This window comes from Mesoplodon mirus (genome assembly GCF_964341445.2).
Source record: "Mesoplodon mirus genome assembly, chromosome: 14".
Classification (NCBI taxonomy): domain Eukaryota; kingdom Metazoa; phylum Chordata; class Mammalia; order Artiodactyla; family Ziphiidae; genus Mesoplodon; species Mesoplodon mirus.
This window is the reverse complement of record NC_138990.1, coordinates 38,758,157-38,902,335: the sequence shown is the minus strand read 5'-3', so window position 1 is coordinate 38,902,335 and position 144,179 is coordinate 38,758,157. Positions and strand designations below refer to the sequence as shown.

Below are 144,179 nucleotides of genomic sequence, written 5' to 3'. Positions count from 1 at the left end.
TCAAGAAGCTTTGCAATTTCCCCCATAAATTTCTTAAACGTGTACTGTAAGATTTATTCCTAAGTGCTTTGTAATTTTGTTGCAACTCTAAATGGGCTATTTTATTTCCTGTTATATTTTAACTAGACAGTGCTAATATATAAAACTCTATGAGTTTGCTAGGGCTGCCATAACGAAAAACCACATACTGGGTGGATTAAACAGCAGAAATTTATTTTCTCACAGTTCTGGAGGCTGGAAGTCCAAGAACAAAGCGTTGGCAGGGTTGGTTTCTTCTGAGGCCTCTCTCCCTGGCTTAGAGATGGTCGTCTTTCCCTGTGTCCTCATGTGGTCTTTGATCTGTGTGTGCATCTCCCCGGTGTCTCTTTGTGTGTGTCCTAGTCTCCTCTTTTCCTTAGGACACTGGTCCTATTGGAGTAGGGCGCATTATAACAGCCTCATTTTAACTTAATTACCTCTTTAAACATCCTACCTCCAAATACAGTCACATTCTGGGTTACTGGAGGTTCAAGCTTCAATGCCTGAGTTGGGGGGTAGGTAGATACAATTCAGCTATAACAGTATTTTCTAGTAGTAGAGAAAAAGATATACACCTAATGACTGTTATATAAACATGAAATCAACCCATAACAAAGATTATTATTTATTTCTGTATGTTAACCTCTCTTATTAAACTTCAGTTTGTATTTCTGTTAGCTTTTTAAATGGACCATCACATTGTCTGAAAATAACAATTTCTCTCTTCCTTTCCACTTATTATTCCTTATGTAAAAAAGTTTCTAGCCTTATTGCATTCGCTACATGTTCCAGAGCAGTGATGAACAGAACCAGTGAAGGTGATCATCTTGATCTTTTCTTTGGCGTTCATAAGGGCAATTCTAAAGTCTCACATTAAATGTGTTCACTGTGCTTTGGAATAGATACTTTTCATCAAGTTAAGGCAGTTACCTTCTTTTCCTAGGGTAACCAGTTTATTGAACAGGCTGGATTCAGCACTATGCAGGCAGAAATACATTTTCTTTTTTCTCCCCTCATCACTCTTGATTAATTTAGCTCTGTTAAATAGTTCTTTCCTACCTGGGATGAATTCATGGTCAGAATCCTTAGTTTTGCCAGTTGCCTCAGGTAATAAAATGTTCTGCAGCTACTTTAAGGTTATAAATATTCAAGTCCAGTTCCATAATAAAACTGCAGACTTTAATCCAATTTAAAACTCTCCTGCTTCACATGGGGACCATCTCAGGCTGCAAACATTGCAGCGAGAGAAAGGGACATAGCTGCTTCCTCACTATTTCCTCATTGCTCCTTTCCTCAGACTCACTAGTTGGTGTTTTAGCCTTTCCAGGATTAGTGTAGGGTGGGAGAAAGAAGAGGTAATGGTAGGAAATGTCTTCCTTGTCATTGCTAATCTCTGGATATGATGGATGTTGAAAAGCTGACTACACTTTCTTGGGGTGCTTTTGTGACTCTTTGACATGGCATTGTCAGTGGGATTTCTTGCATTTAGTTTCCTTCACTCAGGCAAGGCCTTCTCCAACCAGTCTTCTATGACTCCACCCTCAGGATGCTGGCTTACAGTGACCCACCACTCAGGAGAGGTATCCTCATCACTTGCATTGGTCCTTCTGGACAGGGTTCCTTTTAAGATGGCCCATGCTGCGTTCCCTTCTGTGGAACTGTGAGATGACCTATAAGAAACACACACTCAACCCTGCTCTCACCAAACTGGGGGAGCAGGACCTCCCCCTATGGAGCACTGTCTCTGCCTCCTCAAGGTGCCTCCAGATAAAGCTTCTTGCTTTTAGATTTCCCAAGACAAGCTCCCAAGACAGGTACCAATCCTAACTCCCCAAATCTAGGGACACATTAGAATTTCCAAGTGGCTCTTTTGAAGGCCCCCTCATTTGGTTTGAGGTGGAGATGAGCACCTTCATCCTCTCCCCAGTGCATGTGTATGAGATTGCCCAGTACAACTGTCTAACTTTTCAGCCTTCTCAGTGAAATTTTAATGTTCTTTTATATTGCCTTGAGCTGGATGATGCTAATGCTGACAGAATAGGAATTCGACTATCCCCTTTCTAAGTCCTTTGTGAGTGGTCGATTGAGCAGCTTGTTTTAGGATGTGAAGATACTTAAAACATAGCTTTTTTCTATGCCTTTAAGACCTCATCCCTAATCCAGGGACAAGAGGAAAGATCTAATTTCACATTCTGTTAGACCAACATTTTCTTGAATATTAAACTTTATCAAATGATTTGCCTATACTTATGAGACGCTCATGTAATTTTTCTCTTTAATTCCTTAATAGGATCATTTATATCAGTGGATTTTCTAATGCTGAATCATCTTGTATTTCTGGGAAATACTCTATTTGTTTATAATGTATTATTTTTTCATATTGGTGTATTTGACTTAATATTTAATTCAGGACCATTACATTCAAATTCATAAGTTAGACTGGTCTATAATTTCATTTTCTGGTACTGTTCTTGTCAGATTTTTGTGTCTTGGTTATGCTAGGCTCAAAACAGTTCTTGGGGAAATATCTTTCCTTTTCTATATTCTGAAACAATTTGTATAATATAATAATTATCCTTTTCTTGAATATTTGGTGGTCTTACTTTTAAAATAGCCTTAGCTTGATGTTTCAATGGAAGAGAGATTTCTTACTATTGGTTCATTTTCTTTAGTAGTTATTAGTTTATTGAAATGTTTGTTGTGTCTTTAGTAAATTATTTTCACTCATATTTTTTCAGAAAGCTGTTAATTTCATCTAAATTTTCAAATTAATGTTACAAAGTTATTCCTACAAATTCTCTAAGACTATTATATCTCCCCTGATTCTGTAGAAATGTTCTTTTTTGTTGTTCTAAATACTGTTTATTTGTCCCTTCTTTCTTTTTTCCATATTCCATTTTGTTAGACATGTGCCATCTTTGTCTTTTAAAGATAAAAGCGTTTTCTCTTGTTGATTATATCTGTTATACTGAATTTGCTTTCTGTTTGTTAAATTCTCTCTTATTTTAATATTTCTTTATTTTTAGTTTCTTTGAGTTTTCTGTTCTTTTTTATAGCTTCCACTTTTGAGCATCTATAATTTTTATTTTCTTGTTTTAATAACTCATTTGACTGTATAAGTTTACGTCTAAGTAAAACTTTACTGCAACCCACAAGTTTTGATACGGTGTGCTTTTTAGTTATTTAGTTCTAAATATTTCATTATTTACACCATTATTTTCCCCTAAACCCATGAATTACTTAATAGTGTGTTTTTAAATTTTTAATGCATATAAATTTTAGAATTATCTTTTAAATAGTTTCAAATTCAACAGAATTATGAATAGAGAATGTGATCCTTTATGATCTTAAATTTTTATGTATTTGGAGTCCTTTTGGCATACTATGTGCTCAATCTTTATAAATATTTTGAGTGTACATAAAAATAATGTCTATTCTGTTTCTTTAGAAAACATTATTTCTGTGCAAGTTCTTTCTCTTACTCTTCTTGAGAAAGATAAATTACCTAGTATGAGCTAGGCATTATGCTAGATATTGAGAAAGAAAGATGAAGACAATAAGAATGTCTATTCTTTATTTGCTGGTATGCAGGATTCTATATGTACCTATCAGATGAAGTTTTTCATTTTATGGTTTACATTTCCTATGTTTTCACTAATGTTGTATCCAGTTGATTTGTCTGAGTCTGAAAGAGATATGTTAAAATCAGCTGTTCTGAACAATTTAGATGGTTTGACATTGGTGTGCCTTAACATGGGCTTCTTCGGGTTTATGATTCTTGGTGTTCATTTAGCCTCTTGTTTCTGCAAATTTCTGTCTTTCATCAAGTTTGTATGTTGCACTGTTTGATATTATCTAGGAGATCCCCAGGGCCCTGTTCTTTAAATTTTTTTTTTCTCTCTGTTCTTCACCTTGGATAATTTCTATTGCCCTGTCTTCAACTTTACTTATACTTCCTTGCCCTGTCCTTTCAGCTGTTAAATCCATCTGGTGATTTTTTTCTTAATTTCTGAAACCGTATTTTTCAGGCCTAGAATTTCCTTTTTTGTTTTGTGATTATTTCTCTGCTGAGATTTTTATTCATGGAAAGCTTTTTTTTTTTATTTTACTTCATTGAGCATAGTTATAATAACAACATTAAAATCCTTGTTTGTTAGTTCCAACATCTGGTTTATCTCAGAGTAGAACTCAATTGATTTTCTTTTCTCTTGAGAATGTATTCCATTTTTTTTGGTTCCTTGTATGTTAGATTTTAAACATGATGCTTATATTTTGAATGGCATGCAACTTTGAGATCATGTGAAAGTAGAACATATTTACAGCTCTCATCTTGGGCTCCCCTAAGGCTATACATTTATAGGGAGATGGTAAGAGGAATTTCCCTCTAAGTAGATATAATCAAATTCATGGCAATTAGATAGGTTTATGATATGACTCCACTGCGTGTGTGTTTGTGTATAGTTATAATTTTAAAAAGCCATTTGTGTTGCTATCATCACTGAAGATTATACAGGACTTTCTAGTATTTATGTCAAAACCAACTTTAAGGTAAAATACATTCTCCAAATGTCAAGAACTTTTCCTCAAATAAGCCCAAGAGACTTTCTTTAAAATCATGAAGGAGTTCATACACAAAGGCAGATTTGCTTTCAATTTTTGGAAATTCAGCTTATGACATTCAACTTTTAAATGTCAATTATGCACCAGAGAGGTGACGCCTAAGTCATTTTAACTTGCAGAGGATACCTCCAAACACTTCACTGTCATACCTAACTGAGTGGAAGAAAAGACTGTCCCCATGTCAATTCACTGCTTTTGTGATTTATCAAGAGGATTTATTTGTGATCCTTCAATATGGTACTTAGAGGTGACAATCCTTGGCAGAAGACACTACTTCTATGTGAAAAAATTCAGTTTTCCTTCTCAGGAATTTCTTCCTTATACTGAAGTTGCTCCATTAGACTCTCTTATTTTCTCCCTTAGAAAAATGTTGGTAATTGTCTAAGCTGGATGATGATTACAGAAAATCCAGTATACTAATTCTCTGTACTTTTGTTTCTGTTTGAAAATTTCCATAATATAAAGTTAAAAAAATACTTCTTTGTGGTTAAGAAATAGAAGCACCTATTAAAAATTCCAATGAATTTCCATTGAGAGATGATTCTTGGCATAGCTGTTCAGAACATAGCATTTTGGACATAAGTATGAGCTTTGGAGGTTAACTGCCAAATGTTGGCAATTTCTGGCTCTGTGTGGCCTTGGGAAAATTAATTAACCTCTCTGTGCCTTGGTTTCAGCTTTCTTCTTCCCTAACCCTCTTCCCTTCCTCTTCCCCTTCCCTTTTGTTTTCTTCTCCTCTCCTTCTCATAAAAGTGCCAAAGAGCCAGGAATAGGTACTGGATAAAGCACGACATGTGGCATTAGGTAGCCTGAGTTCGATCTTGACTCTAGTTTTGTCAGTCTCAGTGTATGAACTTGGTGGCTGAGGACCAGATTCAAGGCTTAGATTGAATGGCCTCTGAATCTATCCTCTGGCATACAGATGTGACGTCCTCTGTGGGGGCAACCAGTAGACACCTTTCTCCCATGTCCGGATTTAAGTGAAACAAAAGAATCAAGAAAACAAAGTGAAACAAAAAGAATCAGCAGCTATAGAAACAAAACATTACCTGTAAGACTAATAAAGATTAAGTGGACGTGGATGGACTAGAGTCTGTCATACAGAGTGAAGTAAGTCAGAAAGAGAAAAACAAATAGCGCACGGTAACGCATATATATGGAATCTAAAAAAAAAAAAAATGGTACTGATGAACCTAGTTGCAGGGCAGGAATAAAGATGTAGACATAGAAAATGGACTTGAGGACAGGGCTGGGAGGGGGAAGCTGGGGCGAAGTGAGAGTAGCATCGACATAAATACACCACCAAATGTAAAATAGTTAGCTAGTGGGAAACAGCAGCATAGCACAGGGAGATGAGCTCTGTGCTTTGCAATGACCTAGAGGGGTGGGATAAGGAGGATGGGAGGGAGGCTCAAAAGGGAGGGGATATGGGGACATATGTATGCATATGGCTGATTCACTTTGTTGTAAAACAGAAAGTAACACAGTATTGTGAAGCAATTATACTCCAATAAAGATCTATTAAAAAAAAGAGAAATTAAGTGGAAAGATATGATTTAGTGTGAGACTCCATTGGATTTGCTAATGATTTACCCATCCAATCACAGGCTATGCTGGACCAGTGTATCCTCTCCATTTTTGTGAAGAATAGCAGAAAACATGTGCCATTTGACTGCATTCTGTCCAAAAAATGGTGAGCAGAAGTACACATGTGGTCAGCCAGAAAGTCTCCATGAAATGGAAAAGTACACCTTTCTTTCCTTCCTACTTCTGCTATCCTGCAATGAACTAATGATGTTTGGGGCTATTGAAGCTATTTTACAGTATGAAGTTGTTCATAGTATCCTCTGATTATCCTTTTAATAACTTAGGATCTGTAGTCATATTTGCCTTTTCATTTCTGACATAGAGTATTCACATTTTATCTTTTTAAAATGTCTTGCTAGGGTTTTTCAATTTTATCAGTCTTTTCAAAAGATCTGATTTCATGATTGGTTGATTTTCTCCATTGTTATTTTCTTTTTTTTTTTTTGCGGTACGCGGGCCTCTCACTGCTGTGGCCTCTCCCATTGCGGAGCACAGGCTCCAGACGCGCAGGCTCAGCGGCCATGGCTCAGGGGCCCAGCCACTCCGTGGCATGTGGGATCTTCCCGGACCGGGGCACGAACCCGTGTCCCCTGCATCGGCAGGCGGATTCTCAACCACTGCGCCACCAGGGAAGCCCGTTATTTTCTATTTCATCGATTTCTGCACTCATCTTTATCATTTCACTTTTTATACTTTTGCGGATTAAATTTGTTCACCTTTTTCTAGCTTCTTGAGGTGAAATATTAGATCATTAATTATAAACCTTTCTCCTTTTCTAATATATGCATTAAAATTATAACTCTTCCTAAGCACTGCCTTAGGTGTGCCCCACAAATTTGAATGTATTTTCAACATTACTTGTCAACATATTTCCTAATCTTCTTCAACCCATGGACTGTTTAGAATTGTCTTAATTAATTTCCAAACATTTGTATATTTTCTAGATTTTTTTGGTTATTTATTTCTAATTTAATTTCAGTGTGACAGTGCATACTGTGTATTTCTTGGTGAGACTTGCATAGTTTGGAGAATGTTTATTTCATAGTGCTTGAGTGCAGTGTTCTATAAATGTCATTTGGGTCATATTTTTTTTTTTTTTTTGCGGTACACGGGCCTCTCACTGCTGCGGCTTCTCCCGTTGAGGAGCACAGGCTCCGGATGCGCAGGCTCAGCGGCCATGGCTCACGGGCCCAGCTGCTCTGCGGCATGTGGGATCTTCCTGGACTGGGGCACGAACCTGTGTCCCCTGCATCGGCAGGCGGACTCTCAACAACTGCGCCACCAGGGAAGCCCTGGGTCATATTGATTAATAGTGTTGTTCACATCTTCCGTACCCTCACTTATTTTTGTGGGCTTATTCTATCATTTACTTAGAGAAGTTTGCTTACATCTGAAATTATGATTGTGAATTTTCTTTTTTATTCTGGCAATTTTGTCTTATATAGTATGAAGCCATATGTTAAATGAATGTATATTTAGAATAGTTAGGTCTCTGTCTTAAATCAACCCTTTTATCATTATGTAAAAGCCATTTGTAGCCCTATTAATGCTTCTTGCCTTTAAATCTTTTTAGTCATTCTAGCTTGCTTTTGGCTAGTGTCTGCAGAGAACATCTTTTTCCATTCTTTTGTGTTCAACCTATATGTATTCTTATAACTACAGTATGTCTCCATATATATGTAACAGTATATAGTTGGGTCTTTAAAATTTTTATTCAGTATGACAATATTGCCATTGAATTAGAGTGTTTAATACATTTATTTTTAATGTAACTACTGATATATTTGGGTTCAAGTCTACCACCTTGCCATTTTCCCCCTTTTTCCATCTGTTCTTTGTTCCTATTTTTTTACCTGATGTTCCACTTTATTTTCTTTATTAACACTTTCATTGTCTCATTGTGTTATTTAATAGCAACTTTGGAGTTTACAGTTTACCTCCTTAACTTAATCCATTATAATTTAAATTTGTTCTTTATTGCTTCCTACACAACACAAAAACTTTACAACAGTGCAACTCTACTTACCCCTTTCTTCACTTTTGTCCTGTGGTGGTCAAATACTGTATTTCTACATATATTTTAAAAACCACAAGACATTGTTAACCTTGTGGCATTGAAGAGTTAAAAGTCCTTTATTTATACCCAGGTAGGGACCCCTTGTGGAGATTTTCACTGCTTCTTACCATTCTGTGCTGCCTTCTAGGATCATTTTTCCTGCTGGCATAAGAGCTTCCTTTAATGTCATATACTTTGGATCTGTTGGCAGAAAATTCTGTGACCTCTGTTTGACTGAAAATATCTGATTTCTCATTTATTTATTTATTTATTGACCTTGGGTATGGCAATGACTTTTTTTTTTTTAAACATCTTTATTGGAGTATAATTGCTTTACAATGGTGTGTTAGTTTCTGCTTTATAACGAAGTGAATCAGTTATACATATACATATGTTCCCATATCTCTTCCCTCCGGCGTCTCCCTCCCTCCCACCCTCCCTATCCCACCCCTCTACGTGGTCAAAAAATACCGAGCTGATCTCCCTGTGCTGTGCAGTTGCCTCCCACTAGCTATCTGTTTTACTTTTGATAGTGTATATATGTCCATGCCACTCTCCCACTTTGTCACAGCTTACCCTTCCCCATCTCCATATCCTCAAGTCCATTCTCTAGTAGGTCTCTGTCTTTATTCCCATCTTACCCCTAGGTGCTTCATGACCTTTTTTTTTTTTTTTCTTAGATTCCATATATAAGTGTTAGCATACAGTATATGTTTTTCTCTTTCTGACTTACTTCACTCTGTATGACAGACTCTAGGTCCATCCACCTCACTACAAATAACTCAATTTCGTTTCCTTTTATGGCTGAGTAATATTCCATAGTACATATGTGCCACATCTTCTTTATCCATTCATCTGTCGATGGACACTTAGGTTGCTTCCATGTCCTGGCTATTGTAAATAGAGCTGCAGTGAACATTGTGGTACATGACTCTTTTTGAATTATGGTTTTCTCAGGGTATATGCCCATAGTGGCTGTATCAATTTACATTCCCACCAACAGTGCATGAGGGTTCCCTTTTCTCCATACCCTCTCCAGCATTTATTGTTTGTAGATTTTTTGTTGAAGGCCATTCTAACCGGTGTGAGATGATATCTCATTGTAGTTTTGATTTGCATTTCTCTAATGATTAATGATGTTGAGCATTCTTTAATGTGTTTGTTGGCAATCTGTATATCTTCTTTGGAGAAATGTCTATTTAGGTCTTCTGCCCATTTTTGGATTGGGTTGTTTGTTTTTTTGTTATTGAGCTGCATGAGCTGCTTGTAAATTTTGGAGATTAATCCTTTGTCAGTTGCTTCATTTGCAAATATTTTCTCCCATTCTGAGGGTTCTCTTTTGGTCTTGTTTATGGTTTCCTTTGCTGTGCAAAAGCTTTTAAGTTTCATTAGGTCCCATTAGTATATTTTTGTTTTTATTTCCATTTGTCTAGGAAGTGGGTCAAAAAGGATCTTGCTGTGATTTATGTCATAGAGTGTTCTGCCTATGTTTTCCTCTAAGAGTTTGATAATGTCTGGCCTTACATTTAGGTCTTTAATCCATTTTGAGTTTATTTTTATGTATGGTGTTAGGGAGTGTTCTAATTTCATACTTTTACATGTAGCTGTCCACTTTTCCCAGCACCACTTATTGAAGAGGCTGTCTTTTCTCCACTGTATATTCTTGCCTCCTTTATGAAAGATAAGGTGACCATATGTGCATGGGTTTATCTCTGGGCTTTCTATCCTGTTCCATTGATCTATATTTCTGTTTTTGTGCCAGTACCATACTGTCTTGATTACTGTAGCTTTGTAGTATAGTCTGAAGTTAGGGAGCCTGCTTACTCCAGCTCGATTTTTCGTTCTCAATATTGCTTTGGCTATTCGGGGTCTTTTGTGTTTCCATACAAATTGTGAAATTTTTTGTTCTAGTTCTGTGAAAAATGCCCATGGTAGTTTGATAGGGATTGAATTGAATCTGTAGATAGCTTTGGGTAGCAGAGTCATTTTCACAATGTTGATTCTTCCAATCCAAGAACATGGTATATCTCTCCATCTATTTGTATCATCTTTAATTTCTTTCATCAGTGTCTTATAATTTTCTGCATCCATGTCTTTTGTCTCCTTAGGTAAGTTTATTCCTAGATATTTTATTCTTTTTGTTGCAATGGTAAATGGGAGTGTTTTCTTACTTTCACTTTTGGATTTTTCATCATTAGTGTATAGGAATGCCAGAGATTTCTGTGCACTAATTTTGTATCCTGCTACTTTACCAAATTCATTGATTAGCTCTAGTAGGTTTCTGGTGGCATTTTTAGGATTCTCTATGTAGAGTATCATGTCATTTGCAAACAGTGAAGGCTTTACTTCTTCTTTTCTGATTTGGATTCCTTTTATTTCTGTTTCTTGTCTGATTGCTGTGGCTAAAACTTCCAAAACTATGTTGAATAATAGTGGTGAGAGTGGGCAGCCTTGTCTGTTCCTGATCTTAGTGGAAATGATTTCAGTTTTTCACCATTGAGGACGATGTTGGCTGTGGGTTTGTCATATATGGCCTTTATTATGTTGAGGAAAGTTCCCTCTTTGCCTACTTTCTGCAGGGTTTTTATCATAAATGGGTGTTGAATGTTGTCAGAAGCTTTCTCTGCATCTATTGAGATGATCATATGGTTTTTCTCCTTCAATTTGTTAATATGGTGTATCACGTTGATTGATTTGCATATATTGAAGAATCCTTGCATTCCTGGAATATACCCCACTTGATCATGGTGTATGATCCTTTTAATGTGCTGTTGGATTCTGTTTGCTAGTATTTTGTTGAGGATTTTTGCATCTATGTTCATCAGTGATATTGGCTTGTAGTTTTCTTTTTTTGTGACATCTTTGTCTGGTTTTGGTATCCGGGTGATGGTGGCCTCGTAGAATGAGTTTGGGAGTGTTCCTCCCTCTGCTATATTTTGGAAGAGTTTGAGAAGGATAGGTGTTAGCTCTTCCTTAAATGTTTGATAGAATTTGCCTGTGAAGCCACCTGTTCCTGGGCTTTTGTTTGTTGGAAGATTTTTAATCACAGTTTCAATTTCAGTGCTTGTGATTGGTCTGTTCATATTTTCGATTTCTTCCTGGTTCAGTCTCCGCAGGTTGTGCATTTCTTAGAATTTGTCCATTTCTTCCAGGTTGTCCATTTTATTGGCATAGAGTTGCTTGTAGTAATCTCTCATGATCCTTCGTATTTCTGCAGTGTCAGTTGTTACTTCTTTTTCATTTCTAATTCTATTGATTTGAGTCTTCTCCCTTTTTTTCTTGATGAGTCTGGCTAATGGTTTATCAATTTTGTTTATCTTCTCAAAGAACCAGCTTTTAGTTTTATTGATCTTTGCTATTGTTTCCTTCATTTCTCTTTCTTTTATTTCTGATCTGAGCTTTATGATTTCTTTCCTTCTGCTAACTTTGGGGTTTTTTTGTTCTTCTTTCTCTAATTGCTTTAGGTGCAAGGTTAGGTTGTTTACTTGAGATGTTTCCTGTTTCTTAAGGTAGGATTGTATTGCTATACACTTCCCTCTTAGAACTGCTTTTGCTGCATCCCATAGGTTTTAGGTCGTCATGTCTCCATTGTCATTTGTTTCTAGGTATTTTTTAATTTCCTCTTTGATTTCTTCAGTGATCACTTCGTTAGTAAGTAGTGTAGTGTTTAGCCTCCATGTGTTTTTTTTTTGTTTTTTTTTTTTGCGGTACACGGGCCTCTCACTTTTGTGGCCTCTCCCATTGCAGAACACAGGCTCCGGACATGCAGTCTCAGTGGCCATGGCTTACGGGCCCAGCCGCTCCCCAGCATGTGGGATCCTCCTGGACTGGGGCATGAACCCGTGTCCCCTGCATCGGCAGGTGGACTCTCAACCACTGTGCCACCAGGGAAGCCCCTGTTTGTATTTTTTTACAGATCTTTTCCTGTAATTGATATCTAGGCTCATAGCATTGTGGTCGGAAAAGATACTTGATACGATTTCAATATTCTGAAATTTACCAAGGCTTGATTTGTGACCCAAGATATGATCTATCCTGGAGAATGTTCCAAGAGCACTTGAGAAAAATGTGTATTCTGTTGTTTTTGGATGGAATGTCCTATAAATATCAATTAAGTCCATCTTGTTTACTGTATCATTTAATGCTTGTGTTTCCTTATTTATTTTCATTTTGGATGATGTGTCTGTTGGTGAAAGTGGGGTGTTAAAGTCCTGTACTATGATTGTGTTACTGTCTCTTTCCCCTTTTATGGATATTAGTATTTGCCTTATGTATTGAGGTGCTCCGATGTTGGGTGCATAAATATTTACAATTGTTATATCTTCTTCTTGGATCGATCCCTTGATCATTATGTAGTGTCCTTCTTTGTCTCTTGTAAGATTCTTTATTTTAAAGTCTATTTTGTCTGATATGAGAATTGCTACTCCAGCTTTCTTCTGATTTCCATTTGCATGGAATATCTTTTTCCATCCCCTCACTTTCAGTATGTATGTGTCCCTAGGTCTGTAGTGGGTCTCTTGTAGACAGCATATATATTGGTCTTGTTTTTGTATCCATTCAGCCAGTCTGTGTCTTTTGGTGGGAGCATTTAATCCATTTACATTTAAGGTAATTATCGATATGTATGTTCCTATTCCCATTTTCTTAATTGTTTTGGGTTTGTTATTGTAGGTCTATTCCTTCTCCTGTGTTTCTTGCCTAGAGAAGTTCCTTTAGCATTTGTTGTAAAGCTGGTTTGGTGGTGCTGAACTCTGTCAGCTTTTGCCTGTCTGTAAAGGTTTTAATTTCTCCATCAAATCTGAATAAGATCCTTGCTGAGTAGAGTAATCTTGGTTGCAGGTTTTTCTCCTTCATCACTTTAAATATGTCCTGCCACTCCCTCTGGCTTGCAGAGTTTCTGCTGAAAGATCAGCTGTTAACCTTATGGGGATTCCCTTGTGTGTTATTTGTTGTTTTTCCCTTGCTGCTTTTACTATGTTTTCTTTGTATTTAATTTTTGATAGTTTGATTAATATGTGTCTTGATGTGTTTCTCCTTGGATTTATCCTGTATGGGACTCTCTGCACTTCCTGGGCTTGATTAACCATTTCCTTTCCCATATTAGGGAAGTTTTCAACTATGATCTCTGCAAATATTTTCTCAGTCCCTTTCTTTTTCTCTTCTTCTGGAACCCCTATAATTAGAATGTTGGTGCATTTAATATTGTCCCAGTGGTCTCTGAGACTGTCCTCAGTTCTTTTCATTCTTTTTTCTTTATTCTGCTCAGCAGTAGTTATTTCCACTATTTTATCTTCCAGGTCACTTATCCGTTCTTCTGCCTCAGTTATTCTGCTATTGATCCCTTCTAGAGTATTTTTAATGTCATTTATTGTGTTGTTCATCATTGCTTGTTTCCTCGTTAGTTCTTCTAGGTCCTTGTTAAATGTTTCTTGCATTTTCTCTATTCTATTTCCAAGATATTGGATCATCTTTACTATCATTACTCTGAATTCTTTTTCAGGAAGACTGCCTGTTTTCTCTTCATGTGTTAGGTCTGGTGGGTTTTTACCTTGCTTCTTCATCTGCTGTGTGTTTTCCTGTCTTCTCATTTTGCTTATCTTACTGTGTATGGGGTCTCCTTTTCACAGGCTGCAGGTTCGTAGTTCCCATTGTTTTTGGTGTCTGTCCCCAGTGGCTAAGGTTGGTTCAGTGGGTTGTGTAGGCTTCCTGGTGGAGGGGACTAGTGCCTGTGTTCTGGTGGATGAGGCTGGATCTTCTGTTTCTGGTGGGCAGGTCCACATCTGGTGGTGTGTTTTGGGGTGTCTGTGGCCTTATTATGATTTTAGGCAGCCTCTCTGCTAATGGATGGGACTGTGTTCCTGTCTTGCTAATTGTTTGGCATAGGGTATCCAGCACTGTAGCTTGCTGATCGTTGAGTGAAGCTGGGTCTTGGTGTTGGGATGTAGATCTCTGGGAAATTTTCGCCACTTGATATTACATGGAGCTGGGAGGTCTCTTGTGGACCAGTGTCCTGAACTTGGCTCTCCCACCTCAGAGGCACAGCCCTGATGCCTGGCTGGAGCACCAAGAGCCTTTCATCCACACAGCTCTGAATAAAAGGGAGAAGAAATAGAAAGAAAGAAGGAAAGAAAGAAAGAAAGAAAGAAAGAAAGAAAGAAAGAAAGAAAGAAAGAAAGAAAGAGAAAGAAAGAAAGAAAGAAAGGAAGGAAGGAAGGAAGGAAGGAAGGAAGGGGATAAAATAAAGTCAGATAAAATAATTAAAATAAAAATAAAAAATACTTATTAAGAAAAAATTTTAAAACGTAAAAAAAAACCCAAAAACTGGCAGACAGAACCCTAGGACAAATGGTGAAAGCAAAGCTATACAGACAAAATGTCGCCTAGAAGGATACACATTCACACTCATAAAAAGAGGAAAAGGGGAAAAATTATATATCTTGCTCCCAAAGTCCACCTCCTCAATATAGGATGATTCGTTGTCTATTCAGGTATTCCACAGATGCAGGGTACATCAGGTTGATTGTGGAGATTTAATCTGCTGCTCCTGAGGCTGCTGGGAGAGATTTCCCTTTCTCTTCTTTGTTCACACAGCTCCCAGGGTTCAGCTTTGGATTTGGCCCCGCCTCTGCGTGTAGGTCGCCGGAGGGCACCTGTTCTTCGCTCAGACAGGACGGTGTTAAAGGAGCAGCTGATTCGGGGCTCTGGCTCACTCAGGCCGGGGGTGGGAGGGGTACGGATGCGGGGTGAGCCTGCAGCGGCAGAGGCCGGCGTGACGTTGCACCAGCCTGAGGCGCCCATGCGTTCTCCTGGGGAAGTTTTCCCTGGATCATGGGACCCTGGCAGTAGCGGGCTGCACAGGCTCCTGGGAGGGGAAGTGTGGATAGTGACCTGTGCTTGCACGCAGGCTTCTTGGTGGCTGCAGCAGCAGCCTTAGCGTCTCATGCCCGTCTCTGGGGTCCGCGCTGATAGCTGCAGCTCATGCCTGTCTCTGGAGCTCTTTTAAGCAGTGCTCTTAACCCCCTCTCCTCATGCACCAGGAAACAAAGAGGGATGAAAATGTCTCTTGCCTCTTCAGCAGGTCCAGACTTTTTCCTGGACTCCCTCCTGGCTAGCCGTGGTGCACTAACCCCTTCAGGCTGTGTTCACGCCGCCAGTCCTCTCCCTGCGATCCAACCAAAGTCCCAGCCTCAGCTCCCAGCCCTGCCCCGCCCCAGCAGGTGAGCAGACAAGCCTCTCGGGCTGGTGAGTGCGGGTCGGCAGCGATCCTCTGTGCAGGAATCTCTTTGCTTTGCCCTCTGCACCCCTGTTGCTGCGCTCTCCTCCATGGCTCCGAAGCTTCCCCCACTCTGCCACCCGCAGTCTCCACCCGCGAAGGGGCTTCCTAGTGTGTGGAAACCTTTCCTCCTTCACAGCTCCCTCCCACTGGTGCAGGTCCCATCCTTATTCTTTTGTCTCTGTTTTTTCTTTTTTCTTTTGCCCTACCCAGGTACGTGGGGAGTTTCTTGCCTTTTGGGAGGTCTGAGGTCTTCTGCCAGTGTTCAGTGGGTGTTCTATAGGAGCAGTTCCACGTGTAGATGTATTTCTGATGTATCTGTGGGTAGGAAGGTGATCTCTCCATCTTACTCTTCTGCCATCTTCTCCTCCATTCCCCTCATTTATTTTTGAAGGATTTTTTCCTGCTAATTATTGAATTCTAGGTTGGCAGTCTTTTAGCTCTTTACATTATTTCACTGTCTGCTAATTTATTATTAATCCTCTAATTTATATGCATGTTTATAGCAGTTATTTTCAAATCCATGTCTGCTAGTTTCAACAAGTGAATCATCTGCAGGTCTACTTCTATTATTTATTTTTTTCCTTGATTATCGGTCACATTTTTATTTGTCACATTTTGATCCTTCATATCTCTCAATTTTTAAGCATATTTTGGACATGTGTATGAAAGAACTATGAAAACTGAGTTAGTGTTATTTTTATCTCAGAGAGGGCTTACCCATTCTTTGTTATGCAGATAAAGTGGGGGACTGATTATTCAATAAATAATTGATCTGGGTCAGGGCTTGTTTGGAGTTTTAATTAGAATCGATTTTTTTTTCTTATTTCAAATTTCATGAGTGTTAGACATGTCAGAGTTTACTTCAGGCATCTTCCATGATTTGGACTTCTAAGCTTCAAGAGACTATAGAAAATTTTATTTTGCCTCTTCATTTCAGTCCTTCGACCTTCCTCACTAGCCTAGCACTTAGAAAGATTTTCATGGGTGAAAGTGGCTCTATGTTTGAAACTCCTGAAGATTCCAGCTCATATGTCCAGCCCATGCAGACATAAGAAGCTCTGCTGGTCTCTTTTTATCCAGCAGAATTCTTCTGTCTATCAAGCATGATCTTCACCCTGTTCTCTGACTCAGTAAGTTTCCCCAAGGTGGAAAACATCCCCCAATCTCTGCTCACCTAAGAAACCCTCACTGGAATTTAATTTTTGTAAACGTCTTTGCTTTCACAACTCTTTTATGTCCTTTTTTTTTTTTTTTGGCCATGCCACACAGCTTGTGGGGTCTCAGTTTTCTGACCAGGAATTGAACCCAGGCCACTAGGCCACCAGGGAAATCCCTCTTTTATGTCTTTTAAGGATGTCACTTTTGTAATTTATCTGATTTTCCTTGCTTTTATGAGGTGAGCAATGATCTGTCACTGCTTTCTACATACTAACCTAAAGTGCAAGCCCCCTGTCTTGCATTTTAAGTGGCTTTGAGAATGGAAATCATAGATGAGCTTAGAAAAATAGAAAGTGTGGGAGGCAAAAGAGTGTCACCCCTCCCCATAAGCAAAATCGTCATCTCTATCCCTGCAACCTGTGTACATATTAAGTTACATGGCAAGAGATTTTGCAGATGTAATTAAGTACCTTGAGACGGGAGATTATTCTAGATTACTTGAGTGGGTCCAATGTAATCACAAGTATCCTTAATCGTGGAAGAGGGAGGCAGAAGAGGAGGTCGGGGTGATAAGATCTGAGACATACTCAACCCACCATTCTTGGCTTTGAAGATGAGGAAGAGGGCCGTGAGCTAAGAAATGCAGGTGGCCTCTGGAAGAAACAGATTCTTCCCTAAATCCTTCAGAAAGGAACACGGCCCTGCTGACACCTCGATTTTATCCCAGTGAGCCCTTGCTGGATTTCCAAGATATAGCAAGCACTGTAGAATAAGAACTGTACTCTTCTATGCCACTAAGTTTTTGATAATTTGTTAAGGCAGCAATAGGAGTCCATTACAGTAAGATAGGAGCCCAGGACCCTAATGACAGTCTTCCCTAGACCACCTAACCCTGAACTTCTTTTACAGGAGAGAGAAATCATCTTCCAACTGTTTTGAGCCACTGGCATTTAGGATACTCTGTGTCAAACAACTAAAGCTAATCCTAACTAGACAGTGGCCTCCTCCTCCAATCCAACCCACTGTATCACCAACTCTACAGTCATGCTCTGAGACTTAGCATCATCTTACATTCAAACTCTCAAAAATTTCACTCTCCACGCACTCTCATGTTATTCCAGTTTTGTCTATTCAACTTATGACACTACACCTGTTATTCAACTGCAATGTGACTTCCAATCCACTGAATAATTAACTTTTCCCCCATCCACAGGCCTCTTCTTTCTTTACTTCCCTTTCTATACAGCTTTACTTCAACATACAGACTTCTTAATCACCTCACAATATCTTAACTTTTTGCCATTATTTTCTTTGTTATTCCTTGGTAGAACCCCAACCATTGCTGAGTCCAAACTTCTCTGTTTGATCTGGGGCTCCAGGACATAGCTAGAGAAAAACATCATACCTTAACAGATGGGAGTGTGTGGTGTGTGTGTGTGTGTTTGTGTGTGTCCAGAGCTGCATATCTATCTACCACTGTAGCACCTCCACTTCGATGTCTCCAGGTAACTCATACTCAAAATGCCCAAATTGAATTTGAATCTGTATCCCACAGACCTGCTTCTCTGCTGTTGTTTCCTATATTAGTAACTGGTACAACCATCCACCCAATTGTTTATCTAGACACCTGGGAGTTAGTTACCTTGACACCTCCCTTTTCCTCCGTAACTAATCAGTTCACCAAATGCCGTTGATTCTACTTTCTAATTATCTTTTGCACATATCTATATATTCCCCTCCTTATTGCAAAACCTTTAGTCAAAGATTTCCATATCCTTTGCCCATATTTCTGCTGTAGCCACTATTTCATATTTCATATCTCAGTATCTCCTCTTTCCACCCAACTGCAACCACTATTTACCCAGAACCTAGGTGGTTTTCCTTAACTTCTTATTACCAAAAAATTAAATATGGAGAAAATCAAACAGAATAAGAAAATAAAATTAAAACCATATATACAACACATAGGTGTATATGTATGTGTTACTTTGAAATTTCCAGAAGAAAAATTACAGACATCATGCTGTTTGGTCTCTAATTTCATCTCCACATAATGTCTCCAAAAAAATAAGGATATGCTCTTACATAACCACAATGCTATTTCCACACCTAAGAAAATTAAAAATAATACCCTAATATAATTTAGTCACAAGTCTATAGTAAAATTTCCCATATGGTCTCTAAAATTTCTTTTATAGCTGCTCCTTTTGAAGCCAAGGAACAAATCAAGGCTCATACTTTGCGTTTGATTATTATGTCTCTTAACATTCTAAAAAAATCTAGAATGCTTTCCCCCATTCCCCCCCACCCCACCCCACATACACCTTTTTTGTGATGTTGAATTTCTAAAGAAAATAGACCAGTTGTGTAGTATAACGTTCCACATTCTAGATTTTCCTGTTTCCTCATGGGGATGATTTTTTAATGCAAATTCCATCTGCAGCACTCTTGCTCCAGTGGTTCCCAATTTCTCTCAAGAGGAAGTCCTCAAAACTTGGTGAAGTCTGCAGAACCCACAGTGACCTGGCTCAGGCCTTCTTCCTCCCCCATCCCAACCCCCCACCCTGGCCTTGTTCCCCTCTCTTCCTGTTTATTCTTTTCCAGACCCTCTGGCTTCCTCTCTCTTTTTTTGCAAATGTGCACGTCCTTCCATCCTCACTAAACCAAACCTCATTTCTCTGCTTAGAAAACTCTTACCACCCTTTGCCTGATTGGATTCTATTCATACTTTGAGTCCCCAATTAAATAGTACTTCTTCAGACAAATCCTTTTTGACCCACCAAAGGAGGATACACCTTCCTTTTTACGTGTTCTTAGAAATCCCAGAAGTTTCCCTGAATGGTACTTAGCACAGTTTCATTTAATTGTATGTTACTAATGATTTCACGACTATCTCCCTCACCAGACTGTATATTCGACCAGGGCTATTCCTAGCTCATTACCTTTGTAACCTCAACATTCATCACTGAGCTTAGCTCATAGTAGCTAATCAAAAATATGAGCAAGTTTTTACTCTCTCTATGCCTAAATTACTTTGCCTGTAAAACGTGAATAATAATAACAATATTTGCATTACAGAGTTTTAAACAACAAATAAGATAAATCCTATAAAGCCTTTAACTCAGTACCTGGCAAATCAAAAGAGGCAAGGAACAGAAATTCATGATAATGAATTTAGTAATTCTGAAAAAATGCCATTTTTCAGAATTACTAGAGGTTGAATATGTAGATATCATTTCCTTTTGTACATGAACAATTTGTAATTTAATAGAATGTTTACAATCTCTTACTCAAAGTTGCCCTTCAAGTAAAACGTGTATTTCAATGTCTCTTGTTTGATAGGCTCAGCTGTCACACACTCTTTCTTTGGTCAGTGTTTCAGAAGAAATACCTGTAATTTGTGTTAGGAGAATAGGATAGAGACAGGACAATAGGAGATGGTTTTCCATGGCACAATTTAATTAATTTGTGTATTTATTTGATTGCCAGGAGCATTGTTTTCATGGCCATTTATCACTGATTGTATTAATTGATTATTTTGACATGTAGTTGACTTACCTTTTGGAGAAAAAGAATACATTTCAAACTTAATTTCCCTCTGTGTCAAAACTTCTTTCTAACCTGGGTGCACAGGGACAAATTATCTACTTCTGGAGAGAGACGTGCTCTATGGTACACAATTGCTTCCCTTGATTTGTCCCCTCCTCAGATCACGGTTTTATAAGTAGCCTGATGCTATTGCTTGGCACCAGGATACAGAATCCCAAACACATGGAACAGTTAAAAACTAACTCCCATTAATGAGTTCATTGCTTCAACTCCATTTGTAATGTAAATCCTTCAGAGGTGCTTTCTATTCTTAGAAGAAAAGTCACAAGCTGGAGGGTGCGTCACCTTCGCAATCAGCACCCTTTTAGCTTCTAATGTGGACCATCTGGTGGTTGAAGAGGTTACAGTGTTATAGAAATGTCATTACAGAATTTCTGTATGCTCACATGTATCATCTGACACATAATTGTTTGTTTTACAGCCCATACCTATAATGGACTAAGTGGGGACTATTTATATCAGTTAACAATGAGTGCCTTTAATTAGTATTTCATGCAACTGGAACATGTTAAGAAAGCTGACACAAATCTGGCTGGGTTGGGAGATTCCATGTGAATTTCATTATGGAATTGCTAGGATATTACAGTTGCACAGGTACCAAGGTTTCTTCAGCTGTCAGAAATGCTAAGTTCAACACGTGTGAAAATGACAAACCATCACATTGGGTCTCCGCTGATGGACAGGCAGAATTTGTCCACTTTGTACCCATACCCCAAATTCCTCATGATAGCTCACCCAGGGACCTGTGTAGACATGCAGATGACATAACAGAGAGCCTGTGCAAACCTTGGGGAAGAATGCCGGAAAAAGAAACAATGGGCAAAGGCTTCGTGGTCCAAATGCTTAATGCTAAGTGAGAGGTTGGCAGTTGGATAAAGTATTTTTGTTAACTGGTGCAAATGGTTTCATTTTCTCCATTCTCACTTTTAGACACTTTTATTGATTCAAAGACATCTCTTCAATATCCTAGCTGCACTAAAGCAAAACTGGCTTTAGTAGACAATGAAGACATAGTTACACGTCTAGACCCATAAGAAAGTGTCTCCAGTTAAAATATTGAAGATAGTCATGTCAGCAAACCATCCTTTAATTCCTTTGAAAACGAATCCCCACCTATGACTACAATAGAGGCTGGCAGTCCATTCTGAACAACCTCTGAGCAACTCCATGTGATGTGCCCTCTCTCTCTTTTAGGATTTTGTAAGGTATGCACAGTATATTCAATCTGTCATCTTGGTTTACAGAATCAGACAACATGTTGACCTCAACTTCAGAAAGAATACTAATTGCTTTGTCAAACCAAAATGAAGTTTTTAAACAGTGAAGTTTTATAACTTTGTTGTGTGATTTATTACCTGGTGGAAAAACAATCCTGTATTTTTGACAATGTAGTCAGTGTTACAGAAGTTAGTAATAGCATTTACGATGTTTTCTGTGAAATCTTTAAAATACTGTTTAGTAACGATTTAGGGAAGTTCTGGTGGCTATATCTTGCCGTCAGAGGCTGTTTGTGTATCTTTGCTTGATACCCCGGATCACCAAACATCTCTTTCCATCACAGAAAATCCTGGAATCTGAACCACTGGGAAATTACTAGCAGGTCTCTGCTTCTTGTTACCTATGTTATCCCAAAGTGCATAGATTAGTACCGTAGTTACTGGCGAACAGGCATCACTCTTGCCTGACAACAAACTTCAGGAAGGCTTACTTGTCACATTCCTCCTCAGTTTCATTTCCTTGTGACAGTAAGAGGACAAACAGTGCTCATGTTCTTACCATGTCTTTGGCCATGATTGTCTCTCTGCAAGTATTTTGCTATGGATTTTATTCATTCCCAGAGAAAACCATCAGCTTCTCTGTCTATGTGAATAGCTGGATCTTTATGTGTAACTGTATCTACGACCACATCTACCAGATCGACATCATCTACATGCACATAGTTATAACTGATCTCTGACCACACATTCACTTGGATTCTTTATAGGTCCCAGAACTTTAACTGTATCTCACATAAGCAATAGATAGTTGCTTGTGCGTTTTAAATACAACCAGCAACTTCCTTTTTCTTACAGAAGACTTGTCCCAATTATATTTGCTATTGAATTTGAATGATGGTTTTCATCTTTCAATGTTCTGTATTTGTGTATGGCATGTTTATTATATTTCTCTTTTTACCTAAATAGTATCCATAGTAACTTTTACACTTTCCTTTTCAATTGAAATCAGGTATGAATATAACCTTCCTTTATTTTTGTATTTTTAAAATATCTTTAGCATTAATACTTTAACACAGGTGCTTTAAGTATTTCCTCTATTGAGTCATACTGAAAGGTTAAGTCAGTTTTGAAGTCCTATTAAGGGGATGTATAGCATCTTGCTTGCCTCCAAATCAGGATACAGAATGTAGAAAAAAACAAGATGAAAATAAAAGAATATATTCAAGGTCTGTACTGAGCTTTTGGAGGTTCTGGGGTCACTTTAAGTCCCTACTGCTCATAAGAGTCTCTGCAGGGTTCATCTATCCTCACTGGAAATAAGATCAGGTTTGCAGTCTGCACAGGATGTTATCTGAGTTTTATTGGGTTTCTGGGGACATCAAAATAAATGCCGCTGTCAAACTTGCTGACTGGATGCATGTAAAACAATCCAAATGAGGGAGAAGGAGCAAATAGTAACATCTCTGAGCTGGGAGTTCCTGTTCCAGTGGAGGAAAGCCCTTACTGGACAAGTGGACATTAGATTCAAATGGCAGCAGGATGCAGAAATGGAGGCTCATCCAGGAAGCAGGTCCAAACCACTAAACTGAATGGCTTACAGGAGATGAAAAGGGAGATGAGATATACAATGGGGGCTATGGCTTAGGATGATGAGTGAGGCAGGCTAGGAATTAGCTCTGCTGCTACACTGAAATGGTCTTCTGACCAACTGAGTCCATTGTACCAAGCTAGCATCTTTACTGAATGCCAACCCAACTCAATGAGAAAAATTATTGGGATGGTTTGTTGGGAATCCTTAGGCAAACTAGAGGATCATGGTACCATGAAATGGCCTTCAATAACTATTTGCTTAATTGAGTTTTACTCCATTACTAAGTTCTAACCAAATAAAATATCCTGGGAGAATGCTGATCAGGACAAAAATATATGTCTAAAAAGAATTTATGATAATTATGATGGCACACAGAATAACAGATCTTCTATCTAATATGTCATCTGTATTAATAGAGTTCAAAGACCTTTAATTCTGGAATCACTAAGAGTTGGATAACAGACAAGTCTGTCTTATGTGTAAGTCAAGAAGGGATTAGGTTATGGCTAATCCCTTCAAAGTCTCTTACTGAATAAAACACATTGAACCAGGAAGAGTTTAAATGCTATGAAGATAAAACCACTCTAACTTGTCTCTTTTGCTTGGGTTTGCAAATGTGCATACACATCAACTAAATCCAATTGGAAGGAAGACATTGTAGTAGATACCAATAAAATCCTTTGCCCCAAATAGTCACTAGAAATACAGTAGCTTGTAAACTAAATATGCTTAAAGTAGCGGAAAGCTATGACAACCAATGTATTATATGAGGTTGTGTGATTAAATCTAACTGTGTGGATTCAATTATAATTGCAGATGTAGGGGCCGGTACCTTGGCAGACAGACTTGCTAAGCTCAACTTGCAAAACAGAGTAACAAAAGCTGGGACCACACCATGAAAAGTCTCTCTATTTGATAGTGTGCTGCCCCAGGAGAATAGTTATTGGGAGGTGGACAGGGTCTAGAACAGATTAGAATATGGTTAGATGTAATGATTAAATGATTCCTTGTATAGTTAAAGGAGTGCATAACAAATACTTGAAATGCTGAGTACAGCAATTTCAATAATTCAGTGCCATGCAGCTTAGTTATTCATGTGCTGCCTTAGGACAGCAGAGCTCACCAACCCGCTGGAATAATTTATGACACTCCTGAGGGCAGGGAGGTGGGGGGATGCGTGTGTGCTGGCGTTGATAAATGGATTCTTGGATGGTATGCCTTTTTTGACTGGTAAAGTCAGGGACCAGTTTGGATTATCAAAAAATTGGTTTACTTATTTGAAATCCAAAAATGCCCAAATAACTTCAATAGGCTATCAATGAAGCACCATTAAAAGTCATTTTGTTTCTTGAAGTGTCAGTAGGCCACAGCTAACAGATTTTGAGTGCTTACTATGTGCCAGGCATTGAGTTAAATATTTTACATTTTCAATTCATTTCTTTCTTTCATCAACCTTAAGAAGTAGACACTGTTATTATGTATTTAATTTTGTAGATGAAGAAAATGAGGCTTAAAAACATTAACTTCCACAAGGTCACACAGCTAGTCAGGCAGAGTCAGGGCTCAAATCTAGGTCTAAGACTCAAGTCTCGGTTCTTTCCTACACTCCTTTGCTTCCCAGTAGGGATCTAAACACTTTACCTAGATAGTCCAACAACCATGAAATTATAGGAAAAATTCATACAAAAAATATGGTAGACAGAATGATGGCCCCCAAAGATATCCACATTCTAATTCCCAGAACCTGTGAATATGTCTCCTTATGTGGCAAAAGGAACTTTGCAGGTGTAACTAAATTAAGGATCTTGATATGAGGAGATTATGCTGTATTATCTGGGTGGACCCAGTGTAATCACCAGGGTCTTTATAACAGAGAAGCAAAAGCTTCAAAGTCAGAAATAGGAAATGTAAACACAAAATCAACGGCTGGAGTGATGGCTTTGAAGACAGAGGAAGGGGCCATGAACCAAGGAATATAGGTGGCCTCTAGGATCTGAAAAAGGGAAAGAAGTGGGTTCCCTCCTGAAACCTCCAGAAGGAATGCAGCCCTATGGACACCTTGATCTTAGCCCAGTGAGACCCATGTTGAACTTTCTAATCTATATATAGAATACAGGGATGAGTGTGTGTGGCTGTAAACCTCTAAACTGATGGTAGTTACACCAGCAATAGGAAGCCAATACAGGAAACTTCACTGATGTTAAAATGTCAAAGAGTTCCATAGAACAAAGTCCAGGCTTAGTTTATGCTAATGACATTTTAGTACTGATGCATTGAGAAGAATACTCTTGGACTTCATATCCTCTGAGAAGCAGGTCAGATAGAATACAATCAAAGATTATAGCTTACCATCACCACATGTGCCTTCCTCTGGGTTGTAGAGATTGATGTGACCAGGACAAATAAATGACTACTGAGCCAGTCCTGTGCCCTAACCTGGAACTCTAGCTCAATCAACTCTTTCCCCACAAGGACTCAGTGATGATAATTACCAACTCATGAAGTACTGGGGATGGTGTAGGTGTAGGATAGATCTCAGCACACTGTGTTCTGAGATGCTTTGTTATCTAAAGAATTCAGTAAATTTCACATGTATAAATTATAACCAGCTGCAAGATATAGTGAAGGACAAAACCCATCTGTAATAACAGCAAAAAGTACGAAATACTTAGAAATAGATTTGGGAAGAAGTGTTTAAATCATGTATTTAAAAAGCTGTAATAGCTCCTGAAAGATACAAAAGTAGTCTTGAGTAAATGGAAAGATATTGCTTGTTTTTGCTCAGAACATCTTGACGCCATCAAGATTTTAGTTCTTTCTAAATTAATCTATAAAATGGATGTAATTCCAATCAGCCTTGTCTAAAACTAGGCAAGTTGATACCAAAATTTGTGTGAAAAAACACACATGCAAAATAACTAGGAAAGCAGTGAAAAGGAAGAGTTATGAGAGGGGACTAGCCCTCCAGATATCTAAACATATTACAAAACCTTGATAATTAAAGCAGTATGATAATTGTGCATGAATAGACATAAAAATCAATGGCAAGAAGAGAAAGTCCATAAATAAATGGAACTACGTATGCTAGGTCTTGTAATCTAGAATATGATAATGGTGGGTCCTGGGATCACCGGGGCAAAGATGAACTTTTTTTTTTTGCTGTACGCGGGCCTCTCACTGTTGTGGCCTCTCCCATTGTGGAGCACAGGCTCCGGACGTGCTGGCTCAGCAGCCATGGCTCACGGGCCTAGCCGCTCCACAGCATGTGGGATCTTCCCGGACCGGGGCACGAACCCATGTCCCCTGCATCGGCAGGTGGACTCTCAACCACTGTGCCACCAGGGAAGCCCTAAAGATGAACTTTTTATATCATGTTGCTGGGAAAATTGGAGAGTCATTTATAAACACATAAAACCACATCCATTTTCACCATATACACGAGTAGTTTCAAATGAATCAGAAACCTAAATGTAAAAAAATGAAACTAGGGCTTCCCTGGTGGCGCAGTGGTTGAGAGTCTGCCTGCTAATGCAGGGGACACGGGTTCGAGCCCTGGTCTGGGAAGATCCCACATGCCGTGGAGCGGCTGGGCCCGTGAGCCACAACAACTGAGCCTGCGCGTCTGGAGCCTGTGCTCCACAACGGGAGAGGCCGCGATAGTGAGAGGCCCGTGCACCGCGATGAGGAGTGGTCCCCACTTGCCACAACTAGAGAAAGCCCTCACACAGAAACGAAGACCCAACACAGTCAAGAATAAATATAAATAAATTAATTAAAAAAAAAAAAAATGAAACTATACAAGTATAGACAAAAACATGGGAGAATTCCTTTATAACTTGGGTGTAGTGTTTCTATACTGTGCTTTTGTTTATCCTTTTACTTTTAATATTTCTGTAACCTATTTTAGAGGCTTCTTTTGTATGCAATATATGTTTGGATTTAGTTTTTGTGACCGAATCTATAAAACTTTAATAGATTGTTTTATTTACATGTATTAGTATAATATAAATATAATATACATACACACACACATATTTGTTTTAATTCTGTTATCTTATGTTTCTAGGTTTTTTTTTTTTTTTTGTGGTACGCGGACCTCTCACTGTTGTGGCCTCTCCCGTTGCGGAGCACAGGCTCCGGACGCACAGGCTCAGCGGCCATGGCTCACGGGCCCAGCCGCTCCACAGCATGTGGGATCTTCCTGGACCGGGGCACGAACCCATGTCCCCTGCATCGGCAGGTGGACTCTCAACCACTGCGCCACCAGGGAAGCCCCTGTTTCTAGTTTTTAATGCTTCCATGAAATCCATTACCTCAGTTGGCTATGGCATAGATTCAGTTGTTCTGTATTTGTTTTTCTTCACAGATAATGTGACTTCCAGTCCATAGACTCAATATTTCCTCAATCCTTTGAATTTTTTATGTATTAGGACTTCAGTATATTGTTTTATTTATGGGATTCTTCACTTCAGAGACTCCAGTCGTCTTTAGGTCAGACCATACCACCCCATTACTAATTGCTTTTGTATCTTAATCCTTTTTCCCCCTCCATATTCATTAAGATTATTTCAATCCTTTCCTATGTGCCAGCAATTCAGTTTTAAGTAGTCAACTCTGTTACAATCTGTTTCTAATTAATTATATTTTCTGTGATATAGAATATATAATTAATTAGTGTTAAGTGATGTTTTGGTCCTTGGTTTGTTTTAGCTCTAAAAACTCCCTTTTCATCTCATTCTGTTGTTTGAACATCTCATCTCTGAGATCATCTTGACTGTATCTTTTGTCTTTCTTTTGCATGTGGTGTCCCCTTTTTTCTCTCATCTATTATCATCAACTTATCCTCATCTATTTCTACAGTGTAGTTGCAAGCTTCTTCCAGCCTTTCTCAGGCTTAAAGTGGGCATCTCTTTCTAGTCCTTTTTTTCCTTTGTATTGATGCAATGTGAGTAAACTCCCTTCAAGTCCCTTTCCATCTTGGCTGAGAATTGTCTTTGCCCTTGAAGGTACAGTCCAGATGGTGTTTTCTGTATCCCAAAGACCAGAGGAGGGAGAAAGGGGGTCAGCCGTTTGAGAAAAGCCTCAGCCAGGACTATCTGTAGCCTTGGTTTGCAGTTGATGCTATTCTCTCATCTTGGATTTTGTTAAACTATCCAACAAATCCCACAGATAATTTTATATAGGAATATCCTCCCAATGTTGTTTTAGCCGTTAAGCATTTCAATGCTCCTTGTAAAAGGTTGAAGCATGAAATTATTATTTGTATCCAAAGGACAAATAAAAAACTGGAAGATCAAAAGTAATGGTTTGTTAATGGATGTCTGGAAAATGTCACATGATGCCAAATGTTTTCATTGTTAAATTTGATATTAGTAAAAATAATCCGTGAAAGGAATTGTATGTTCAATTTTCTTATTTTGTAAGAATTCCTGAGCTTGTGTGATGCTTGTGAATTAATCATTATAATTTTTAAATGTAATAAACTACCTGAAACAAAAATAGTTTTAGAAGGAAAATTATGAAGGAATTTCCAAAAAATGTATGGGCAACATTTATATTTCATAGGGCATGTGGGTGAATTTTAATACATTTGTTAGACTGAAGTGGAGATTCCAAAAATAAGAGCGTCTAGGAACTATAGGCATCATAAATGTCCCAGTATTCTTGGGCCGCAGATGTTTTCTCCCTTCCAAGGGCCCTGGATCCTCTGCTTCAGAGAGTTGCCTGGCATCATTCTCTTACCCAACTTCACCTTTCTGGTGCCAGCAGTCATTTCAACATCTTCCCAAGCAAAGCAGGGAAAAGAGATGGTCAATGGGGTTGTGGTGGATCCATGTCATATTTATGGTGGCCCTGAATCTTTAGAAAGTCTCTCTCGTAGTTTGGTATTTTTCCCACATTATGGGTCCTGCCTCCCCAAGGTAGGAGCTAGAAACTAATTTTTCTAGTCTTCATGCAGCCAGGGCACAGGAATGGGACCCCAGTTGCCGTCGATTGTACTCACCACCCAGGCTGCAAGAATTAGAGATGGACTTGTTCTTGACATCTGTTTTTGCCCCATCTTTTGCATGCTGATGAAGAGGAAGTCCAGTGTGGAATCTCTTCCTGGACTGGGAGGCTAGTAGAGCCCAGTGTAGACACAAGGCTTTCAGATGCAGTGATGGCAGAGGTCCTAGCAACAGCATCCCTGGTGCAGGGTCTGTGGGGTGCCCCACAGCACCTGGACACAGAGGTGATGAGATTCCCGTTGCAAGCTGTTCTGTGATGTGCTTGGGTGTCATTCTAGGCTACAAAGCAGCTGGTCTGATTCTCTGGCTCTCCTAGAGTTGCTGTGGGTTTCCTTTAGGAAAGAATGTTTGTCCTTAAACTAGCCAGAGTGACTGGCTGCACTTGGCTTTGGTGCCTATGATAAGAGACCCAATGTGGTGAGGAGAAGCACCTCCAGGTTCTCCATGTGCCACTTTCCCTATCTGCTGCCACGAATCTACTTTCCCTTTGTATTCTCTTTGGTTAAAATTACTCTTCATTGCTCTAGGCAATTGGATCTGGGTGAGGGCTGTCAGATGTAGAAAATAAAAATACAGGATGCACCGTGGATTATATGATTCAATTTTATGAAATGTCCAGCTAGGCAAGTGTATAGAGACAAAACATAGATCAATGGTACAAAACGTAGATGAGTTTTTGCCTCGGGCTGGGCGCACGGATGTCATGTAACTGCTAATAGGTACTCGTTTCCTTTTGAACGATGACAGTGGTCTAAACAGGGACTATGGTAATAATTGTATAACTCTGTGAATATACTAAAAACCCTTAAATTTTATACTTTAATTGGTGAATTTCATGTCCTATGAATTATTACTCAATAAAAAATAAAAACATTTACGGCACCTAGTTAAATTTGAATTTCAGATAAACAAAAAATATTTTTAGTATGTCCTATATAAGATTTGGAATACACTAAAAACATTTCTTGTTTATCTGAAATTCCCGTTTAAATGGTGTCCTGTATTTTCTGTGGCAAACCTACTGTAGATGTTGATGATGTCTTTGCTTTCCTCTCCACTTCAGGTAAGGATCACCAGAATGGCAAACCCCAGAAAATGTTTTATTTAGTTTTTATGTTTTTTTTTTTAAATGTCAGGCTCTTAGCTGCACCAAACAAAACCATGTAGACGCTTGGAAACTTACGTCTTAATCTTTCAGTGGCCTCTAGTCTTCCTTTCTATGATTGTTGTAATTCTCTGAAAATATCTGGTTTAAGCATACTCATCTTTTGTTTTTGCATCTTCATCTTCCTCAGTGTTACTGTATGTAGGGCTAAAAAAAATTATGTTAGAGAAAATGTGCAGTTAACTTACAAAAAGTGACTAGTTACTATCAATCAGAATATTTTCTCAAGAAAACCTCCTTTCTATAAAATTAGCAATCTTTTTTTAAAAATAAATTTATTTATTCATTTATTTATTTTTGGCTGCGTTGGGTCTTTGTTGCTGTGCACGGGCTTTCTCTAGTTGCAGCGAGCAGGGGCTACTCTTTGTTGCGGTACGCAGGCTTCAGTAGTTGTGGCACGTGGGCTCAGTAGTTGTGGCTCACAGGCTCTAGGGCGCAGGCTCAGTAATTGTGGTGCACGGGCCTAGTTGCTCCGTGGCATGTGGGATCCTTGCAAACCAGGGATAGAACCCATGTCCCTTGCATTGGCAGGCAGATTCTTAACCACTGCACCACCAGGGAAGTCCCCAAATGAGCAATCTTTATGTATGAAGTAGGGGACAATTGCAGTGATACTTCAATTACAGAATGAAAATCCTTCAGTGGAGGTCCATGAGGCAGTTGCAAAGGTCCACCCAAGTTCAAGAGGAGGGGACACAGGCTCCACTTCTTGATGGAGAAGTGACAAGGTCCTATTGTACAAAAGAGCATGTGGGATGGGAGATATTTTTGTGGCCATCTTTGGAAAACACAAGCTGACACAATATATTTAGTCATCAGTCTTTTAATAGGAGGCCAAATCTTTTTAGTTAAAACATGGGTTCACTAATTGGAATTCCTCTTGTTTCACTTAGATAAACTGTGCCAATGCATGGCCTAAGATTTTAACTTAGACAAAAGAGTTAACTCTGTTAGGTGATGGATGTGTCAATTAGCTTGATTGTGGAGATCATTTCACAATGTATGTGTATATCACATCATCCTGTTATACACTTTATACAATTTTATTTGTCAATTATTCCTCAATAAACCTGGAAAAATGAGAATCACCTAATTTTTTTTTCTAGAACTAGATGAGTTGATTATAAAATTCATTCGGGGGAATAAATAAGGAAGAATGTAAGGAAACCCCTAAAAAAAAGAAGCAATGCAGAAAGTTAGCCTACTAAATATTTGAAACATATTATGCAGTATAACACTGGTGAATGAATAGGCAGACCAGTGGAAAGACATTAAAACTCCAGAAATATTTTTTTTAATTAGTATATGATAGGACTTCCCTGGTGGCACAGTGGTTGAGAGTCCGCCTGTGAATGCAGGGGACACGGGTTCGTGACCCGGTCCGGGAAGATCCCACATGCCGCGGAGCGGCTGGTCCTGTGAGCCATGGCTGCTGAGCATGCACATCCGGAGCCTGTGCTCCACAACGGGAGAGGCCACAACAGTGAGAGGTCCACGTACCGCAAAAAAAAAAAAAAAAAAAAAATAGTATATGATAGAGGTGGCATCTCAAATTGGGGAGGGGAAGGATGGACTCTTTAATAAGTGGTGGTGAGATAACTGGAGAGCGACATGGTTAGAGATAAAATTGGATATATTCCTTACCCCATATGGTAGGATAAATTATCAGGATAATATTTAAAATGACCAGGTATTTTAAATGTAAAAAAATTTTAAATGAAGCCATAATAAGCACTAAAAGGAGAGAGAGTAAATTCCTTATACTACGTCCATGGGGAAAACTTTGCTAGTGATGACTCAAAATCCAACAGCAATAAGCAATAAGGAAAAAGATTAGTTTGATTACTTAAACTTTTTAAAAATAATTTGCTTGACAATAATAAGAAAAGTAAAAAAGACAGTAAACAAATATTGGCCACATATTACACAAGGATCATATACCTAATGCTTGGGTTCAACCATGCAAAACTCTTCACTTGTCAGTGTTCAAAAATGGCAATTTTTTATTAATTAACATAATATAGAAAGAACAGCTGAAAGAGAAAATAAAAAGTTTAACAACCCTATAGAAAAATTGTCTAGAAGTATGAGCACACAGTTCACAGAAAAGAAATACAAATGTTTCGTAACCCATATGGAAAAATGTTTAACCTCACTCATTGTAAGAAAATGCATACTCAAGGTACAGGGAGATATGCCATTTCTCACCTATTCTATTGGCAAAAATCCCAATAACTGACAACATAACGCAGTTGTTGAGGCTGGGGAGATTGGCACTCTCATGTTGTTGTTGATGGGGATGTAAATTAGCCCCCCCGGAGAGGAGGAATTGGTGATATCCAGCATGATTACATGTGCATGAAACCTTTGATTCAGCAATCCTACTTCTAGGGACACCTGGGAGTTCATTATACTTTCCGGTTTGCTTTTGAATGCGTTTAACATTTTCCATAATTAAAGGTTGGTGAAAATTACAAATGAAAACAGGAAATGAAGGGTGTTCATTAAACTGGTCAATTGGTTAAAAGGAGATCAGCTGGGCTTCCCTGGTGGTGCAGTGGTTGAGAATCCGCCTGCCAATGCAGGGGACACGGGTTCGTGCCCCGGTCCGGGAAGATCCCACATGCCGCGGAGCGGCTGGGCCCGTGAGCCATGGCCGCTGAGCCTGCGCGTCCGGAGCCTGTGCTCCGCAATGGGAGAGGCCACAACAGTGAGAGGCCCGTGTACCGCAAAAAAAAAAAAAGACGTCAGTTAAGATACCTTCCACTGCACTGTACTGCAGAGCCATCTGGATTTGCAGCTTCATGACAAATATACTTTGCCAGGGTTCTTAACAAGCTAAGAGTAAAGAGGGAGGCCAATATGTACTTTTGATTACTAGAATAGAAACTAGGGTGGTGGATATCAGTGTCTGCAGTTGAAGAAGGGGCAGGCCAGTTTGGCAGGTGGAAGAGATCCTGCTGGCTGTGTCACCAAAACCATCTAGGCAATGTCCAAATGCAAGCCTTTTGCATCCACACTGGCTTTTTAAATTTTTTAATTTATTTTTGGCTGCGTTGGGTCTTCGTTGCTGCTCGCGGGCTTTTCTCTAGTTGCAGCGAGCGGGGGCTACTCTTCGTTGCGGTGCGCGGGCTTCTCATTGCGGTGGCTTCTCTTGTTGCGGAGCACGGGCTCTAGGCACGCGGGCTTCAGTTGTTGTGGCTCATGGGCTCTAGAGCGCAGGCTCAGTAGTTGTGGTGCACGGGCTTAGTTGCTCCGCGGCACGTGGGATCTTCCCAGACCAGGGTGTGAACCTGTGTCCCCTGTATTGGCAGGCGGATTCTTAACCACTGCGCCACCAGGGAAGTCCCCACACTTGCTTTTTTAATGCAAATTCAGTTATAAGGAAAACAAAAGAGAATTCACTAAAACAGAGAAAATGGGTAAGAGCATATTTATGTGCCTCTGCTACAAGTAGACAAGCAGACCTCTGTGATTGGGAAAAAATCACAGCTGTGGATCTCCATTTTATCTCCTATAAAGCAAGGGGTTTGGTTAACATGGCGTCTAAGGGTCCTTTCTTTTTTTTTTTTTTTTTTTTTTTTTTTTTCTTTTTGCGGTATGCGGGCCTCTCACTGTTGTGGCCTCTCCCGTTGCGGAGCACAGGCTCCGGACGCGCAGGCCCAGCGGCCATGGCTCACGGGCCCAGCCGCTCCGCGGCATATGGGATCCTCCCAGACCGGGGCACGAACCCGTATCCCCTGCATCGGCAGGCGGACTCTCAACCACTGCGCCACCAGGGAGGCCCTAAGGGTCCTTTCAATTGTAACATCTGCAAATTCCATGCAGCTGCATCTCTAGAGGCTTGCCTCCAATGCATTAGCACTTGGCAGCTACAGCAAAGAGGGACTCGAGATACCTACTGTTGAGACAATATTGGGTAACATGCTGTCCCCACCTAGACCCTCAGTCATTGCTCTGACCAGCTTTGATAGTCTGCCCCAACTTAGAAGTTGCCCCACTCTTGAGCTCTGCTCAGCATTTCTTTTTATGAAGACCATTTGAATGTTTCTGTTATACATCTTGGTTGCCATGCAAACTTGGCTCGCAGAAGCCTGAAACAAACCCCAAACACCTCCTTACATACTTGCTTTATGACATTTTATTTGAATGCCAATATAACAAGTTTATAGTAAATGGAGGATATGGCAGGAGACTAAAATAACACTGTAGCCTTTGAACACTCTAATCTGAGCTTAATAATTTTAAGATTTTTAGACATTTGTAACTCAACCTATGGGCATAATCTAGTAGTAATGGTACTTGGGTAAAGATGTTATGCTCAAAAAGATTGTACTGGATCAAATAACACAGTGGTTCCAAAGGAAACTAAATCTTCTTAAAACCCTCAAACATCAGTTTAAACTGTTAACTTTAATTTTATTTTAAATTCATGTTAAAGTAATTGCATCAAGCTGGGATTAGGTACCGTCTCTAACTCTCCTTCTACAGAGTTAACCGTTTCATGTATTAGAAATACAAATATAGTTAGTTAAAAAGGGGGAGGAGGTGAAAAATAAGCTAGAGGTTTCTGCCTACTGTGGTTTTGCATAAGCAATACCTGTAGATGCTTTGCCCCCAGCCTGGACATCAGTCATCCATCTCTCCGTCTGTTGGAAGACAGAGCATTCCTCTGAGCAAATTACCTAGTGGAGGGACTACAGAACAGTTCTCAAGTCCTTGAGCAAAGGGACGTTTCAGCCAGTACCTTGATCATTAAGAATGTGAATGTTCAAAGTTGGTTTGATGATGCTTTTAAGGCAACAACTCTTTGAAGGTGCAGCCTTTGGAGTAGAGGGAACACTGGGCAGGGAGTCACCCAGACCGGGATTCCAGGGCCAGCTCAGCCAGTCGCTAGCATTCCAACTTTAGAAAATTTCTCTATCTTGGTTTCAGTATTCTAAATTATAAACTTAGAGAGTTAATAAAATCTCAAGAGTCCCATGAAAGCCTAATGTTCTGGGATTTTTCATTTAGCAAAGCTCTTTGGATGTGAGCAGCAAGAAGGGAACCAACCACAGGGAGTGCTGTAGAGTGTTATTTCATTTCTTTTTGTTTTCCTGTGACCACAAACTCAGCCACATCAAGAAGGGGCCAAGAAATGCCCAAGTGCACTGATGTGGGCAATCTCAGGCTGCTGTGGGGCAGTATCCATGTCATTATGTGGGGAAAATAGGGAAGCAAAGAAGGCCTTTAATTCAGCTTTTTTCTTGACAAAGCAGTACTCCAAATTCCCATCCATAGTGGGGCACTGCGCTGTCAGGAAGGGCTAGGACCCTCCAGCAGAGGACCGCTGCTGAGGTCATCAGAGCCTCCTAAGAGCAGACCGTCCAGCAAGAAGAGTGTATGCAGGCCAGCTTCAGGATGGACTCACTGAGGTCAGCTCTGGGTGGACAGAGGGTGGCCAGTAGAGAGTGAGGTCAAGACTGTAGGAAACCAGTCAGGGCTGATGGTCAAGGGACAGCCTGAGTCAGAATAGAGGGACACTTTCTAACATTGGCCATTTGGAATCAGAGTCCCATTCTTCCCCATGCATGTCATCCCATTGCCCAGTGATACAGCGTAGACATGATCCTGCTCCCAGAAGGGGGTCAGAACGTGATGTTTATACCCCATCGTTCCAAGTTCTTAGTAATGTCTACCTGTGCTGGACAAAGATCACTCCTCGGAAACCAAGTGTCTATGACTCCATTCAGAAGAATTTCCACATGACTTCCTTTTAAGCTCTTAAAATTTAAGTGCCCAGATGTGATTTTGGAGGCACTGAGTTACTCTGAGACTTATGCTTCACACAGAATCCAAAGTCTTTGATTTTCTTTTTTGAACATGAACATAAAGATTTCAATTGGTAACTTCCCAAGCTGAGGGCCCTCAACTTCATTTTTCCAAATAATTTTTCTTCTGCTAAATACAGAGCAGAGTCACCTGTAGAGTAGCTTCAATACTTAATTTTTTGAATGTATAATATCTAAAAGGCATGGAAGAGAAGTCTCATCTCAATGTCCTTGTTTTGATTAGGGATTTAAAAATACAGCCATGTCAAAAATAAGATGAAAAAATTAAAGATATATGGTCATGATAATCTTTAAAATGGCATATATGCCATGCATCTACACATTTTTCCTTACTTCAGCAGGAAAAATGTAAAATTATTAAAATTAGGGTTTGTTTAGATTAATATTCAATATAATCGAGCGTAATCATGTATTTTGGTTAAAACTCTTCTTCCTTTGCTAAAATAGGTAATACTTATCTCACAAATTATGTATTTGAATTTCTTATGAGCTTGTTTGAATTTCTGCTCCTCGTGTAGCGATCCAGGTTTAGACACTATTCTGTATGAATCACTGTGATGAGATGTGAGACCTCATTTAAGGAAGGATTGCTTTCGCGATGCATTTGTGGATTTGTTTAATTTTATTCCTTATTGTAGAAATTAGCTGTTTTAGGGTCTTTAAATATTTTATACACCCTCTATAGAATAGAGTTCTAGACTATTCTAAAAGAAGGAAACTATTCTTCCTTAAAGAGCACAACAGATGTTTCAGGTAACAATGCTCCTGAGACCTAGGGGCATTGTCTGTGAATTATTCAGCATTTAGTCACCTCAGCCTTGGGTGGATGGGGTGTGTGTTTTCGGGGGGGCGGGGGGGAGGTATGGTTTGGGGGGGCAGTTCTTGTCCTAAGAGAACTTTAAGTCCAATTGAGAAAATAAGAATGAATCAAGAAATAGTAAAAATTAGAAGAATTACTTGTGTTTGGGATACAAAACATCCCCAGAAGTAACCCCTGCTCCTACCCAGTCTTCACTATACCTACACTGATTGATATCATTCTTGTTAAAGGGTGAGACAGGGTATTCTCTGTTTCTCCAGGCCCTAAAAGACCAGTTTTACATTTTCCCTCATTTTCTTCTACCTGTTAACACTTTCCAGGAGATAAAACGAACAGGGGATGGAGTTGTGATAGTTAATTTTATGTGTGAACGTGACTGGGCTACAGGATGCCCAGACATTTGATCAAACAATATTCTGGTGTATCTGTGAGGTTGTTTCTGGATGAGATTAACATTTGAATCCTTAGGCTGAGTAAAGCAGATTGCCCTCCCCAATGTGGGTAGGCCTCATCTGGTTAGGTGAAGACTTGACTAGAAGAGAAAGGCTGAGTAAGAGGGAACTCCTCCCGCTTTGACTATTTGAGTTGGGACATTGGTCTTTTCCTGCCTTCAAACCTGAACTGAAACATTGACTCTTTTTGGGTCTCCAGCCTACCAGCTTTCAGACTGGCACTTACGCCATGTGTGCTCTGGTTCTCAGACCTTTGGACTGAAACTATACATCAGGTGTCTTGAGTCTTCAGCTCGCCAACTGCAGATCTTGGGACTTCTCAGCCTCCATAATCCTGGGAGTCAATTTCTTATAATAAACCTCTTTTCAGATAAACAGATGATAAAGGTGATGATGATGATGATAGATAGCTAGGTAGATACATACATACATACATACATAGATACATAGAGATAGATACATAGGTACATATATACATAGAGATAGATAGTCTGGAGAACCCTAACACAGGGGTCTTACCCTTTAGTTTATTAATGTCCAAAGCTCATTTTAGGTATTTGCCCAAAAAGAACAAAATTAGAGCAACAGAAGAGTATCTTTCTTTGCAAACAGCCAGCCAATCCCAGTGTGAACTGAGCTTTACCGGCTCTGTCTCCCTCATTCTTTCCTGAGCTGTTGCTACCCTGGGTCTCCAACTCTAATCTCCTAGAGAATGTGACTATTCCTCCCGCTGTGAGCCCACAGGCTGGTGTCAGGTGTTGTCTGCAGCTTCTCCAAGTGCTGCTCAGACCCCATTTCTCTGCCATCTGGGAGTGGTCTGAAGTTCTTCAAAGGCATCCTCTGCCTGATTTTGACAAGCATTTGCTCTTCTCCCACCCTTTGAGGTCCCATACTGTCCCCATTCTATCCTAGGTTCCAATATGTTCTCCACTTCACTTGAGACACTTTGCCCAAACAGTTCTCCTGGCCACACCAGCTGGCACCCCAATCAGCCTTCCGGTATTTTCACCAACAAACCCCTCCCAGTAGGTAACATCCTTCCTGGGGACCCTAGGCTCCTCAGGCCTTTGAGGATTTCCCTCAGGGCTCAGTTCATGGGTTCAGGAAGCCAGGGGCTCTCAGCCAATGGGGTACAGCCTCCAGAAGAGATGGGAGCCTCGGGCACTGGTTTTGCACAATGATCGAGAAGTACAACCACTTATGGAGAAACTGTCAATTACAACAGAAATGAGTCCCACCGGTTCCAAGAATATACCTGGTCAACCAGGGTGGATCTAGGTTTGGAAAAGCCTGAAGCTTATGGGATTTGGGTTGCCCTCCTTAAAAGGAAGAATTCAAAATTACAAACACAAAATTAGGTATGAAAGTGAATATCTATTTAGAAAGAAATCACAAAAAATCATATATTTTAAAGAACTGACAACTATCATGTACCTCACAAAATCCTAAATCATAACTTAATATTTTTAATAATTAATTGCCTAATACACCTCTGTAATGCGTTGTCCCTACATTGTTGGCTATAATCTCTTTGATGACCATTTCATGTAAAAATAAAATTTGGTATAGAGAGAATTAAAAGATAACTTAGTCTTTCCTCCAGTATGATTGATCAAAATTTATGTTTTACCATTTTTAGTTTGGGAACTTTATTTCAGTTTTATAATTTGTTATTGGTAATGTAAATTTTTTAAGATTTAGGAAAACCTCTATCAGGTGTCTCATATAAGAGTGAGTAAAGTTGAAAGAATTTCCCATAGACTACCTGCTAGCTCCATCCATGTTTCTTTCTCCCCCCTCTATTCACATACTTCTGGTGGGGGCACCTCGGAGCACATGCATATCCCTATATCACCTCCGATCTTCACCTCCAAGGTCATTTTGCAAGGTGAGTGTAGGAGTCTTCCTGGAAGCCATGCTTACATGAAGGAAGGATGACTGAAGGAAAGTCAGAGTAGAAAGAAAAGACAGTCTTAAGTCATCTCAGTTAATATCTTACTTTTTCAAAATGTACAAAATCCCATAACAATATTGTGCATTGTTAGAGGCCTGCCAGGATCTTGGAAAGGACCCGGACAAGTGAGGGGACCTGGAGCTTAGCTTTGTCAGTTTCACAGCAAAGCCCTCCCTGGACAGTCCAGTGAAGTGAGGCCTCAGGTCCTTGCTCTCAGGCTTCTTATTATTTATTCCTTATTTGCCATCGGCATCCCTGAGTCTGATGTCACCTCCTTGAACTCCCAAGCCCAAGCCTGGTGCCCCCCACCTTGTGTCCTCCAATAGCACCCTGTACTCCCCCTCTTTATAATACCTACCACTCTGCATTTCCATGCCTGTCCACTAGTCTGTCTTCCCCAGTAGACTGGAAACTCTAGTGAGGACAAGGACTGTGCCTTCTCCACCACTGCCTCTCTGGTGCCTTTCACAGTATATGGTACTCAGTGATGCTTGTTAAGTTAACTGTACTGGAATCAGCAATTGCTGTGGTTGTTCCTAGGGTTTGGCCACCGTATGGATGATCCGTCCTTTGGTTTCAGGCCCCCTTAATGAATGCTTTGTCAATGACGACTCATTCAATTCAAACTTGGCCTCCATCTCTGGAATTCATCCTTCCGAAATTTGTTTGGCCTTTGGCAACCGGACTTTGCCTCCTGCTGCCACCTCCCTCCTGAAGGCAGCCAGGGTCTATGAAATAAAAGCATCTACATCCCTTCCTTTCCAGTCACCACCCTTAGCTCTTATACACTCTGTAGTCTCCACCATGTTTTCACATACATGTCAAAGAGATCCTCCCCATAAAACTGGAGACACGGCATGACGGGTTATTTTGTCCCATCTCCTAGAAGAGGAGGAAGCAGGAGGAGGAAAAGAATAAAGGGGAGAAGGAAAAGGATGAGGAAAAGAAAATATAGAGGGAGACTAGAGGAGGAGGAGAGGAAGGTTAGGGGAGAAAAACTCAGAAATGTGAAGTGATTTAGCCAACCTCACAAAGGGACCTGGAACCGGTATTGAGCTTTATAAACCCCAGTCCAGGGCTCTTTACACTAAACTCTTTTTTTTTTTTTTTTTTTTTTTTTTTTTTTTTTTTGCGGTACGCGGGCCTCTCACTGTTGTGGCCTCTCCAGTTGCGGAGCACAGGCTCCGGACGCGCAGGCTCAGCGGCCATGGCTCACGGGCCAGCCGCTCCATGGCATGTGGGATCTTCCCGGACCGGGGCACGAACCCGTGTCCCCTGCATCGGCAGGCGGACTCTCAACCACTGCGCCACCAGGGAAGCCCTAAACTTTTTTAAGACAATGCCATGAAGCACTACACTGGGAGCCATTCATCTCTGGAGCTTTAAGAGAGAGTCCTAGAAGCCAAAGTGGTTGATGAAGCTTTTTAGAGGAGGTGGGATTTAAATTGAGCCTTTAAGTTTGGAGAGGGTCTGCAAAGGACACATGCCTGGGGAAGCAGGGACAGCAAACACGTGGGGACCGTCCGAACGCCCACGGGGTGTCATCTGCACCCAGTGCTCACAGTCATATCAGCAGAGCAAACTAGCCAGTGTGCAAAGTGCACTTTGGAGTAACAGGTTGTCTGAACTGTGTGTGACTTGTCTTTGCACAGAAACAGTGAGTCATAGTGCAGGGCATGCTAGTCATGAAGTGGGGCTGTGACGAGCGTTGAATATGCAGGTTGCTCGTTGCCCTTGACCCTTGCCTTCCTTTACATGTCAGTCCACAGCAGTCGCCTGCCTGCATATTTTAAAGGAAGATGGAGAAACACAATCTGCAAGGACAGTTGAGGCCCCCACGGGAGCATAGAATTGCCTCGAAGTACAAGGGCTCATGAACATTTTACATCCCCTTTGGAAATCCTCCTAAACTCTCTGCCTCACTGGTTTCCTGGTACAAGATCTAATAAATCTGTACACTCAGCTTAAACTTAGTGCCAGGCCTCATAATGGAATGATTACATGTGTTTTGTGTGTCAGAGACCTGACAGAAAGATTATACAGCACAGTGAAGCAATCGTTGGGGTTTTGGCAGGGAAGAAGGAGATAAACATGTGTCCAGGGGAGAAAAATGGCAGCTCACGGATTGGCTGCATCGACGTCATTCAATCATTCAGCAAAAGTGTATTAAGTTTAGGTCAACACACATTTATCAAGTCCCTCCTATGTGACAGGCATTATGTTACGTCCTGTGAGTACAGAGGTGCACAAGACACATCATCTATCCTTGGAGCTTATAGAGAAGCCCATCAGAAGAGACAGGCATCTAAGAAGTGATTTCAGTATAATGTGGTAAGTGCAGCGCTAGGGGCTGTGACAGGGTACGATGGTAGTAGAGAAGGAGGGGACTTAGCCTGCAGTATTAGAGAAGCTTCTGCAGGAGGAGTCTGGAGGGATAAGTCGGGTGAAGGGGGCAAGAACTGCAAGCAGAGGAAAACGTGAACAGAAATAACCGGTGACATGTCTGAGTTTGGAAGGCGCGAGGGATGGATGTAAAGGGACTAGGTAGAAGAAGTTTCATGTTACTAGAGTGGAAATAAAAAGACTCATCTGTGCTGTGAGGGATTCAAAGATGAAGTATAGGCAGTTCTATCAAGGAACTTAGCATTTGATCCAATTGACATGTTAAGGATGCATTTAAAGTTATAGCAATATAAGATCCCATTGTAAGAGATACCAAGCCCAATAAGAAGTGATGAAGTGCCAAAAGTGAGTCAGAGAATTACATGGCATGCGTTTGTAAGAGAGCAAAGCCACTCGCTGTGGGGGAAGGGTTCAAGGAGATGGTGATACTTGAGCAGAAGAGAGGATAATCCATGAGGAGTTTGAAAAGAAGGGGAATGTTATTCCAAGCAAAGAGAATACCTTCATCAAAGACTCAGAAACAGCGCTGATTCCAGTCATTTTAGGATTGCATAGGAAATGAGACCACGGAGTGAAAAAAATTTCAAAATAAAGTCTTTGTATATAAAAGCCTTTTAAGTGGGACAGGTCACTTCCCTAGATTGGGCTGGGAAGGGAGCATGGAGATAGCCACTCATGGGCTGATTTGTAGAACTGCAAGATAGAGGTAGCATGAGCAATGCTTTTGTAGCTCCAATACTAAGCTGTGTTCCAGAAGCCCCCCTTTTTAAACAGTCAGTGGGAATGCTCTGTTCCAAAGTCGAGATGACAAATATGGCTGTAGATCAAAGAGAAACAATAGAAATCTGCAACAAGAAGCTTAATACATGCATGTGCTTCAAGCCCTTGCCATGTGGCCTGTTAAAGGGGACAACTATATCTCCAGTGATCTCATGGAAACCAAGACAATTGTGTTTGGGACAAATGCTAAACAAGACAAGATGACAGGAAAACTAGTATCAATCAGGATAGTCTAGGCAAACTGGGACATGAGGTCCCTGTAACGATCAGTCTTGCAGGGAAAACAGAAATCATGTGAGGCATTTCAACAGAGAGAATTTAACAGAGAAAATTGGTTCAGTGGGCAGGGGTGTCTCAGAAAGCACAGTGGGAGCAGCGCTGGAACGCCAAGGGAATAGGGGGGAGGAAGCAAAGGCAAAGGTTGGGGTTCTCAGGAGGACGGACCCTGTAGAGCTGGGGCTCAGCCCTCTGGGGAAGGAGCACTTCCCTTCTGCTTCTGGAAGGCTCAGGAGCTCAGAAGAGGAAGTCCATGGGGCAGGGGCTCAGCTATCTGAAGGGAGGGCACTTCATGGGGCCTGATGAGGCTGGTGCTGGGAGCGCTGGATGAAGCTGGAAACTGGAACCACCCATGATGCTGAGTGAGGTGCAGCGCTAGAGCGACACTGAAAGCAGTGAACAAACTGCCTTCCAGTACCCACCCTCGCCCCGCCCCTACCTATTCACAGCATCTAGCAGCCGGGAGAGGGAAGCTGTAGTTCACAGGGTCCCAGCCCCAGCTTCTCAGAGCAGAGTGTGGAAAGGTGGGTTGGAACTGGGTACAAGTGGTGTAATAACTGGCACAGGCTTGGAAACAGTCCTGATTTTTGAGGTGGGAATTCTCCTAAAAGACATCTCAGCTCAAGAAGTGATGAAATCATAATCTGGTCCCAGCAGAAGAAGGAGGTAACATTTGTTATTCCCTTTGTGCCAGGGGCTTTACAAATATTGGTTCATTAATCACAGCAATCCCATAGAACAGGTGTTCATCCTGTTTTTACAGATGAAGTGTCAAGCGATTAAGCAGCTTTGCCCAGAACAAATAACTAGTAAGAGGCAAGGTCAGGACTAGAAATCAGTTCTATGTGATCCCAAAGCCCAGTTCTTTCTATGGTGGGAGCTGTTCCTTCACAGGGCTTAGGCCCAGGATCCTGGCTGGGGGCCAGTGGCTGGACCACTCCTAGAGACTGTGGACCAAATGAACTCTGCCACCACTGACCTCCTGAAAGCTCAGGCCCAGGAGGTCGCCCATCCTTTGAGTTCACATCTCGCCGGATTCTAGCAACACCAACACGATTTCCTCTTGCCCAGAGCTGGCCTCACTCCCATCTGGAGGAGCCGGAACTTTGAATGAGCTCGCCACCTCTTGGAGGAAGCATCACGCTGCAGCCACCCTTAGCTCCCTTGTGTGATGCCCAGAGAGTGTCTGTGTGCCTGTCCACGTATGTGCCTGTCATATACATTCAACTTTACCCAACAGGATGACATTCTTGGATAATAGGCTATCAGCTCGAGAGCCAAGAATTGCAAAGGCAAGCGTTATTTTTTTGGCTGAGTCAAGTCCCCAGTCTTTGCTCAAGATGGAAGCAAATTGGGCCTGTATTTTCTGGAAACGCTGATGCTGAGATGGGACCTCGTTGAGGAATTCACCAAGGCCCAAGGGAACTGAGAAGATAAATGCTACCAGGCGGCTGCAACTTGAGCGAAATTCAAAAACAATAGCATGTCAACTTAAGATCACAGAAGGCTATGGCGAGGGTGACAGAAAGCAGGGGAAACGACTTGGTCCGGAGACAAACGAGGACGTGGATAATGGGCGAGGGCACTACAAACGCTGCTTTGAAAGGAAGCCGGAAGGGAAGGAGGCAGAGTCGGCTCTCCCCACCCAGGGATCCCAGCTCATCCCCGAGGAGGAGGGAGGTGCGGCGGCGGTTTGGCATCCTGCCTGCCCAAACGCCCCGGTGCCAGCCTCCACTGTGCTTTCCTGAGCAGCTCAGGAGGGCCAGGTATGGGTTTCTCCTGTCACGCCAGTGTTTTTGCAGAGAGGGCTTTGGGGGTCTTTTGGAAAGTGACTTAGCTGGAGCCACACGTCTGCCAGCATGGCAGCTGTTACCACTTATACCAGGAACATCTGGCCTGAAGATTGCAGTAAAAATGACACTTGTCTACAGAGAGAAAATGTTGAAGTATACATTTTGGACATGAAGAAATAAGTAATGACATTTAATGTTTTCATAAAGCTGCTACATCATGAGCAGCAATCATCCAAACCCCAGGCCCAGGCATCCATGGGGGCATCTTTATACCGCAGCGTGCCTGCGGGGTTTGTAGAGGGCCTCTTACCCAGAACATCATCCCCTCATACGGGCTTTGTCCTCTGAAGACATAGGACAAAGGGAGACCCTCGTAAGACCCCCTCCTTTCAAGACTTAACTCACAGGAAGGGGGAGCAGGGAGCAAAGTGTAAGGAGCCCTCCACCAAATGTCAGGAAATCTAGCTCCGGGTTGCAGTTGTGTCACCGGGTAAATCGTATTTGGAGGTTCAAATTTCTCGTCTGTGAAATGGAGGTGTCAAAGATGATATGTTTAAGGTTCCTCCAAGAGTTTATACTCTGTGCTTTTTGGAATAGAGGCAATTCTACCATTTCTATGCCAATCCCGTAGGTTAAACATGATTCTTTCCAGACCCTGCTCTTAAAATGCACAGTTCCCTTGATGTGGTGATTCTTGCAACCCCTCCAATCTCAGAAGAAGAGAGAAAGTCGAACAGGGCCAGTGTGAAAGCCCTGGGCTCCTGGAGAAGAAGACAACACGTGGAGTGGGAGACCAGACCGCCAGCACGGCCCGACGTCCGCCTGTGGCCCTGCGGATGCTCCCAGCACAGCTGGCCCCGGGCCACGGCGCCTCAACTCCAGCGTCCTCTGCGTTGGATTTCAAAGAGGGGAGTTGAAGAGAAGATGAAGCACACTTGCCGAGACTGGGTTCCTTTTTGTTGGCAGAGTGTTGATGGGGATGGTACAATAACTACACTTAGTTTGGCAGAGATTGGGAGAATCAAACAAGAAGGCATATCTAAGACCTCGGTGATTTGTGAGCGGTCAGCCCTTTGCATAATTTTAACATGCAGTCACTTATCACGGATGCCTTTGGAATTCAAAAATGTTACCTGTGCCCAACTGACCCAAGAGCAATGCACTGTTAATGTACAAATCTCCTGATTAATATGTCCGTCACTGTGTAAGCTCGTGCCTCACCAGAGAAGATCCCAGGAGCCCCTTCTTATTTTCTCTTCTACTAGGAGGAGGGAGGCAGGTACTACTGCTCCCCAAACACCGTGAGGCTCTTCTACATTTCTCATCCCCCATCTCCTAAAGCAGACTCTGAAGCCTTGTGGAGAGGCTGTGCTCTGCTTACTGTTCTCAGTGGATTCTCTGTTCAGTCAGTCTGACCTCTGGAGCCAGGAGAGGAGAAGAAAGGAAAGGCCAGGGTCAGGTTGCTGGCTAGTCCACACTGCTCACTCTTGGGCCAAAGCAGAGTTTGTGGGTCCCTGGGGCACATTATAATTGGGTGATGCAGTTTTTCTAAGCTTTAGTCTGTGGGCCTTTGATTTTGTACATCTAGCAGCTTCTAGATGTCTATTCTAGAAGCTGAGATTAAATCCTGTGTTTAGGGCTAAGACCCTGAGCAGGGCTAGAGCCTGGGCCTGAGGATCAGAATGGGGTCTGCAGCTTCCAAGTCAGTAGGTCTGAGGCAGGGCCTGAGCTTCTGCATTTCTGACAAGTTCCAGGTGAGGCCGATGCCACCAGCAGACACACTTTGAGTACTGCCGAGGGAGGCTGCCTTCATCATGAACTTGGGCTTTGGAATCAAATGCATGTGGGGTTAAGTCGTGGCTCCAGACTTACGTAGCTACGTGACTTTGGGACAAGTAACGTGATACTTCTAAGCCAAATCTGCTCAGACAGAAAGTGAGAATACTCATCTTGCTGACCTCTTGGGTTTGGTGTGAGGATTCAGGCCGATCACGGAGGAGTGCAGGGCACGCGTGCTCAGGAGAGGAGAGAACCCTGGGAAGAACTGTGTGTAGCTCTGCCCTCAGAGGTTTCAGCCCACGTCCACTTCCAGGACTGCACTCGTGAGCCTCGGCCCAGCCACAGGGAGGCCTCTGACCTCACGTCTCTGTTAATAAAACAGGGGTGACAGGAATAATGCCGCTCTCCTGGAGGCGTCACACAACAGCTCCTTAAATCACTCCGAGGGTGTTAGCGATTGAAATCACTGTCCTTTCCATCAAGCCAGGGGCCCTGGGTGCACCTGACGCAAGGAAATCAGTCTAGACACTTTCAAAGAGATGTTTACGTTACCTCATCTGTACACCATAGGTGACTAAAATTGATCGTACTCATCTGGAACCCTTTACACTGCTTTTTAAAATTAATAAGACTTGTAAAGTGGCATGTTTATTAAGAGGCATGTAAATAGACATGTTTTTACCAAAACAAAATTGGAAAGTGCTGTCAAAATAAAAACATTAAAAATGCCCTATTGGCCGGCACCAAATGTCATGACCCCAGTAACACAGGGGAATAATCAGCCATCCTAGGGTTTCCGTTCAGCTGTCTACACTGCTTCTGTGTGAATAACCACCCGTCAAACCTGTTACAAGATCCGGAATGTGCAGGGTGTGTGGGCAAACCCAGTCTCACCATGTAACCCATTTAGCGCCTTCCTCCTTCTCAAAGCTTCCAGTAACACTCACATAATGAACTATGGATTGAAAAACAAGAGAGGCCCACCAGGTGATGTTAGAGGCCTCTGTTCCCCCCCTTTACCCCAAATGTGATCAGCTTCCCAACACAGAAGCTAATTCCCATGTGCCTGAACCTACACATCCCTGTGGCCTCTGTGTGACCTAACTTCCGAGGGCAGCTTTGCTGGCTGGTTCCCTCCAGGGTCTCTGTATTCCCAAGGGAGTTCTGCAGAAATGACTTTTTTTTCCTCTGCCGGCTGAGAGGGTTTTTTTTTCTCAAGACCCAGGATGACTCGCTCGGTTGGAGAAACCCTGCATGTTGGGAGCCTCCTACATGATGTGGGTGGAGGGAAAGCCCAGCCCCACCCTCATTTCACTCATCATCCCACGGCACAAAGTGGATCCTACAGCTTTGGAACTGAGAGGCTTTTGATGATAATCCAGTCCAGACCTCTTCTCTTACAGAAAAGAAAAGATAAAGAAGAAACACCTACTCAAGTGCATAAACTGCTTTAATGAAGAGCCTTTTCTTTGGCTCTGGATAACTTTTCAATCCTCAGAATCCTTCTTAGCAAAAACCCAGATACCACAGGGCAGAATCATTCTTTACCAACAGTTCTCACTCTGCATGGGCTTGAAAGACCACCAGCATCTGAATCATCTGTGGAGCTTGTAAAACAAGCAGACTCTCAGGGCCCCCTGCCAGCCTCCTAAATCAGAAACTCCAAGGACCGGGCCTGGGAATCTGCACTGTGAAAACTCTCGGGGTGATGCTGTGGCTGGGATTTTGGACGGCACTTTCTTTTTTTTTGCGGTACGCGGGCCTCTTACTGTTGTGGCCTCTCCCGTTGCGGAGCACAGGCTCCGGACGCGCAGGCTCAGTGGCCATGGCTCACAGGCTTAGCCGCTCCGCGGCATGTGGGATCCTCCCAGACCGGGACACGAACCCATGTCCCCTGCATCGGCAGGCGGACTCTCAACCACTGCGCCACCAGGGAAGCCCTGGAAAGCACTTTCTTAAACCATTAACCTGCTAACCAGTTACCACTCCAGCAAGAACTAGCTGAGGACCAGCTCTTAAGCTGAGCTGAGGGGTGTTTGTGGGTCCTCCCTTTCCTCAGTGGGTGGCCTTTGTACCCGGTGGGTGGCTTGAGATGGAAATGCCCTGAGGTTCTCCACGCTTCCCTGCACTTTGCTGCCCATGCAGGACCCTGGGCATTGAGAACCCAGCTTTTTCCATTCATATGGGCCCCGTGGCCTTCTGCAGCTCCCCTTGGCTATCTTCTCAGAATATTAAGAAAGCACAAGCCCCTCTACCCTACATGGCGTATCCTTTTTAAGATAAATCTCCTGAAATGTTTGTGACAGACAGAATTTTTGGCAAACCAAGCCATGATTCCAGAAATTCTTTATCTGGAAGACATTGATAATCATGCTCTAGTTTTAAGTTTTCTCTCCATTCCCTTATCGTTGACATGTGATATGCAAATGAATACCCAAATATACCGAAAGGACCCAACCATTAGTCATTTTGAAGTGAAAAATCATGTGCTAATATATGCCCCTTTTTTGTATTTTGGATTTGCTCAGAGCGTTTCAGCAAATGCTTTTCTCTTCAGAGGAAAGGTTCTCATGTAGGGGTTTGGAGACATGACCAGCAAATGGATTTGCCTGGAGTCACCCGGGAATAAGGGAGCTATGGTGAGAGCTGGCATTTTAAGTGCCAGCTGAGACCAGGGAGGAAGGGCACCTGCCCCTTGATGGTGGCTGAAATAGGGAGTGTGGTTTCCTGCTCTGTGCAGATGTGCAGCTATACTGTGACACAGCTCAGATCCACGAATACCACTCCTTCCCCCGAGCTGAACTTCATGGAAATCAGAGAAACAAAGGTTCCTCTAGCAGAGGGGTTGGTCCTCTCCTAGCTTGCTGGTTACTCTGGACTTTCCCAAGGGGCAAATATAATGGAGCATCCTCAATTCCAATCTCTCAGCCCACCTCACACCTACCTCCTCAATGCCAGTGCTTGGGTCGTAGTCACACCTGCTGGATGGACACCACTCTTAGAGCTGCATCTGGATGCCTTCCAAGTTCCACGGGTGGTTGCTTCTCTCGCAGTTGGGCCACCACTTTGGGGACCCAGGACTTCTTCAGTGTGACAGTCTGAATGCAGGAAGACCCCAATCATAAACACTAAAGAGGCAAAAGCCCCCGTCCCCTTCCATCCAGTCAGTATCGTTATTCATGCATGTGGGAGGCACGCCAGGGCTTCACATCACATAGGGAGCTTTGGTGGCTTTCGTAGTTCTTTGGAATGTCTAAGTCAAGTCCTTTCCACTCCTCATTGCAAGCGCAGAATAAGGAACTGGGAAACCCTACCTCTTGCTGGAGCAGAGAGTGATGGGTGGCAGGAAGCAGAGCCCTCCTCCGACAGCCTGGAGCACGGGCAGGGAGCCTGTCTTTCCCTCGGCCCTAGCTTGTTTCCTCTGCACATGATCTCAAGCCTTTCCTGCAAAGAGTGCTGTAAGAGTCTTGGAATAATTGGTCTTGGAAAGCAATTTCAGCCTCTGTTTTCTTCCTTATTAGAAATTGTGCAATTTCAGCTCTAAACTTCCCAGGGTGCCTGCAAGGAGTTTTGTAAGGAAGTTGGATAGAGGCCTGTGAGAGCAGCACAGCCGAAGCCCCCAAGGATCTCCTACACCCTGTTTTCTTCTGTATGCAAAAGACAGACCAAAGAGCATGTTAACAGGTATATTTTTAGGACTTCTCCCTTCCGGTCTCTATCCCGAAAGCCGGAGCTTTGATAACAAGGGAAAGAGAGCATCAAAGAGGGAAGAGATATGGGAACATATGTATATGTATAACTGATTCACTTTGTTATAAAGCAGAAACTAACACACCATTGTAAAGCAATTATACTCCAATAAAGATGTAAAAAAAAAAAAAAGACCCAGCTTTGCTGAACTTGTAAAACGGAAAGTAGAATGGTAGTTACCAGGGCTGGGCGCTGGGGATTGGGGGAATTGTGGAGATGGTGAGGGTACAAACTTGCAACTAGTAAGTAAGTTCTGGATGCACAGCATAGTGATTATAGTCAACAGTACTGTATTATAAACTTCAAAGTTGCTAAGAAGCTAGATGATAATTGTTCTCACCACAAAAAAAGAAATTATAATCATGTGAAGTGATAGAGGTGTGAGCTAGCTAGCACTATGGTGGTGGTAATCATATTGCAATATATAAATGTATCAAACCAACTGGTTGTACACCTTAAACTTACACAATGTTATATGTCAATTACATCTCAATAAAATTTAAAACAACTTTTTTTTTCTTTTTTAAGTTGCAGCTTTGCTGCCAAGGAGTAGAGAGGGTCCAGCTAAAATATCCTGTAGGGAATTCCAGGAAGGAAAGGGATCAGCAAAGGACCTGGAATCCAGTGGCCTGCCTGGGAGGAAAGTGAGGGTAGGAGGAGGCATGGCGTGTTTCAGGGAATCCGATTCGAAGAAGCAGGCTCTCCCTCTCCATTCCTTTGGTTCTTCAGAAAGCCCGACTGGGAATCCTGGGAGGGGCCCGGGTCCAGATGCTCCTCCACGCTGGGGAGGGAGGGAAGAAGTGGACGCAAGAGTCAGAGCATCCTTATCTCCAAGGAGCTACCTAGGAGGTAGCGCTAACCCAGCTCGGAGAGTGCAGAAAACTTTCACAGTAGATCCTGGTTCATCGTTTTTCCCAGGACCAGAAACTAATGGTGGTAGAAAGTTGACAAGGATTTCGGATTCTTAAAAACAAAACAAAACAAAAACTACCCTCACAAATCTGGAGCAGGGGAAACAGAATCCGTGTTTGTTCTTTGGAAGGGCAGTGTGTAGTATTACATGAGTAAAGGCGAATTCGTGACTCAGAAAAGAACATTTAAAGGAAAAAAAAAAAAAATCCCTCCCCGGAGACAACTGGATGTGAGACTTTTCGAGGAAGGGGCACCGGGAGATGTCACTTGCTCACCAGCAGGTGGCGCGTTTTCTTTAGGATTGCGTCCCCAAGTCTGTCGATAAAACATCGCAGCCAGACTTGCTCCGAGTTCCCTCGCCGGAAATCGCTATGCAGATAATAACCCTCCAGTGTCTGGAAATTAATTACCTCCAACGCTCATTCCTCCAGCGCCGACCGCCGCCTGTGTAGCCCGTCAACGACGTAGCGCCGCGGGTGTAGTAAGGTAATTCTGTCCGCAGGGCTTCCCCCTGACTATACGCGATTCAGTTAAAATAACTTTTTTTTTTCATCATCCACAGTTTGATTAGACACTGCGTCGTTTCTAATACATTTATTTCCACCTTTGAATAAAAGCAAAATTCAGTAATCTTAGAACGTAGATCCGTCGAAAATAATTTTGACAACTCATAGTTGTACAAAAAGTAAAAACTCCCCACAATTTCTGCGCACATTTTACATTTTATCTTCACAATTTAAGACGTGATTTTCGTTCCGTTTTACCGGTGCTAGTATGCCCAGCGTTTATGCAATTCCACATGATATTCGTGCTTCATACATCTCATAAACCAAGAATAGATATATGCATGCATGATTTTTTTATTTATTAAGGTGACAAATAGTTACAAGATACTTATGTGCTCATAAAGCACTTAGGAAACGGGAACTGCCTGGAAAAACAGTTCAGTTTCCCTTTCAGTTTTGATACTGTAACTTGCCTGTCGCTGTCACAATAAACACCGGCTCTTGGGTTCACCTGTGATCTATTCTCCTAAGACTCTGGCGTTGCTTGTACCTTATCAGAGCCTGTTATCTGCGCAAGTGTGTGTGGATGTCGTGTTGCCTACCTCCCGTGCTTAAAAACTTTTCCCCAAAGCTGGATTTTGACCTGATTGATCGTAATGGTTCCAGAGGAACTATTGAGCCATTACAATCCATCATCTAAATGATTACAGAGGGATACCTAAATCTCTCGGTTATTTGAAAGCTCTGTACATGCTTAAAGGGGGGTCAAATGAGCAGACCCCCAATTGTCCACAAAGTAGTTACAGGAAAGCTTGCGTTGGAAGCAAAAGCTCACCTAGTACTAAGTAAATTTCATTTTCTAAAAAAATGAGGTCACTTTTGTGTGGTTGGGAAGTGAGGAGAGGTGGGGTTCATTTTTTATCCAAACCCCCCAAAGCAAAGTAAGCCACGTTCTAGTTAATTTTCTGGAAGCTGCTCAATTTTCACTCCGAAGGCAGGCTGGGGCACTGTTCCTTCCGAGTGAGCAGGGGTCCGGAGAGGGTCTGGGGATGGGGTGGGGAGACCAGCAGAGGCTGTCACCACCCCATCGTGCCCAGGAAAGGCGGCGGCGGGCGGGGGCTCTCTGCGGGACTGGGCTCAGGGCGGTCCACGACCCGGCGCCACGGGCTGGCTTGGGTATCGCTTCCTGCTGGACCCCACCGGCACTGGCGGGCAGTAACCCGGACCTGGAGGCCTGGTCGCTACTGTGGGACCATTTCCCCGAGACTGCTCCGTCCCAGACTCGGGAGCCCGCGGTTGCGCCGGGCGGGCGGTGGGTGGGCGAACCAGAAGGACCAGCGAGGGGGTTTGCGCGGGGTCTGGTCCCCGGCTGGTGCCCGCGGGCTCTAAGCGAGCAAAGCTTGCAGACACGGGGGCGGAGTGTGCGGGACGCCCAGGAATGGCATGGGCGTCCAGACAGGAGTTTCTCCACCTTCGACGAGCTCTGGGGCCATAGGGTGGTTGGGTCCCCTATAGCGAGGTCGTTGACCATATTTGAACCATGATGTCCTTGCAAGTTTTAAACGAATTTGCCTTCGCTGTAAAGTAACTTGGTAGCCCTTACGTGTCCTGAGTCCCGCTCTGCTCAGTCTATCCAAGCTGCAGTCCAGGCGCAGCGTGGCGACCTAGACCTAGCTTAGTCTGATCAATTTCTCTTAAATGGGGGGGGGGCCTTTGTTCCCGTTGCGTAGAGAAGCCGAGGGGTCCTTAGCTTCCAGGGTTTCTTCCTGCGGTGGGTCCAGAGGGAACCAGAATCTGGTTGGTCTCCACTGGAGACTGAGGCCAGGGTTTGGGGGTCATCCCCTTGGCTGCTCAGATTGAGTTGGAGGACTCGATGGCAGCCAGCAAATCTTGAATTTCATTATTCCAGCTTTCTGGGGGTGTTCATTGTCCAAGACCTAGAAAGAATGGCGTTGAAGCCAGGTGTCTGAAACAGATCTGAGGCTGGGCAGTGCCACTGTCCTGCACCTCTCTCTCGCCTTGTCCTGTCCTACCTTGCAGACCAGCTCCAGAGGAAGCAGCTGGAGAGGCAAAGCCTGAGATGCTGGGCCAGGAGGGACCAGCTCCAGCCTTGCAGCCCCATCTTGCCCCACACCAGCTAAGTTACAGGATTTGACCTGAGTGGGGGTCAGTTTTCCAGATAACCTGGCAAAAGCAGCATTAAACAACCGGGTTGCATGGCCCTTTCTTTAAGATCCCTAAAAACTTCCTCCAAGAGCTCTTTAGGGATCCTTCTACCTGGAGATTTTCTAGAAGTCTTTGAGGCAGGTTGGCCAGGGGCCCTGATTCAGGAGAAAAAGGCAAGTGAAAGATGGAGGAAGCACAGTTGCACTGGGTGGCGTTCTGAGCCAGAGATGTACACCCCAGGAGGCTCCATCCTACCTGAATGTCCTCTTCCTAGGGGACATTTCTTAAGTGGTCTGGACAGCCAGATGGCCCACTGTGGAGGCCTCTATGGATTCTTTCACTGCTGGTAATAAAAGGTACCAAGCTTGGTCTCCTAGGAGAGCCTGAGCCTTGTGCACACAGATTCCCTGGCCCAAGGTGGAAGCCGGTACAGTCCAGGAATGCCCTGTTGGACTTGCCCTCCCAGCCTTCCTTGCTCTTAGCACTTGCTACCTTGGAATCTCAGGGGAGGGAGTGATCTCAGCTCCTTCTGTTCCCAAGGGGCCTCCCAGGGGGCCCCCAAGGGCCAGAATGTCGCTCCATGCTGGAAGTTGCTAGGATTCCAGCTGCACAGACAAACCTACATGGGTCCCTTACTCTAGCACTAAACTGCAGGGGGTGAATGCAGTCCCCTGGGGCAAAGACTGCACCCCTTTTTCCTCCTCCCTGCCCAAGACAAAGTTACCTAGGGGCTGGAGGCCAGGTTCTGTTCTAAAGGCCGCCTGGGGGTAAGACCAGGGTGTCCTCCAATTATTCCTTTTTGGGGGGCATTTCCACTACCGTTTTCCTAGGTCAGGGAACCAAGAGTCTTTAAAAAAAAAAGCTCAGACTTGCAGACTGAATCTGGACAAAGTGGCAGCTTCTTCCAGAGACACAATACCAATATACTAGAGACCCACTGAGGCCAGGAGCCAGTCTCCAGACCTCAGAGGGGTCATTCAGCAGCAGTCTTGGGGCAAACCCCAGGAGTGCAGTGGTGTGAATCTGGACTCACCCAAGCTCCAGAAACCAGCCCCTCCTCCGGACCCAGGGCTGGCTGTTCCCGAGAGATGGTGGGGAGGGATGTGGGCTGGGGTCAGCTGGAGGTCAGCTCTTAGAGCCAGGCAGTGAAGAAGGTACAAGTACTCTCCTTTTTAAAGCATAAGCAGTGAAGACAGAATTTCTTGCAGCAAGAACCCTGACCCTCACTTAGATCACCAACTCCACCTGAACCAGTCCCTTGGACTCCAAGGTCCTGGAGCTGAAGAACTTTTCAGCTTGAATCGCGTGCCTGTTCAGCTCATCCTCCAAACTCTCATCCTCCTCCTAAAATAAATGAATACATGATTAGAGGGTGTGAATCCCAGAAGGTTTTGGGTCCTAGGGAAATAACTTTCTTGACTTCTTGCCCCATCCTCCGCCTCTAATCTTTCTAGCGAACTCCATAACACAGGGTTTAGGGTCACCCATAGGCATTGGGGTCTGGGATACCGCTCTGGCACTGAGCACTCTCGGATGTCCAGGAGATGTTCCACGCCAGAAGGGATTCTGGGAGAAGAGGCTAGTCAGCAGGGGCCAAGGTGCGCTGGAGCCCAAACTAAGGCGCCAGGATCCCGACGCACCGCCCCCCCCACCCCACCCCGACCTCGCACAGGCTGTGTCCTAGGCTCCAAGGCAGGGGACTGCGAAATGCGCGGTTTCAGCCCGGTTTCATCTGCTAGAGGTTGTTTTTCCTCTAGCGCGCCTGGGGGGACCTCGTGGGCCTAACAACGCAGAAAGGGTCGCACAGGACTGAAGAACAGGGGACGCAGCTCCCGGGAGGCCGGGGCCAAGCGAGCGCCGCTGCCACAGTCGGCTGCCCGGGTCAGCAAAACTTTCTCTCTCAGTGCGCATGCGCAGGGCAGGATGGTTAGGGGGGCAGGGGAGGGAGGGGAGGGAGAGGAGGAATCCTGAGGCAAGGGGAGGGGGAGGGGGAGAGGGGAGGAGGAGGGGGGAGGGAGGGAGGAGGGAGGGTGGTGGATTAAAATAAGTAGGCGGCTCGGTGCTAAGGGGTGAGTGAGTCGGAGCTCGGTCTCTCCCCAGTACGTTCTCAGCCGCACCGGGTTCAGACCCAACGTAGGAGCCCCGAGAGAAGTTCACCATCCCTGGGCGGACAGGACTCCGGGGCCGCTGAGCGCTCCCGCGTGTCGGGCGCTCGGAGTCCCCGCAGCCGGAGAGGGGCCAGGACGCTGTGGAATCTAGCGCCTCTGGCTTCCCGGGTCCCCCGCAGCGGGAGCCCCAGAGACGCGCGCAGCGCCGGGACCGCAGCGGAATAAGGTAACTGCAGCCCTGGGCGCCCGGGCTCGGCGAGGGGAATACGGGCAGGACTCCCGGGTCCCCTGTCACCGATCGGCGGGTGTCTCCTCTCTCTCTCTGTCCCAGAAAGAAGCTCCTCTCGCCAAGCGAAGGCTGCAGGACCATTGTGAAAGCGAGAGCAGCTGCAGTCCTGGGCGGTCGTGGGTGCTGGCTCAGGGGCTTCGCGTGAGGGGTCCTCGGCCTCTGACCCTGGGGGAATGAGGGGGCGGGTCCCCACTACTGCCCCCAGCGCGGCCGGGCTTCGCGGAATCCCAGGCGAGGTGCTCGCGGACTTCGGAAGTCAGCCTGTGGCCCCCCCTCTAAGAAACCGAAGCAACTAAAGCGGGCACAGACTCTCCCGAGACGCGCGCCTAGCCCAACCTGACCTACCTTAGCTGACGAAGAAGGAAGAGGGAGCGGATGGATGGCTACAGCCGCAGGCGCCCGCGCCAGGGACAGGTGCATGCCCCCGCCGGGTCGCGCTTTCGTGAGCGTTTGTCTTTTGCCGAGTTGCGCTCAGGTACGAGGCCGGCCCGACCCGGGAGCGCAGGGCCGCGTGCCTGACGCCGCCTCGCACTTGCGCTCTGCCTTCGGGGTGTTCTCTATCCGATGATTGCTCTGTGTGGTCAAGGCCTGGAGCGTAACCCGCGACTGTCCTGGTGCAGGGGAGCACGCAGGGGGCGCGAACACTACTTCCCAATCAGAGACCCGCACGCCGCAGTAGCGGAAACACTGTGGAGCCGCGGGTGTCCTCAGTTTCGGGCTTGGAAGGGAAGGATTCGTTTGCTCCCGCGCCTGTCTCCCTTCAGGAGAGAAGGTGGGAGCCGGAGAAGAGAGGGAAAGATGTGACGGACTGCCTGCTGAACTAATTTCTCCCCCCAAACTTCTCTGATAAGAGGAATGAAAACCCACATCCATTCGTTTTTCAGCAGCTCGGCCAGTAGCGGGGTAGGCTCTTGGAGTACAGTGTAGCTGCGAGGGTTTCTTTGTTGCCACAATTTGGTAAATTTCACCCGGGTTAAGAGCTGCGCGCTGGCTCTTGGGAACAGAAACCACGTGCAAGGCTAGTTAATCTCTCAGGTTCATGGCCTCCTAGAGAAGAGAGGGGCTGGCAAGGACGCGGGGGGCGGGGGGAACGGATGGAGGGCGACCAGTGGGTAGATAGATGTTCTATCCGAGGCTCCAAGAAGTAATTGCGATTTCAGTAAGACTGGGGAGCAGATCGCTGAGGACGCAGCAGGCGTTTAAATGCAGGGGTGATGGCCGCGTAGCCGAAGGGTTCGTTCGATCTCGTTCGTTGGGAGAATTAAACAGAAGTGTCCCGTGCTGGTCAGTCCTTTCGCCAGGGGTCCGGACGCCGGTCACCACACGTGATGGGGATTCTGTGTCAAGGATGATTTTCTGGGGCTGATGCTAGACTCCTCCAGGCGCAAGCTCATGGAGCTCGCTCTGCCCTCATTAATGCAAGCGGTTAACTCGCTCACGCTCAATTAGCCCCGAATCAACTACTTTAATAGACTCTGCACACTTCATTAATGCCCAGCATAGGGTTGGCTGCAGACCCCGGACTGGCGCTCTACCGCACGAGGGAAACAGTGTCTGCACAGCGCGGGGATCCGGGCTGGGAAGCGCGAATGGCGTTTGATGCGCGTGGTCAGCACCCTTACCCGCACCTCCAAGGTCCCGAGGTCCTAGCTCCTTGCCGAGTGGATGCCTGGCCTGGGGCCTGGGAAGAGGTGTTTCCTCTCGCTTTTAAAGATCTAAAGCCTTCACGCTGGGGTTCCGGTGTCAGGGCAACGGGAGCCAGCGGGGCCGGGCGTTCGCTCATCCCCTCTGGCGGGACAGGCGAGGGTGAGACTGTGTTTTCCTCTTAGCTGACTGCCTGAAACCGGAGAGTGAATTCGGCCCATTCTTGGGACTACTAGTGTAGAGAGCCACGTTTCGAACGAATTTCGTCCCCGGGAAAATCGTTGACGAGGGCCTGGGGAACCCTGCCCTCGGAATGTGGCAGAAAATAAACTGGCTGCGCCACTGAGAAAAAGAAATTGAGTGTTGGGGGAAACAAGATTGGGCAGATAGCCCGTTAAGGTTGGCTCCCAAGAGCAGTGTCGGCTGCAGGCGCCCGCTCCCCTTACCGAGCCCAAGGGCTCCGCTCCTGGGGGTGGGCGAGGAGAGGCCAGGTTAGTACACGAGGGATTGCTGGGATCCCCGACCCTGCACGGAGCCGGCCCGGGCTCGGGTGCAGCCCAGCGCTCTGTCGCCATCGCCGGGGATAGGCCGAGCACTAGGGGAGCAAGTGGAGGCCCGGGCGGCGCCCTGCGGGCCCCGGGGAGCCAGAGATAAGGATCTGATTTCCAGCGCAGGGAGGGGAAGGAGAGGTGACAGCAAATCAAAGAGCGCTCACCTCGCCTAACTCTGGGCAGACCTTTGAAGTCAGCGAGTCGTCTCCTTTCTCCCCCCTCCCCCTTCCCAACCCAAACAGGCTCCAGCTTTCTCTCTGGCCCAATTCGTATTTTGCTTCGCCCTGTCTCAACGCTGTAGGAGGGTCTCGGGTCGTCCCTGGCGCGACCCGTGATCGACGTAACGGAGAACACCGCTGCGGAGGCCAGGGCTCCGCCGCCCGGGTCCTCTCTCCGCGCTCCCACGCAGATTTGTGCCTCCCTGAGCCCCAGGCCGAATTAATTGCTGCGGTCCGACTTGGTTTTCATTCGATTTACCCTGCGCGAGGACGTCTCTGCCGGCTCTGGGTGTTTTGCTCCCTCCACCCCCAGCAGAGCCCCTTTCCTTAGGGCCCACCACACCGAGAGTGACCTTCCCCAACGGCTTCCAGGGGGAAGGGCTTCTAGGTCAATATTGTCCTCAATCCTCCTGGGAACTGCACGGCACTGCCCTCACGTTCAAAGCTTCCCTGTAGTGAAAGGCAGCCCGAGCCTGAGGGGCCTGGGCTGAGGGTAAGCTAGGCTTCCGAAGCTGTCTGGGTGGTGTCAGTGTGTGCTGTGAAGGAGGGTACAGAGCAGGGGCCTGGGAAGCCTAGGGGTGGGGACCTGCTGCAGGTTGGAAGAAAGATCTGAGGAAGAGGAGAGGGGAAATAAGGAGTAAAGGGAGAAGTGGGAGGCAGGTGATTGAGACAGGCAAGGAGAAGTGAGTCCCAAGCACCCTGCTCCCCAGTGACTTCTTGAGACGGACTTCGGCACTTGAGACCTTGAGAAGACCTCCCAGGGTCTTCTGTGTAATTCCACCTTTCTTTCTCCCTGTTTTTGCCTCCACTGGACCGACCCAAGTTAGGAGTGTCTGGGAGGCACAGACATAAAAGGTCTGTCTGCCGAGTCTAGACCTGTCCACGGAGGCTGGGGACCCTGACCAAGAGTCAAGAAGGCCAGGAGACTGCTTGTCGCATCAGCATGACTCCCCTCTGGCTTTGCTCAAGCTCCCTGGCCTTGCATCTGGAGGGTGCGTAGCCCACAGCAGCTGAGGACCAGCCTCCATGCCCTTGCTCATAGGCAAACCCACCTGCCCGGGAGGGGGTGTTCACCACAGGCACACACATCCTGAGAGCCCCAAGCCCCTGCCACCCTTTCCTGTGGGGTAGGGAGGGCACTGAAGACCCCTTGTACATGACTGCAGATGTTTGAGTGAGTAAGTAAATGTGGCTGTTAGCGTCCTTGCTGAAACAAAGGTGATCCCCAAGGGCTGTGGACGGGAGTCAGTCCGCAGGGAGCTGCAGAGAGGGTGGTGTCAAAAGGGCTCCTTAACAGTGATACAGAAAAGCAAATTTGAGGTCAATGTTGAGAGCTGTAAGGAGAAACATGGCATGGCTTCTAGAAGCCAAACTGATGGTCAGCTAGTAGAGCTTAATGCACAGGAGCTGGGAGATGTGCAGACTGGTGGGTGTTTGTATGTGTGCTGCCTGTCTGTGGAGCTCTTTATAGGTGCAGTGTGATCCCGTGTGTGTACGAGCGCTCCTCCCTGCATTTTGTTTAGTAGCACAATACCGCTTGTCGCAGTTTATCTTTGCACCTTGTTGTCAACTCTGCTTCAAAATGTGCGAGTCTGTGTTTATCTGTCAGCGTGCATTTCTGTATTTGTTTATCTGCACATGAATGTGTAAGTGTGCTTCCAAGTTTCTGTTATCTTTACAGGAGAGTGTAATTCTCTGTTGACTAAGGCTTGCCTGGATGTAAGTCTTTACACGACAGTTTCCCTGTGCTTATGCCTTTCTCAGTGTCATGTACACTGTAGACTCGTTTTAAGTTGGTCGCATTGCGTAGGATGTAGTTTGGTTTCTGTATCAAGTTGTGTGTCTCCGCTGGAGGCCATTGGGAAGGAGCCCTGCAATTTTGAGGGTTCCTGCCTTCTCGGTGAGGGCAGTGAGCTCCATGGGTGGGGTCTTAGGTTCCCAGCTCTGGCTCTGGGGGACAGACAAGGTGTGGCTGGGCTGGAACTCAGAAGGAGGGCACTTACCCTGAACTTGTCTGTTCCTCTCTCCTCCCCTCTTCTTTTCCTTGCAGATCGAGATTGAGAACATACTGCAACTACGACCATGGGCAGCAAAACCTTGCCAGCACCGGTGCCCATCCACCCATCTCTGCAGCTTACCAACTACTCCTTTCTTCAGGCAGTGAATGGCCTGCCCACGGTGCCCTCGGACCACCTGCCCAATCTGTATGGTTTCAGCGCGCTGCATGCCGTGCACCTGCACCAGTGGACGCTGGGCTACCCCGCGATGCATTTGCCGCGGTCCTCCTTCTCCAAAGTGCCCGGCGCCGTGTCCAGCCTGGTGGACGCGCGCTTCCAGCTGCCCGCCTTCCCCTGGTTCCCTCACGTCATCCAGCCCAAGCCTGAGATCACCGCTGGAGGCAGCGGCCCCGCGGCGCTCAAGACCAAGCCGCGCTTTGATTTTGCCAACCTGGCCTTGGCGGCCACGCAAGAAGATCCGTCCAAGCTTGGCCGGGGAGAGGGTCCCGGGTCCCCCGCCGGTGGGCTGGGCGCCCTCCTGGATGTGACCAAGCTGTCCCCAGAAAAGAAGCCCACGAGGGGACGCCTGCCTTCCAAAACCAAGAAGGAGTTCGTCTGCAAATTCTGTGGCCGCCACTTCACGAAGTCCTACAACCTCCTCATCCATGAGCGGACGCACACGGACGAGCGGCCCTACACCTGTGACATCTGCCACAAAGCCTTCCGGAGGCAAGACCACCTACGAGACCACAGGTGCGGTACTGCGGGTGGCCCAGGAGAGAGCTGGCTGTCTGCTTATGTCCTCACCAGCCTCCTCCCTAATGCGAGACCCACCCCCTACCAAGTCCAAGCCTCCTAAGTTTCTGGGATTCCCCCAAATCGGGAAGGAAACCAGCAAAGCTCAGGGATGGGCTCCTGGAGCAAGGGTGGAGAGAACATGCGAGGAATAGGACCCAAGCTCCAGAGAGGCACGCACAGCTTCCTCCCTCTGCAGCGCTGTGCGATAGAAGTTTCTGCGATGATGAAAAGTGATACGTGGCACAAAAGACAATCAAGCCCTTGAAATGGGCAACTAGTGTAGCTGAGAAACTAACTTTTCAGCTTTACCTAATTTGAATTTTAATAACCACATGTGGCTGGTGATTACCGTTTGGGACAGCACAGCTCCAGCAAATTGTCCCACCCAGGTCCCCTCACTCACCTTCAGTGTTGACTCAGGCCTTACAAGGAGGCCATGCTGGCCCCCGGTTAGGAAGGCAGGGGTCGGCCTAGCTGGACCTGTGCACGGCGCAGACGGAGGTGTCTCCTTCACCTCCCTGCTCCACACTAGCTACTCCCAAACCTCCTTTCTTCTGAGGGCAAGCTCCTCATTGCAGTGGGAGGGGATCTTGGATAACTATTTATAATATTTATAACATTGGGTCATTTTGCAAGGATTAATTCTCGGTCTGCTTTTGCCCTCAGATATATTCACTCCAAAGAGAAGCCTTTCAAGTGTCAAGAGTGCGGGAAAGGATTCTGCCAGTCCAGGACTCTCGCTGTCCACAAGACGCTACACTCACAGGTGAAGGAGCTCAAAACCTCCAAGATCAAATGCTAAACAGAGCCTCCGGGGCACCCGGACCCTGGGTCACGCCGCCCCCTCTTCCAGAGGGACCAGAAGCCGAAGGCGACTCTGGCGGGCAGCGGGAGGGCCTCCCGGGACCTTCCCCCATCCCAAACGCGTCCCCCGGGGCCCGGGCGCACGCGGAACTCCAGAGCCCCGCCCCGGGCCGTGACCCCGGCCGCCCGGGCGGCTCCCCCAGGACGCGGCTAAACTCTTGGCCAAAAGGAGGTACTCACGTGGCGGAAGGAAAACTGCATTAAAAAAAAAGAACGAAAGCTTCGCGGAGCCGCAGCGGCGCCTCTCCCAGAAGTATTACTTTTTCTATTGTTATTTTATACGTTTTCTTTATTCTTTTTTTTTTTTCTTTGACCATATAAGCTTGTAACTCTGACTGCGGAGAGAGAGGGGAGAGGAAAAGAAGTTCTGTGCTCTCTCGCAGCCTCCAACCCCTCCTCCCGCCTCCAACCCCACCCCTGGGAGCCTGCAAAAGTGTAATCCCTGTATCTGCTTCAGCCGCCGGGCCCCAGGATCGCGGGGCCGGGGAGCGCCCCTCCCAGCTCCTGCCGCGCAGCGGGCCCTGGGCTCCCGGACTCCGACGGCGGGGCGAAGGCCTCGGGCCCTGGGGCTGGAGGGGACCCGGCCTCCGGCTCCCCTGCTCCGCTGCCCCATCACCGCGAGCGAGCAGGAGGCTAGGAGCAGGACGATGTATTGCGATTGGCACTTTATGCTGACCATCGGTAACGGACATTTATCACTGGAGTTTTTAAAAATATTAAATAAACGGTTATTTTACAGGCATTGCAGGATGGGTAATTTCCCTTCCAAACGCAGGAAACTGGGCGGCTCCTTTCTTTGAGAGGAGCGGGTTTCGCTGCCCAAGCCGACCTGTCCCACTTCAGCAACTTTCCCCTAAGGAGCGTCAGCGGTTTGGGATGGGTGGAGCAGCCCTCCTCTCTCCCGGTGTTGGGCAACCTCGGACCCCGCCCATATTTATCTTCTTACTTTTCTCCTCCACTTTGGCCTGAGGGTCTCAGTCTCCCCAGTCCTCATCTCCGAAGGGCTCCGAGTTTACAAAGAAGCCGAGCCTGCGGCCAGTACATCGGCTGTGAGAAATCCCAACATCCCCGGGTGTCGGGGTCGCTTAGGGTCCACCAAGGGAAGAGAACGTCACCCACCTCCCCAACGAAAAGCCTCCCTCCAGGCCTCTTGCTGCTGCACTGGGGAGGGAAGGAAGCGCCCTCACGGACTGCCTCAGACCAGTACCGTCCCCCGGGCCCCAATACGCGGCTACAAATACATAATCACCGCTGCCTCCCCAAAGCCCCAGAACTACATCACTCCCTCTGTTAGGAGCCCCCTGACACAATTCTCTGGCTGGGGCCTGTCCCCTGCCCGGATCCCGGCTCCACGCCCGCAAAGATTCCTGCCGTTTTAAAGCCTTGTCAGGAATGGCGGGGGCGGGCGCCCTGGGAGGCCCGGGGAGTTTCGGAGGAGAAATCTGAGTCGGCCCTCCACAAGTTGAACCTTCCCTGGGGCGCCTAGTTTTCCCACAATTAGAGGCCAGGCAGCAGGGGGCTCTCCAGCTTGGGGCGGGGCGGGGCTCCACCAGCTCCAGCATCCTGACCGCTCGGCGGCTCAGGCGGTGGCGCCCGCGGCCCTTCCCGAGCCGAGCGCAGCCTCTCGGGCTTCTGTGCCCGGCGCTCAGTGACCGCGCAGACAGCTGGGCCGAGCTTACCTGCAACAGGGACCACCAGTCCTCGGTCTGAAAAAGTGTGCCGGGGCCGCAGGAGTTAAAACGCTCTAGGCTTTCGCTGCGCCATCCTCACCTCCTCTGGGAATGCCTCCCCGCCCTCGGCGGGCTTGAACTCGGCGGTGCGGGAACCCGACTTATCTCTGTGGCCTTGGCCGAGACGGCGTGGACGAGTCCTGCCCTCAGCATTCGGAGCCACGCTGCCCCCTGCTGGACAGGCCTGGAGGGGCGGCCCAGGAATCGGGGCACCTCGAGGTGTCCTGCCTGCAACCCCGAGTAACTTCCGCCGCAGGTCCTGTCTGCATCTGGTCTTACCCTCCAAACCTTCCTGACGGGTCCCAGGACCCACTGAGAACGAGGGGCGGGGCACTGCCGGTTCTGGACCGGCCTATGGGATCTCCGCTAGTCAAGCAAGAGCCCAAGCCTTCTTACCCCTCGGGTCCAAAAGGACTCGCCGCAGGAGAGAGCGGAGCCCGTATCCCAGAGAACTGTGACCTCTGGGCATGTGGAGGGAGGGTTAGTCAGTGGGTTTTGGGCTTCGACGGCTTGGGTCCAGGCAGCGCAGGCTGTGGTATGGGTCGCGCTTGGCCGCGACTTGTGTTAGCGCCCCAGGGGGGAAGCCACATCTGTTCCTTTACTCGCCCGTTTAAGTGATTGTTCCAAGATGAGGACAGGGCGTGGGCACGCACACACACACACACACACACACACACACACACTCCACTACGGAGAGCTTTGATCACCTCTGAGTACCTGAAAGAGTGCCTCATTCAGTTCCTTTACTGTTTTAGGGAGTCCGTTTTCCTCAGGGATTGACTGCTGCTGCCCCGTGTCCCTCACATTGCACCACCTCCCACCTCCCCAGGACACAAAGAACCTCTGCCCCAACTCAAGGACTTAGTAAGGACTGTGAAATGGGGAGGTTTGCCAAGGAGGGTTTTCCTTTCTGGCCCACCCACCTCTGATACCATGAATCCCCGCCCCTCCATCCCCAGGCCCTGCCACGGAGAGACTTTCAGCACCGAGTGTCCGTCCTTGGAAGAATGAATTCCTAAGCGCAGAGGTTTGGGGGATGGGGTGGGAGTGGGACAGGGTGCTGCCCAGAGACCTCCAGCCTGTTCTCAATGCCTCTATCATCTTGGTGGACGCAGAAACCACTTAGCAGCGTAGCTGGCTGCAGTCTATCCTCATGGCAGTGATTTCATACACTGCAGTAACAGCGACTGCAAATGGAAGGGCAAGCCTGGGTCGCGGACCACCAGACCCCACACAGGCTACAATTCCCTGATCCTACTCTGTGGGTCGCATGAAAAGGCAACGAGACGGTCAGAAATGCTGGGTGTGTTTTATTGCCTGTCCACTCTACAGGTGGCCATTTTTTCCTGCTACACCTCTGGAAGATTCTGAACCACCCCCCACCCCCCGTTTTCAGACATTAAGTTTCCTTTGGCCTCACATGCCCAGCGTGGCTCAGGCCGGTTTTCGAGAGGGAAGGAGATGAGAGTTAGGCTGGGGCCCTTCCAAAGTTGCTAGGCCTGCGATTCGTCTCTAGCGCAGGAGGTGGGGCAGCTACCCGGCTGGACTTCTCTGCTGGGCGGGTAGAAGGCGCGAGAGACCCTCGGCGCAGCCTGGAGCTTCCTAGCGCTCGCTCTGGGAGGAGAACAGGAGCGCCCTGGGGGAAAGAAGAGCCCGCAAGGGCTCCTTCCTAGAGGAAGAGTTCAGGTTCTACCCCCTCCTTCCGGAATGTAGCTAGGGGTTTGGGGCGCACGAAGGGCCTTTTTCCTCCTTGTCTCGGGATTCAGGGCTAGTATAGGGTCCTGGGGGGAGGGAGAAACGCAGTAAGATGGTCTAGGGCTCCCGGACGGCACCTCATCTGCAAGAACGTGGGACCTGTGATATCATTCCCACCCCCTCCCCTGGAACCTTGGCGTCCGTAGAACCGACTCAAAGGCGTCCCATCCCACCTCCCAGAACATTATGGCACTGTGACGTCAGGGCATCTTCCCGATGACAGTGATGTCACACAGGCCTCTGGCAAGAGCGCAAGGGATCCGCGACGTCTACATCGGTATCTCATTTACGTACTTCCATGACGTCACAGATGGGCCACACCTGGAGCAGTGACACTATTGCTCCCACATTTCCCGGTCCCGCCCCTCAAATCCTGCCCACAGGTGCGCCAAGAATCGGTTCGTCCCCACCGACAGAATCCGCAGAACCGAAGCTTTGGCAGGTGCCCTTAGTGAAGGAGGGTGCCCAGCAGCTTCCGCCTCCGGGATCTGGTGGTTTAGAACAGTCTCCTTGCCCTAGGGTTTCAAAGCACCAGCTGCCGTGGGGTACTCGCCCCGCCCACCTGGCCCCACCCGTCCGCCTCCCCGCCCATTGCGCAGGCCCGGCGCGCAGGCGCAGCCGGAGCTCACCACCCCGAGCAGTGGGCGCGGGGGCGCGGTGTCTTCAGGCGGACGCGGGCTGTCGCTTCCGACTTCTGTGTCTCACTTTCAGGGATCACAAACTCGGGGTAACACTGGCCCGGCGGGCACATCCAGCTGTTGGCGTATGTGAGCGCCAGAGATGCCGACGAGAAGAGGGCAGCTCCGGGTTTAATGCGGGCTGGAGACCCATGGAGTTCCTTTGGCGTCTCGAATCCAGCGCAGCCGTGGTCTGACGGAGATTCCTGGGATTCGAGCCGGCAGGGATGGTGCGGCCGGACCCTGCCCTAGATCAGAAAGTCTCGTACGTCCCCAGCCTTTTCGGGCACCCGGGTCTCTGAGGCAGAGGTCTCGAGCCCCCGGCGGGGCCGAGCTCTTAGAGGCGCAGGCTTGGTCACCCACCCTACGCGTCCAGCCCGGCTTTTGGGGCCACCTCTAGGGCCACACTGATGGTTGGGACCAGATGAAAAATTCACAAGGGACATGAGATTCATGTCTCATGGGGATCAAACCTCATGTCAGTGGCACAGGAGGAATTAGAAGCTGTGTTTCCTTTGAGACCTGAAGATCCAGTTCTAGGTTTTCCTGCTGCTCCCAAGCTTTGGGCAAAGTACCTACACTTCTCTGAGCCTCATAATGGTGATAATACTCTTCCCACTTACCTCATTCAGTTAATGTAGAGGTCAAAGTCATACATGTTTTCTCAGTCATTTGTTAAGTGCTTGAACCCAAAACTGGACCCTAATGTGTTGCAGAACAACTTTGGCATTTTTGAAGCACTGTGTAAAAGTATTATTAGAAAAGCTTCTCTCAGCCTCCTGAAGTAACCTGCCTCCCAAGCTGCCTTATTCCCAGGAGAATCTTCATCTCCACTTTATCATAGCCCAGGGATCCTGAAGTGGGATGGAAGAAGGGTATCTGACCTGGACTGGTGGTCTTGAAACCTTCTGGAAAACTGGAAAGAAGACTTTTTTTTTTTTTAACTCCATGGAGACAAATGGATTAATCCGTTCACAGATTATCATTATGTTTGGTTGAGAGAGGAAGTCTGGTGACAAAATGTAAGTGCCCCATTCACACCACTCCTTTGAGGCATATGCTTAGGGAGAAAAAGAATCCCCCCGGGGGCAGACTGAGGTGTGGGGCAGGGCAGGGGCCTATGTATGTGGCAGGTGTCACTGAATAAGTAGCAGCGGGTCTTTCGCTCTGCAGACACCTCCCTCGGTAGTCTCCTTTGGATCTGTGCTTCCTCTGACTTGTTTTAGATTGTCCTAGCCCACAGAAAAGCTGGTCACACGATACTATCACATGGACATATTTGCAGGAATGTTTGTGTCACCCCCCAGCCACCTAAGCCGTGGCATCTGCTGCCATTTTTTTTTTACATTTTAAAAAATTGAACCATAGTTGATTTACAATGTTGTGTTCATTTCTGCTGTACAGCAAAGTGATTCAGTTATACATATGTATACATTTTAAGAAATATTCTTTTCCACTATGGTTTGTCATAGGATATTGAATATAGTTAGTTCCCTGTGCTATACAGTAGGACCCTGTTGTTTATCCATCCTGTATATAATAGCTTACATCTGCTACCCCCAACCTCCCACTCCATCCCTCCCCCAACCCCCTCCCCCTCGGCAACCACAAGTCTGTTGTCTATATACGTGAGTCTGTTTCTGTTTCGTAGATAGGTTCATTTTGTGTCATATTTTAGATTCCATGTATTCCATGTATGCTATCATGTGGCATTTGCCTTTCTCTTTCTGACTTACTTCGCATAGTATGACAATCTCTAGTTGCATCCATGTTGCTGTAAATGGCATTTTTTCTCTTTTTTATGGCTGAGTACTATTCCGTTGTATATATGTGCCACATCTTCTTCATCCATTCATCTATTCTTCCATTCTTGGCCATTTTTCCTGGCCAGTGCCGGTTCCAGCTCCAGCAGTAAGAATATAGAAGGACTAACCCAGAAAAGTGGGATGGTTTGAGATGGATGAAAGATGGGATGAATTGGCTGAGAGTTTTGTTTTTCCTTTCCAAACACTTAGCTGGCTCATTTAGCTCAGCAATCTCTGGGGAGGTATAAAGCGTAATTAATTTATTTTTAATGATTGGTTTGATTGAACTCTTTTGCTGGGGAGATAAGGAGTTTTGTCATGACAGGTGCAGGGATGGATTGCTTTTTGTCATTCACAGCAGTGGGTACCACTTGGAGCCTGTAGGTAGGTGGTGGCATGAGATGAGAAACTTTACAGGGGACATGAAAGAAAACTAGAGGAAATGGGGCAGGAATGGCTAGATTCTTTGCCACTCCAAGGACCAGAGAGGGAAAATGAGCTTTCAGAGAATACGGGCCTTGCCTTAAATAATGAGATTTACTTGGAAGATGGGTTCACTCCTTATTGACCTGGGTCAGAAGCTGAGCGTCTTTGTGCAGTCAGAGTTCAGAATATCTTCAGTATCTCACAGCACGCGTAGCTCCTCCTGTAGGTCTGCAGTAGGCCAAGAACCAGAGCAGGTGTGACGCTGTTGCTATCAGGAACAGTCTCCATGGTCTTGTCACTGGAGAGATCAGCTGACACTGAAATTTTTTTTTGAATTTTTATTGGGGTATTTACAATGTTGTGTTAGTTTCAGGTGACACCGAAATACTTGAGCAGTTACTCTTAAGGCAGGTGGGACAGCTTGAAGAGTTCTTGTCAACTGTTACAGCGATCTATGTATCATAAAATCCATCTTTTTTCATGATAAGGTTCATATCTTCTATATTCTTTCTAATTTTTCCATTTCTTTGTCTATTAATTCCTAACTCTGGTACTTAATGTGTTATAAACTCCCACCATGATGGGAGTTGTTTTCTTATTGTAGTTCTAATATATATTTCCCGTAAAAGTAAATTTACCCCCAATATAAGTATATTTTCAACATACATACATAACCCAAAATTCGTTTGCCTCTTCACCACCACCAACATGCTTCTCAGTACTCCTAGGCCTCAGGTGCTCACATAAGGGGCATTAACTCCTTTAAATTTTGGGTACCTTCTGGGAAAACCAGATTATCTATAAGCCCAGCCTGGTCTTGTCCAGGTTTGTCTCTCCCTGACAATCAGTAATACTCAGAGGAGACTTCTCAGTTTGATGGTGTGGACAATGGCACTGCCTGGGGCTTTACCACTATGGGAAAAGTGTAAGGCATTGGTAGGGTTTCTCCAGCCAGGAAGCCAGGCAAGCTTTTTCCCATGACAAATGATAAGTTTTATTTTAATTATGATAAGTATGTATTTAACTGGGCCAGGGAGGATTGGGCATGCTGGAGGAGGGCATTGAGTTTTGATATGTTCCCTCAGCTTCCCCCTCCCAGTATTTTAATTTAAACGTTTCCAGGCATACAGAAAAATTGAAATAAATTTATAATGAACACCCAGTTACTCATCGCCTAAATTTCACAATTAACATTTTACTATACTTGCTCTTTCACATATCTGTCCATCAGTCCATCCCTCCAACTTTTTAAAAATGAAAATCTACAAACATACCAAATAATTGAAAGAATAGTACAAGGAGCACCCTCATACCTTCCTTGGAGAGTCAACAATTGACAATGTTTTATTTGTTTCTCGCTGTCTTTCTCCTTGAACCATTTGAAAGTTAGTTTGATTATATTTCATCCCTAAATACTTCAGCACACATCTTTTAGGAATAAAGGCATTATTCTGTGTAACCACAACATTACTATCACACTGAAGAAAACTAACAATAATTTTATCTAAAATCATCAAAAATATCCCATCTATATTAAAATTTCCCCAAACGTTCCAACCTTTTGAATTAAAAAAAATCATAATCCAATCAAAGTAGATTTTTGTTGCGTATATGTCTGTAGCATCTTTTAATCTAGAACCATTTCCCATTTTAAAAAAACTTTTTATTTTGAAATAATTATAGATATACAGGTATTGCAAAGATAGTACAAAGAGGTTCCATGCATGCTTCACCCATTTTCTCTCAGTGGTTGTGTCTTGTGTAATGATTAATGCAGAATCATAACCAGAAAAATCAATGTTGGTACAATGTGTGTATATTCTTATGCTGTTTTTTCACAGACATAGCAATAGTAATGGGTGGATTCCTGTAACCACCACCACAGTCAAGATATAGATTTATATCATCATCACAAAGATCTACTGGTGTTATCATTTTACCACTTTGACTGAATGTAGAAACCTTACCCCCTGTTATGGACTGAATGTGTCACCCCAAAATCCCTGGGTTGAAATCCTAATCCCCAGTGAGATAGTATTAGGAAATGGGGCCTTTGGGAGGTAATTAGGTCATGAGGCTAGAGCCCTCATGGATGGTATTGGTGCCCTTTCAAGAAGAGTCATGAGAGAGCTTGCTTCCTTCCTGCCTTTCTCCACCGTGTGATGACACAGCAAGAAGACAAGATGGCCATCTGTAAAACAGGAAGATAACTGTCACCAGACACTGGATTTGCTGGCACCTTGACCTTGGACCTCCAGCCTGTTGTTTAAGCCAAGAAGTCGATGGTATTCTGTTATAGCAGCCCAAACTAACTAAGACACCTCCTTTTAGGCTCCCTGTTTATGTCATAATAGTCTTAAATATTTACTCTATATACATTGACATGCAGGCCAAACAATGCTATGCTTTTTGCTTCGACCATCAAGCATAATTTAGACAACTCGAGAGGAGAGGGAGAGTCTATGTAGCCACGTTTTTGCTTTTACCATTGTTCTTTCTTTCTTCCTGATGTTCCAAGTTTCCTTTTTTAAAATCATTTCCATTCTGTTTTGAGAACGTTTTAAAGCCATTATTTTAGAGCAGGTCTGGTGGTGGAAAATCCTCTTACTTTTCCTGTATCTGAGAATTTTTTTATTTCTCCTTCATTCCTGAAAAATAATTTCACAGGGTACAGAATTCTGGGTTAACAGTTCTTTCGTTTCAGCACTTGAAAAAGGTTGTGCTAGAACCATCCAGCTTCCATGGTTCTGATGAGAAATCTGCTGTCAATTGAATTATTTCTGCCCTTTATGTAAGGTGTCATTTCTCTCTTGCTGCTTTCAAGATATTTTCTTGGTCTTTAATTCTTTAATTGTCTGAAGTTTGATTATGATGGTTCATGGTATGGATTTCTTTGGGTTTATCCATTCGGGGTTTTGCACAGATTTTTAAATCTATAGGTTTACATCTTTTTCCATATTTGAAAGAACTTCAGTTATTCTTTCTTTTCCATATTTGAAAAATGTTCAGCCATAATTTCTCCAAATACTTTTTTCAACACCGTTCTCTTTCTCCTCTATTTCTTAGACTCCAGTGACGCAAGTATTATATCTTTTGTTATGATCTCACAACTTTTTGTGGTTCTGTTCACTTTTTTTCAGCCATTTTCTCTCTGTTGTTCAGCTCAGGTAGTTCCTATTGTCTCTTCCACTTCACTGATTCTTTCCTGTGTCCCCTCTGTTCTGCTGTCTTTAAAACATTCAATGATTATATTTTTTAAAATTCTAAAATTTCCATATGGCTTTTCTTCATATATTCTGTTACTTTACTGAGACTTTCAGGGGTTCATAATTGCCCACTGAAATATTTTTATGATGGCTGCTTTAAAATTCTTGCCTAATTCCAACATCTGCGTCACCTTGAGGTTGATGTCTGTCGATTATCTTTTCTCTTTCAAGTGAAGATTTTCCTGGCTCTTGGTCTGACATGTAATTTCCAATTGTACCCTTGAAATTTCTGGTATTATGTCATGAGACTCTGGATCTTATCAAAATCTATTTCAGCAAGTCTCCTCTGACTTGCTGCGCTGGTTCGGGAAGAGGGAGGTTATGCTTTGCTACCATCACGTGGGGGTGAAGGTCCAGGCTCCCCACTTGGGCACCCTGGGAGGACAGGGGTGCTTGCTTACTACTTGGTGGAGGTGCTAGGCCTCTGCTGACGCCTCCTAGGCTGGGAGGAGCGAGGTCCAAGTCCCTTCTTGTTGCTTCTGCTGGGGGTAGGTAGAAGGCCTCGTGACCTCTGGGTACTGGTGTAAGTTTGGCTTCCCTCTCAGCCTTCTCTGATACACCCGGGTGGGGCAGGGGGGAGCACCTTTTTGCAGCCAGGCAAAGATGGAAGTCCAGGCTCCCCACTCAGTTTTTGCTGCCTGGTAATCGGTGGCTTTTTGGATATCTTGTTGCTTAAGTGAACCAATATTGGCCTTACAGAAGTATACACCAAGTGACAGATTTCTCCACAAATTTCCACTTCCTGGGATTGCTTCTCCATTTATTGTTCTAAGATGATCCTGGGTTGCCACTCTAATACACTGTGGTGTTTTACACTTCCTAATGCAAAATTATCACCCTATGTTTTGGCAGAAAATGCTGTGGAGTGGTACTTTATTATAAAATTACAAAACTTTTGCCTGCTCTCAATTGTTGGTATGTAGAGTCTCTATGGATAAAAAGAACAATTGATATTTTTAGATTAGCTGTAACCTCTTGAGTTTTGATCCAGTAAGACTGGGTGTTTTATTACATTGTTTATGAAAAGAAAAAAATCTAATGTATATAGTGGCTGGGAGCATGGATTTATTTTTTGCCCTACTCCCTTGTCTGGATTTCAGATCATAAATTTAAATATACATTTGTCCATAGAATTTTAAGCCTCATTTAATTTTTGCCAATGGAATTTCAGGAATCTATCCAAATTTTTCTAAAATATTAGGTTAGTTTTCTTCACTGTCAAAGTATTTCCTAAAGGGATAGGATTTTTTTTTTCTCTTCCAAAATTGTGCCTGATAGATTTCTTACTGTTGCCTTGGTCAGGAAGAAAAATAATTATTAAAGCAAAAACTTCTCTTCAGTTAATATTATTTACTGACTAAAGTCTGTGACTTGCACTAGAGAATAGGCTAAGTGTGGACATTATACAAAATGAGATCAACAGTCTGTGCTTTTTCCAGATATATGTGTTACAACCTGACGTTCACTTCAGTAAGTCTGGCAGATAAGCCACATAAAAGAAACTGGGAAGCAGGAGACCTTAGTCTCAGCACAAGTTTATTGCTGAACTTTGCTGCGTCACCTTAGTCAAATCCCGTAGCATCCCATGGTCTCAATTTCCTTACCTGTCAATGAGAATAAAAATACTTATCACTTCTAACTTCTACAGTTTTTGTCAGAGAAAATTTAAATTTGTGCCATAAATATAGATAATATTGCTAAAGATTATCTACCTTTTTTTTTTCCTAAAAAAAGTATCTGAAAACGCACCTAGCTTTTCAGCTGCTTCTGGTCTCGAAAATGTCTTCGAGCAAAGGGAATCAGAAAACTGCTAGGATAGATTAAAAAATTTTCAGACTGCATCTACAGGATTGACTATGTCCATTTTTGCTAGGAGTGAGAACCAAATTTATTTCTCTCTCCTGGATACTCTGATTCTTTAGCTGTTGGGCATCTAGTTATGTCACCCATGCGGATTAAGGCAGAAGCCTCGCACATGGTTTGTAGAACTGTGTAGCAGACATACATGGGTTGAAATAATTGTAATTAGAAAGTCAATCTCACCTTTAGGAAATAGGCTGAAGCATGTGGATATTCTGACTTGTCCCAGAAGCACAATAAAAATAAACCAAATGCTCTCCAAGTAAGAACAATTATAAAAATACAAAATTTGAAATGATGAACACAAAGATTTGAATCATAAATATTTATTTCTAGAGAAACAGTAAAGGCAAACTCATTTCCTGTTTCAGAGGAAGAGGGCTCAGTGGTAGTTGGACCATACCAACAGTACCGCTGTGTCGAAATGGGATTTTCTGCATGAGGCCATTTGTAGGGGGCAAGAAGCCCTGTCGCCACCCTCATGGTGGACAGGATCTCTCTCCCTGCATCTCTGGACTGGTTCTTAGATGTGATAAGGAACTCACGAAACGACCTTGCAGATTTCATCTTCTATTCATAACTTCAGAGTCTGAAATTAGGGAGTGAGCCAAAGCTAGGTATTCCACGGACTTTCGCTGTGGATGTTAAGGTCGTTTCACAATTGGCTGTGAAGCACATTTTTGACTGGTAGAAAAACTGCAAAGCAACGTTTAGAGTTTTCTTTACGTGTCTAATAGTGGTTCACTTCCCTGACGTGTAGATGGCTCTGAGGAGTGCAGTAGGTACGGGCCAGGAGGCCGTGGGGAGGGAGGATCAGTGAGACTGCGGGTGTAGCCGCTGAGGAAGCCAGGTGGAGTCATTCTGCCTGCCCAGCTTGTAGGTTTCATTGTTTTACACAATGGGGTGATCGTCCGCCTGCTTGGCCCACACCAGGCTCTTTGAGGTGCCCAGAAAACCCCCATGTAAATGCACAGCTAGACAGTTGGGTGTACAGCTGACTCTGTGCCTCATGCAGCCCTCGGGGCAGGCTCCCCTCTGGCCCAGGAGGCTTGCCTCTAGGTTGTGCAAAGAAACTGCCTTACTTGAAAGCATTCCCGTGGGCAGGGTGATTTCAGAGACACCTGTGAGAGTCTCCCTCCCTCTGAACACAAACAGACCCCCTCCCCTGCCTCCCTTCCCTTCTCCCCAGGGACCTAGAATCCCTCACGTTCTCACGAAAGCTCTTCATTCGTTAGCGCTCACGTTTAGAATGCAGGCCCAGGGGAAGGATCTGCGATCGCTTGAGGCCTTACCATATAGAAAACCCTGTGCCGGGAGATTGACATCCAGAGATGTTATTCTTATTTTTTTAGATGAAGAAACAGAGGCTCGGAAGTATACCTTTGCACAAGGTGACAACGTATGTCATAGAACCAGCCTTCAGACCCAGATTCTTCAGACTCCAAACTCCCTGCACTCTCTGGGCCCTCTCCTGTCTCCCTGGAACTGAGATTTACTGACGTTCCCACATTCCGGTTCACCTTGCCTAGAAGGACACAGAGTGCTGGGCTTTAACCCCTCCTGGAGACGGAGAGGGCAGCTAAGCTTTGTGGGCTGAGAAAGCTTTGGGCCTCCCAAGGTGCGCGGAGTCCAGGCCCAGAAATGATGAAGGCTGGGGTCCTAGCTCTGGCCTCCAGGCACAAGGCAGAGACCCTCCTCCTACACCACGGGGCGACCTGCCAAGGTGTCTCATTCAGGCTGGAGCCCCTTGAGGGAGAAGGGGGAGAGGGTATGTGTGGCTGACTCCCACCTGCACCAGGGCTCTCGTGCCCCTATTCCATCCGGAGGGCTGCAGCTTGCTTGAGAGGGCAGTGCGGGCATAAAAGGTTCCTGTGCATTTCTGTTCATTTCACCAGGTTCCTATGTGTTTCTGTTAGTTTTACTAGGTTCCTGTGCATTCTGTTCATTTCACCAGGTTCCTGTGTGTTTCTGTTTGTTTTACTAGGTTCCTGTGTGTTTCTGTTTGTTTTACTAGGTTCCTATGCATTTCTATTCATTTCCCTAGCTAGGGTATAAGCTGTGAGCCTGAGTAAGAGTGGAGCACCGAAGCTGGGCTTGTCAAGGGCTGATGGCAGCGTGGAGTGTGAGGCCCCAGAGGGCTCTCTGGTGCTGTCTTGACAGGACATGCCTGCAGCTCTCCACTGCCCTTCAGAGAGGTTCATCTTGTAGTTGAGGCACGAATGATCAGTGTGGCTGACACACAGCTGGAGAAGGCAGTCGGAGTAACTTAGGTCACTCGGACTAGACCCCTCACCCTTCACTGTCTGGTCCGGGCATCTCTCCCATGTGCTGCTGTAGAAACCTCAACCTCTAAGACTGTATTATGATTATCTGTTTACTTATTGATGGCAGGTTCCCTGAAGACAGCAGCCAGTTGTGCTGGTCTCAGCACGCCCCGTGTCTTTTGTGACACCTGAACGTGAGGAGATGTTCCTAGCTAAGCTGGAACCGGACAACAGCTTTGGCCCAATTACAGGAATGAGGAAGATTTCATCGGGAATGGGGAACAGAAGGTAACTGGTTAACTGTGTTTCTGGAAAACGTCTCCTTCTGCTCAGTGGGGCTGTGAACGAGAACCATGCGTGTGAACTGGAGTAGGAGGCACTGACCGCAGCTGCTTGGACCCTGGCTCCAGCCGGGGAGACGGGGCTAGCTAGAGGGACTTTCCAGAAAAGGGAACAGCAACCTTGCTCTGGGACAAATCCTATAGTGCTTTTTCAGGTAAGTGTAATCTGCTAGCATGAAGGCTGTACCTATTATTTCCATTTTACCTGGTATTTAAAAAGAAACCCTTGAAAATTCAGAAGGCGAGTAAAGCAATCCTGCCAATTTAATGAAGAGGAAGCCGTAGGCGTGTCAGCCACTCACTGAGGAACCTGGCAGCCAGAGGGAAGGAGGGGAAGGGCTGTGCTGTGACTCATCCCACGAGGCCAGGACTTTTTCTAGTTTTCTTTCAGCACGTAGGGTCTCTGAAGGGGGCGTGGGGAGCTCTGCTATGAAGGAACCATCCAGAAACCTCAGCCCTGTGAATTTTCCCTTCCACTTGCCTTGTTTTGTCTCTCCACGATGAGATGGGAGGAGTGACATGGCTGTCAGAACACCCTCATCCCTCTGGGTTGGTGAATGTCTCCCTCTGGTACCTCTGAGCCAAGGGGTCCGTACTGAAGACAAACCTCTGTCCGGTGCCCTCTGAGGCACACAGCCTGTCTACAAAGCTAGTCAGAATGCAGGGGAGGGAGGCCTGTCTGTCCTCTCAGTAATCCCCTTGTCGCCGCACCTCCAAGGGCTGCTCACCCTGACAGAGGGGATGTGACGGGCAGCCTGTCAAATAGATTGTGAGTGCATTAGCAGGATTAGCGGTGAAGGCGAATATTTCAGCCTTTCCAAAGTTCATTCACAGCCTCTGAGACTGGCCTGCTCAGCGTTTCTGTATTTTCATTCCACAACAGAGTTTAATTTATAATATTAGTATAGAATGCTATCTGAGATTTCTTTTCCTTCTTACTGATAAGCCAGCTGAAATACTTTAGCAGCCCTGCAAAACCAGATGCTTTGTTCTTGGCAGGGATTGAAGTATGACTGATTTTATTTTTGCTTGTTAAAGTAATATACCCTCATTGTGGAAAAATTGGACCAGAAAAGTATAAGGGAGAAATTTAAAATATTCGGTCCTTTCACCAGATATTACCTCTGATGCCATCTTGTGTCTTCATGCAGTTTTTCATCTATGCATAGATATTAAACAAAATTGAAATTATATTGTATATTGGATTTGGTTTCCTTTTTTAAAAAAACAAATATATCATCAACTTTTGCCAGTTTTCTTGCACTTTTAATGAAAACACCTGTGAAATATTTTATGTGAATATATTTGCAGTACTCTATTGATGTGTAACAAATTACCACAAACTCAGCAACTTAAAGTAATACCCATTTATTAGCACACAGTTCTGTAGATCAGAAGTTGGGGTCTCTGCACAGGTCCCAGAAGGTCAAAATCAAAGTGTCAGCTGGGCTAAGTTCTCCTCTGGAGGCTCTGGGGAGAATCACTTACAAGCTCATTCTTGTCATCAGGTTTCAGTTCTTCGAGATGGTACGGCTGAAGTCCTCATGTCCTTGCTGGTTGTTAGCTGGGGACTGCTCTGAGCAGCTGGAGGCCACCTGTCTTCCTTTGACATGTGGCTCCCTTGATCTGCAAGCCCGCAGTGGTGCATTGACCCCTCATTGCGTTTTGAATCTCTGGCTTCTTCTCTGATCAACTGAGAAAATGCTTTGCTTTTCAAGGACCCATCTGATTAGGTCAGGCCCACCGGAATACTCTGTCTCAAGGTTGACTGTGTCCTATAACAAGATCTAATCAGGGGAGTCAACTTCATCATATGATAATCGCCAGGATTATGCAGGGCATGTATCTCTACTTACCACAATATTATAATTTACTTAATAGTCTCCCTGTTTTAAAAAACTGAGTCATATGGCCACAATTTCTTAGTTACATCTGCTTCCTGGATAAATGAGATACATTGCCTCTTTGGAGCTTTGTTTGGGAATCCTGCTTTTGGTGAATCAGATGTGAGAGTGGGGCTATTGCAGGCTTTTGCTGCATTGTAGAACAGTTGGTGTATTAGTTTTCTAGGATCACAGTAACAAAGTATCATGAACTGAGTGGCTTAAAACAATAGGAGTTTATTGTTTCACAGTTCTGGAGGCTAGAAGCCTGAAGTCAAGGTGTCAGTAGAGCTAAAGTCTCTCTGAAATCTGCAGAAGAATTCCTTCTCGCCTCTTCTTGGTCCCTGGTAGTTAGCTGGCAATCCTTGGGTTTCCTTGCTTTGTAGCTGCATAACTGCAGTGTCTGCCTCCCCCATCAGTGCCATTGTTTCTGTGAGTCTGTGTCTCCACGTGGACATCTTCATATAGGGACACCAGTCGCATTGGATTAGGGACCCACCCTACCCCAGTATAATCTCATTTTAACTTAACTAATTACATCTGTAACAATCCTATTTTAAGATAAGCTCACATTCTGAGGCTTTGGGTAGTAGGACTTTAGTATATTTTGGGGGGGTTGGATACAATTCAACATTTAACAATTGGTATAGAATGTTAGGTGACTAGCTTAGTGGAAACTGAATGGACACCTAGAGTGGTAGGTCTTGAATCAGAAGCAGATGCCACAGGTGTAGTTATTTCAGCAAAGATTGGGTAAGCTGGCTGGGCCGGGGGGTAGCATGCTAGCAGGTGGTGCGGGGCCAGGTTTGACTACTAATTCCTGTATATAGGAATATAGTGATATCAATATCCTGGGGTTAAGGCCATGCCTGAAATTTCCTGTTGTAAAATCCTTTGCCCAAGCTCTGACTAGTGGCCCCGAGGTTCAGTGAGCTGAGCGCTGTAGACAAAGGGCAGATACAGCTAAGGCTTCTCTGAGAAGTGGTCCTGGAAGCAGTGACTATGTATAGTGTTGGAAAATGTATTTCCACCTCTCTTTTGCTTTTGCTGTTGACTTAAGTTTGCACAGATCGTTTTAGTTTGGAAAGTGATTTCACAGTTTATTATCTTTTATAATTTTCACATCCACCCTGTGAAGTTGAAATGGCTATTTCCTTTTAGGTATAGTGAAATTAAGTAGTATTATACAATAACTGCCAACACAATCAAAAGTAGATATTACTGTTTAATTTTACAGATGAGAAGCTAAGAAAGGTTAAGGGACTTGTCTCATGGCACTTGTAAGCTGTAGAACTGGGACCGGGACTCATGTCTGTGTCCTTCCTAGGCTTGTGCATTGTCCCCACGCTGTGCTACCAAGCTGACCACTAACTTGGACCTGCCTAGAGAATGTCAGCACCAGCATAGCACAGGGATGCCAGAAGCCCCACGTTCAAAAGTATTCTCTAGACTCAACACTGTGTGACCTTGGAAACTTAGGTTAATTTTCCTTGGCTTCATTCATTCATTCATTCATTCACTCAACAATTTTTTCTTACAGTTTCTTTTTTTCCAGCTTTATTGAGATAAAATTGACATATAACATTTTGTAAGTTTAAGGTGTATAATGTGATTATTTGACACATGTATATATTGTGAAAATGATTACTACAGAAAGATTGGTTAACACCTCCATCAACTGACATAATTAGCTTTTGTGTGTGTGTGGTGAGAAGATTTAACTTTTTTAGCATCTTTCAAATATACAATACAGTATTGTTAACTATAGTCCCCAGGCTGTGCATTAGATCCCCAGAACTTATTTATCATAGAACTAAAGTTTGTACCTTTGACCAACATCTCCCCACTTCCCCCACCCCCAGCTCCTAGCAACAACCATTATACTCTGTTTCTACGAGTTCAGCTTTTTTAGATTCCACAAATAAGTGAGATCATACAGTATTCTTTTCTTTGTACAATTTCTTTGCTTATTTCACTTAGCGTAATGCTCTCAAGTTCCATCTATGTTTTTACAAATGGCAAGATTTCCTTTTTTTTTAATTTATAAATTTGATTATTTATTTATTTTTGGCTGCGTTGGGTCTTCATTGCTGCACGTGGGCCTTCTCCAGGTGCGGTGAGCAGGGGCTACTCTTCATTGCGGTGTGCAGGCTTCTCATTGTGGTGGCCTCTCTTGCTGTGGAGCACGGGCTCTAGGTGCACGGGCCTCAGCAGCCGTGGCATGCGGGCTCAGTAGTTGTGGCTCACAGGCTACAGAGCACAGGCTCAGCAGTTGTGGCACATGAGCTTAGTTGCTCCACGGCATGTGGTATCTTCCCAGACCAGGGCTTGAATCCGTGTCCCCTGCATTGGCAGGCGGATTCCCAACCACTGCGCCACCAGGGAAGTCCCAAGATTTCCTTTTTTTAATGGCTAAATAATAGTCCTATATTTACATTTTTATCTATCTATCTAATGTATGTGTATATAAAATGACATTTTACTTATCCATTCATCCATTGATGATCACTTTGGTTGTTTCCATATTTGATTATTGTGCATAATGTTGCAGTGAACATGGAAGTGTAGCTATCTCTTCAAGATAGTACTTTCATTTCCTTCAGATACATGTCCAGAAGTGGGATTGCTGGATCATATGGTAGTTCTATTTTTAATTTTTCAAGGAAAAACTCCTACTGTTTTCCATAGCAGTTGTGCCAACTTACATTTTCACTAACAGTGCACAAGGGTTCCCTTTTCTCCACATCCTAACCTACAACTGTTATCTCTTGTCTTTTTGCTAAGAGCTGTTCTAACAGGTGTGAGGTGATACCTCATTGTGGTTTTGATTTGCATTTCCCGGATGATTAGTGATGTTGAGCGCCTTTTCATGAACTTATTGGCAATTTGTATGTCTTCTTTGGAAAAGTGTCTATTCAGGTCCTCTGCCCATCTTTTTAATCAGACTATTTGTTTTTCTGCTACTGAGTTGTATGAGTTACTCCCCTTCATCCCTGGCATTTTTGGTTTTTGATGTCACGATTTATGTCTTTTTACACTGTGTGTCCATTAACAAATTATTTTAGCAATCGTCTCACTCTCTCCTGACGTGCAGAGTTTCTGCTGAGAAATCTTCTGATTAGCCTTATGGGGGTTCCCTTGTATGTGAAGAATTTTTTTTCTCTTGCTTCTTTTACAATTCTTTCTTTGTCTTTGATTTTAGACAGTTTCACTATAATGTGTCTTAGAGAAGGTCTTCGGGGTTGAAATTATTTGGAGATGTGTGAACTTCCTGAACTTGGATGTCCAAATCTCTCCCCAGTGTTGGGAAGATTCAGCCATTATTTCTTTAAATAAGCTTTTGCCCCCTTCTCCCTCTCTTCTACTTCTGGGACTCCAGTAATACATGCTTTTTTATCTTATAGTTCATACAGGCTTTCTTCAGTCTTTTCATTCTGTTTTCTTTGTTCTCCTCTTACTGGATAATGTACACAGATCTGTCTTCTACCTCACAGATTCCTTCTTCTACTTGATCCCGCCTGACGTTGATGCTGTCTATTACATTCTTCATTTCATTCATTGTATCCTTCAACTCCAGAACTTCTGTGTTGCTGTTGTCGTTGTGTTTGATAATGATGTCTGTCTCCCTGATAAACTTCGCATTTTTTAATTGTTTTCCTGATTTCATTGAATTGTCTGTGTTTTCTTGTAGTCACTGAGCTTCCTTAAAATGACTATTTCATATTTTTTATTGGGCAGGTCTCAGATCTTCATTTCTTTGAGGTTGGTTACTGGAAAATTATTGTGTTTCTTTGGTGGTGTCATGTTCCCTTAATTTTAAATTTTCCTTGAGGTTTTGTATGGCTATATTTGAAGAAACAGTCACCTCCTCCAGTCTTTACTAACTGACTTTCAGAGAGAAATACCTTCCGTTTCTCTAAATATCATCCATGTTAGGAATTCTGAGCTTTTCTCAGATCTTTTCTATTGATACTCCTGTTCCATAGTTCTTGTTCCCTCTTGGTGGGGGAATTCTGACGATTGTACACCTTCTCTCAATCCTGAAAAGTCACACGTGGTGTTAGGATCCTCCATTTTGCTTTCCGTAGGACCCTACTGAATGCTCACATTTGTGTGTTTTCTCACAGTTCTGCAGATTTGGGCTGGCTTTCTGCATGTGTGCACTAGCTTTCTGCAAGGGCTTGCTCTTGCTGCCATAGGGGGCATGCTCAGGGAGCTGACCACAGGGTGGGGCGAGGCTGTGGAGCATTGGGGGTGTCTGTACCAGTTGGGGGGATCTGTGGGTGAGTCCAGTGGCTCATTGGTGGGCTTCCTGATGGAATGTACAACACAGTTAGTAGGATCCATGTTCTTTTGATGCTGCCCAAGACCCCTAGCTGCTGTTCTCCAAGCCCACTCCCCAGTCATGCAGCACACCTCAGTATTCTGGGTGGGGTGGGAAAGAATTGGGTGTCTTTGGCGGTGTCCCACATAGCTGGGGAAGCTGGGTGCTCACTCACACGCTCACATTTTCCCTCATCAGAAAAATCACAGGCTGAGGAGGTCTCTCTTGGCACTGAGCTGTGCTGTCTTGGGGAGGGGTGATGTAGGTAAAATGAAACTGATCCTCTTACCCTCTTGATTGCATCCAGTCTTGGAATATTTTTTCCTCCAGCCATGTGGTGGAACTTCTCTACTAGACTTCTGGACTTCCACAAAGGCACCCTCATCTGTAGGTGATTATTTAAATAGTATTCTTTGAGAGGAAGGTGGTAGAAAACTCTTATTCCACTGTGCTGATGCCGTCACTCTTCTTTTTTTTTTTTTTTTTTTTTTTTTTTTTTGCGGTACACGGGCCTCTCACCACCGCGGCCTCTCCCGTTGTGGAGCACAGGCTCCGGACGCACAGGGTCAGCGGCCATGGCTCACGGGCCCAGCCGCTCCACGGCATGTGGGATCTTCCCGGACCAGGGCACGAACCCGCGTCTCCTGCATCGGCAGGCGGACTCTCAACCACTGCACCACCAGGGAAGCCCCTGTCACTCTTCTTAACATTTATTTCTTGATCACTTAATATGCCAGGCTCTATTCTACGCCCTGGAATTATAGCAACATAAGATAAAACGCTTGAGGAGTTTGTCTTCTAGAATTGCATCAGTTTCATTATTTGGAAAGTGGGGGTAAAAACAATTATATGCCTAATTAAGTTGTGAAGAAAATCATTCATGTAATGAGTTTAGCCCAGTGCCAGGCACATCATAATTGGCAGTAAATGTCAGCTATTTATATAGAGATCACACACAGTGGGAGGTGGGCCTAAGTCTTGACTCTTTGGGGACTTCAGTGCACATGGGGTGGGCACACTGAATAATCTGGGGGAAGGTGGACGTTTGGATCCTTGGAAAGCACACCTTTTCCAGATCTAGGATTGAAACACAAAGCTGGAATACAGTGTTGTCTTGAGGGCAGTGGCAGGGCCTCCCAAAGAGCAAGGTTTGGGGGACATGCACCAAATTCATCTACTCATTCAACATATGCTTCTCCACCCCGGTTGCCCAGAGCTGTGGCCAGAGGTGAAGGATTCCACACTGCAAAGGAAGAATCAGTGCGGACCAAAAGCGATGCAACACCAGTCACATTGTGTGGAGTGCATTGCTGGTTTTACACTTTGTTTTGCCTAAGTGGCCCACTGTATTATTAGATGCCTGTCTTAAATTCCTACACCTCAGTATGTGGTATTAACTCCAGTAGAAAACATGCAACCCGCCCAAAGCTAACACAGTTTAAGAAATGTAATATTTTATATGCATCACATTTTTAAAAGCTGTTTTTTGTTGAGGAGAATGGGGTAACCACTACCGGACATTTTACTTTGCCTCGGGGATACAACTCTGAGAGTTGGAGTTTATACTATAATTTAGCTAATCTGCTCAGATTCAGCATCTGTATTCCTTTAAGTAGCATTTAATATTACAGCAGGAAATCTTTACTGTTTTTCTATGATAAAGAAACGTTACTAGACTATACTGTATTATGTGCTCAAACTGGCTTGCCATCTCTAGTGAACTGTAGACAAAGTGGAAACAGATAGTGAGTGGAGAGGAGATGCTTGCATGATCAACCCACAAGGGTTGCATCCCACAAGGGTTATAGGTCTGCAGCATGCATGTCGGGCCCACAGAGCAGGGCTCAGGTCTTTCTAGAGCCCCCTGAGAGGCAGAAAGTGATGTCTGTCTCTCAGGTTGGTTGTGGTGCTTATATGAGATAGTATGTACAATAAACCTCATCCACTGTGGGCATTCAGCAAAAACAGTTTACTCTCCCTTTTTTTAATCTTCTGCTTTATGAATTCAGTTTTCTTCTGTACTTTTTCAAAGCAGTTATAAATTAAACCACATTAATTTCTTATTCCTAGCTGGAGGATCTGGCACACAGAAGGGATCAGTGGGAGTCTGTGGGGTGAGTTGTTTGTGGTATTTGGTGTAAAGGTGTTTCCTGTCCAGGTCCCTTGTTGGCAGCAGTAGGGGAGGGTTTGGAGATTCAGTACTGTCTCCCAGCTCTTGAGCAGCCCACACAGACAGGTTAGACTTAGCTGGTTAGGCTCTTTCCAGGTAAAGCTCATGGGAGAGTTATTCCCGTCTCCATATTTGAGCTATGTAATACATATGCCCTGCCTTTAAATCTGCCTTTCAAATACCTGGTCACATTCTATGCGCCTGGAACAGTACCAGAGTTTGAAAATTCACGGAAGAACTAGATATCCCCTACCCTTAGGAAGTCAATGATTAAGTAGCAGAGAAAGTACTAGACAGACAGACAGATACACACACAGACACACACTCATGCATACATATACATATGTGCTTGTGTGTGTGTGAGTATTTTGGGAGGTAGCGTTCTAAAGTAAGGGGAAGCACTCAATGTGAGAGATTCAAAGTTGTGAGCGTGAGGACCATGTTTTATATGTCACAATTAGGATCCATTGTCTGATAAGAACATAGGTCCATAGAAAGTCAAAGGAATAAGGCTTAAAGTTGAAATAGTCCCAGAATAAGGTTGCCTCCTTAAGAGGTAGTTCTTGTTCTCAATAAGTATACAGTCTAGTTAGAGAGACAGTCACGTGCACATCCCTGGATAAAAGGGAGTGCAGCTCGGTGAGATGTGTCATAGAGGCAAGAGGAGGACCCAGAGGGACCCGTGGCTCCTCAGAGCTATGGGAGATGAGGAAGGAGAGGGAGAGAGTTTAGTGTCAGTGAGTGTCAAAGGGCTCTGGGAGAAGAGGGAGTGCTAGGTCTGGAAGGATGCTGTTAAAAAGGCCTGGCTGCAGTCTTGTCTAAGCAGGGAGATCAAAGAGCCTTTACTAGATTTAAGACAATGAGGCACACATCCTTGGGGAGCCAGGTGCTTCTGTGGCCAAGGACTTTGCAGCTTGTCTGGCTGGCTCTCAGTAACACGGTTGAGAACAGACATGCGGGACTGATTAGAAAACTGCTATGCTCGGGAAAAAAATGTACACATCAGAGACATGAAAATGAAAACATACAAGCAGTTGTAAGTGGAATGTGCCTATCTTTGTGGTGTATGTGCCCAAAGACCTTGTGAGCAACCTGTAGATACCGCTGGGGAAAACATGTCTTCGGAGGCCCCTTCTTTCTCCCTTGTACACTGATGGCTCTCCTTGGATGGCACCTGAATGTCTATCATAGTTTCTTTTCTGAGGTAGGACCTTCCTCTCACTGATTGTTAGCAGGAAGTGAACTGATGACCCACTAAACTCGGGCTTCATCAGACTCTCAGGAGGAAATCTGTGTGTGTGTGTGTGTGTGTGTGTGTGTGTGTGTGTGTGTGTGTGTGTGTGTGTGTATAAAACAAAGGGATGGAGGACCCACTCTGGAGACCTATTGTTGACATCTGGAAAGTTACCTAAGCTTTCTGAATCTTAGATTCTTCCTCAGTAAATGGAAATAATAATACCTATATTGCCGAGTTCTTGAGAGGACTAAATATAGTAACAAATCAAATAGGTTAGTACAATGCGTGGCACATATTAGGTACTCAGTAAATCTCACCTGTTGCTATTGCTGTTTTGGGGGTACAAGGTGCTATAATATGGGTACATTCTGGGTATCGTTAGAGCAGCCTTAACAGTCGTTTAGGTGGGGGTGTGGGCACAGGCAGACACATTGCTGTCCATAGTGCTGAACCAGCCTTGCCTAGGGCATGGCTGTGGCTCCCAACCCCATCCCACTGTGCATGCTGCTCAGTCTCTCCCAGGAATTCTGAGCCCGGAACGCTGAATGAAGAGACCCAGATGGTAGAGAAGCAAACTAGCAGTGGCTTTTGGATAAGTCACTGAGAAATTTCTATGGAGAGCAAAAGAGACATTTTAATCCCTTTTAGATACTTATATGACCAAAAAAAAGAAAAACCCATCACCCTAAACGGACATAGCCGAAAATGCTGTTACTAGTAAGACATGCGTACTCTGTGATGGAAAGTCGTGCACGTGTTAATGTGAATGGTGAGTTTGGGCAGTTAGCAGAATCCGAGAGGGGTGGAGATTGTTTAAGGGAGGCATCATTAACAACTGGGTTCAAACAACATTTTAATAGACATTTAAAAAGTTTGGCTCAATAAAATATTTGTAATTTTCACACTGTCACAGAACAAATAAAACCAATATTTTATAATGTACCTTGTCAATTTCATGTTGAAATTGAATGTTGAAAATTCAAGCACGCTTCTGGGTGTAGTACATTTTTTTTTGGAGAGTGGGAAGTTTTGAAGGGCGTGTTTCTCCCTCTCATTCCTTTCCTGGGGTAACTCTGGTGATGATTCTGGGTGTATTGTTTTCTCGGGGGCCTCTTTCTCCATTTCCCTCCGCTTCTCACAACAGTCAACAGTTAACCTGCCTCCTAATGTCTACCCGCTAGTCAATTTATCCTTTCATTCATCCATCCACTTCCAGATAGTCAAATATGCAACTATGGAACATCTACTGCATATTACATATGCTGGTGCTTTGTTGTGTATTTTGCACCAAGAAAGGAGCTCAACTAATCTGCTTGTTATCATGACAAACCCTGACCTTGGACCCAGCCCCTCCAGAATCCGCTGGTACTGTGTTTATTCTTTCATTCAACAACACTCACTAAGCACTTATTATTACCTAGCTACTGTTCCAGGTAGTGGGGACACAGCAAAAAACAGTGCGATCCAGGGACTGGATTACTGAAATGGGCTTTTGATTGATTCCGTTTTTGTCATCGACCTCCTGCAGTTCACTGTCAGTACAGCCAGAGGTCCTTTTAAACCTAACTTTTGTCATCATTTCTCTGCTCAGAGTCTCCCAATAGCTTCTCATCTTGTTTAGCTGGGGGGTAGTGGTAGAGGTGATGAGAAGAATTTGTATTCTCTCTCTCTGTTTTGAAGGCAGAGCCTATAGGACTCATTGACAGATCAGAAATTGGGTATGAGCCGAAGAGTGAAGTTAAGACATCTCCATCCTTAGCAAATGGGAAGAGAGAGCTACCCATTACTGAGCTAGAGAAGAGTGACAGGAGCAGATTTGCAAGTGAAAATTCCAGATCACGGTTTGGACACGGGAAGTTTGATGTACCTGTTTGACGTTTAAATGGAGAATGAGCATGCAGTTGGATATAGAAGTCTGGATGGAGTTCAAGCTGGAGATACATATTCTGGAGTCATTAGCACGTAAAGGGCATTTAAAGGCACAAGTCTACGTGAGACTCACAGTAGAGAGAAGAGTTCACAGGACTGAGTTCTGGAGCCCTCATCATTTAGAAGGTGGGAAGATGAGGAGAGACAGGATGGAGACTGAGTAGGGACAGGTGAAGAACTTGGAAGGAAACTCAGTTTGGAAGTGAGTTGTGTCAAGGGAAAATAGACTTCAATAAGGAGGGTGGGGTGAGGGCTAAAAATTGACTTCTGGAAATCACAGGAGGTCTTGCTAAGAGCTGTTTTGGTGGAATAGTGGAGTAAAAAGCCTGACTAAATTGTGTTCACAAGAGAATAAGAAGAGAGGACATGAGAAAAAGTAATGGCAACTCTTAAAATAACTTCAAATATGTCAAGGTATCTCATGATTTTCAAAGGGCTAAACGTGAATAAACCTTGAGTAGCTTTGTCGTTGCTGTGTTGTTCCAACGTTTCCAAGTACTGCATTGGTCTAAAGTGAGGAGGCATCAAGGTGTGAGTATCTCTGAAAAATAGCCGGGAAAGTGCTGAGTCAGCAAAAGGCCGCACCACCTATTGCTTCTCTAGAAGTCACTCAAGGCTTGTCATACAGAGTCACTTAAAACAATAACAACAGCACCAGAAATAATAGCAACAACTTGTAATAGTACATGAGAGCTCTGACTCTGTGCTGAGCATTATACTACGTATGTGTCATGGATGATCTTGTTGAATGCTCACAGCCCGATGAGGTCGGTATTGCTGTTATTTCTCTCTCACAGACTTAGTGGCTTATAGGCAGAGCTGTAGTCCTTCGGAATATTTAGTAAGACCCTGATTTTTATTACTTTTTAAAATATAGGCATTATTTCAAGACTTTGCCAAAGAGCAATGATGTGAAATGATGTTTTCAGAAGTGATGTAGGGAATAAATAAAGACGGTGTTCCTCAAAGACTACTATGTGGATCCCTACTTCATTTCTTACTCACGTCTTTTGGAAATAAAGGTGCCTTTTTTAATGGTTGCTGCCCGGCCATTAATAGACAAAGCATGCCGTCTTCAGGGGCCTTGTGTGACTGTGAAAGCGGCCTGTCCTTCTTTCTCTGGTCCATCTCCTCTCTGATTCCCCCTCTCTGATGCCTGTGCCTCTCCTCGCCCCATGTAGAGTGAGGGATTTGCTTCACTCAGAAGGAAGCAGAGTGCAAAGTGAGGTCACTGGTTCCCGCTAACTCCTAAGACCTTAACTTTCAGAAACATTTCAGAAATGTTGCCTAAACATTTACAAGAAACAAGAGGTATTTTGATAGGCTTATAAACTTTATTTAGTTTTAACAAATACTGAAGTTACTGGTTTACTATACCAATAGGAATTAAATGTTGTGCTATAAAAGTAAAGGCCAAAATAGTTCAGATAGCTATGGCTCTAATTAAGATTTCAGTGCATGGTGGAGTGTGGGGAAAGTAACATTGCACAATCTATGGTCTATTTTTTAAAAAACAGTGTAGCTACTCAAGTTCCATTTATTTAAAAGAGCCTTTTATGAAAAACTTAGAGACCATTAGATTCATTAACAGCACTTGTAGGTTTCCATGAACAAATATGAATTGACCATGACCTCCAGAAATTAGGAGTCTGTTTGGAATCGATTAGTGTAGCAGAGTTCTGTGCAGTAGCTTTAATCTTTTTCTCCTTGGATAGAATTAAGTACTCAGTTTTTCCTTTTTCCTTTTTACTACCTCTTTCTCCTTAGTTTACTTGCACACATAATTACACAATTTCATATTGTATTCCCAAAGTACAATTTTCTCTTTACTCATATTTCAATGTATGTGTTTGTTTGCATGTTTTTATCCTGCATTAAGAATAATATATTTATATTATATTTATGTATTATAATTATATAAAAATACATTATTAATATATAATGTTATATATTAATAATATATTTATATTATATTATTATTATTAATGGAAATGCATTTGTAGATATTGTGCATTTTCCCCCAGCTTTACTGAGGTATAACTGACAAAGTGTATATATTTAAAGTGTACAGTGTGATGATTTGATATACATATATATTGTGAAATGATTATCACATTCCAGCTAATTAACACATCCATCACCTCACTTAGTTACGTTTTTGTTTTTTTGCTGTAAGAACACTTAAGATCTACTCTTTTAGCAGATTTCAAGTATGCAATAACTATAGTCATGCTGTACATTAGATCTCCAGGATTTATTCATCTTATAACTGAAAGTTTGTACCCTTTGACTAACATCTCCCCATTTACCTACCCCCCCCAGCCTCTGGTAACCACCATTCTACCCTCTGCTTCTATGAGTTCGACTTTTTTAGATTCCACATATAAGCGAGATCAAACAGTGTTTGTCTTTCTGTGTCTGGCTTATTTCAGTATAATGTATTACAGTTTCATCCATGTTGTTGCAAATGGTAGGATTTCCTTCTTTTTATGGCTGAATAATATTCCATTGTATGTGTGTGTAGTGTGTATATATATATGTGTATTATGTGTATATATATGTATGTTGTCACACATATCACATTTCACACATACCACATTCTTTATCCATTCTTCTGTTTATGGACACTTAGACTGTTTGCATATCTTGACTATTGTGAATAATGAATGCTATTGTGTGTTAACACTCCTCCAAATGATCTTCTCAGACTTCACAACGCTTACTAACCCCACAGGAACAAATCGGAAGTTAAGTAAGATATTTAAGGAGGATTTTCTTTACTTTCTTTCACTTTGAAGTTTTTGGAGATTAAAACAATGAAAAGCATCAAGGAAATAAACAAGCTCTGTGTGATTCTGGTTCCCCATTATGTAATCCTTAAGGGATTTTCAGGGGTTGTTAGATGTTTGTTATGAAAATTATGAAATACATTTTATTTTAGCACCATTATTTTCTACTCCTCATTCCTTTCTCCTCTTCCCTTTCTTCTTCTTTCTCCTCCTCTTCATCATCAGCATCATCATTATTATTTAATTAACTTACTTTAGATACAGCTATCCCACTTTTTAAGATTTATTTAGCAGGCCCCTGACTTCAAAGGGTCTTGGGTGAAAGTCTCTTCAGAGTTGTGAATGTCTTCACCCTTTCAGCACATTAGTGTCAGAAGTCTTTTTTGGCCCTTGATATTGATCAAACACATTTTCCACTGCATTTCACAACTATCTGAAGCCCCTTCAAGTAAGGCTTACTATTCTGTGCGTGTGTGTGTGTGTGTGTGTGTGTGTGTGTCCCTGCCCAATTCCCATTAGGAACGTGGATTTGAATCTCTTCTCTGCTACTTATTAGGTATTTGAACTTGGGTAAATCATTTAATCTTTCTGAGCATCTATTTCCTTATCTATAAAATAGGGATAATAATATCTACCTCATATATTGGTGCTGATTAAATGGGATAAATTTGACAGGAGAAAAGCTCATTGTAAACTGTGAAGTCCTATTTAATATTAATATATAAATTAGTAATAGTAATCATTTAATTGGAAAAAATTAGGGACTAGAGTTGAAGACTAGAGGTTTTTTTTTACCATGACACAGACTATTTTAAGTGGTATAGTATAGTTAGACCACACTTTACATAACCATCTTCTAAATTGGCAATTAAATTGTTTCATACTGTTTGGGCCTATAAAGAACACTACATTTGCCATGCTTATGCACAAATTATTTATCTCCACTTTTGAATATTGCTTTGGAGTTTGTCTCCAGAAGGCTAGTCACTTTCTCGCAGGGCCGCCATTGCTCTGGTCTTCTGTCTTGTCAACACTGCTGCTCTGCTCTTTGGAGACTTCCCTTTCCCTTGTGTTCTCTCTGGATCCTAGGAGCGACTCCAGAAAGGCCTGGACAAGAGTGGGGTTGCTAAAGGATGGGCTTTGTGGTTGTTTGTTGGATGCCGAGGCTGGACTAACGATGCCCCTTTATGCTGGGGGATCTTGGTGCTGGGAAAGAGTAGGCTCTGCCTGGAGACAGGGTGGGCACCGCAGAGAACAAGGACAGTGAGGGCACATCAGGTCAGGCCCTGGGTGCATGTTCCTGCCTAGAGCCCCTGGTGGGTCCCCAGAGCTCTCCCAGCTGGACTTTATAGGATTACAAGTGAATTCGCAGCTCAGTCTCTGCCAGAGAGAGCAATTCTGTCTGCAGCAACCCCTCACCCTCACAATGTGGTATCCAAAGTGAGGGGCGTGGGGAAAAGCCTCCAGGCTGCTAGCAGCTCTGCCTTTGAGTGAATGGCTTGTGAAATGTTAGAGAAGACCTGAAACCCTCCTCCCTGGGTGGATATCACCTTCTTCCTTTGGATTTTGTGAAGAACCTGATCCTCTTTGCCTGGATGGAGCCAAATAAACGGGAGTCTCCGAGGAGCTTGATAGCTCAGCCATAGAAGTCCCCCAGCGACGTCTGGTTTTGATGTGTTGCTGATGGATATGATCATGCTCAGAAAAGGAGATCACTTGTGCCAGTTGGAGAGAAAGGTCATGTTTTTAATTTAACTTAATTTCCTACACCAAAGAGAATTTTCAATAGGATATTCGACTTTTGCACCTTTAATGAGACCAGATGCTCTGGGGCCTGCAGCCATGAAGGGAAAACACACTTTCTAGTTTACACTTCCACTCTGAGCCTTTTCTAAATTGGGCATGTGCAGTTACCTTAAGGGCGCCCCTCCTCACTGGACTTGCTTTCTTTTCTTTTCTTCCTTCCTTTCTTTCTTTCTTTCTTCCTTCCTTCCTTCCTTCCTTCCTTCCTTCCTTTCTTTCTTTCTTTTCTTTCTTTCTTTCTTTTCTTTCTTTTCTTTTCTTCCTTCCTTCCTTTTCTTTCTTTCTTTCTTTCTCATTTTCCCCTTTCTCCATTCTCTCTCTCTGTCTTCTTTTTTCTCTTCCCATCCTTCCTTCCTTCCTTCCTCTCTCCCTTCTGCTCCTTCTCCTCCTCCTTAGAGTTATCTTTGGTTGAACACTTAGCATGGGCTAAGCAATATGCTTAGAGCTTTACAAATATATATTCAATTTCTATTTTACAAATGAAACTGAGACTCAGCAAGGTTAAGTAAGGAGTCTGGAATATATGGTGTAGTAGGATGATAGCCTGAATAACATAGTCATTACAAGCTCGGATACTGAAATTAGATCCTCTGGGTTCAAGTCCAGGCTTGGCTGTTTATTTATAGTTACTTGGGAAAATTACTTAACCTTTTAACTACCAGTTTATGTTGATTGTCTTAAAGTTACAAGTGTAATTTTATTTTTAATGATGACAGTTAAACATACAAAAGGGCATATGTATAGTTTATGGGCTAATAAAACAAATGCCTGGATACTTTTCAACTAGATTAAGAAATAGAGCATCATCCATACTTTTGAAGTCTTACATGTGTTGCTCCCCTGTGCAACCCGCCTCCTCACTTAACCTCCAGCGCTAACCATGATCTTGGATTTTACTTTTGTTTTTCTCTACAGGTACTATATATATACACACACACACATGCCCCAATCAATAAACAATATATTGATTAGTGTTGCTTGTTTTTGTACTTCATTAAACTGAGAAATACTGTAATGTGTTTTTCTTTGACTTGCTTTTTACACTTTTAACTGTATTTATGAGATTTAATCATGTAGTTATAGTTCATTTATTTTCAGTCCTAAGTGGAAAGCTGTTATATACGACTTCATCTCTATTTAGTCATTCTCTTCTCAGTGGGTATTTGGGTTGTTGCAGCTTTTCGGTATTACAAACAATTCTGTTATGCACATTATTAGACTTTTTTTCTGGGGCACATCTGCTGAAGTCTCTTTAGGGTGTAAACCTAAGAATGGGGTGACCAAAGTTATGTATGTTCAATGTTATGCTCAACTGCTTTCTACATTTGTTCTAAAGCCATTTTCTGACTCACAGAGTAGAGATTTTCCATTTCTCTACTTCTTCACCAGCTCTTGGTATTGTCAGATTTTAAATCTTTTGCCAATATGGTGAATGCAAAATATATCTTAATGTTGTTTTAACTAGCAACTTTCATTTCCAATGAAATGGAGCAACTTTACATATATTTATAATTATTTGCATTTTCTCTTAGGTAAAGTGCCTGTTTATGTTTGCTTGTTTACTTGTTTGTGTTTTTTGCCCATTTCTCCTCTTAGTCTCATCTTCCCCATTTATTTAATGGGAGGACTATTCTGGAAGCTCTTTAAGAGCCCTTACAGCTCTCTGCTGTGATTCAAAGACTGATGTTTTGTTGCTGCTAACTCTCTGTTTTCACATGTTCCACTCTCCTCTTTGAAACATGCTTGTATTGTATGTCTTAGGGATTGATGCCAGCTCATGGCCCTGTCTCCTAGGTCAAGGACAGTATAGAATAAGTCTTCTGTACAATAGCCCAAGAGACTTTTCTTTCACTGATTATTTTAAAATTCCCACTGACAATTAAAAATAAGATTTATTTTTTCCTTGTTTATATTCCCTCAAATATTATAAGTTGGGCACATATGTATGACTGGCCAGAATTCGGATTTTTCTGTCAAAGACATAGTGGGATGGCTTTCTCTTCTCTTTTCCTGCTATTCTTCCATGGTGGTAGAATTAAGGGAAAAAAAATTAAAGCCTATGAGATAAAGTCTTCCTGTTTCTACAAAGTTAAATACATAATCGTAGCTTACTTTTAAGATAATTTATTACATGCCTCTTCATTGGCTGTTTCTAGCTCATGTTTTCCTACAGATCAGTGGTTTCAAAAGCAACAAAAAGTCGAAACAAAACAATTCCCTCAAACCAGTTAACTAACTAACCAACAGAAACTTAAACCCAAACCACCACAAAAGAAACCCAACAAGCATTATCAAATCTAAAATTACCCTTTGATTTAGATCAGGAACTGCACAGGAGCAGCTAAAATTTCTTGCACAATTGCTAGTGTCTGCTCCTACCTCCCCTTATCTTTGACCAAATCAGGGATCTCTGAACCAAAGCAGAAAAATGGGATGTCAGCAAGGTGATACAATAGGAGGTTTCCTGCTTTTATTCCCCCCACAGCAAGGGTCCTGGCTGTGCACCCTGAGATAGCTGTGTGACTTGGTTTGAGCTGAACCCAATCATAGTCTAGGGTCAGTTCTGCCCACCCAGGGACCCACCCTGTGATGAAGCAGGAGCCCTCCTGGGGGCACGATGGGAACCATACCTTTCCACACACACCTGGTAATAGGCTCACTGTCTGAAGACCCAACTGCAGACCCTGAAGTGGACCCTGTCCCAGTGCCAGCCCTACTGACCAAGGTCCTGGAGGCAGTTCTGTTTTCCTAGGGACCAGGCAGGCTCCACACACACCTGCCTAGGCTCCTGGTAACTAGTCTACCAACTGCAGACCCCAATGTGGACCCAGCAGCAGCCAAATGATGCAGCTCCAGTCCTGCTCAACTGCAAAACAAAACACAATCCCATCGCCCAGAGATCTGACAGGAGAAGATCTTTATCTGCCAAAACCAGTCTGTAAAGACTAGAAGAGGTGTTTGCTTCTTCAAATACACAAAGACATCAATGCAAGGCTACATGGATTATGAAAAAACAGGTAAATATGACACCATCAAAGGAAACTAATAAAGCTCCAGTAACTGAAATGTAAATCTACAGATTGCCTTAAAAAATTAAAAATAATCATCTTAACAAAGCTCAACAAGATGGAAGAGAATCAAGAAAACAATATATGAACAAAATGAGAAATTCAATAAATAGAAACCATAAAAAAGAATCAAACAAATCCTAAAGCTGAAGAATACAATGACTGAACTGAAAAATTCAGTAGAGAGCTTCAATCACATACTTGATTATGCAGAATGTAGAATTAGCTAACCTGAAGACAAGTCATTTGAAATCAGCATGGTGACTATAGTTAATTATACTCTATTGTAATTAAATTTGCTAAGAGAATAGATCTTACATGTTCTCACCATACATACATAAAACATGGTAACTGTGTGAAATGATGGCTGTGTTAATTAGCTTATTTGTGATCATCATTGCACAATGTGTATATATATATATATCTCACCTATTACATTATGTACTTTAAATATATACAATTTTATTTGTAAAATAAAATTATTTTACATTATAACAATTATACCTCAGTAGAACTGGGGAAAAAAAACAAGAAGGAAAAATGTGATATAATGGGAAATCAAAAGGTTCAATGTTTGGCCACTTATTAAGCATCAGCATTGCTCTCATATTATCAGAGGCTCAATTCAGTATAAAATTGCCAAGTGGCTGGGATGAGAACTTTTGCATCATAGGTGAATAATAGAGAATATTGCCTGATTGGCTGGCAGGTGGCGGTAGTTATAGAAGTCTCTTGAAAGCATGTTGCCTTCCTGGAGTTCCCATCCGACATCAGGTCCATGGTGTGGAGTGTCTTGCCTCTGCCTCTTGTAGGCCTTGGAACAGAGCTCAGGATCAGAGCAGAAAATTGGGCCCAATCTTCAAATGACTGGATTATTGAACTCTCTGTCCCAAGGAGGGATGTAAATGCACTGACAAATGGTGGCAGTACTTGTGAGGGTACCTGGCTTTCCTAAGGAAGTTATAAGAGATGGTTAAAATGACTTTGGAACTAGTAGCCTCTATTTTATTTCCACAGGGCTGAGCAGCATGGAGCTGGGATGGGCAGGGAGTATGTGTCAGTTGGTTGAAGACAGTGAACTAGAATGTTTGAAGAGCATGCACAGGTTTCATTAACTTCATTGTTTAAAATCCCTGAAAGTTTTGTTGAATCCTGTCAAAGCTGGAAATAGAAGGGTTTGGAGGCCTAGGGCATTTCTCAAGCAGCTTACTTACCTGTCTACTATGCATTTTTCTTAACAAAGTTATATTAGTCTGGGTTCTCCAGAGAAGCAGAACAGATAGGATGTGTGTGTGTGTGTGTGTGTGTGTGTGTGTGTGTGTGTATTTACATACAAAAAGAGATTTATTGTAGGTAATTGGCTTAAGTGATTATGGAGGCTGAGAAGTCCCAAGATTTGCAGTCTGCAAGCTGGAGACCCAGGAGAACTGATGGTTTAAGTTCTGAGTCTGAGTCTGAAAGCAGCAGAAGACACTAATATTCTAGCTCAAAGACAGGCAGAGAGAGAGAATTATATCTTACTCTGCCTTTTTTTTCTGTTCAGGTCTTCAACAGATTGGATGAGACTCAGCCACATTAGGGAGGGCCATATGCTTTACTCAGCCTACCAATTCAACTGTTAATCTTCTCCAGAAATATCCAGAAATACCCTTATAGATATACCTAGAGTAATGTTTAACCAAATATCTGGGTGCCCTGTCATGCAATCAAACTGACATATAAAATTAAACATCACAAAAGCATTCCAACATTTAAAAGCAGGAAAAAGTGAAAATCCATGGTTCGCAGCATAGTCAGATGGTAGTGAAGGTTGTGTGGATGTTGTGTAAATTGTGACCGAGGCCTTGTTGGCCAATTTTCCCAACCACACAGTGATAGTTTACCCTCTAATTGGTGAGAGGTCTTTGCATAACTTTATATATTAACAATGTCTAATGTTTTAGGAAAATATCCTCACGCATAATCTCTGTGATTTTCCAAGACTTTATATCCGTTCTTCCCTTTGCTGGTTCTTACTGCTACTCGCAAATCCCACCCCACTTCTACCACTGAATGTCATGACCCTTTGCTACAGTGCACTGGCAAGTCTGTCCTTTTTGCCTGTCTTCCCTGGCCCCATGGAAAAATCTGGTTGAGTTGTTTTGGGGAATTTATTTGCCTAGAATTGGTTTCTGGTTTTGTCTATATGCTAGATCATTGCTTCTTAAGGTATCACCTGGAAAGCTTTTAACACACGGACTCCTGGGCCCTATTCCCAGATGATAGCTCAGGCGCAGGGGTCATAGAATTTACATTTCTAGCAAGATACCAGGTAATGCTATTGTTACTAGTTTGAGGACCTTAATTATGGTGGTGCTGTTCCAGATGGTACTTGCAAAAACAACAAAATTGTTTACATTTAGTGTAATGCACGATAGCCATTTCATTGGTGTCTTTTGGTTTCCAAACACATAATGTTTTATTATTTGAACCTTTTTTTTTTTTTTTTTTGCGGTACGTGGGCCTCTCACTGCTGTGGCCTCTCCCATTGAGGAGCACAGGCTCCGGACGCGCAGGCTCAGCGGCCGTGGCTCACGGGCCCGGCCGCTCCGCGGCATGTGGGATCTTCCCGGACCAGGGGACGAACCCGTGTCCCCTGCATCGGCAGGCGGACTCTCAACCACTGCGCCACCAGGGAAGCCCTGTTTGAATCATTTTTAATCATTGTTTACTTCTCACTAAGTTGTTGGCTCTTTGAAGACCAAGTCTTACTCAGATTTTGATCCATTGTAAAGTCAGTTCATACCATGCTCAACAAGCATATGTTGATTGAATTGAAAGAGAAGGAAGAAATGATCAGTTGATGGAAGTCGACAGCACGCAGGGCTCCAGGCTCACCCCTCACACGCTTATACTGCATGTCATCCAGACCCTGGAAATTGTGCTCTCTCTCACTTCCTGCAGCAACTCACTGGCAGCCCTGAGACCACCCTGCCTCAGGCTGAGAAGTGAGAAATTCTGAAAGCATCGAACACTGTAAATTTTCACAGCACTTCAGCTGGAAGCTGTTGGGCACAGATGTTTCTGTAATTGTGATATGCTGGGAACATTCTCCGGGCTCCAGGCACACAGGGCCTCAGCTTCGTTCTTCCACCTGGGTGCCTCAGTAGGCGAGTCTCACTGTATTGAGGCTGTAATGGGAACCAGGTGGCAGCATGTATCCGTCTTAAAAGAGCTGAGCAAGATTCACGTCCCAGTCCTAGTCTCTCCTTCCCTCTTGCCTAGCTCGTTTCTCAGGGAGCTGGCTCTGGTGATGGCAGACCTCTCTGCTCACTGCAAAGTGGGGTGGTTCTCAGCCCCTTGTCCAAGATGGAAGTGGAATCTCATGTTTGCTGTTGGGTAGAGCCCCAGAGGCCTTCCAGCTGCTCTTTGATAGGCTGTAAGAAAAGAATCAGGAAAAGGCTTTGATGGCAGGAAGGAATATGACTCTTCCAAATGATCACTTTGTGATCAGGCTCACTTCCATCATTTTAAATCCACAGAAGGATTTTGAAACTTGTGACATATTCCTTCCAAACTGAATTTGCTTTTGCATATAGTATTCCTGCTTTTAATTAGAGATAGCTCTCATTTGCTTCAGGGTCCTTCCTGCTTGTGGGAACATGAAGAAGGCTATGAATAACACAGGGGAAACATCTGCCACTGCTTGAAATGTACCCAACAAAACTGACAAAAGTTCAATGAACTGGGAACATTCTTTACGAATGTTTCCAGTTGGGATAACTTTAACCTCCTCATACTGTAGCCAAAGGTGTAAAGAGGACAGGGGATGAAGGATGTAGAACTGGAGACCTAGGAAGAGGAAACAGACATTTCTTGAGAGGACCACATGCAGTAGTTAGCTTCCTGCCCTGGTAACTCAAGCTAAGTGACTATCCTGTGCTTACAGCTGTCAGTGTTGCTATGTAACAAATGTTCTTCCGTTTCTTTTCACAAGACACTTTCCTAACACAGCTGTTGAAAGACGTGTTTTTATAAACCCTCGTATAACCTTTATGTCTTAATTTATCACATTATCTATACAACTGTTAAAAAAAAAAGTTTACCCTAAACAGTATTCTCAAATCTTCTAAGAACCGAGAGCAGTATTTACTTCCAGTTCTAACTTTTATGTAGAACATGTTCCATATTAAAATAGAGTTAGATCTTTCTTCTTGGTTCCCGTTATTCACCATGTTGTTATTTCTTTAAAAAAGTAACTTGCTCAGCTTTTTAAATCTATAGTCTCCATGTAGCTAAAACAAACAAACAAAAAGATTCCAAGCAGGAATATTTGCTGTAACTGTAGCTCAGTGAGGTAATTGGTAAGATAAAATTAAAAGAAGCTTCTGTAAAAAGAAAAAAAATACACAAACCATTAGAAGCAATAAGAAAGTTCAGTAAGTTTGCTGTCAGATCAGCTTACATATATATAACATTAGTTTTCATCAGCAATAATCAACTATCAACTAAAAACATAGTAAGAAAAGAAGGTAACCTTCATAATATCAATAAAAACTATAAGGTATCTAGGAGTTAACTTAAGAGTACACAGGATTTCTATGGGAAAATGTTAAATTTTATTGGAGTACCTGGAAGATGGTTTATTTAAATGGAGAGACATTCCTTGCTCTTGTATGGAATGAGTCAACCTTATCAAGCTCTTTCTACCCAAATTAATTTACAAATTCAATACAATTTCATTTAAAATTCCAGTGAGATATCTTGAAGGACTTGATAAAAATATTCTAAAAATATATGGAAGGATTAAGATCCACAAATAGCTAAGTGAATTTAAAAAAAATAAAGAGGGGATGTTTTTCTTGCCAGCTATTAAGACATGTTACAAAGAGTGATATTTGGGTAAGTCTCCTGCTCTGCTGGGGTAGTGTAGACTGGCGCAGACATTCTGGAGGGCAATCTGGCAGTCTTTGGCTAAATTAAGTATACTCATACTCTATGATTCAGCACAAAAATGCTCACATAGGTCCATAGGCAACCTGAATGAGGGTGGACATTGCAATGCTGTTTATGGTCGAAGGCACTGGATGCAAGCCAGTGTCCATCCCTTGGGGAGTGGATCGTTAAAATGTGGGGCAGCATTTTATGGGGTACTGTGCTATAAGTCAGAAGCAGTGGACTACATATGATGGACCTTAAAATATAGTGCATAATTAAAAATCAGGAAATAGAATGAGATTACACAAAGCAATGCATATTTTATGGGGACAGAGAGAAACAAAAAGATGTGGATTAAACACATGAGAATGATTAGGGTTAGGGTTAGCATTAGAAGGACAATGAGTCAGAAATGGGCTTTAAAGGGGAAAAACAATAAAAGGAGAGGGTGTACAGAATAATGATGATAATGTGCCCTAAACTGAGAAGCATGATTAATTTAAAAGTTTCCATCTTAAAAAATGAAGAAGGAAAAAGTAAAAAAGTTTCCATTTAAAGATGCCAACTTCTCTGCTTTTCTGTCTTTCTAGGTGATATCAAGAAAACATTTCGGAGCAGATCTTATTCTTTTCAGAAAAAACAACACAATAAAAAACAACATTTGAGTGACGACTTTACATAAATGTAAGGCCAACCTTGTGGCTTCACCAAGTCAGTCTCTCCCAGAACTGGTGGATAAGGCTAGGAGCTCCTTCCCTTAACCAGCCCCTTCTGTCCAGGGAACAATAGCTGAGCATGTGAGGAGAAAGCAAAGACCTTGGGAAGTCAAGCTGGGGACATCCTTGGCCAAACCCAATTCTTGAGTACATTATGTGGGGTTGTTTCTCTGGAAGAAAGAGCTACTGTTAGCATGGGGATCTGGACCAGGAAGTGTGTTACCACTGCTGTGTACCCAGATATATCTATTTCTGACAGAAATCGATGTGGCAAAGGCCTGGGGTTTTAGTTTTGGACAAACCTGATTCTCTACTTCTCACTTCACTTGGAGTTTGAAAGCTGGACTAGCCCCTTTGGTTTGAATAAACATTGGACTCATAGGCAATTCTAGGCCAAGGAAGAGAAACTGGATATCCTGATAATTTGGATAGAGATTTAAATGGTTAATTTGAATGTTAGGAAGAAAGGTGACAGTGTTTTGGTGAAGTGGGTAATACCAGTTACACAACCAGATTCTAGTACTTCAGTAAACAATTTAGAATACCCATTATGTGCCAGGCTTTATCCTAGAAAATGAGATGGATTCACTATGACTTACACATGACTTTCCTTGAGATCATAATGAAATGATTTTTTTTTCATATAGCAAACAATCAAGCTCCTTGGGGTTCATTGTGATGTTATTTGCCAAGTAAGGATAAGGAGTGTATTTACCTGTAGTTTACTGACCCTCAAGAAGGGTTAGCATGACCATACATTGCACTGTGGATATCCTATAGGCAAATCAAGAACAGTTTAGAAATAGTACAACCATTATACCCCAGCCTCTCATTTAATTGTGTCTATTGTGGAGCTCTGTGCTTGACGTTCTGAGATGCTTAGGAAGGTCATGTGGACTGGCATTGCTTAGGTCCTGCTGTAGCACTGGGTCAGGGCAGTTGTTGGAAGAGCATCTCTGACAGAATTATCTTAACCTTCTGGGAAAGAAAGACTTCACCTCGCAGAGACCTCTGTGGTTCTTTTTCTCTCTGGTCTGTTTGTTCTCTCCTTGCCTGTCATAACCATGTTTACGTACCACCCAACCCTTCCCATTAAAAATGACAGAGATGATGGGGCCCTAATGAATCACTCTCTAAGCATCTAAGTCACAATAATCAATTACAGCTCCCTGTCACCAGGACAATGATCTCTGTGAATCGGTGATCTTTATGTAAGCTTGTTAAGAGATCCATTAGGAGGGGGTGTGGACTCTCTCTCCCCTTTGATATATTGTTCCAACAAGAAGCCACATGCCTGTTAGGCCCTTCACTCACAGGACTTGAACCTTTGAGTCATAGATTGGCAGTGTGGGAATTAAGAGGACCTTTGGTATTCAACAAATTCTGCCTAAGAGAAGGTATCAGCCTACATTTAAGGGTATTGCTTTCTTGCACTTTGTGGGGAAGGCTGCAGTGTTTGGGGCTTTACTTTCCTCCTCTTCCTGAAGAATCTACCCTCTTATCTCATCTTGGCCCATATCTAATCAGGGATTAGATAGACTGACAGAGCTGTAGGGTGACTAAGGGAGTTGGCTAGCCATGGTGGTGGTAAATCACCCAGGGCAAAGGAAACATTAGGATTCTGTTTAAAGAGACGCCAATGGCATTGAATATAGGAAGAAAGTTCTCTAGAAATTATATTTGTGAATGGGGGCAGGCAGCTATTTGGAGAAGGGATCAAAGAACTCGGGACTTTGATGCCCAGAGCTTCCATTAATGAAGTGGTGAGCTCACGGTATATGTGTATTCAGGACACAGGGTTGGCGTTGGCATCTCCAAGTAGCGTTGCCCTGGTGTGCCCCCTTTCTGCTGGATCTGCTGTAGAGTCTGGCATGGGTGCTGCCATCTCTCCTCTACAGACTTGAAAGTGAATAAGGGATGTCTATTTGCAAAAATCTGCATGCAGAGGAATCCCAGAAGAGCGATCACTGGGGCACAAGGGTCCTCCTTGCATTTGCCGTGTTTATAGCTAGCATCTCCTGGTCTTGGTGGCCCTCAACCTCTACCTTCTACAGCTCTTCATTTGGGCTCTATTCTGTCCCCTGTAACAATCCCCATGGAGGCGGGAGGGACCAAGTGAGCCCCCCTTCCCTCCCTCCCCTCTCCACCTGATGAAGACCTGCTCCTGAGACCCTCCCAGGTCTGGATCAGGTTCCCAAGACAACCACCAGGCTTCTGTGTCCCCCTCCCTCAGGTCACTCTTGCTCCATCCTCATTCCTAGTTACTGAGTGACTAAACGGCCAGGCTTGTACACACGGCATCTCATTTAATATTTGTTAACAATCCAGTGAAAGAAAATTAGTATCCCAGTTTTATAGATAAGAACATTTAGGCTCAGAAATTTTAAATAATTTCCCCAAAGTGACACAGCTAATAAATGATACATCTGGGGTTTTGTCTTGAGCCTGTCAAACTCTACTTGTTTTTTTTTTTTCTGCTTCTAAGCTATTTGATGCTATGGACTAGGTAGTTTCCTCCCTTCTTCTTGCATTCTTGGGTTGTTCACCAGTTCCCCACCAGGGGCCTCTTTGGCTTCTATGTCCACTCCACACAGAAAGAAACTTTTAAAACAGGCCGACCGGGCCATGTTTCCAGTCCATGCCAATCCATGAAATCAAGGGGCCAATGTTAGTAGATGTTCTTGGCTGGGGATTTTTAAACCAATGGAATCTCACCTTTAGTGCTTATGCAAATTTGAGTTGTTCTTCAAGATGTTTGGGCATTTTTTTTTGCAAATTCCAGAATAAAGCTTTTCCTTTTTCTGCCTAATTGAAGATTATCCTGTTGCAATGCAATTGGTTAAAAAGAACTATTTATCATTTCCAGCAACTTGTCTCTGTGACAGGGAATTATATTTTCCTTGGAAACTGTAGAACCAAGACAAAATACTGAAATAAATTAGATGCTGCAGGTGAAATAAAACTGCCACTGTCATCCTCTGTTTCAAATTTTCATTCTAATAAATTAATTCCATTGTTCTTATCAATTGTTCTTATAGTTAGTAAATGTATTAATTTCCTAACTGGTTTTTAAAAAAATTGTTTATGTGTTAGGGTTGCATAGCTTTCATTTTAAAAAGAGAGTTCATCTATTAAAAATGTTTGAAAACCACTGCATAGACAGTTGCTCTGCTAGCCCTCATTTCTACTTCACTTTCACTAAACCCATCTTTATAGACACCCCCCTACCTGCTTGCATGTGCTCATAGTTTAGCTTTGAGCTCTGGGTTTGGGTCAGGAGCCCTGGGTTTTGAGCCCTGGGTTTGGGTCACTTCAAAGAGCAGATGCTCTTTGAAGTGGAAAGGGACTTAACTGCCAGGCAGAATGGTTATTGGGACATTTTCTTGTCTTCCAGGAAGAAAACATACTTAGAAGGGAGTATGGACATGGCATGGGTTTGGGGATTTCTTTGATTCCCTTCTTGCTATTTTGAAACTTGCATGAGGTTTTCGACTTTGCAAGTCTCAGCATCTGCCATTTTCTCAGGTCAGGACTCTGCTTTTCAGTCCAGCCCTGCAGAAGCAGCTTCTTCCGAGGCTGATTCCTACACATGGATCCTGAGCTGAACCCCCATTTGGAGATGTAGACTAGTCTAACTCTCTGCTCATTACTATCAGAGGGGCCATCTGGGAGTCCCAGAGATGAGAGCCTGAAGTTTATATTGTCCCTGCCCACACGGCAAGTCTGCACATGGGCTGAGAAGCAGGATTCTTGGCAATGGGACCTACCACTCACTGCCCAATCATTTTGGGGGCCATTTAAAACACAAAAGTTTGCACTCTTCCAATTAAGCAGTATTGGAGGAAACACAGAGTTCCTGAGTCCATGCCATGCGATATGCTAGGCGGTTCCTTGTGCATTTTCTCTTGTTTGCTTCTGGCTTGAACTAAGTGGAATAAACAAAACAAAGAACCCATTAGAGAGCACTCGTGAGATTGGGTTGGAGAAGTTTGGTTTTATAGGGGAAGAAGTAAAGGGAAGTATTTGCCACCAGGGCAGGGATTTATTTATTCTGCTGGTGGTTCTCATATTACACCTAAGGGCTCCAATGCCTTTGGAGAGCACTGAAGGATCCTGTGTACATGGGTACACTGGCACTTTGAACAGAGCCAGAGGGATGATTTCTGAAAATGTTCAGGACACCCTCATTTGCCAAAGGACAAACAACATGAGAAGGCATGATCTTTGTTTTCAAGGAGCTCATAAGCTGGCTGGGAAGAAAAGGCATGATAGGTACAAAGTCATTAAAGATATTAACAGCATGTAGTCATGCATGACACAAACCTTCAGGACCCAGGAGAATGAGTGATTCGGACAACCCAGGGGTCTAGGCAGCCACCTGGGACTAGGCTGATCTGGGCCACGTTTGATGGGATGCTTCTTCATGTCCTCTCCTTTTCCATGTCTCATGTGCAGTCTTTGTCTCCACAGTATTTTCTGCTCCTGTCCTTACACAGAGAGGAGATCTACCCGTGTTACTTCAAGTAATGGGCGGTGGGCATAGGGGTTAGAGTGAGGGTTTCTTATGAAGGAATTGAGGGGCCAAGAGGCAATGGGAGCTTATAGCATTTAACTGTTCTGTGACTCAAGTTCTTCTAATGGGACTAATAATAGTGACCACTCATTGGGTTTTTGTAAAAAAATAAATTAGATAATCCATGCATTGCTTAGCTCAGTGGGTGGCACTTCGTAGATCTTCAATATATGTAATTTTTATGAGCACTAATAATTTCTGGCTTCTCAGAACGTTTACTTGCTGTGGGCTCCCATGCGCCAATTCTATATTCCCTTCAATCACTCTGTCTTGATTTCAGGACTTTCAAACTCCTTTCAATTTTGCCTCTTATTGGCCTTGCCGGATTTTCTTGTTTCCAACAATGTTCTTAACAGAAACTCTTGACTGTCTTAGCTCCTGCTTTTGGTTGGGCCGTGTCATGTGTGCCTGGCCATTTTATGAGCAGGCTTCCATTAAGTCTGTGACCTCTTCTGGTCCAATCATCAGGGAGTATTGGCAGGAAGAAAACATACTTAGAAGGGAGTATGGACATGGCATGTTGGGTGGGTGGGTCTTGGCGTTGTGCTGTTTACCCTGCAGAACCTAACTCTGTACAGATATCTGTCCCGTTCAGATCTATACACAATCTCATATGCCCAGTGCTGAGAGCACACACAGATGAGGAATATATAGTCCTTGTGAGATCTCTCCACTGGGATGTGGTTTGGGGTGAAGAAAACTAAAGTGCCCAGAAGACTGTAATGTATGTCAGCTTCTGAGAGCAGAGTGAGGGGACAGGCTGTAGAGGTCAGTGGTGAGAAAAGTGATCCTGGGTGAGAACTTTGGGAGTCGTGCAGGCAAATGGTAGCAGATAGGCCAGGTCTGGTGCTAAATGCTTTAGTTAGTCTTTACGGTGTTCCTACAAGTACCATCACTATTTAAATTACACATATTAAGAACAGATGTGCAGACAGTTTAAGTAATCTGCTGTAGGTCACACAGTGCTCGTAAAAGCATTGGAAAAGGAGTGATTCAGACCCAGGCATGGAGTTCCCACAACAAGAACAAGGGCACAAGGGGAAGAAATACTTTAAGCTCATTCTGTCAGGAAAAGCCCTTCAGTCTGTTTGGCTGGAGTTCAGCGTGCCTGCTGGAGAGTGTTGGGGAAAGACTGGAAAGGTGTGTTGGGAAAAGACTGAGGCGGGCCCTGAAGACTGAGTAGATGGGGGTCGGGACCAGAGTCTCAGTTGCAGCCATTGGCCTGGGGCTTGCATGTTGTGGAAGTTCAGCAGATGTTCTTTGAAGTGGAAAGGGACTTAACTGCCGGGCAGAATGGTTATTGGGACATTTTCTTGTCTTTCATCTTGGATACCCAAGCCTTGTTCCTCGGTCCTGCTTTCCTTTTCTCTTTAGTTCCTGCTTCACATGGACAGCAGAGTGATCTTCCTAAAATCTAGGCCTCTTCATGTCACTTGTTTGCTCTACAGCCTCCAGTGGCTCCATGGAGCTCTCAGAACAAAGTTCAACTCCTTAGTCCACCATTCAATAAACTCCCAGTCTGGACTCATCCCACATCCTTGTCCTCTTCTTGATGTTCCTGAAGCTGCTACAGTGAACTGCTCACCCTTCTCTAAACAGCCCATCTGTTTTGAAGACTCCATGTGATTGACAGGCCCTCACCCCTGTTCTGCCTGGAATGCCATCTCTTACTAGCTAGTATTGTCTGCTAAGCCCCTTAACAGGAGCTCATTTGTTAGCCTCCACGACAACCCTGTCAAGTAGACTCTTAATTCCGTTCTATAGATGAGTAAAACTGAGATTCAGAGAGGTTAAAATGCTTGTCCAGGGTCATAGAACTAGTAGGATCAGAAGCAGGATTTCAATCTGGCAGCTTGTACTCTTCCCACCATCTTATATGGTCTCCCTCCTCTATTTTTTCACTGGGTGGATTATTTCTTATTCTACCTGAATCAGATCAGATGCCTCTTCTATGGCATTTTCCTTTATTACTCCCTCACCCCAAACCCCCTCTGTCAGATGAGTCGCTCCACAGTTCTATAACAGCATTTATCACCTCTTATTAGAGTTATTTTTTAGCGCTCTGTGATGGACTGAATGTTTGTGTCCCTCCCAAAATTCATACGTTGAAGCCCCAACCCTCAATGTGACTGTATTTGGAGATAGGGCCTTTATGGAGGTAATTAAGCTTAAATGAGATCATAAGGGTGGGGCCCTGATCCAATAGGATTAGTGTCCTAATAAGGAGAGACACCAGAGAGCTCACTCTCTTTCTCTCTGCCATGTGAGGATACAATGAGAAGGCAGCCATCTGCAAGCCAGGATGAGAATTGTTATGACTTTGTTAAATTAACTTTTGTTAAGTGGAGCACAGAGTCCTGGATGGTGAGCCACAGTTCAACAGTCATCCAAAAGGGAAAGTGAAATGGAGAAATTTATTCCTTATTGATCCTGGAGGAATTACCCAGCACACCTCAAGTGGCCATATGGGGAGGTGAAGCAGAATGCAGACAGAGGGCGGGGGGAGGGCCACCTTGGGCACATGCCTTTATTAGGGACTATGGGGTACAGGGCTTTGGGATTCCCAAGCTAGGGCTGGATTGACTGATTCAAATGGAAAGAGCAAGGTTTGGGTGAGCCCCACTGGGGTGCAATAAGGCAAACAGGCACTGGGAGGCAGGGGGACTGTAGATCACAAGGGTTGCTGGGGAAGTCCTACTGGGAACTTAAATTTGCCTGTGACTCTGGGCTGCTATCTAGGGCGTTTGCTTGCATGAGAGGGCTAGTGTCAGTTTAAGGTCCCCGAGGTCTGCTTGGCCAAGCAAAACGGATGCCGAGGCAGCAATTCCATGGAGTAGCTTAGCTCAGTTCTCCACAAGAGCCCTTATGAGAAAGTGCCCCTGTGGGATCTTGATCTAAGCCTTCCAGCCTCCAGAACTGTGGGGAAATTCATTTCTGTTGTTTAAGCCTCCAGTGTATGGTAGGTATTTTGTTATGGTACCTTGAGCAAACAAATAGAAGCTTTCTTCCCTGATTGGGTCTCCCTTCTGGAAAGCAAGCTACTAATTGGCAGGGGTCCTCTCTGTCAGTGTCCCTGTATTCCCAGCATCCGGTCTGGTGCTTATTGAGGGAAAGCGCGGCCCGCTGGAGGCTCTGGGAAGTTGGTGGAATCCTGCTTCACTGCACCTCGTTACCCTGGTCCTCAGGATCCCACAGCTACAAGCGACTCCGAGCCCTCCCTCCTCTCCCGCCCGGTTCACCTGTGCTCCCTGAGGCTCTGGGGGCGGGGCAGTCCCTTGTGGGCGGAGCCTCCCCTGGCTGCTGATTTACTAGCTTCTTGCAGAGGGCTTGGCGGCGTGCTGTCTCCTCTGGCCCTCGTAAAGCAGCCCCCTCCCCTTCGCCCCGTGCCAGCGGCCGCCCTGCCGACGGCCTGGGCAGAATTTATGACGCGTATTCATCAGATTAGGAGGGACTGGGGACACGGGGACTTCTCCCACTGCGTGCAGAATGCGGTTGGACGGCATTGCAGGCCCCTCTGCCTGCCGAGCAAACCCACGCGGTAATGCTTGGCATTTTCTGACCTGAGGAGTCATTTGGAAACGTTTTGATTGGACAAGAAATAACTTTAAAAATGTTCTGGAGCTGAAGAGAGATTTAACTGCTTGGGGCGCCGCTGCTGCAACCTCCTGCCAGGCTCTGGGACCTCCCAGGGGTCCGCTCACCATGGTTTGCTCTGTACCAGGACTCCACTGTCTCTTCCAAGAATGGAACATTCTCCCCAAGTCCCGAAAGCCGCTCATCTGCCCTCTTGCTGATAGAGCATCTGTGAAGCGGGGGCCCCACGGCTGCCTCCTGTCACCCCTATCATAGTTTGACCACTTTGCTTCATAGAAAGATCTTCAGAACTTAAAAATCGTTTCACCTAACCTCTTGTTTTTTGCATCCATTGATCTTCTGCCATTTGGGGCAACAGCTGAATTAGTAAAAAGATCTGCTTCGTCTTTTAGACAGCAGTTTTTCACCAAATAATGCTACATCTGTAGATAGCAATGGGTCTCATTCACCAAACATTTATCAAGAGGCTGCTCTTCTGGGCACCGTAGAGGAGAGATGAGCACAGGGCTTCCACGTGCGATTGTGCAGCGGTGACCCGTGCAGCTCCAGGGAGCTCCATGCACGCAGTCCACCATCACCTGCAAGGTCATAGGGGGCTGTCCTGCATGGACACTGCATGCTTCTTGCCCTTGAGACCTCACAGGGATCTGCCAAGTCCTCTTTGCCCAGATGACCCTCCTTGGCTTTCTTTCAATGATTCCCTCTTAATCATGACTTTGAGTTTATCTGTCACCTTGTTCTTCGTCTCCTGAATACGTTCTCATCTGTCAGGGTCCTTCTGCTAGTGCGGGGCCTCCAAGTACAGCCTGATGGTATCAGAGTGATTTAGGACTATCACCTGCAGTTTGGACTTTGACCTCAGGAAGAGCTATTTGTTTAAGGTTTTGCTTTAGCGAGTGATTTCTAGAGGTCAGTAAGACTTGGAGATCATTTGACATGGATTAAAGAAAGAGATATCTATTTTTCCACCACATCTAGCGTTAACACGTGCCATTTAGGATTTTAATTATCTATTCATATATTTGTCTCCCTTATTCGTTTCTTTATAGGAGGGGCTAAATTTTATTTTTCTGCATCTTTAGAGACAGCAGAGTGCTGGGCCCAGGCAGCTGCTTGGTAGAGTGGAACAGATGACAGCTGCTGTGCAGGCCTCATGCTAGGTGTCCTGACAGAGAAAGCATGGCTTCTGGTCTCACAGAGGCTTGACATAATCAGTGGCTGACTAAGTGGTGCCTTTTGAGGAGCTGCCTTTGCGGGAGACCGTGCTCTGAGTAGGCTCACCATCTCATGGGATTTGCTGTGCCCCAGTGGAAGGCTTTGGCTTCTCAGCAGCATGAGTGCCCTTTTTGATCTCAACAATGACACACAAGCAGGGGAGGCAAACTTGTAGCTGCTTCTGGAAAGTCTGGATTTTTAGGGATCATTCGAGGCTGTAAGAGGAAAAGGCTTTGCAGGACTCAGCTTTTGAATGAGCCCCAGTATTCCTAGAGACACCATTATCAGTTTTTTGAGGTTGTAAAGGTCTGTGGGGGGCAAGATGAAAGTGTGATTGGTCTTTCCTTGGAGGCCACAAAGCCTGGTCCAGGTCACCTGCTCAAAGATATTTGTGTGGGCGCCTACGTGAAAAAATTAAAAACACGTGAAAAACTAAAACACGTCAAAAAGATCAGAATTAGGGCTTCCCTGGTGGCGCAGTGGTTGAGAGTCCGCCTGCCGATGCAGGGGACACGGGTTTGTGCCCCAGTCCGGAAAGATCCTGCATGCCGCAGAGCGGCTAGGCCCGTGGGCCATGGCCACTGAGCCTGTGCGTCCGGAGCCCGTGCTCTGCAACGGGAGAGGCCACAACAGTGAGAGGCCCGCGTACTGCAAAAAAAAAAAAAAAAAAAAAAAAAAAAAAAAAAAAATCAATTAAATAATGAGACGGGAAAGGCATAGAGGGTGAGACTTTGCAGAGAAGGGAGGAAGGAGGGAGGGAGGATCAGCTCTTGAGTGAAGGAGGTGTCAGTGCTGCCTGTCGGCCCTCCTTGGGGAAGGCTGGCCAGGTCACTGGATCCTGCAAGTGCTGTCATGATTTCTCAGTGTCAGCTACAAGCCGTAATAGCTCTCCCTCCTCCATTCCAGCTGATTCCTCCCTGGTGCTCCAGAGACCAGCAGAGCCAGGCCTTGACTTCAGCTCTCCTGACCCTCAGTCCTGTAGTTTCCCACAGCAACACATGTGGCTGCAGTTTTCACTCATTCACTGGTGTCTATGCCATGATTTTATACAGCTCTAATCAGGTCTTCCCAATCCTTGGGCCAAAGAAAGGCCACTAGACTCAACTTTAGTTTAAGACAACAAACTAAAGCAACCTCAGTTTTTGGTCGACCTCCACACCTCCCATCTCTCTGTTTTGTTCCAGAATGCCTGTAACTCATCGCTGTGACATTTTATAAATTTAGCTTGTGAGGTTGAATTCATAACAATATTTGGAAACGACCTTAATTTTATAATTAAAGATTAAGTGGCTCATTCAGCCTTCTCTTTCTCTCCCCACAACTAGTCTAGCTGTAAAACAAATCTCTTCTGTTAAGTGGTATTTATTTAATTGCGATTTGCTGTAGAGCCGTTTAAGAGTGGGTCATTAGGTTAAAATCATTGTGCTTGTCCTCTGAGCAGAGGATGTCCTGCACTGACTTACGTTTGGGTGTGCTTTCCCTGAAGCTGAGCTAACACAGCCGTGTTTACATTACACACATTCTCTAGTTGCTGACATTTTTTGTTCCTCCAGAAGGAAAAAGATGCAACATAAACAAATGACCTTATTTGATATAATGCGTTGGGTCAAGCTGGACCAATGGTTGATATTTTCCACTTGCATTTCACTACATTTTCTTCCCATCCTTTCTAATCTTCCTCATCCCCAAATCAATATTGAAGAAGAAACCAGTAATTTTGGATGGTCTGAATCCTTCATGGCTTGTACCGAGAGTCCCTGAAGCTGCACAGAGTCTCGGGGGCTAATGAACCAGTGGGCTTCTTATGCCCAGACATAAGAAAAACACTTGAGCCCCTGGTTTTCTCCAAATGAATAGGAGTTTGGAAACCCACAGAGAACTTTTTCTTCTTCTTCTTTTTTTTTTAAATGTGGAAATAAGGCAGAATTTACATACAATGAAAAAGGAGGTACAGGGAGGGCAAAGCTCCCCACAACCACCCCTGTCCCCCACCCCATCCGGGAGCCTTTCCTCTAATAGTTTTTCCAAAGTCCCTCATCTTCTTCCCATTCAGAGCCTTGTTGGCTTTGCATTTTCTAGGCAGATGTGAGAAATGTCACCACATTTCCTAAGAGGAATGGAACAAGATAGATGGACTCTACCCCAGCAGGACACCTGGATGGCAGCCTTATCTAGAGCCAAAATGGGACTGCATGTGCCTGCTGTTTATTTATCCTCCTCCTGTTTGGAGACTTTCCCTGATTAATTACTTTCTAGTAATCGAGGCTGCTAACTAATGTCTCATCTGATTAACCTGTAGTTTGGCCTGGGGTCCCAGAGGGTGGGCTGGTCATCCCGCCTGGGGAATGAAGGAGGTCATTGGCCAGGGGCCCCTGGGATGCCAGTTTGGGGCTCGTTTATTTGCTCTAAGTCTTGTTTGCTATTCCTGCTGCAGTGACTGGCGACAGCTCCCCCCCAAGTCCCATCCAATCTAATTGGCCTGCTGAAACAGCAGTGAACACAAGATTTAAGAAATGTTTTCTTTGAAAACTTCTGGTCGGACAGACACTTTGAGATCATATTTCACGCTGTTTCAATTGCACACCATTCCCTGGGACTTGCAGGAGAAATATTGTAAGTGAGTCTTACAGGAGAACTGCTGCTTTGTGGTCTGGGAGGGGGGCTGATGAGCTGGAGGCTGGAGCAGAGGCTGTGCCGAGGCAGCCCGGCATCTTCAGAATCTAGAGACCCTGCCAACGTTAACACATCCGAGGAGGTATTCAGTATCAAAGTCTCTAATATTTGGCTCCATAAACACGATACCGGTTGCAAAAACAAAGCTAAGGAGCTCATGCTGATTACTTCAATAAAAGCTGTTTAATTATGAACGTTTGGGAAATGAAGTTACCAACAGGACCAGGAGAGCTTTGGTGTCCGGTGTCCCTGCTCCCAGCATCCCACTGTTACACCAGATTGTCCACTCAGCTGAAAAGCCTGACGTTGAGCAGGGCACACCCTCCGCCCTGTGGGATGCTACTCACTTGCCAGTAACACTCCGTCTTTCTGCAGTGGCAAATTTAGGGGATTGATGAGTGAAAGAATGATCAGATGTTATCAGTACCGTTTGCAGGCCATCCGAGGGTTACTTGGGGTGGTAGTCAAAGCTCCCAGAAGACCTGCATTTGTCTCTAGGTAGCAGGGTTCCAGCACTAGGCAAAGTAGAAGAGAATTCTGAGCAGGGAGCCAGTGGGTCATTGTGACAATACATTCTGGAGTCCTTAAATTCGTTTTCTTAATAACGGTTTAGGAAACATGATCGTCTTAATGCTTCTGGATAATTCTTCTCTCTCTTTATGGGGTTATACCAGTTATTTTATGTCAAGTGGAATAGGTAGAAGTATCCATGTAAAAGATTAATGAACAAAATGAGAGTTGAATCTGTGTATGGAAGGAAAGAAATATGGGGAGATACACATTGTCAAGGAGTGAACTCTTCCTCAAAAGTGACTTGTCCCATATATTGTTGATTATTTCTCAAAAAAACTTTTTATATTTTAAACATTTTTGGTAGAAATCTTTAAAACTTGTTCTTATTCATCTGCAGATATTGAATACAAATTGACTACGCCTGATCAGTCCTGATGATTCCATGCTGTAATATACCGAAACATGCAGAAATTACTGAAAGACTCCTGGCTCTTGTGCCCCTGCACTGAAACATAATGACAATCGCTTCATTTCTTAAACGCAAAGCTGGGGCAGTTATAACTGCTTCGTGGTGTCATGATGGTTAACAGACACGATACATGTGAAAATAAATGAAAGAATATAATATGCAACACTAGCTATATGTATTTTTTCTGTCTTGTGTATTTTATTTGCTTCTATGCAGATGCTTTGGCTGCTGCCCGTAGCTGCTTGCTTATTTTATGCTACACAATTTAGGGGAAGACTTGAGGACTCCAATCAGAGTGATTTATACAGAGTTTAGACCGCTACCTATCACTGGAGACATTGCATGAAACAGAGAAAAGAGCATGGAATTTTTATCCAGAGAATCCTGAGTTCAAATCCTAGGTCCATCTTTTATAAGTTATGTGTCCCCTGGCAGTACTACTTAACATTCCTGAGCTTATATTTCTATTCTGTAAAGTAGGAATAACAATGAGTATAATGAAAGTTTTGTGAGGTCTATATTTTGCAGGTTAGGCACCCAGAAAAATGCCTGGTGCAACTGGGTATTTGATATTTTAAGTCCTTTTTCAGGAGAATTTTCCTCTGTTAGATTACTAGCTGTGCCCTGGATGGTTTGGGGTTCCTGACCTTCTGAATAACTATCCAGTAATTCATGTTTATGGCCGCTTGTGTGTGTGTGTGTGTGTGTGTGTTGGGTCTTTGTATCATAAGGATGTTCTGTGCTCTTGTAATGACTGAATATGTTCTTGATGTTTATTTCTCCTTAAATAATATAGTAATAATTCTCTTCTTTCAGTGAACGAGACAAAGACCGTAAGTCAGGAGAGATTCTGCGTGTCGGGGCCAAGTTCTTGCTTTAAATGCAGAGTGCCTGAAGAAAGTCTGGAACCTCACAGGTGGCTGGTGAGATACAGTGAAGGGGAGGGGACTTTGTGGGAGAGGGTGGGGGAGTAGGGAACCGGTTACCCGGGTGTTTTGTTGGCTGTCCTGGAGTTAAACTTCAGGCCCTGGGGCATTCACCTGGAGAACACGTGCCAAAACTTTTCTTTTTCCCAACTTATATTCAAAAATTCAAGTGAAAGGGTAACTTTTTATGCATGGTATACAAAGTTAAAATAACACCTTAAATTCCTCTGTGTATGGGTTTGTTTTCTCTCCAAATGGTCAGAGTTACTGAAAGGAACTTAGAAAGAAGGTTATTTAAGGTTCACAAGACCCTCTGGGAAGAACCCACTTAATCAGACCAGCCTTTGGGACTTTGAGAAAGACCAGTGTAATGTTGTTACCTGACATTAGTGAGAAAGGACCCTCACTAGTTCCCAGGAGCTGCCCGTGTTGTTATGAACTGCAAACACCAGAGTTTGTAGGGCAAAGAAAGGAGACCAGACTGGGGATCAGGACACCTAGCTCCTGGTCCTGCTATTTGTGTGACTTGGGATAATTCTCTCAGTCTGGTTCCTCCTTTGTTTTGTAAGGCTAATAACACCAATTCCTTAGAATCAAAGGTGAAGAAGATATAAACCATCTAGGTAATGAATTGTACAAGAATTTTGCAAAGATTACAGTATGCTGTACAAATTCAAGGGCTAATTCATTCTGTATAATTTAGCCACATTTAAATCCTTCCAGACTCCATATGGGGTGTAATGTGTTAGAGCAATGATGGTCTTAGAGGTCATCTCCTCGAGTGCTCTGATTTTACATATAGGAAACTGAAGGAGAGAGGCAGAGACAAAGGGACTTGCCCCCAACATAATATGGTGTGTTAGGGCCAGGGCTGACGCTGGAACTAGGAGATGTGTTTCCCTTTAGATGCTTCTTTAAAAACAGCGTCTCTTCTAGAGAAGGCGCATAATCAATAATGGTTAAGTTCAAATGAAACAACTTCGGGTGTTATGAAGCAATGAAATTCAAGGAGAATCAGGTGGGGTGTCAAGCAATGCTGAGGCCATCCTGCCTTTCATGGCTTTGTCTCCAGATCATTATAAGCTCTGTCCCCTTAGGGAATAACACTCTTCACTTTTCCTTTTTCCATCTTCTAAAGTCACACGTGACTGTAAGGTTTGGGGCCTCTCAGCACACAACTGGTCACCTGGTCACTTGAGGACAGATCCATGTCTTACCTCTTTGTTTGGAAGAAGGGAGCGTGACTAAGATCAGGTCAGCACATGAGGAAGGACCGGCTTTCTAGGTGAGGGTCCTAGCCCAGGAGGGCTAGTGTACATATTATGTCTTTTTCCACAATAGCGAGGCCTCTGAAGAGCAAAGGTGGGACAATTTTCTGTTGATTGCCCTTCCTTTCACCCCAGATTTTGTTCTTCATAATGGATTGTGGGGTAGGCCAGCCCCAGCCAAGAGTCCCAGATTCAGACATCCCATGAAATGTAATCAACGGTTACCGGGCAGTCAAGCTTTTATGGGGTAGCCATTAGATATTTTGAATTTTTGATGCTTTAAATTTCACTTTACACTGAAGCTTCTCCCCTTCCTCAACTCACTAATACCTCAGGCAGGGAAGCCTTCTATCGGAGGGGGGAAACGTCTCTTCCTCCCCTAATACCTGTCCCTAGTCAGCTCTGGGCCTTTAGGGCTGCAGAGGGTTTGTGGGAGAGAGTTAGGGAGCAAGGAAGGTGTGGCTTGATGGGGCCTATCATGATCAGTTATTGTTGCCCTGGGGGTTTGGTGGTAGCTCAACGCTCATACTGGGGATCAACTGCTGTTCCTTTAACACAGTCAGTGCCCCTTCAGGCTGGCCACTTCCGACTCTAGATATCAATATCTAGCCTTGCTTGGGGTTACCTAGCTGCCCAGCTCCCAGGAGGATTCCTGGGCAGAATTTTTCATAGCATGATATATTCTGGTATCTTTATACAGGATCCTTATGGAACCCAAGGGAAACTCCAAACCCAGGCTGTTTCCAATGCAACCTGTCTCCTCCCTCTGCTTTTAGGGTGGCCCATCACTGCCCCATCTTGTGGCTTTCTCCAAGCTTGGAGCCAGCACTAGTCTCTGTGCCTTTAGACGCCAGGTCGAGCTCTCCAAGCTGTAATCCTGAAGCCTCCCACAGGTAAAAGGGATGCTTTCCCTTTCTTTTCCTTGTGGAATGTGTGTAGGGGTGGTGTAATTCTTAGCATTCTTGCCAAAGAAATCCTTTCTTCTTGGTCTCTTCAACTTCAAAGTTTTTCAGAGTGGATTTTGGACTAAGGATTGCAAATGTAATTTCTGAAACATTTCCTTTGCAAGTCCTGCATTGGTGGGTTAGCATCTCACTTTATTGTTTTTTGTTTGTTTGTTTGTTTGTTTTATGCGGTACGCGGGCCTCTCACAGTTGTGGCCTCTCCCGTTGCGGAGCACAGGCTCCGGACGCGCAGGCTCAGTGGCCATGGCTCACGGGCCCAGCCGCTCCGTGGCATGTGGGATCTTCCCGGACCGGGGCACGACCCCACGTCCCCTGCATCGGCAGGCGGACTCTCAACCACTGTGCCACCAGGGAAGCCCGCATCTCATTTTATAATGTGTTATTAGGAAGAATCTCATTTTAACTCCTGTTACTCTTCCACTTGAGGTGCAGGCAAATCACATTGGAGCCTGCCTTGTCTGCCTTGAGGGCAGGTTTGAGGGATTTCAAAAGTGGTCATGGAAAGAAAGAAACTTTGCAAACTCTAATATCCTGCAGAAATGTTGAGCATTACTCTTAACATTATCCTTTCTAATGTAAATCAGAAAATCCAAATGAGTAGATAAATCATGTTTCTATCCTTTAGAATAAAGTTGCTGAATCTTTAGTAATATTGACTGGCATTTTTGGTCATTGAGGTGATTCATTAGCAAACAGTTGCTATCCAAGATCAGCCAGGTTCAAACCACGTCTCTCTCTTTAAAGGAGAAACTATTTTTATTAATGCCTGATTGTCCTCATGTCAGTGGAGTGGTGGCCTTTGGCTACTCAGAGGCACAGACCAAGAATATGTCACTGTAGCCTTTGGTATGAACTCTTGGTACCCCACAAAGAGGAAATATGTTTTTGCTGTTTGCAGAGGAATTCAAGACCTTTATGGTTACCAAGAACTCATAAAACCAATGAGCCATATATTCGAAAATGATCCCTGGGTCTAGTCTTCAACAAGCCAGTGTCTGCTAATCAGTTTGGGAAACAAATATGAGCAACTAGGGCTTTCGAGTTGAGAGTGTGTGGTGCCGGGGGTGAGCGGGATTTCTCCCGAAGGCATCTTGTCTTTCTGTACGCTTTCTCTATGGAAGAACATGAGTGTTTAAACAGGTTTATTTTATGTTTTCATATGCTAAACAACAACTACAGCAAGTAAACAAGCAAACAAAAAATAGGTAGAGCAAAAGCAGAGAATCGAATGTATGTTTCCAATCCCCAATTTTTAAAGTTTATTTGAAGTTTTAAGCTGTAACCAAAGGATGCATCATAGCACTATGTACTTTCACTTTTACCTGTCCCAGAGGTATAATCTCTCAGGAGGAGTGAAAAACAGAATCGGAAACTTGGGTCTTTCCTGACCTTTCTAAATTATAATTTCCACATATAATACCATATCTTTTATTTCTTTATCTTTGCGTATATTAGCCTAGATGAGCTGATCACAAGTGTGTCTAAGTGTATGTGTGTGTGTTTGTGTGTGTATGGATATTGAGAGAGGGAGAGAGAGCGTGGGGTATGGGGTTTAATTCTATTCGAAAGTTGGCACCCAGGATTTAGTATGTAGCCCCCAGTGTGGCTAAGTCTGACATTTAGTCTTTCAACAAGTATTTATTATCTCCCAGGTTCCAGGAACTCTGAGAGTTGCTGGGGGTACACAGTTAATTAAACCCTGTTCCCTCAAGGTGCTCACATTGGAGTTGGAACTCTTTCACTGCAGTATGTGGAGCACAGAGCTTGAAAATTATTCACTGTGATACATCTTTATTCTTTATGTGGTACGCAAACAACGAGACAATCCTTGTTTAAATACGTTTTAGAACTTTAATTTGAAAGTGCTTTTTGCATAAAGAATTCTTGTGTGTAGAGATCGTAGTTTTATGAGGAGTGGGAATTTTTCTTAGGCAGACTTTCTTTGTAAATTTGTAGTCATTGATGAAGTGGCAAGAGTGGGAGATTTAGTGGGTGGCAGAGAGATTCCACGTAACATCTTTGGAAGTTGCTAAAATCAACACGAACAAGATGTTCACTATCATAGCTTTCAGAATTTGGACCCATAAAGGTATTGTGGTTGTGTCTAGGACCAAGAGGCATTGATTTTTATTTTACTGTAATATTGCAGATTCCACCACTGGCAACAGAACTTATCATAGCATTCTTTTGGCAAGATAAAACCAAGTGGTTACACTTCATTCTGTAGTAGGGTTGCCCACAGATCTGGAGAAATTAACTCAGTTGATGGGAGTCTGGGGCCAATGGGACTGGGTTGCTGTTCTGATTCCCAGTTAGACATCAATCACCTTCGCAGGAAAGAAAAGGGGATTCTTCTTTGCCTATGGCTGCCACATCATGCCAGCTGCCAAAGCTAATCATATGATTATTAGAAGATATGGGGAGGGTGTGAAGACTTAGATTCTCCAATCACATCTCCCAAAGGGATAATTCAACATACATGACTTTATGAGTCCAGTTGCTAAGGTTTTGGCAAGCACTGCAGATTAATACCTACCAAAATGGAGCCCAGGTCCGTTGGCAACTTCTATCAGTGAAGTGAGCAAGTCTGCTTCCAGGGTCTAACTTTGCCTTGATTTTTCCTGAGATAAGAGGCCTTAGTTCTCATACTGCCAGAACTAGTTCACTCTTCAGCAGGATAGGGTGCTAGTTAGTGTTTGGTTCTCCTAGGTATCCTGTGTGAATTAGACCTCTTTATGTGGAGGACAGAGTGGAAGTCTGCCTAAGAAGCAGGCTTCTGGCTTCTGCTCTCCCAAATGTTACTCAGCATTGTGCACATGCTGTCAGGCATTGTCTTGGGTTGAGAAAATGACATCACGCAACCACAACCAGCTTCTTGCCAAAATCTTTCATAAAATGCACAACAAAGCAGCATTTTAAAGATGAAACATTTCTTGTTGATGGAGCAGTCACTGAAGGTCCAATTATTCCAGGAGACAAGAGGGTAGTGGTCCAATGGCTGCCCTGAATTGAGGTTGGTGGAAAGAACTAATAGATCGTAGAGATCTGCCAAAGGATGCAGTTGGCTATTGGCACTGAAAAAGGAATAGGGGACAGATGAGAAGTTGGCGTGGCATGTGTCCCTAGTCAGGGCAGTTCTACAGTCCAAAGCTGGGTGCCCTGGAGAAGAGGTTGAGGGGTGGCTCACGATCATGGAATGTGCGTTGACTTGGCATGGGCCAGGCCTTCTAGGGCTACAGGGGATGATGGAATGGTGTCGGCCATGCCTCACTACAGTGGCTTGATATATATGTATAAGAAACTTTCCTCATTTTTCCAAACTAAATCACATTGCTGTGCACTAAAGACTAAGTGTCCTTAGCTCAGACCTTTTCAGTATGAATTACTTTGCAGCCATCCATTCTTCTGTAGCTGATGATAAATTTTTGTCGTCTTCTAAAAAATAGCAATCATGCCCACATCCTTTTGAGACCAGGGTGCATCCATGGGTATCCTTCATACCGTTCTCCAGCCTGGGCTTGATCCAAGAGTGCAAGCCACATTGACAGTGGTATTACTTAAGAATTACACTTGTCACATGGAAGCCCCCTCACTCATAGGTGTTCCCATTGCCCAGAATCTTAGCACAGGGGAATCCCCTGAAGGCTTTGGGCCCATTCTTTCTGATGTGACCTCATAGATCCTGCTGCGAATCCATTGCCTTCTCCTCCCCATCTATGTCACTGACAGGCCTATAAATCACACACATTCAGAATGAAGGCTCTCAGGATTTGCTTGTACGAGATGTATGTTTACTCTCGCCCTTGCTCTCTCTGTCTGTGTTTGTGTGTGTTTTTAAGTAGCTTACCATCTGGCTTAGCTGAGGCCACAGGAGAAGGGAAGAACATGATGAGGAAGCAGAGGTAAGGCATCGCCTAGAAGAGCCGTGGCCTCGCAGGCAACCCCAGTGTGTCTCCTGGGCATCTGTGCACATACACATGCATGGATGTCATCAGTTTGCACTCTTGGGGCGTCCATCACTAGGCAGCCCAAAAAGAAGGTCTGAAAGTTTCTTGTCACCCTGAGGACACATTTTGCCTTTAACTGTTCAGTCCCAATTAACCTGCCTTATTAGTACAGTTGTATTCACCTGGGGTCCAGGAGGTCACTTAGCTCCTCAGCTGAGACTCAGCAGGCAGTGCTGGCTGAGCAGGAAGTCCCTGAAAAAGCATGGTGAACCAGTGGGATGAACCCCGGCCCTGAAGACATAGCCCTCAGTGCTCACTCTAAAGGCAATGGGAAGGGTAGTGTTATCTTAGTGTTAGGAGGCCTGGACTTCTCGACATTTATGTCCACGGTCCTTTGTAATCCACTGGGGAGAATGAGACGGGACCAGTGGACACTAGGCCACTTTGGATGACACAGGTGTGTGAACTGACTCTTTTTCCCCTTCTCTCCTGACCTACCTGTGATCTTCTTGGGCCTATTATGTAGGAAGACTCAAGAGGGTAAAGTGGAAAGTCCACTTTTATAGTTTAATTGCAGTTCTGGAACCTCTCCATTCTGCATTTGCTGTCACAGTTGGCATGATTAAGACCCACTAGAGACTGCCAGTGGCCCAGTGTATAGTTTATAGTTTTGCTTGAAAGAATCTTTTTGCATATATCACGGGCAAGCTCTTCTAGCATGGTGGCCTTGTTCATTGTTCAAGTGTTCTTTCCCTTTTGAACGGATACTGCCTGAAATACAGGCCAAGCTTCAGGAAGTCAACCTCCCAATTATAGGTCAACTTCTTACTTGAACAAAGTTGTGCTTAGGAAAAGCACCATCCTTGCCCATCTTCGGCCCAGGTACCCGTGGGGGAGAAATGGGGCCCAGTTTTCATGGGGCCCAGCCCCGCCCTACCCATTCCACCAGAGCTGAGTCTACCATGTGCACTGGTTGAAAGGGGGGGCAGGAGTGAAGGCTGTGGCTGTGTCCGTGTTAACACACACCCACACACACGTGCACGGGGGATGCCTTGTGGACTCACGTTCCAGATACCTGGGCCCTTCCTCACTCCTGACCCCAGCAGGAGTTCTGGGAAAGTATGTCTTCTCTTCCCTTGGACTGGGACATTAGCAAGCAGAAAGCGCTGCGTCTGTACAGTTGATCCTCTTGGGGTCAGAGCAGTGTGTGCTGTGTGGAAAGCACTCGTAGCTCTGGACGTGCAGGCATGGAGGATGCCCTCAGTGACCTCGCTTGTTCATCACCTACTGTACACAGAGCAGTGTGTGAAACACTGCGGGGGGCACATCGGTGTGAGGGCCGGGTCTGCCCTCCAATGGATCAGTCTGGAGAGGACACAAGCGAAGCAGTGATGTGGCGAATGACGGGATGGATCAGTGGAGACGGCAGTTGCCAGAGGAGGTTTCAGGCGGCAACTGGGTCTGCGGGAGATAAAGATATGAAAGAAGGGTGGTGGTTCCCGCCTTCCCGTGTGGACAGGTGATGAAGGGACATGGAGGGGGGCTGGAGGTCTCACCTGGAATCCCCACAGGCACCCAGATTTTCCAGGGAGAGCGTTCAGCTCAAGGCTACCTCCCTGCAATGGCAGAAGGCTGGAGTTTAAAGTAAACGTCCTCCGCTTCGGCTGGGCGCTGTGCCTCTGGGCCTGGAGGATTCTCGGAGATGAAGTCACGGGGGCCTCTCTGGGCTGCTCGCCCTGAATGGCCACTTTTTCATCTCCTCAGGGTTTTCTTTGACCATTTAAGTGACAAAAGGGAATTTCTTGGAGGGGGAGTGGGGAGATATTTTTAGAATGAAGGGCATTTAAAAAAATAAAACAACTACTGCAGGATTTTGAAATTTGACAGAAGCAGATGACGTTTTCCATCCCCACCATGAAACTTTGCCCAATTTCTTGGACCTTTAAATACCACAGATAAGCTTCAGTTTCTGGCTAGGAGGAAAGGGGCTCATGCAGAGATCTGTGGAGGCTCAAAATGACACCTGTGCAGGGGCTGCCAGTGACTCTGGTATTTCAGGCCCAGATTTCCTTCTTTTCCCCTAATGATCCTGATGCTAACCCTCTATGTGTAGGATTTGGCTTCAGGACACCGAGTTTTCAATTCCAGCTTCAACCGTTTACTGGCTGTGTGACCTTAGGTAAGTGAGTTCACCTCTCTGAGCCTTATTTGTAAAAGCAGGACAATTCCATTCTAAAATCACATAGGTTTGGGGAGGCTTATTTGCTTTATGGGAGAGTATTGCAGGCCGAGTGCAGTGAGAGATGCTGGGCGTATAATGTAGGGCTTGCAGCTTAATACGAAGACAGATGATCAAAGCCATAATTCTAATATGACGTGAAAAGTGTGACAGTGTGTTCAAGGCGATATAATAGGTGAATGTGTATGCAGAGGTCAGTGAAGGCTGAGAGAAAAGGGTGGTGGAGGCAGAGGTAATGGGTCAGGAAGTGCTGTGTGACTGGATATTTGACCTGAGACTGGAGGGTGGGGGCCAGGGAAGCATGAGTGGGTGGGGCAAGGGCAGCCTGAAATAGATGATTCTGTCTGAGCAAGGACCCGGAAATGAGGCGGCCCACGGGCTGGGAGTCACGACTGGGTGGGACTGAAGCCTGTGGCCTGCGTCGGGGGCGGGCTGGCTGAGCGGAGAGAGCGTGCTGACGAATCCACACTGTGGAGTCAGGTCTGACACTTTGGATGGAACAAGTGTCTTCTTAGTGGCATCTCTCACGACTGGCTTTTCTGAAACAGTGCTGTGGTCCTGCCCTCAGCCACTCTCTAGCCCACTCCTCTGCTTTCCTTTCTTCAGAGCAGTTCTCACTATCTGTCATTCTTTGTCCACTTTATTATTATTATTATTTTTTGCGATACACAGGCCTCTCACTGTTGTGGCCTCTCCCATTGCGGAGCACAGGCTCAGCGACCGTGGCTTACAGGCCCAGCCGCTCCGCGGCATGTGGGATCCTCCCGGACCAGGGCACGAACCCGCGTCCCCTGCATTGGCAAGCAGACTCTCAACCACTGCGCCACCAGGGAAGCCCCTTTGTCCACCTTAAAATTTAACTTTTAATTTAAATTAAATTCTTATCTACTCTATCTTCAGTGTTGATACATATAGTTGGTGCAAACTAGACACAATAAATATTTTTTCAAAGGATGAGTAAGCAGCAAATGATAAAATGCATCTGAAGACAGAATTAGCAGCAGCCTGCATCACAGAATCTAAGAGATGCCCTAAGAGACGTGGCCGGTTTTGTGGATGAGGAAGGAAGAGGTCACCTTCTGTGCGGCAGAGCCCTCTGAGGCTGGGAAATTGAACGTGCTTCCCATTATTTGGGAAGGACGGAATGAGTGTCTGTGCCTCTTCTGGTTTCTGCAGAGAAGAGAGGCAGAAAGAGGCAGTGGCCGACTCAGAGGAGCTCAAGAATAGCAAGAAGGGGTATGTCGCCTCCACGTTTCTGCCACAGATGCAGAAGTCTTTATGGTCTTGCTCATAGGATAGATGTCTGCTTTGGGCTCCTGTTACGTTCTGAGGTTTGACACCCCCTCAGATACTCTGCCATGCTGTAAAATACATGATGTATTGGGTTCATGTGGCTTCATAAAATGCGTCCCAGTTAAGCTCATCTCCATGATCATTCACAGTAGCTGCTACTGTCACTGTTTTGTTTCCCTTGAGAAAAGATTTTCTGAAGAACTCAGGAGGCCATTTATGATCTCTGACTCCTCCTAAATTGTCAAGGAGTGATGAGATAAGAAGAGGAAGCGTTTGACATCCTTACTGCTCTGAGCAAGTTGGTTGCACATACTCTTGTTGAGAGCACCAGCTTCAGACTATACATGCCTTTTATAACAGCCATATTCCTGCAACACCTGTTAACTGAATCCTCATTTTTCCACTGACTTTTTAATTCAAAAATGCCAGAGATGCATTTTCTCTGGCCCTAATAACTCTTTTTTTTTTTTTTTTTTTTGGTATGCGGACCTCTCACTGTTGTGGCCTCTCCCGTTGCGGAGCACAGGCTCCGGACGCGCAGGCTCAGCGGCCATGGCTCATGGGCCCAGCCGCTCCACGGCATGTGGGATCTTCCCGGACCGGGGCACGAACCCGTGTCCCCTGCATCAGCAGGCGAACTCTCAACCACTGCGCCACTAGGGAAGCCCCCCTAATAACTCTTAAAGTCAGCTAGTAGAGCCTAATATTGACTCCACTTCAGTCTGGCCAAATAGCTGATGGCTTATGCATCAGTCCCGGGAGGAGTTTAGTGAGATGACATTCAGAGCAGGGGCAGGGAGAGATGAGCAAAGGGACTGTGCACCCAGGGTCTAGCCACCATGAGAAGCCGTTAGGCCTGAGGGGCAAGGCAAGGCAAGGGGCCAAGAGTGTTACTGGACCCTGGTGAGACCTGGGTCCCTGAGAGTCAGGCTACAGCACAGCAGCTAGGACTAACTAGAAAGCAGCTAAAGCCAGAACTGAGATGGGATGCAGCTGGGACTCCGATGGGGAGTAAGTATACACCCCAACCTCTCTTTCTTCCTACCCCTTGCTTTCCTGCTGGTGCCTCCCATTGACCAAAATAAAATGGAAGCTCCAAGGCATAGAGCAGAGGGAAAGGCAGAAGACTATTGGAAGATTGTGGCAAACAGGCTAATCAGCACAGAACATGAACAGACGTAAACGCACCCAGAAGGTTCCTCTTCCCAGAATCTGGCAGTGAGTTCCTTTCTAAAGTGAAGAGTCCCAAATATCTAAATAGATAAATGTCTTCTTTTAAGAAACAGGCATCAAATGCTTTCTGTGGCTCTATATTTGGTGCTGGTGATTTTACTTTGAGTTCTCTTCAAGTGAGGTACTTCCCTATAGAGCCACCCTGGATAATTTACAAAAATAACAGTCAGTGAGTCTTCTGGGATTTCTTTTAAAAAGTCTGGCCCCAGGTTTGAGGACTGTTTTATAACTTCTTCCTACACCTCAGCTTGGGTCAGATCTGAGCGTTGTTGTGGTGAGTGACCGAAGTCTTGCTACGTCCAACCGGGTCTTGAGTACTAGATGTATTTGCACTCAGTTGGGCCAGTCTGTGGTTATCTGTAGAGACCTCTGTTCTCTAACTGGGGAATCATGTGTAATTTCTGTGACACAGAACTGTGACACAGAGCTAGGGAAAGGTCTGGCTAGAATGTTTCTAAGCCCACTCATGGCCTGGGTGGAGCTGCTTGACCAGCTCCAAGGAACTGACTGAGAATTTTGAAGATTCCATGTCCCATATTGTGTGAGTCTGCTTTGGGTGTTTGTCATTTTAGGTTAAATCATTTTGATGCAGTTACTGGGTATTTCACAGAAACTGCTGAACATTTCTCCATTGCTGTGCATAAGTTTCTGTAGTAATTGGTGAAGATTTCTTCACATTGGAGAGAGATTAGCCAAGTAGGATAATCAAAAAAAAAAGGTTAAGCTGGAAGAGACAAAGGGATTATTTCAACCACTCTCTTTTTATAGGTGGAGAAACTGAGGACCCCAGAGGGCTGGGGATGTGCTCAGGGTCATACCATGAAGACAGGGACAGAGCCAGGGATACGAGGGGGCGGGTCAGGCGCAGCTGAGAAGCAGGCGGGCCATGGCCAAAGGCTCAGCGGCGTCCTCTTGGTGCTCCTGCCCCCCTTCCGGGGACATTCTCACGGGCAGGTGAGGCTTCCCTAACGCAAGCAACCAAAGCAGTTGCCTGTGCTATTCTCACAGGTTCTTGAGGCTTTCCTTTGCCTGTATCCTTCTCTGTGAATACTCAGAAAGAACAGAAAGTTTCTCTCATATAGTTTAGAAATTGGTGTTGGAAAATGATACAGTTTTTAAACCCTTCAAATGTGCAGAGCTTGGGACACGAGGGCCTGAGATTCATGCCTAGTTAGTCATGCTGCTGCGAGATTTATGAACTCTGCCACCAAACTAGGATTCTTTGCTTGCAACACTGAAATAAGAGCTAATATTTAGTGGGTCCTTACCACACACGGGTCATTGTTTTAAGCAATTTACGTTATTAACTGATTTAGTTTTTACGAACATCCGATGAGGTAGATACTCTTTTTATTCCTATTTTTAGATAAGGAGGCTGAGCTCAGAGGTCATGCGACTCGCTCAAGGTCAGAGTCAGTCAGTAGCCACAACAGACTTTAAATCTCAGTGTTTTGACCGCTCAGCCCATATTCTTGACCAGGGAGCTATACAGCCTTTCTTTTTTATTATCACCACTGCTACATCCATGAGATGTGGTTTTTTTTCTGAGGACCTTCCATCGCAGAGCCTCAAGTATTTCTGCCTGCTTCAAAAAACAACCAGAATAAGTTTTTGCATTACTTAACACTGAGTATTCACGATGCCACAGCAGTCTCCACCTAAAAGCCTTCCAAGCCAATATACTGGCTTTCTCTGGCCCCCAAACTGGACAGCCTTATGCGTGAACAAACTGTGTGTCTGAACAGCCCAGTTCAAAGTGTTCTGGTTCAGTGACACAAGTAAAGATTACTCAGTGTTCTTAGATTTCCATGAGTTTTTAGGAAGAACATTATTTTGTTATTATTAAAGTTTTGAAAAACCACAGATAATAATTATAGCAAAGTTTTTTCTTACACAGCATTAATGTACAATGTTGCAAGACCACAGTGTTATTATTCACATTTTACAGCTGGAGAAACAGAGACCCAGGCTCATATTCTACAATGATACGGACAGCAATGCACTGCGAGCCCCCAGGTCCCTTCTTGACTCTGCCTCCACCTTGATGTGTGACTTTGGGCGTGTCCTTTTCTCTCTCTGGGTCTCCTCTTACCACTTATTATATATGAGGCTAAATATGATTTCTGAGTTCTTTTCCATTTCTGAAATTCTATGACTTACTAAGATCAAAGCAAGTTGCTTGTTAATTGATGTGTTTTATAGATGACATAGTTCAAAAAAGGAGTTGAGGTGGCTTATAGGATTAAAATGCACTTAAACCAGAATGGTTAAAAATAACCAGAGAATTGAAAATCATAAAAAGCGATGCAAAAGAGTTGCTTCAGGCACCAAGACTGAGTGAGTCACTGAGGGTCAATGTTATGTCTGGAGTCCCATAATCCAAGGATGTTGCTGCTGAAATTAACTCAAGAGACCGTGGCTTATCCGTGTACATGCTGGCTTCTTAAGTTTCTCCTGCAGAGCGTTCTGCTAGTAAGTGTATGTTACTTTCAAATGAAGCAGACTTGGAAATCTCTCTTTCTGACCCACAGAACTGGTGAGTCCAGAGCCTCTTGGCTGTAATGACATGCAGAGGTTTGGCAGCTCAACCAGGAGTGGACCCCGGGTCTCCTGACTTTTTCCCATTGCTCTGTCCATGGCGGCTGCCACCTCCGCTAGTGACAATGACTCTTCACCATATGGTAATATAGTACAGGCAGGGATTTGTGGTATACACAGTTTTTCCGTAAACAGGATCTCTCTGATTCTCTTAATCTCCTGAAGGGTAGGCAGGAAGGGTTCTATAATTCCCATAGTATATCTGAGAGAACAGGCTTAGAAATGTTGAGTATTTTTCTCAAGTTAATGGAGAACTGTACCCACCTTGTTGACTCTTTGAGTGTCCATTTCTGGCTTTGTGCCATCACTATGGCCGGGCTCCTGGGGACTCCAAGTGTTCTATATTGATGTGCCAACCGTACATGTCTCAGGACGTAAAGTCAAAGCAGCTTGTCTAAGCCCAGCCCACACATGGCCAAGCGACCATCAGAGGGAACCTTGGGAAGCAGAGGATGGGGGTCCCCAGCATTGAACCCTGGCCCTAGATGCCAGGGCTTAAGTTTGAACTCTGTCACCTCAGACGTTACTTCTAAGCTCTGTAAGTGCATAAAACATTGTGCTATGTATTGCACAGGTCTTGGGACTGAGACTGATGATATTGTGGAAAGCGAGAGTTTGAAGCAGGTTAAACCTCTCTGAGCACAGCAGGGGCTTTTCATCAACTTCAGCTGCAGGAAACCCTTGAACTGGACCACATTGCTACTGAACTTGTCATCAATCAATCAACAAGTATTTCTTGAGGCAGCAATGTGAGAATTCAATGAGATCACCTAAGTGACAAGTTAGGAGGGTAGCATGGTACAGAGCAAAGACATGGGCTTTAGAGAAATTCAGAAGTAGGTCTGAAGACTGGCCCTGTATTTTATGAGCTATATAAGCCGGACCAAATCACCCGACCTCACTAAGCCTCAGTTTATCCATCTATAAAATGGGTTTATCCATCTATAAAACCTCATTAGGCTTTTGGAAAAGCACTTATTTCCTATGAATTTCCTCTCCTTTGTCTAACATTTAAAAACTATGGAGTGACAAATCATTGATAGTTGCCAGTTAATTATTCCTAGGTACTTGACACTGTACAAGACAATAGGAGGGGTAGGAAAGAGGGCGACATGGTCCCCTTTCTCCTTAGAGAAACAAAGACTATCCAACAAATAAGGCAGGGTGTGGGGAGGGGAGGTGATTGAGGGTTTCTGGGCTTAGCAAGAACTTCATGGACAAGGTGGAGATGGATCTTGTTGGGTGGATGAGAGCATGAAATAATGAGGGAGACAGGGATTCCAGGTGAGAGGGACAGCAGAAGCAAAGTCTGGGATGTTTGCAGGACAGCATAAAGACTACCCTAGCCAGAGTAGACAGGAAATAAGGAAAATAATGATAAACAGTGCTCAGTGGGTGAGGCAGCAAGAGAAGTTAACACATTTAGATCTATTACACTACCTGGCACAGAATGCTGAGAGCTTTTTCAGTAGAAGAGTGATTAGGACTGGAGGCTGGAACTGTCTTCTTTTTTGTATCAAATTTCCATAAAATTTTTAGCAAAGGGCTTGATGTTTAAGGATGCTCAGTAGTTATCTGTGAAGTAATAAACAGGTGTCTATGGAAAGTCAGTCTGGCAAAGATGTGTGTGATGTTGACAACCCTTTCAAATGTAGACCTTCACACCAGACACCAAATGACCGAACTCAGCCAATGGAAGGAACTAGGAGGCCAAGTTGGATTTGCGTTTCCACATTGATTCGGGCTCACTGCAAATGACTTCATTTATTTTATTTAGATTTTTATCGTGTGCTTTCTAGAATACAAGAAGTGTAGATGCAGGTTGAAAAAATACTAACACTACAGAAATTTCCCACTCATGCTCTCTTCTTCTAGGCTTCTGCCACTTTCAAAGCCTTCTTGTGTTCCTTATGGACCATTTCGTTGGCCTGAAAGTACATAACATCCACTATCATATAAACATATAGTCCTTTTAATAAATTTTATTGAGGTATAATTTCCATAAAATAAAATGTACCAAATTTAAGTTTAGTGTTTCTTATGAGTTTTAACAAATATATATACCTTTGTTCTATATGAATGAGATCATACTGTACATACTATCCTGCAACTTGTTTAGGCATTCAACAGGGTCATGAACTTTTTTTTCATGACACTGACTTCTTTTTAAATTATTGCACAGTCCTCTGGTATGGATACCTTTAATTTATTGAACTATTTCCTTATAGATTGATATTTATATTCCCTTCACATTTCACAATTCAAATGGAGTAATGAGATCCTTTTACACTTGTCTTTGATACATTAACAGGTATTTCTATAGACCGGATTCCTAGAAGTGGAAATTTTGGGGCAAAATCTTTAAAACTGAAAAAAAAAGAGAGAGAGAGAGAGAGAGATTGCAAGCATCCTTGGAGGTATTGAGGGTTCAGTTCCATACCACTGCAATAAAGTGAGTCACACAAAGTTTTTGGCTTCCTAGTGCATATAAAAGTTATGTTTAAAATATAGTCTATTAAGTAGACTATAGCATTATGTCTAAAAAAGTACATATCTTAATTAAAAAATACTTTATTGCTAAAAAATACTAATCATCATCTTAACCTTCAGTGAACTGTAATCTTTTTGCAGTAATAACGTCAAAGATCAGTGATCACAAGTCACCATAAAAATTATAATAATGAAAAAAGTTTGAAATATTGTAAGAATTACCAAAATGTGACACAGAGACATGAAGCGAGCAAATGCTGTTTGGAAAAATGGCACCTATAGACTTGTTCGATGCAGGGTTGCCACAAACCTTCAATTTGTAGAAAAATGTAGCATTTGTGAAACGCGGTAAAGCAAAATGCAATGAAACGAGGTGTGCCTGTATTACAGCTTAAGCTCCCATAGGGTAAGAAAATGCCCCTTTTCCAAAGTGTTTTCGATTTGAAGATTATCACACGTTACAAATTTCAACAATCGGATAGATGAAAAATAATAATATGTTACTGTTTTAATTTGCATTTCCTAAATTGCTGGAGAAGATGCGCATTTTATGTTTATTTGCATTTCATCTGTGAATTCACTGTTCTTATATTTTGTCTTTTTTTACCTGTTTTTCTTTTTCATGTTGATTTGTAGGAACTCTTTATATTAGGTCGTTTTTTCCCCTACTAAGCACTCAAGTTAACATGTTAAAGTGTTTTCTGGAGCAACGTTGCTCAAAGTTTAGCGTGCTGAAGCATCACTTGGGGATCTTGCTTAAATAGAGTCTGATTCAGAGGGTCGGTGAATTGGCCTGAGAATGTGCATTCCTAACAAACTGCCAGGGGCTTCCAATGCTGCTGGTCCATACCATACTTTGAGTAACAAAGTCTTTGGGTTTATGAGGTTTTTTTTTTTTGGGGGGGGGTAAAAGTCCATCACACTCAAGGAACAATGTGTGGTAGGTTTTTCTTTTGTTAAATAAAAGCACTAGGAATGATCTAATGAAAATGATCAGTGTGGAAAGAAGGCAACTGTAATTGTAGAAACTGATTGGTGTCATAGACTTTCTAGGGAGCTGATGGGTGCTGATGTGGTGGGAGGTTGGCCTTTAAGGCCCACCTCTACTTACCTGTAGGCCAGTTGTCTTTCTGATTCTACACTGAGAATTTAAAAAGACAGTAATCCCTGCTCAGATTATCATACAGAGCTTTTTTGAAGTTCAAAGGAGAAATATTGATATGCTTTGTGACCTGTAACAAACTAGAATGTAGTAGGCATTGTACCTGTCCAGGCAAAGCCTCTGGGAGCACATGAGCATCTAGTCTGGCCAATGTCTACAGTGAAGGCAGAGTGCTTGGCAAAGTTTTTTTTTTTTAACATATTTATTGGAGTATAATTGCTTTATAATGTTGTGTTAGTTTCTGCTGTATAACAAAGAGAATCAGCTATACGTCTACATATATCCCCATATCTCCTCCATCTTGCGTCTGCCTCCCCCCTCCCTATCCCACGCTTCTAGGTGGTCACAAAGCGCTGAGCTGATCTCCCTGTGCTATGCAGCTGCTTCCCACTAGCTATCCATTTTACATTTGGTAGTGTATATATGTCAGTGTTACTCTCTCACTTCCTCCCAGCTTACCCTTCCCCCTCCCCGTGTCCTCAAGTTCATTCTCTACGTCTGTGTCTATTCCTGTCCTGCCCCTAGGTTCATCAGAACCATTTTTCTTTTTTAAGATTCCGTATATATGTGTTAGCATACGGTGTTTGTTTTTCTCTTTCTGACTTACTTCACTCTGTATGAAAGACTCTAGGTCCATCCACCTCACTACAAATAACTCAATTTCATTTATTTTTATGGCTGAATAATATTCCATTGTATAGACCTACCACATCTTTATCCATTCATCTGTCAATGGACACTTAGGTTGCTTCCATGTCCTGGCTATTGTAAATAGTGCTGCAATGAACATTGTGGTACGTGACTCTTTTTGAATTATGGTTTTCTCAGGGTATATGCCCAGTAGTGGGATTGCTGGGTCGTATGGTAGTTCTATTTTTAGTTTTTTAAGGAACCTCCATACTGTTCTCCATAGTGGCTGTATCAATTTACATTCCCACCAGCAGTGCAAGAGGGTTCCCTTTTCTCCACAGCCTCTCCAGCATTTATAATTTGTAGATTTTTTGATAATGACCATTCTGACCAGTGTGAGGTGATACCTCATTGTACTTTTGATTTGCATTTCTCTAATGATAAGTGATGTTGAGCATCCTTTCATGTGTTTCTTGGCAATCTATATTTCTTCTTTGGAGAAATGTCTTTTTAGGTCTTCTGCCCATTTTTGGGTTGGGTTGTTTGTTTTTTTGATATTGAGCTGCTTGTATATTTGGGAGATTAATCCTTTGTCAGTTGCTTCATTTGCAAATATTTTCTCCCATTCTGAGGGCTGTCTTTTCATCTTTTTTATGGTTTCCTTTGCTGTGCAAAAGCTTTTAAGTTTCATTAGGTCCCATTTGTTTATTTTTGTTTCCCTTTCTCTAAGAGGTTGGTCAAAAAGGATCTTGCTGTGATTTATGTCATAACATGTTCTGCCTATGTTTTTCTCTAAGAGTTTTATAGTGTCTGGACTTATATTTAGGTCTTTACTTCATTCTGAGTTAATTTTTCTGTATGGTGTTAGGAAGTGTTCTAATTTCATTCTTTTACATGTAGCTGTCCAGTTTTCCCAGCACCACTTATTGAAGAGGCTGTCTTTTCTCCATTGTATACTCTTGCCTCCTTTATCAAAGATAAGATGACCATATATGCATGGGTTTATCTCTGGGCTTTCTATCCTGTTCCATTGATCTATATTTCTGTTTTGGGGCCAGTACCATACTGTCTTGATTACTGTAGCTTTGTAGTATAGTCTGAAGTCAGAGAGCCTGATTCCTCCAGCTCTGGTTTTCTTTCTCAAGATTGCTTGGGCTACTTGGGCTACAAACACATGGAGGCTAAACAATACACTACTTAATAACAAAGTGATCACTGAAGAAATCAAAGAGGAAATTAAAAAATACCTAGAAACAAATGACAATGGAGACACGACGACCCAAAACCTATGGGATGCAGCAAAAGCAGTTCTAAGAGGGAAGTTTATAGCAATACAATCCCACCTTAAGAAACAGGAAACATCTCGAATAAACAACCTAACCTTGCACCTAAAGCAATTAGAGAAAGAAGAACAAAAACATCCCAAAGTTAGCAGAAGGAAAGAAATCATAAAAATCAGATCAGAAATAAATGAAAAAGAAATGAAGGAAACAATAGCAAAGATCAATAAAACTAAAAGCTGGTTCTTTGAGAAGATAAACAAAATTGATAAAACATTAGCCAGACTCATCAAGAAAAAAAGGGAGAAGACTCAAATCAATAGAATTAGAAATGAAAAAGGAGAAGTAACAACTGACACTGCAGAAATACAAAAGATCATGAGAGATTACTACAAGTAACTCTATGCCAATAAAATGGACAACCTGGAAGAAATGGACAAATTCTTAGAAATGCACAACCTGCCAAGACTGAATCAGGAAGAAATAGAAAATATGAACAGACCAGTCTCAAGCACTGAAATTGAAACTGTGATAAAAAATCTTCCAACAAACAAAAGCCCAGGACCAGATGGCTTCACAGGCGAATTCTATCAAGCATTTAGAGAAGAGCTAACACCTATCCTTCTGAAACTCTTCCAAAATATAGCAGAGGGGAACACTCCCAAACTCATTCTACGAGGCCACCATCACCTTGATACCAAAACCAGACAAGGATGTCACAAAGAAAGAAAACTACAGGCCAATATCACTGATGAACATAGATGCAAAAATCCTCAACAAAATACTAGCAAACAGAATCCAACAGCACATTAAAAGGATCATACACCATGATCAAGTGGGGTTTATTCCAGGAATGCAAGGATTCTTCAATATACGCAAATCAATCAACGTGATACACCATATTAACACATTGAAGGAGAAAAACCATATGATCATCTCAATAGATGCAGAGAAAGCTTTCGACAAAATTCAACACCCATTTATGATAAAAACCCTGCAGAAAGTAGGCATAGAGGGAACTTTCCTCAACATAATAAAGGCCATATATGACAAACCCACAGCCAGCATTGTCCTCAATGGTGAAAAACTGAAACCATTTCCACTAAGATCAGGAACAAGACAAGGTTGCCCACTCTCACCACTCTTATTCAACCTAGTTTTGGAAGTTTTAGCCACAGCAATCAGAGAAGAAACGGAAATAAAAGGAATCCAAATCGGAAAAGAAGAAGTAAAGCTGTCACTGTTTGCAGATGACATGATACTATACATAGAGAATCCTAAAGATGCTACCAGAAAACTACTAGAGTTAATCAATGAATTTGGTAAAGTTGCAGGATACAAAATTAATGCACAGAAATCTCTGGCATTCCTATATACTAATGATGAAAACTCTGAAAGTGAAATCAAGGAAACACTCCCATTTACCATTGCAACAAAAAGAATAAAATATCTAGGAATAAACCTACCTAAGGAGACAAAAGACCTGTATGCAGAAAATTATAAGACACTGATGAAAGAAATTAAAGATGATACAAATAGATGGAGAGATGTACCATGTTCTTGGATTGGAAGAATCAACATTGTGAAAATGACTCTACTACCCAAAGCAATCTACAGATTCAATGCAATCCCTGTCAAACTACCACTGGCATTTTTCACAGAACTAGAACAAAAAATTTCACAATTTGTATGGAAACACAAAAGACCCCGAATAGCCAAAGCAATCTTGAGAACGAAAAATGGAGCTGGAGGAATCAGGCTCCCTGACTTCAGACTATACTACAAAGCTACAGTAATCAAGACAGTATGGTACTGGCACAAAAACAGAAAGATAGATCAATGGAACAGGATGGAAAGCCCAGAGTTAAACCCACGGACATATGGTCACCTTATCTTTGATAAAGGAGGCAGGAATGTACAGTGGAGAAAGGACAGTCTCTTCAATAAATGGTGCTGGGAAAACTGGATAGGGACATGTAAAAGTATGAGATTAGATCACTCCCTAACACCATACACAAAAATAAGCTCAAAATGGATTAAAGACCTAAATGTAAGGCCAGACACTATCAAACTCTTAGAGGAAAACATAGGCAGAACACTCTATGACATAAATCACAGCAAGATCCTTTTTGACCCACCTCCTAGAGAAATGGAAATAAAGACAAAAATAAACACATGGGACCTAATGAAACTTAAAAGCTTTTGCACAGCAAAGGAAACCATAAACAAGACCAAAAGACAACCCTCAGAATGGGAGAAAATATTTGCAAATGAAGCAACTGACAAAGGATTAATCTCCAAAATTTATAAGCAGCTCATGCAGCTCAATAACAAAAAAACAAACAACCCAATCCAAAAATGGGCAGAAGACCTAAATAGACATTTCTCCACAGAAGATATACAGACTGCCAACAAACACATGAAAGGATGCTCAACATCTTTACTCATTAGAGAAATGCAAATCAAAACTACAATGAGATATCATCTCACACCAGTCAGAATGGCCATCATCAAAAAATCTGGAAACAATAAATGCTGGAGAGGGTGTGGAAAAAAGGGAACCCTCTTGCACTGCTGGTGGGAATGTGAATTGGTACAGCCACTATGGAGAACGGTATGGAGGTTCCTTAAAAAACTACAAATAGAACTACCATACGACCCAGCAATCCCACTACTGGGCATATACCCTGAGAAAACCATAATTCAAAAAGAGACATGTACCAAAATGTTCATAGCAGCCCTATTTACAATAGCCCGGAGATGGAAACAACCTAAGTGTCCATCATCGGATGAATGGATAAAGAAGATGTGGCACATATATACAATGGAATATTACTCAGCCATAAAAAGAAATGAAACTGAGCTATTTGTAATGAGGTGGATAGACCTAGAGTCTGTCATACAGAGTGAAGTAAGTCAGAAAGAGAAAGACAAATACTGTATGCTAACACATATATATGGAATTTAAGAAAAAAAATGTCATGAAAAACATAGGGGTAAGACAGGAATAAAGACACAGACCTACTAGAGGATGGACTTGAGGATATGGAGAGGGGGAAGGGTAAGCTGTGACAAAGTGAAAGAGCGGCATGGACATATATACACTATCAAACGTAAGGTAGATAGCTAGTGGGAAGCAGCCGCATAGCACAGGGAGATCAGCTCGGTGCTTTGTGACCGCCTGGAGGGGTGGGATAGGGAGGGTGGGAGGGAGACGCAAAAGGGAGGGGATATGAAAACATATGTATATGTATAACTGATTAAATTTGTTATAAAGCAAAAAATTTAAAAAAAAAGATTTCTGTGCATTAATTTTGTATCCTGCTACTCTACCAAATTCATTGATTAGCTCTAGTTGTTTTCTGGTAGCATCTTTAGGATTCTCATGTCTTCTGCAAGAGAGACAGCTTTACTTCTTCTTTTCTGATTTGGATTCCTTTTATTTCTTTTTCTTCTCTGATTGCTGTGGCTAAAACTTCCAAAACTATGTTGAATAATAGTGGTGAGAGTGGGCAACCCTGTTTTGTTCCTGGTCTTAGAGGAAATGGTTTCAATTTTTCACCACTGAGAATGATGTTGGCTGTGGGTTTGTCATATATGACCTTTATTTTGTTGAGGTAGGTTCCCTCTATGCCTACTTTCTGGAGAGTTTTTGTCATAAATGGGTGTTGAATTTTGTCGAAAGCTTTTTCTCCATCTATTGAGATGATCATATGGTTTTTATCCTTCAATTTGTTAATATGGTGTATCACATTGATTTGCATATATTGTAGAAATCTTGCATTCCTGGCATAAACCCCACTTGATCATGGTGTATGATCCTTGTAATGTGCTGTTGGATTCTGTTTGCTAGTATTTTGTTGAGGATTTTTGCATTTGTGTTCATCAGTGGTATTGGCCTATAGTTTTCTTTCTTTGTGTCATCTTTGTCTGGTTTTGGTATCAGGGTGATGGTGGCCTTGTGGAATGAGTTTGGGAGTGTTCCTCCCTCTGCTATATTTTGGAAGAGTTTGAGAAGGATAGGTGTTAACTCTTCTCTAAATGTTTGATCCTGTGAAGCCATCTGGTCCTGGGCTTTTGTTTGTTGGAAGATTTTTAATCACAGTTTCAATTTCAGTGCTTGTGACTGCTCTGTTTATATTTTCCATTTCTTCCTAGTTCAGCCTCTGTAGGTTGTGCTTTGGAAGAATTTTTCCATTTCTTCCAGGTTGTCCATTTTATTGGCATATAGTTGCTTGTAGTATTCTCTCATGATCCTTTGTATTTCTGCAGTATCAGTTGTTACTTCTCCTTTTTCATTTCTAATACTGATGATTTGAGTCTTCTCCCTTTTGTTCTTGATGAGTCTGGCTAATGGTTTGTCAATTTTGTTATATTCTCAAAGAACCAGCTTTTTGTTTTATTTTTTGTTTCCTTCATTTCTTTTTCCTTTATTCTGATCTGATCTTTATGATTTCCTTCCTTCTGCTAACTTTGGGTTTTTTTTAATTCTTCTTTCTCTAATTGCTTTAGGTGTAAGGTAAGGTTGTTTATTTGGGATTTTTCTTTTTTCTTGAGGTAGGATTATATTGCTATAAACTTCCCTGTTAGAAATGCTTTTGCTGTGTACCATAGGTTTTGCGTCGTCATGTTTTCATCGTTCTTTATTTCTAGGTATTTTTTTATTTCCTCAGTGATCTCTTGGTTATTTAGTAACATATTGCTTAGCCTCTGTGTGTTTGTATTTTTCTACAGTTGTTTTCCTGTAATTTATACCTAGTCTCGTAGCATTGTGATCAGAAAAGATACTTGTTACCATTTCAACTTTCTTAAATTTACCAAAGCTTGATTTGTGACCCAAGATATGGTCTATCCTGGAGAATGTTCCATGAACACTTGAGAAGAAAATGTATTCTCTTGTTCCTGGATGGAATGTCCTATAAATTTCAATTAAGTCCATCTTGTTTAATATGTCATTTAAAGCTTGTGTTTCCTTATTTATTTTCATTTTGGATGATCTGTCCATTGGTAAAAGTGGGGTGTTAAAGTCCTCTACTATTATTGTGTTACTGTCTATTTCCCCTTTTATGGCTGTTAGCATTTGCCTTCTGTATTGAGGTGCTCCTGTGTTGGGTGCATAAGTGTTTACAATTGCTATATCTTCTTCTTGGATTGATCCCTTGATCGTTATGTAGTGTCCTTCTTTGTCTCTTGTAATAGTCTTTATTTTGAAGTCTATTTTGTCTGATATGAGAATTGCTCCTCCAGCTTTCTTTTGATTTCCATTTGCATGGAATATCTTTTTCCATCCCCTCACTTTCAAGCTGTATGTGTCCCTAGGTCTGAAGTGGGTCTCTTGTAGACAGCATACATACAGGTCTTGTTTTTGTATCCATTCAGCCAGTCTATGTCTTTTGGTTGGAGCATTTAATCCATTTACATTCAAGGTAATTATTGATATGTATGTTCCTATTACCATTTTCTTAATTGTTTTGGGTTTATTATTGTAGGTCTTTTCCTTCTCTTGTGTTTCCTGCCTAGAGAAGTTTCTTTAGCATTTGTTGTAAAGCTGGTTTGTTGGTGCTGAATTCTCTTATCTTTTGCTTGTCTGTAAAAGTTTTAATTTCTCCATCAAATCTGAATAAGATCCTTGCTGGGCAGAGTAATCTTGGTTGTAGGTTATTCCCTTTCATCACTTTAAATATGTCCTGCTGCTCCCTTCTGGCTTGCAGAGTTTCTGCTGAAAGATCAGCTGTTAACCTTATGGGGATTCCCTTTTATGTTATTTGTTGCTTTTCCCTTGCTGCTTTTAAATTTTTTTCATTGTATTTAATTTTTGATAGTTTGATTAATATGTATCTTGACGTGTTTCTCTTTGGGTTTATCCTGTATGGTACTCTCTGTGCTTCCTGGACTTGATTGACTATTTCCTTTACCATGTTAGGGAAGTTTTCGACGATAATCTCTTCAAATATTGTCTCAGACACTTTCTTTTTCTTTTCTTCTTCTGGGAAGCCTCTAATTCGAATGTTAGTGCTTTTAGTGTTTTCCCAGAGGTCTCTGAGACTGTCCTCAATTCTTTTCATTCTTTTTTCTTTATTCTGCTCCCTGGCAGTTATTTCCACCATTTTATCTTCCAGCTTACTTATCCGTTCTTCTGCCTCAGTTATTCTGCTATTGATTCCTTCTAGAGTATTTTTAATTTCAGTTATTGTGTTGTTCATCACTTTTTGTTTGCTCTTTACTTCTTCTAGATCCTTGTTAAAAGTTTCTTTTGTTTTCTCCATTCTGTTTCCAAGATTTTGGATCATCTTTACCATCATTACTCTGAATTCTTTTTCAGGTAGGTTGCCTATTTTGTCTTCATTTATTTGGTCTTGTAGGTGTTTACCTTGTTCCTTCATCTGTAACATTTTTTTGTAGTTTCAATTTTTTTTTTTTTGATGCATGGTGCTATAGTCTTGTGTCATTGGTTGTTTGGCCTGTGGCATCTAGCACTGGGATTTTCAGGCAATTGGATAGGGCCGGGTCTTGGTGCTGAGATGAGGACCTCCGGGATGCCTCACTCTGATTAATATTACCTGGGGTCTGAGGTTCTCTGTTAGTCCAGTGGTTTGGACTTGGAGCTCCCACCATAGGAGCTTAGGCTGGATTCTGGCCTGGGAACCAAATCCTGAAAGCTTCATGGCATGGTTAAAAAAAAGAAAAAAAAAAAAAGAGCGAATGAAAGGAAAAAATAAAGAAAAAAAGGAGTAGTAAATATCAATAATAAAAAACAGAATAAAATCCGAAAGATATAAAAATGTATTATGAAAAATAAAACTATAATTGAAACAACTGCAACAAGGTAAAATAAAACCACAACAGAAAAAAGAAAAAAAAGTGGGGGGGGGGGACGGGCAACAAGCCAAAAGAAGAGAACAATAACAAAGTATAAAGAATAAAATTAGAATAGAAAAAGATTTATTAGGAAAAGTAAAAATATAAAAGAATTAACAACAAATCAAGAAGGTAAAACAGAATCCCAATCTAAAAGAGGAAAAAGGAAAAAAAAAAAAAAAACCTTGGCTATGGGGGTGGAGTTTAGGCACAGGTGGAACTTAGGCAGGGGTGGGCTTTAGGGTGGGGTGGAGCCTAGGCGGGGGTGGGGTGGTGACGTTTGAGCATGAGACGGGGCCTAGCCTTCGAACCCATGTAGCCGGAAAAGGCCCTGGCGGGGTGGGCCTAGGCGGGACGTTCAAGCGTGGGGCAGGGCCTCTGCTTAGGTCCTGCGCAGAATGGGGGAGGCAGCACGTGGAAAGGAGGCCTTCTGGAGCGTGGAGTTCCAGAGTCGGGAGGTAGGGCCCTGCATGAGTGCGTGTGGGTGGGGTTTAGGCCCAGCACGTTGGAGCGGGTCTCCGAGTGCAGAGGTGGGGCCCTGGGTAGGGGTGTAGGGGCGGGGCTTGGCCTCTGCACAGCAGGAGGGAGGCTCTGAGGGCAGAGGATTAGACTGGGGAGCCCAACAGGCTTCCTGGTGCCCAAGTGGACAGGGAAAGGCTGGCCGCGTTTCCTTCCGTTCCTTCGTGCCCTTTCCCCACCGTCTCCCCCAGGGCCTCCCCTGTCCCCGCTGGGCCCAGAACCATGGGTGGGTCCCACTGGGTGTAGGAGCTCCTCCCCTCACCCAGCTGCCCCTCAGGGGTGCAGGTCCCCTAGGTCCGGCCTTTGCTTTTGCTCCCCCTTCCCTCCCAGTCCCTCAGGGCCCTCATGGCTGGAGGGGGCCTTGGTGGGCGGAGGATCAGGCCCGGGATGTCAGCAGGTTGCTGGGGGCCCACGTGGGCAGGGGAAACCCGGCCACGCTCCCTTTTGATCCTCTGCCCTCCCAGTGGTTCCCCAATTTCCGCCTTTGGGCGTGGGATCCCTTCCCCTCCCCCAGCCGCCCCTCAGGGGCGCCAGTCCCGTCCCACCTCCACTTCTCCTCCTTCACTCCCCCCACGCCCCACGTCCTACCCGGTCGCTGGAGGTTCCTCCCATCCCCTTAGGTGTCCGCGGTCCCCCACGGGTGCCTGGTAGGGGCCCTAGTGGTGCAGAGCCGCGAATTCCGCGTCCTCCGAGTACGCCATCTTGACTCTGACCCCCTCGGCAAACTTCTGTATCGCTCCCCAAATTCTTACTTAGACAAACTCTCTGCCTTCGAGTTTGGATCATCGTAAGTGTATCTGAATCACTTTGGACTCCAGTTTTTCAGTGGGGAACTATTTTAGGATTCCCTGAATGTTTATCTGTGGCAAGTGTCAGGTTTTGAATTTGGCTAGGTCATCATAGTCCAGTTATCTGGGTCACACACGTGTGTGTGCATGCACGCACACACACACCCTGAGCCAAAATATAATTACCGTGATAATTAGAATACAATATATGTATAATATAACACAAATACAATACAATAAAGTGTGGATTATTAGAGTATGGATTAGGATTGTTCCAGTTGGCTGTCTATGGCAGACCGTGGCTAGCTTTTTATTAGAAGTGCTTTCTCTTCTTCTGAAGATGAAGCTAGACAATACTCTGACTGCCTTCTTTGCAGTTAGGTGATGAGTGTATCATGAGTGGGAATCACCTGTGTCATTCTGGGTTGAGGTTTTTAAGAAGTGGATTTAGCTTTTCCGCACTCTGATACCCTGTCTGCTGGCTGAACACAGGGGATTCCATAGTCCTAGCAGAGAGCTGAGCATATGACAGAGAGATCATGGGTCCCTGAACCTCATGTGCAACGCCTGCCACCAGTCTGTACCATCTGTTTTGGACTTTATGTGAGCAAGTTATTTATTTATGGTGTTTGACACATAATATGTTATGGGGCTTGTTCATAGTAGTAGTTAGAGTTACCTGTACTAATGCACTCTAATTCACATAGATCATTGAGATACTTTTCAATCAATATCTAGCATAAATATTAATGATTACATAGGACAAATAAGTAAAAGAGAAAAAGGAAGTGCCATAACCTGATGATTATGGTTGGAGAGTGTTTGCGAGGTGGAGCATTGGACATATGGGGAAACTTCCGATTGTCCTTAATTTCAAAACTTCATTAACTTTTCAGTAATAATTGTCATGAAGCTTAGAAATGAGACAGTGAGAAACAGTTAAATGCTCCATGTGACGATCCCCCACCCCAGCTCCCTTTAATTCCTTTCTTGCTGCGCAGGCCTGGAACAAGATGGCTATTCTTTGGAGAGTGAAAACTGAGTGAAAGTCCTGTAATGTTTCTGTTTGATGTTTTTGGCAGTGATGATGAAAATTCTAGACTGAAACGATATTGTATGAAGTCTGGACCAATTGCCTTGCTAAAGTCAAATGGATTTCCTCTCTTTTTGCTGTCTGGATCAATTCTTGGAGGAGTTAGTCAGAGAATTTGGTCTCTCAGTTGAAGCAACATATTGTACTGATAACAGACGAGAACACAGTCTGATTGGGCTCCCCAGGTCTTTCCAACTCACTGCTCTTGTGAGCGTTAGAAGGGCTTTTGAAAAATAAATAGAGCTCACTGAGGTCTGCTAAGAAGGGTTCCAGATTCTGTTGACCAAAAGTGGAATGTTTCATACTCCACAGTAAAATTAAAAAAAAAGAAAAAAAAAGAATCATGGAATTCTGAGGTCCACCTGTTAAATTATTTGTCCTTCTAATAGAAGCGGGAATGCAAGGCGTATGTTCAACATCATTTTGGACCCGTTTTCTGTGGCGGGAAACCAAGGTAAACACATTTTTCCTGATGTAATTGTTGATGTTAGTTCAGCTCATACGATGCAGGCAGAGCTGTGTGAACCATTTTATTTGGACCCATCCTCGGCTGGAGTTGGACATGCTGGTGGGAAGCCTGGAGTCTGGAGAACCCACAGTCTGGGGGCCCTGGATTGTTTAGGGAGCACCCAGGCCCAGGAATTGCTGCTATGAAGGTGCCGTTTGGGTTCCTGGCCTCAGGCCTCATTTCTTT

The 144,179-nt window shown here is 43.8% G+C and overlaps 1 protein-coding gene and 1 long non-coding RNA gene across 5 annotated transcripts; both read left to right on the top strand.

Annotated features, from left to right (window-relative positions):
* The first annotated feature begins 51,270 nt into the window (after positions 1–51,270).
* On the top strand, positions 51,271–62,941 carry OSR1 (odd-skipped related transcription factor 1). Of its 3 annotated transcripts, XM_082643178.1 has the most exons (4): positions 55,793–56,064; positions 56,170–56,541; positions 60,591–61,290; positions 62,002–62,941. In XM_082643178.1, exons 3-4 carry the CDS (start codon positions 60,623–60,625, stop codon positions 62,135–62,137), a joined length of 804 nt encoding a protein of 267 aa, XP_082499304.1. In that variant the 5' UTR covers positions 55,793–56,064; positions 56,170–56,541; positions 60,591–60,622; the 3' UTR covers positions 62,138–62,941. The 3 variants fall into 3 exon arrangements, with proteins under 3 accessions (XP_082499305.1, XP_082499304.1, XP_082499303.1); XM_082643179.1 differs by lacking the exons at positions 55,793–56,064; positions 56,170–56,541 and adding an exon at positions 51,271–51,544; XM_082643177.1 differs by lacking the exon at positions 56,170–56,541.
* Positions 62,942–66,788: 3,847 nt separating this feature from the next.
* On the top strand, positions 66,789–115,113 carry LOC309815760. 2 transcript variants are annotated; one of them, XR_014295933.1, is made up of 3 exons: positions 66,789–67,383; positions 76,110–76,478; positions 115,013–115,113. It is a non-coding gene; the product is annotated as an uncharacterized lncRNA (long non-coding RNA). The 2 variants fall into 2 exon arrangements; XR_014295934.1 differs by lacking the exon at positions 115,013–115,113 and adding an exon at positions 114,125–114,322.
* The last annotated feature ends 29,066 nt before the right edge of the window (positions 115,114–144,179 follow it).

What these genes read in the sequence shown, in the direction of transcription:
- OSR1 (XM_082643179.1), top strand. Translation starts at nt 60,623, where the DNA reads ATGGGCAGCAAAACCTTGCCAGCACCGGTGCCCATCCACCCATCTCTG. An exon ending in GACCACCTACGAGACCACAG is followed by an intron (nt 61,291 to 62,001) that starts GTGCGGTACTGC and finishes TTTTGCCCTCAG; the next exon opens with ATATATTCACTCCAAAGAGA.